The sequence below is a fragment of the Myotis daubentonii genome, chromosome 2 (genome assembly GCF_963259705.1).
Source record: "Myotis daubentonii chromosome 2, mMyoDau2.1, whole genome shotgun sequence".
Classification (NCBI taxonomy): Eukaryota; Metazoa; Chordata; class Mammalia; order Chiroptera; family Vespertilionidae; genus Myotis; species Myotis daubentonii.
This window is the reverse complement of record NC_081841.1, coordinates 31,841,794-31,963,354: the sequence shown is the minus strand read 5'-3', so window position 1 is coordinate 31,963,354 and position 121,561 is coordinate 31,841,794. Positions and strand designations below refer to the sequence as shown.

At 37.6% G+C, this 121,561-nt stretch overlaps 2 protein-coding genes and 1 pseudogene across 3 annotated transcripts; 1 reads left to right on the top strand and 2 right to left on the bottom strand.

Annotated features, from left to right (window-relative positions):
• Positions 1 to 1,435: 1,435 nt before the first annotated feature.
• SLCO1A2 (solute carrier organic anion transporter family member 1A2) lies at positions 1,436 to 60,519 on the top strand. Its single transcript, XM_059682339.1, has 16 exons — positions 1,436 to 1,589; positions 26,689 to 26,879; positions 27,228 to 27,341; positions 29,624 to 29,765; positions 31,983 to 32,115; positions 35,902 to 36,002; positions 38,386 to 38,532; positions 44,157 to 44,255; positions 44,841 to 45,059; positions 47,868 to 48,032; positions 49,236 to 49,431; positions 51,039 to 51,204; positions 52,408 to 52,580; positions 54,656 to 54,720; positions 55,277 to 55,394; positions 59,340 to 60,519. Exons 3-16 carry the CDS (start codon positions 27,285 to 27,287, stop codon positions 59,551 to 59,553), a joined length of 1,995 nt encoding a protein of 664 aa, XP_059538322.1. The 5' UTR covers positions 1,436 to 1,589; positions 26,689 to 26,879; positions 27,228 to 27,284; the 3' UTR covers positions 59,554 to 60,519.
• Positions 40,300 to 40,419, bottom strand: LOC132228805 (U2 spliceosomal RNA; annotated as a pseudogene).
• Positions 60,520 to 71,182: 10,663 nt separating the features above from the next.
• LOC132227358 (solute carrier organic anion transporter family member 1B3-like) lies at positions 71,183 to 114,009 on the bottom strand. 2 transcript variants are annotated; one of them, XM_059682338.1, is made up of 16 exons: positions 113,858 to 113,903; positions 112,932 to 113,057; positions 110,527 to 110,675; positions 103,318 to 103,459; positions 100,359 to 100,491; positions 96,748 to 96,866; positions 96,068 to 96,214; positions 95,564 to 95,662; positions 92,878 to 93,120; positions 88,871 to 89,035; positions 87,376 to 87,571; positions 83,138 to 83,303; positions 79,122 to 79,306; positions 76,696 to 76,760; positions 74,837 to 74,954; positions 71,183 to 71,677 (listed from the first exon to the last, which is right to left on the bottom strand). In XM_059682338.1, the coding sequence occupies exons 3-16, from the start codon at positions 110,608 to 110,610 to the stop codon at positions 71,488 to 71,490; spliced, it is 2,052 nt and encodes a 683-aa protein (XP_059538321.1). In that variant the 5' UTR covers positions 110,611 to 110,675; positions 112,932 to 113,057; positions 113,858 to 113,903; the 3' UTR covers positions 71,183 to 71,487. The 2 variants fall into 2 exon arrangements, with proteins under 2 accessions (XP_059538321.1, XP_059538320.1); XM_059682337.1 differs by lacking the exon at positions 112,932 to 113,057 and having other exon boundaries at positions 113,858 to 114,009.
• Between the last annotated feature and the right edge of the window lie 7,552 nt (positions 114,010 to 121,561).

Here is a 121,561-nt window from a genome sequence, read left to right as displayed (position 1 = left end):
TCCTCCTCCAAAATGAAACAGTTGAAAACAATGGGAGAAGTCTCACCCGTAGAGGCCAAGGAACAGTACAAATAATATCTGAGAATTAGTAGGTATTCTCTTGGGTTGATAGAATACATTGTAGAAAAAAATGTTCTGATTTATTCACACACACACACACACACACACACACACACAGCTTTCTAAATATATTTATTAAATAGGCCTAGTAAAGGGAAAATATTCTCTCTTGATCTTCTTATGCTGACTTATTTATTTTTTCCCCTTTCCTCAGTCAGAACAAACAAAATCTATGAGGTAGAGATCTAGACTGTTTTAGTTATTATTATGTCCCTTGCGCTTAGAATAGCATTTGGCATGAAATAGACACTCAGCAAATAGTTGCTGAATAAAAGGACAATAACTTCAGCTATTGCTTGAGGTAAGTGCTGTATTTATCCTATAGCATAGCTTGAAAAATGGAGGCTAATGAACTTGTCCAGAATCACAGCTAGTCAGAGTTGGATCTTGGTTCTCTTTTTAATATATTTTTATTGACCTCAGAGAGGGAGAGGGAGAGAGAGATAGAAACATCAATGATGAGAGGGAACCATTGATTGGCTGCCTCCTGCATGCCCCACACTGGGAAAGGAGCCCGCAACCCGGGCATGTGCCCTGACCGAGAACCGTGACCTCCTGGTTCCTAGGTTAATGCTCAACCATTGAGCCATGCCCGCCGGGTTGGGTCTGGGCTCTTAAAAGCTGGAGCTTTGAAGCATCCCATACCATTTGTCTCAGGTTTCCCCTTTAAAATGTCAAGCCAGGCGATCCTTGCCAGTCCGTCCCAAATCCCACCTGAATCCGACCACCTCAATCAGTACCTGACAGGGCCTCTAATTTTTGACTCATCCAAACAAGCTAGCAAGTTATTGGTAGAATAATTGGTGATCATTGGTTTTCTCATGTCAGCCTGCTATACAAAAATGTTGGTGCTTCCCCCTGAATGTTGATGCTACCCTATAGAAGGATGCTCCTGTCTACAGCGACCCTATGCTCCCAAGTCTACGTCTATTGGGTGTCATCTTTTCTGAGATTATCCAGCTACACAGAAACTTTAGGCTCAATTTTTAAGCATCTAAGTTTACTAAGTTAATAAATCAACTAGTCTGTGGTTTTTCTTCTTAATCACAAAAGAAAAAACAGAGGCTTGTCAAGTTAAACAACATCAACTCATTAACTGAGTGTTTCTGTAGACTTTTGACATGATGTGATAGTATAAGCCACGGCAACAGGAGGGTTAACTGTTAAAAAAAAAAAAAAGAAACATAAAAAACTAAACCAGCAAGGAGGAGCTTCTTGGCTCCAAGTGACTAATCTTTTCTATAACCTGATTTATGCAACCCTCAGAGCCAAAGAAACTTTACCAAAGGATTAAAACTTATATAAACAAAGGTCCTTTATTTTGCAGCTCTGATTCGGAGCAAGACACTCCGGCTTACAAGTGTGCAGAGCTTTATTCATATTGTTTACTCAATATGGAAGTTTTTAAAAATCTGATGATCTTACAAGTACTGAAGCAGCAGTGAATGAGGATGATGGTGAACACTAAGGTAAAAGAAATTAATTTATTTGGATTGTTGTGGGTTGCAATTCAGTCACTTTTGTGTGAGAAAAAAATGTAAGGTAGATTTAAAACTTATTTACCATAAGACCCTTTGGTTTTTCTAATTGCCTTGTCTATAATTTTCTGAAAGTGACAACAATTTTATTTAATGCAGGATCTTGTAAGAGTAATAATATTGGTTTTTCACAAACAAACGTATGGCTATATACGTTGAAGGACCTTCCATATATTACATTTTCATTTGTATAGGGTCTAGTTATGGGCTCAGTTTTGTAGCAGTGACTTATCTATTTCTTTCTTTCTTTCTTTTCTTCTTTTTTTTTTTTTGGCTCACGACTTGCTGTTTTAAGCAGATTACTGTTACAGAAGGTTTAGTATCTCTCGTAGCGGTATGGCGGATACCTGCAAACTTTTCAATTTCAGAGCAGGGTGAAGTGTTCTTTCTCCCGACCTTAGGCCTAGTGAGCATGACTTTAAATCTGTTCAGAGTGCACTATATTTGTCCTCTGTAGTTCGGCGAACACAGGGGACTAGTATCTGACTCCCGCTCAGGAAGTCTAAAAGGTAAAAGGCTGTGGGTGGATCCATCTGCTGGGAGGCTGAAGAAAGAAAGGGCTTTATTTTACTTTATTTATTTTTTAAATTCATCTTTAGAGAGAGGAAGGGAGAGGGAGAGAGAGAGAAAAACATCGATGTGAGCGTGTAACATCACTTGGCTTCCTCCTGCATGCCCCCTGCCAGAGATGGAGCCTCCAACCCGGGCTGAGAATCAAACTGGCAACCTTTTGGTGCATGGGACAATGCCCATTAACTGAGCTATACTGGCCAGGGCAGAGGGCTCTATTTTAAAAGTAGTGGCACCCCAGTCAATGGTGGGCCAGCCAGAGCTAGTTTGGGGTTGTCTTAGCTATGGACTGATTGGATTACACAGAGCAATTTTGAGACCTCAGTTGAAAGAGGCTAAAGATGTGTGCTGCATGTCAAAATTTGAAGAAGTTGTGTGTGACTAGTCAGACGAGGTGCAAGGTGCATTTACCCTGCCGAGGACACTGAAGGTAACATCATGACTGAAGGATGGGATTGCCAAAGACTCACCAAAGTGGCCATGAGAGTCAGTTTTAAAAATATATTTTTATTGACTTCAGAGAGGGAGGGAGGGGGAGAGAGAGAGAGAGAGAAACATCAGTGATGAGAGAGAACAATCGGTTGGCTGCCTTTTGCACACCCCCACACTGGGGATTGAGCCTGCAACTCGGGCATGTGCCCTGACTGGGAATCGAACCATAACCATGGGTTGACACTCAACCACTGACCCACGCTGGCTGGGCTGAGAGTCAGTTTTAAATAACTTGTCTTTGACAAAGGAGGCAAGGAAGAAATTTCTTGCCTCGATAACTCCTCCCTTTCAAGTTTCAACTCTGGAGGAGACAGAAGCAGCCTGTTCAGTTGTGAGGAAAGAGATGGGTGTGTGGGGTGGGGAGAGGTTGGGAGAGACTAGGAAAGAAAGAAAGAAAGAAAGAAAGAAAGAAAGAAAGAAAGAAAGAAAGCAGAGATAAAATCTGGACTGTCTCAATGGTAGGCGTTGGATATGTTGTAGTGGGAGGAAAGAAATTTTAATTTAAATGAAGTTCAAAGTGAATTGAGATATATTAATCTTGAACTTTTTTGTGGGACTAAAGATGACCAGAGGGCTTTTTTTTTTTTTAACCTTTTGAAAGTCAACAGAAAGAAGTAACATGTGTTTGAGATTCCATTTACTGACAGGAAAGCAACTGGCCCCATAAAATGAATTTGATAGAAGAATAAGGCTATTTTCTGACATCACCACAAACCTCCTATTTAAGGCACTTGAACCTGCAATCCATTTCTAATGCAAATATTGCTTGCAAACCCAAGATTGCATTATTTCAACTTTAATGTCTTTATTCATTAACACATCCCTTTCAGTGAACATTGACCTTCTCCTTAGAAAGACACCAAGATTATAATTTTGCCTTCTGCAGCCCTCCCTTCATTTCAGTATACTGTTACTAGTTTTTCTGCTTGAATGTTTTCTACACATACATATTTCTCTTAAATATTTTCTAAACAAAATATTTTGCCATTTAACCTGGAGACATCTTTTGTTTGAATCATGGGAATAGATTTAGCTTTTGAGGCATGGCATCTGTTGGACAAACTCAAAAAGTGTTCTGAAGGCTTTGGCTAGAGAGAAATGATAAATATTTAATCAAGGATCTTTGTAGTTATTATTTAATGTATTTTATTGATTTTAGAGAGAGAGAGGATAAGGGAAAGAAATAGAGAGAGGGGGGAACATCAATAAGAGAGAAACATTGATCAGCTGCCTCCTGCACACCCCCTATTGGGGATCGAGCCCACAACCCAGGCATGTGCCCTGACTGGAAATTGAACCCGAGACTCCTTGGTGCACGGGACATCAAGGGTATTATGGTTTGCAAAATGGAAATGCAGCGAGGCAAAAACCTAGGAGTGTTCCAAAGAAGGAAAATTAAGAATTCTTATACTAAGAAGTACAAGATTGAGAATTATCAGTCCTGCATTCTTAGGTTTAGGATTAGTCAAGGACCGTTAGCAGTCTGATGTTAGGCAGTCTGGACAATGAATTCCAGTTGGTCTGGAAGATGAATGGCAGGAGGTCTGATCACATCCGGTGTTTTGGACAATGGATGTTAGTTGAATATCATGAGATCTGGATATGTGAGTCCTTCAAGGGATAATCAGAGGGTTATCTGGAAGTCTGGTGTGAGTCCAGGTACTGACACACATGAGTTGATATATACCTAAACATGACACAAGACTAGAAGGGCCAGAAGTTCATGTCCCCTGGCAAGTTAGGACAAGAGTAGAATTGTTTCCTCCTGTCTCAACATTCATAATGTTAATAAACTCATCAACTTGTTTAAAGTGACTGAACTTTTTGTATCCCCTTATCTTCACTCTTTTCTCACACCAATTCCATAGAAAGGGAATTGGTAAGGACAATCAAAGCATGTGAATCAAATTTGGGCTACTCTATAAAGGGAGGAAAATAATTTCCGAAGTCTTTATAGCATTTAAAATTTTCAAAATAGCCATTTATTTTGTACACGAGAGGAATTAAGTAAAATTACATGTCCCATATTTGAGATGAGGACAGAAAGCAGAAAATGCCTTAGGTGTTAACTTAGTACAGGTACTTAGAGCCAGAACAAAGACAAGATGAAGCCTAAGTTTGATAACTTTTCAGTTATTTTGTCTAGCCACAGGGCAACGGGAGCTACCAATTATTGAAATGTGCAATATGTCAGGCTCTCTGACAAGCACTTTACATTATTTATCTCATTTTTTTATTGTACGTCTAATCTTTTTAGGATCCAGAAAAAGAAGATTTAGATAGCTCCTATTCGAATCAATTCTAGGAAGTCTAATGATATCTACCTAGATGGTCCCTTGGCAGTCCCAGAGCATCAGAGATACTTGGGCGTTTGGTATAAAAGTGAGAATTCAGCCCTGCCAGTGTGGCTCAGTGGTTGAGCTTCGACCCAGGAACAAAGAAGTCACTGGTTCTCCCTCTACTGCCTACCAAATTCATTATGGTGCCAGTTTCTTTCCTGACACTCAATGGAACCTCAAGCAGGTCTCACTTCTTTCTGGGGGGATTTGTGCTTTTGTTTGTTTTGTTTTGTCTTGCTTTGTGTAATTTGTATTATGAAGTCTACTCTGTAATTTTCTTCCGTTATAGTTTCTACCTGTGTACAAGAAAATGGTTGCAAATATATGTCGGCTCCAAAGCCCGACCAGAGAAATTGTAAGGCGACCAGGACTCCTTTAATCCCTTTCCCCTCTGCTCCTTCTCCTTTTTCTTTTCCTTATAGCTCACCCTTTGCCAGCCTTCACCATGTTTTCTCATTTCCAGGTACCTATCCTGTTCTCCTAGGGCCGTGGTCGGCAAACTGCGGCTCGCGAGCCACATGCGGCTCTTTGGCCCCTTGAGTGTGGCTCTTCCTAAGCCTTAGGAGTACCCTAATTAAGTTAATAACAATGTACCTACCTATATAGTCTAAGTTTAAAAAATTTGGCTCTCAAAAGAAATTTCAATCGTTGTACTGTGGATATTTGGCTCTGTTGACTAATGAGTTTGCTGACCACTACCCTAGGGCTTTGTTCGTAGCTAGCTCTTAACTATTGACTAGGGTACTAGTTGATAATAAGGATTTCCCCTTCAAGAGAGATATTTGTCTTTTAATGAGGAACTCTTGACCTAAATGGCCCTTAAAATGCAAAAGAATGAATTTCAAATTATGGAAAGTGATGGGGGTTAATTCTGGGCAGTTCAGCTCAAGTTATGTTGCCTATTGCTTGTTCAGATCATTTATGTTTCTGAAAATAGAGGAATGTATTCAATAAAAGGAAGCGAATTATCAGACCACACCAGAATACAGTTTTATCACAGTGATAGCTGTGTGTGGGACCACAGCCTCCTAGCTTTCATGTAAGCTCACCCTAGTTATTTCAGCATTTCAATTGCATAGACTCCATATTCACATGCTTATAGGATAATCAGGCATTATGCCTATAAGATAAGATATATTTTTAAATTTAAGTCTACAATTTTTGATAAAATTGTTTCCTTTTTATAAGGCTTATCCATATTTTAAAAGTATTCAATTTTAAAATTATTGAATTTATTAATTATAGTTTGCTACACATGTGGTAATATTTGTGGCTCCTCTATTCTTTCAGAATTTTAGAATTTGCTCTCATTCCTCTAATCTACTTACAATCCAGGTAAACTCTGCAAGATATGCTGTTTCTACATTGTCTATTTATTTCCCTTTTAGTTTTTATGGGCTGCTTCTTACTGTTCTAAATAACAAAAAGAATGTTTCAACAGGGAAGAGGTGGATTTTTCTGAACCTCTATCTTGTATGATTCTGTCAAAATCTTGTAATTCTAGAAGTGGTTATGTAAGACAAATATCCTTTCATCATTCGTTATTAGAACTGGAAAGGTAAATAGTGATATAAATCCTACTTAGGATTTAGGTAGATTGTTTTCATTATTCTATTTTCCTTTTTGTTTTTTTGAACTTTTTTCCACATTGTTTTGAGCCCACTTTTGTTGTCTATCTGTCTTTCTTGTCCCTCTCTCTCTTTTTAAATCCTGTTTATTTGCTATTAATAACAAAAATACCCACTATTATATCTGATCTTTCTGTTGTGAACAGTTACTGTGGCTATAATAGCTACCTCTGATTGAACACCAAAGACCTGTCAGGTACTTTAAATATTTTGTTCCTATCCTATATAATAAAGAGGTAATATGCAAATTGACCATCACGCCCTCACACAAAGATGGTTGCTCCCATGTGGTCACAAGATGGCCACCACAAGATGGCTAGCAGGGGAGGGCAGTTAGGGGGGACCGGGCTGGCAGGGGAGGGCAGTTAGGGGCAACAAGGCCAGCAGGGGAGGGCAGTTGAAGGCAATTGGGCTGGCAGGGGAGCAGTTAGGTGTCGATCAGGGTAGCAGGGGAGTGGTTAGGGGGTGATCAGCCTGGCAGGCAGAAGCAGTTAGGGGCAATCAAGCAGGCAGGCAGGCGAGTGGTTGGGAGCCAGTAGTTTGAATTGTGAGAGGGATATCTGACTGCTCCAAGGGGTCCCAGATTCGAGACAGTGCAGGCTGGGCTGGGGAACACCCCCCCCCCTCAGTGCACAAATTTCCTCTACTGGGCCTCTAGTTCTTTAATAAATTAATACATTTAATAAAATTTTACAATTATTATCTTTTTTTTACAAAGGGAGCACAAAAACCATACTCTATTAACTTTATCACACTGTATTAATCATCTATATATATAAAAGTCTAAGTGACCAGCCTACCGTTTGACCATCAAACTGGTAGCTATGACACACACTGATCATCAGGGGGAAGACGCTCAACACAGGAGTGGAAACCACAGGCATGAAAACATGAAACAGACTGATGAATCTCAGAGGGAAGGGGAGAAGGGGGAGAATGGGAAGAGATTAACCAAAGATCTTATATGCATACTAGAGGACCAGTGCATGGATTCATGCACCGGTGGGGTCCCTCAGCCTGGCCTGCACCCTCTCGCAATCCTGGACCCCTCGGGGATATTTGAGAGCTGGTTTTGGCTCAATCCCTGCAGGCCAGGGGACCCCACTGGTACACAAATCTGTGCACCGAGCCTTTGGTAACTTTATATTAACCTTTACTCATTTATTTAGTTTTTTTGTTCACTGCTCATAAAATACATTCATTTCAACTATTTATTGAGCACCTGTTATGTGTAAGTAATGGGTTTAAATATTGTGGGAACTACAGAGATGATTCATATACATTCTTGTCCTCAGGTACTTTTCAGGCTAAATGAGGAAATAACACCTGTCCAGGTAGGAGCTTTCAACTTCTTCAAGTTATTTTCCAAACCCCAATCACAAAAATGATATCAAATACAAAAGTGAGCTCAATAAACATTTGCTGAGTGATTGAGTAAATGTTTGTGTAAACTAATATCAGAAGAATCTTGTAAACCCTGAGGTGAGATGAAAGGATCATGAGAGGTTCCTTGGAAAATGTGGCATTTGGGAACGTGGGTATAGATTCCCAGAGGGTGAGAGGAGGGTATGTCAAGGTGAAGAAATTGTATGGGCCATGGTATGGAGGTGCATGAATGTGAGGTGTGAAATATATAGGAGGTTACTGCACAAAAGGGAGCAGTAGCAATGCCGGTGAAATGTAATCTGAAGTCCTATGCAGGGGCCTTAATGGACTAGTTACGGGCTATGGGCCTATTCTCTCAGAGGAGTTTTCAATTCACTGTAAGAGATAATTTTCTTAGATGTATATAGAACAAAGAAATAGAAGTCTTAATATAAATCCAATGTGAAAATTTCAGTTGGATATTTTTTTGGGGGAGGGGGAAGAATAAAGAGATGCTTCCAACAATCTTTCAGTATTAGAAATATTTAGTAAGTGTATATTAGATTTTTCAAATTTTCTTTCCATTAAAACCTTAAAAAACAAAGTGAAACAAAGGAAAACTATCTCATACTGGGTAAAGACTTTTATTCTCAACATCAAACAAGTTCTTTACATGTTGAAAAATATTCATATCCCATTGTTCTTTTGCCTGACCTATTTGTCCAGTTCCAAGACAAACTGATTTGACAGGGTCCTATATAAAATAAACCATAGGGCACAGTGGAAGTAGCAGAAAAATATTTTTGTTTGGGCATAATGTAGAGAAATTGTCTGGACTTTGGCGTCTGATAAATCTGGGCTCTATTTTTGGAATAACACTTATTAACTATGTGATCTTGGATGAGTTGGTTCAATTTATTTTAAAGATATAGGCTCTTTATTTTGAAATATATGACTGTTTGAGAATGCGAAAAAATCTCATTCTTATCTGTTTTAAAAATTATATTTTTATAAATTCAGCTCATGTTTTACTCCTTAGTTTCTATCAGTAAATGGTATACCTGCCTCATAGGGCTTTGTGACTATTAGCAATTTTATATCCTATATAATAAAAGCCTAATATGCTACGTGTCCGATTGTCTGGTCAGCCATTCAACCAATCAAAGTGTAATATGCTAATGATGTGCTAAGGCTGTTCAACTGCTTGCTATGATGTGCACTGACCACCAGGGGGCAAACAGCTGACCAGTCGACCAGTCGCTATGATGTGCACTGACCACCAGGGGGCAGACACTCTGACCGGTAGGTTAGCTTGCTGCTGGGGTCTGGCCGATTGGGACTGAGCGAGATGGGCCAGACATGCCCTGGAGCCCTCCCGTGGTCCCTCCCCGGCTGTCCAACCTCCTGCGTCCCTCCCTGGCCCCGATTGTGCATCGGTGGGGTCCCTTGGCCTGGCCTGAGCCCTCTCGCAATCCGGGCTGAGGGATGACCCACCCTGAGTGCATGAATTTCATGCACCGGGCCTCTAGTATAAAGGTAAGAGATTTTACCAGTCCATTAGGTTGGGGAGCTGTTCACAGTGGCTAAGAGCACAGCTCTGGTACCCACCACCAACCTAAAACTAGAATGTAAATTCTACAAGGATGGGGGATTTTGTCTGTCTGATTCATTGAGGCATTCCAAGCACTTTGAACAGTGTCTGGCATATAGTAAGTGCTCAGCAAACTTATGGAATAATGAATGCTTAGATAATTGTTGTGACTCCCCTGTGGGACTTGGTTTGTACTTGGTATAACCTGAGAAAGAAGGTGGTGAAGGGATTTACCCGAAGTCAAACAGCCTAGTTTTTTTATCTGTAAAATGGGGACAGTAATAGTAATTTAAAAATTTTTTATTTTATTGATTTCAGAAAGGAAGGGAAAGGGAGAGAGAGATAGAAACATCAATGAGAGTGTATCAGTGACTGGTTGCCTCCTGCACACCACACACTGTGGATTAAACAACCCGGGCATGTGCCCTGACCAGGAATCAAACCGTGACCTCCTGGTTCATAAGTCAATGATCAATCACTGAGGCACACTGGCTGGGTGAAAGCTTATATCTTTAAGGATATTAGTTATAGGAAAAATTGATGTAGCTATTTTTACTAAATCACATGTTTGAGCATCATGATTGGATTTCTAATGTACTCTGTGTTTATTTCTTCTGATGGAAATGCCACAGGACTATGACTCAATATGTTCTTTGATATCTCATTCTTCACTATCAATAAATATTTCTAAGCAAAGACATTTCAGCCAGCATAAATATTTTCCAAATAATGTAGGTTTAAGAGCAGCACGAGGAGGAATGATCACTTACAGTACTATGTTTTCATAAGTGTTCAACAATTAAATAATTTTAAAAGTTTATTAATAGGTATAGATTTGAATTTTATTTTTGAGTTTGGTTATGAATTCAATGGATAGCCCTAATCAAAAATAAGGGAAAAGGAGAGTTTGCAAGTATATTTTACATTTTTCAAATGAAAAGGCATTTCTCTTCCAATTAATTGAGAAACATTACCATTTCCTCCATCCCACTCCACGAGAAAATCTTTTTTAAAAATTGAATTTACTTATTATGGAAATACTAGAGGCTCAGTGCTCAGATTTGTGCAGATTGAAAGGAAATTAATTAGAAGGTGGCCAGTGGGGCAGGACTGGGTGAGATGGGCTGGACACGCCCTGGAGCCAACCTCCTGCGGTTCCTTTCCAGCTGACCACACCAAGGGTGGCGCTGGGGCTTGAAGGCCATCTGCAGAGTGAGCAAGGCCCCTCCAGCAGGTGGGATCCCTTGGCCTGGTCTGCGGGGATCGGGCTGAAATCAGTAGCCCAACACCCCCCAAGGGGTCCCAGAGTGTGAGAGGGCACTCTGCAAAGTTGCTGTCACTTGGAAGCTCCTGTGTTGAGTGTCTGCACCCTAGTGGTCAGTGCACGTCATAGCTACCAGCCGGTCACTTAGCCTTTTATGTATATAGACTAGAGGACCAGTGCATGAAATTCGAGCACTGGGGGGAGTGGGGGTTGCCCTCAGCCTGGCCTGCAACCCTCTTGCAGTCTGGGAGCACTCAGGGGATGTCCAAATGATGGCTTAGGCCCGCTCCCCGTCAGCAGTAGGACATCCTTAGCGCTGCCCGCCACCGCAGCTGTGCTTGCCAGCCGTGAGCTTGGCTCAGGGTTTCTGGCTGAGTTGCGCTCCCCCTGTGAGAGCACACTTACCACCAAGGGACAGCTCCTGCATTGAGCGTCTGCCCCCTGGTGGTCAGTGCATGTCATAGCAACCAGGCATCCTGCCATTCGGTCAATTTGCATATTACCCTTTTATTATATAGGACTAGAGGCCCAGTGCACAAAAATTTGTGCACTTGGGGGGGGGGTGGGTCCCTCAGCTTTGCCTGTGCCCTCTCGCAATCTGGGACCCCTTGGGGGATGACCACTTGCTGGCTTAGGCCTGCTCCCCGGGGGATTGGGCCTAAGATGGCAATCAGACAGCCCAGCATCCCTCGGGGGATGTCCACTTGCCAGCGGGGAGCAGGCCTAAACTGCAGTCGGACATTCTTAGCGCTGCTGAGAAGGCAGGATAGGCTCCCACCACCACTGCTGTACTGGCAGCCATCAGCCTGGCTTGTGGCTGAGCAGAGCTCCTCCACTGTGAGAGCACCCTGACCACCAGAGGGCAGCTCCTGCATTGAGAGTCTGCCCCCTGGTGGTCAGTGTGTGTCATAGTGACCAGTCATTCCCAGTCCTTCTGCTGTTAGGGTCAGTTTGCATATTACACTTTTATTATATAGGATAGAGGCCTGATGCACAGGTGGGGGCCAGCTGGTTTGCCCTGAAGTGTGTCCCGGATCAGGGTGGGGGTCCTGCTTGGGTGCCTGGCCAGCCTGGATGAGGGGATGATGGCTGTTTGCAGCTGGTCACACCCCCTTCAGGGTGAGGGTCCCCACTGGGGTGCCTGGCCAGTCTGGGTGAGGGGCTGAGGGCCGTCTTCAGGCTGGTGGGCGACTGAAGCTCCCAACCTCTCCTTTTTTTCTTTTTTTTAAAATTCTGGGCTTTATTTACCTTCTATGGCTGTCACTGGAGCTGAGAGCCGGCTTTAGCTCTGAGGCTCAGCTCCAGCTTGAGTCCTCGGCTGCTGAAAGCAGGCATCTGGGGTTTGTTTGGCTTCTATAATTGAAACATTGTTGCTTTCAGGCTCAGAGCTGGGCTTTGGCAGGCAGGGAACCTTGGCTTCCTCCATCACTGGAGCAAGCAAGCCTCCTGTTCGCTTCAGCTGTGTGGCTGCCAGCTGCCATCTTGGTTGGCAGTTAATTTGCATATCGCCCTGATTAGCCAATAGGAAGCATAGTGGAGGTATGGTTAATTATCCTATTTGTCTTTTATTAGATAGGATAGGGCTTTTATTTCAATAATTATTTTGTGGAATATAAATGTTTAATTGTGTAATACTATGTTTAGTTTATTAGGAAATGGAATTCATTTCCTAAAGAGTTTAGTAACTCAAATCAAGGCAAGAAAATTATAATTAATATGTTCTGGTATAATGAAAATGTGTATATTTTATAGCAGGTTATTGTTTTTAGTTAGATGGCACACTTGCTTAATCCATGGTCAACTGAAGATGCTGGTGGTGTTATTTTCAAAAGATAAGAACTGTTAAGCTCTGAGCCAGCACAATATCAAGGACCAAAGTCAGAAACTGCTCAAGTAGCCTAATGTTCTCTAGGTTGTATAAATAAGCTCAAGCTCTTTAATCATGAACTAGGAAATTTGTGGAATAAAGGATGATTAAGTCCTGGTCTCTGCCGTTAGGTACCTAACAATTGAGAAATCTGTCTGTCACACAAATGATATAGTAATGGTATAACAATATAGTATTTTTATTATAACTAAAGTAGTAATAATATAATACTCTGATTTTATATGACTCTAAAAGACATCCTCAAAGCATGATGAGAGTTCACTGGGTGGAGAACTCATAATCAGTAGAGAAATGATGAAAATTTTTTGACTTTGTCACTAAAAGATTTCAAAAGGTTGCACTCTAGACAGTTGCTCAATTTGGAGGGAATGGAGGGGAGAGTCAGTGAGTGTAAAAGAAGAAAAATATGATGCTGTCAGTTAAATAGAAATAAACTAAAACAACCAAACGGCTTGACCAGACATAAGTATATAAAGAGAAATGATGTGCGGTGAAGCCGGGAAAGAGGATGGGGTTAATTTAGGGAGGGATGTGAATGCCAGGCTAATGAAGTTGGTGTATTTTAGTTGATAAAAACAAACCTTTCAAAAATTCTGCATAAAAGGCTGAGGTATTAAGAATGTTGGTGAGCACTAATAATGCCTACTAAAAGTGCATTGAGTATAAGCTGAGTCTTTCCATAGCTTTGGGTAGTGTGAATGTAAAAGGAAAAATAATGGGTGGATCAGAATAGTTGATATGAAAAGCTCACCCTGAGCTCAGCCAAAGGATCTTTGGACTCAGGCTTTTCTACTCGTAACCAAAAGGTATTTTTTAATCTAAGCATACTACTACTAGGTAATGATATTCAGGATCCAGGGAATAGGACATTATTGCATAATGTATTCTCAAAACGTTCACGAGAATTTCCAGAAGTTTTAAATATGGTCTTAGGAAATCAGTTCTTTGTTCTGGCTCCGTGTTGCAATGTGGAAGATAGAGAGATCATTTGTGTTTCTAATTGTACAGTAAAACATAATTTGCAACGTGTATGTAAGTGTTTAGAAGCTTAACTCACTCTTAAGTTACTGCAAGTTGCCATAGGCACAATGAGAAAGTTGGGAGAAATTAGTCATCAAAACTCACTGTGGATATCTCCGATTACATCAGTCAAGTTCCACTCATCATTGTTTTCACAAGGTAATCATTAGAAACCAGGGAAAGTGTTTGGCAAACTCCATAGCAGTAAGGCTTTCCCAACTTTTATATATTTGGTCTCCTACTGGCATGCAAACATCAACTAAGAAAATAATACTGAATTTGTTCAAATGTTTCACTTTGATTAAAAAAATTAATGAAAAAACTTTAGAATAACATCTACAATTAATATCTGTTGCATCAATAAAATAGCCTATTTCTTCCTTAGAAGTCTCCCAGTTGGAATAAGTTACGTAGGCACCTTACCTACATTCTACTCTTTAGCAATGGAGGTTAATAAGTTACTATACATAATTCTTCTTGTATTATTCCTGGTAATTGTGTGCTACTCTATACAATATCCTTGAATGTCATATGCATCCATTAATAATTTGTCAACTCTTAAAAGATAGATAGGAGAGTTGATATAGATGTGATATGCAATAAAATTTTATTGAAAATAAACAATTATGGGACATTTTAAAAATAAGTTTTAAAGACTGTAATTTAATTGTACCTTACTCAATGTAAAATATTGGGCATATCCTGGCAAGGTGGCTCAGTTGGTTGGTGCACTGTCCTATACACCAAAAGTTTGAAGGTTTGATTCCCAGTCAGGCCACATACCTAGATTTGGGTTCAATCCCTAGTCAGGGCATGTATGGGAGGCAACTGATCAATGTTTCTCTCACATGGATGGTTCTCTCTCTCTCTCTCCCCCTTCCTCTCTCTAAAAATCAACAAAAAAGCATATCCTTGGATGAATATTAAAATAATTAATCAACTACCTCAAAAAAAGTAATAATAATAATAAATAACTGAGTTGAACTGATAATAAAGAGATAAAAGAGTCATGTGACTTGATCATTTGTGGCTTGATACAAGACTTAAAGAGCTTTGGGAGTGAGGATGGGGGATCATACATGTAAGTTACTACGTATTCTGGCAGTCTAAAGACATATTACAGTAAAGGGAGACCAGCCATTCATGCTATATAATAAAAGCGTAGTATGCAAATTGTCCCCTCGACTGGGAGATTGTCTGGGAGTTTGACAAGGGGGCAGGGCCAGCCGGGGGAAGGGACGGAGATCCTGGCTTGCGGTGGCAGGAGCCCCCAGCTGGTGGTGGTCAGCGGCAGTGGTGGCAGTAGTAGGCAGGCAGCCAAGGGAAGGGAGGGAGGCCCCAGCCGGCAGCCGGCAGCTGCTAGGGACCCTACCAGTGCCCATATTTCGTGCACTGGGCCTCTAGTTTAGTCATATTTGGTCTGGTTGAGATCTACTGAATCCACATTACTGTACTGCCTAGATACATGTATGCACTACACATTCAAAACATAGTTTAACTCAACATTAGTAATTGCAGGGGTAAAAATAAGATCATGCACAAGAAACAATAAATGTGCCTGGTCAGCAATAATACATGCTAATGGTGAAGTATGGATAATTATTGCAAATGGAGTTAGAAAAGTTGATGAAATGGTCTCAGGCTACCACTTGGCCTCAATATCTAATGCACTACTTTGTACCCTGTAGGTAGCAAATAAATTATACTTGGGGTACTAGATCAACTTGGGCTAATTTGTGTACATATATTGACAATGAAGTTGTTTTTTAAAAATATATTTTTTATTGATTTCAGAGAAAAAGGGAGAGGAGAGAGATAGAAACATCAATGATGAGAGAGATTCATTGATCAGCTGCCTTCTGCACACTCCACACTGGGGATCAAGCCCGCACACTGGGCATATGCCCTGACTGGGAATCGAACCCTGACCTCCTGGTTCATAGGTCGAGGCTCAACCATTGAGTCATACTGACCAGGAGACAATGAAGTTTTAAATAAATTTTCTTTAAAGTTTTTTTACTTTCAACAATCAATTTCTTTTCCATTCAAATTACAAAGAGAATAAAACCACTCTGTATCTTAAAACACTCTTTATTTCAAAATGATACATTCTTAACAGATGGGGTATGAATAATGCCTTTCTTCCTATAGTTGGAAATAAGTGTGAACTTGGGATTAGTCATGTAACTAAGAGTTTCACACAAAGAGTGAAGAAAATGCTCTACCGTATAAAGGGGATATACATGGGCAATTCACATAACATACAAATGAGCCTACTATTAATGGCACAATAGCATGTGTATGGCTTACTAGCTCATCTTATTTCCAAATGAAGTGCATTGGAAAATGTGGGTGTTTCTTTCATAGTGAAGTACGGCCTTGGTTATATTTGTGTGAATTCAGAATTTTTATACATATAAAATCTAATGATGCTGGATGTTGGGTTATACAATAGGCCAAATTCCAGTCAAAGGGAAATTTTTTTGGAATCTATAACTAGGTATTTATCACTGCTAGGAAGATAGCTATGCCTTTGGCTTTTGCTGAAGCAGGGATAAAATATAGTCATTGCTCTACCAATGTTTTCTTTTGTAGATCATAGCTTTCCAATATAAGGTCACATAGTTGGGACTTATGGTTTCATATATACTTCCTTTTTCATAAATAAGAACATATTCAATGGCCCTGGCCAATGTGGCTAAGTGGTTAGAGTGTTGGCCCATGCACAAAAGGGTCACAGGTTTGAATCCCAATCAAGGGCACGTACCTGGATTGAGGGTTTGCTCCCTACCCTCAGTCGGGGTGTATGCAGGAAGCAACCAGTCAATGTGGCTTTCTCACATCGATGTTTCTCTCTTGCTCTCACCCTCCCTCCCTTCCTTCCAATCTCTCTGAAAAGCAATGGAAAAAATATCCTCTGGTGAGGATTCACAACAACAACAACAATAACAAAAATATACTCAATGAATTCATTAAAGTATACTGTGTTCGGATATTTGTGCTTCATCTTTGCAGGGTGTCATCTCGAAATTGGCTCCTCACCTTTGCCTTCAAAAGGTCATTTCATTGCTCTATCATGTTGGTAGCTTCTGGATAATCCAATATTTAAAAGGACCAGTGGATCTCATGGTATTGTGTCTTTCATTGAACCTCCTTTATCATAAAGTAGGTCCTTTGGCCCAATGTAATGTTTTGCAGGATCCTATGTGGAAAGACCAAACATTTCATAAGCACTTAGATTATGATCCAAACCGAGGCTCTGTGAGCAGGAAAGTAATTTCCACAGGTAGAATATGTACCAGTTTCAGGTCAGAGGAATTGATAGCCCTTTCAGGGTGGAAGGGTCTCAATATAGTCAACTTGCCACCAGAGAAGCTGATTGGTTTTCTCATGTACCATAGTAAGGGCTTAGAGTTTGTCTCTGTTCTGGCAAGTTGGATATTCACTAGTGACTGATAGTAAGTGCTGTATGAGAGAGTTTGGAGATTAATGCATTTGAAAATTCTTTTGTTTTAAATTATACTTTTTTAAAAAATATATTTTATTGATTTTTTACAGAGAGGAAGGGAGAGGGGTAGAGAGTTAGAAACACTGATGAGAGAGAAACATTGATAGGCTGCCTTCTGCACACGCCTTACTGGGGATGTGCCCACAACCAAGGTACATGCCCTTGACTGGAATTGAATCTGGGACCCTTCAGTCCACAGGCCAATGCTCTATCCCCGTGGTTGGCAAACTGCAGCTCGCGAGCCACATGCGGCTTTTTGGCCCCTTGAGTGTGGCTCTTCCTAAGCCTTAGGAGTACCCTAATTAAGTTAATAACAATGTACCTACCTATATAATTTAAGTTTAAAAAATTTGGCTCTCAAAAGAAATTTCAATCATTGTACTGTTGATATTTGGCTCTGTTGACTAATGAGTTTGCCGACCACTGCTCTATCCACTGAGCCAAACCAGTTAGAGCTGAAAATTCTTTTGCTTAGCCTGGGTAAATGTCACACACTTGTGTATCAACTATTCAGACCTTGACATTGTCTTTCTGAGTATGCTTCCATTTCAGTTAGTCCCACTTTCACCTTTAGGATAACAGCCTACTTAAATAGCTGTTCTGTGGCCTCATCACATCAAAAATGACTCCTCATTGGGTATTTTTCACCAGGAAATGCATCTGAATTTTTTTCTTTATCAGTAATGTTTTCTTTGTATAGCTTTTTAACCTTGTCAATCAACTTTTTATTTGTGTTATATTATTCATAACATGGCACTCCTTGTGGTGTCAGTCTGTCACTTCCTTCATTTTTCCTTTACTTGTATATTCAAACTCAACTTCCTGGTTTATAATTTCAATTCTGTACTTACTAGCTGCTTAGATTCCTTTACTCCCTTAACTCACTGCTGAATCAAAACTGAAATTCCAAATTCTAGGTAAACGCATGTATCTATTTATTTCCCTTCTTTTCTCTTTGTATGGAATGTTTTGGCATAAATCACATAAAGATATTGATGACTTCTGTATCAATTCATATTATCCAATCTGACTCAGTCTAGTAATTAATGCTATTCACAAATCTTTTTTACTCAATTTCATTTAACATTCTGTTTTAATCTCTCCTGTGACTATTGTTAACTTTTTTTCATTTTATTGGGGTCTTCAAGCATGTCCCTGACCAATTTATTTTCTGCTGACAAACATGCCTTTCCCATTGATAATGTGATAGTCTTTATTCTCTTCCTCTTATCCCCAAATTTCTGCAGATTTCTATAAACTTTGCTCTAACATAACCCACATCCTTCCTCACACAAAGAGTACCCACATCTATCTATATAAAACCCTAATATGCATATCGACCGAACGGCGGAACAACCTGCAGAACAATGGTTTGGCGGGGGGTGGGGCCTATAAGTGGGCAGTGCCAGGCCAGCCAAGGTGGGTGCCAGTGGGCAGAGGAAGGTGACCAGCGGCAGCAGTGGGGAGTGGGGCTGGCAAGTGGGTGGTGCCAGGCCAGCCAAGGCAGGTGCCAGTGGAGTGTGTGTGTGGGGGGGACCCATATTCCCGCCGGTCGCCTGCAGTTTGGCCCTGATCGCCAATTAGGCCAAGGGACCCTACCTGTGCACGAATTTCATGCACTGGGCCTCTAGTGAATATATAAAGACTTGTACAAATGTGCGTAGTCAATCTCACTAATAAGTGAGAAAGTGTTAAACAGCAAAACAATCAGTTGTTGTATCTGGGGAGGGTGTTTAACAATGATAGGGAGAATTACAACAGACTCCATGTTTTTGCTGAGTAGAAGAAGAATGTTTGTCTTGGACCCAATCTAGAAGCTAACCTAGCAAAAAGCACATAAGAAAATACAAATAATTACAAAACAAAACAAATACAATATATACAAAAACCGAAAACAACAAAAAACAAGTCTAAAACTTTTCCATTGCTTCAGCTTAGTAGAGAACACAGAGCAATCCACTGGAAGACAAAGAGTGCTCAGAACAGATAAACTTGAGAAAATCACTAGGCACCTGCAAATAGAGACACTCATCTCTTCATCCCTAGTTAATCATTAGAAAGGTGCAAGCTGTGTGATATAAAATTGAAAGTAACAAGTGAACAAATAAGAAAAACAAACAAAAACTCATAGACACAGAGGACAGTGTGGTGGTTAGGAGAGGGAAGAGGGGATGGGGGCGGTAGTAAAGGATAAAGGGGGCCAAATGGATGGTGATGGAGGATGATCTGACTTTGGGTGGTGGGCACACAATGCAATATACAGATCATGCATCATAGAAATGTGCACTTGAAACCTATATAATCTTATTAACCAATGCCACCCCACTAAATTAAAAAAGTTTAGCTTAACTTTAAATTAGCAAACTAAAGAAGGGCATGAGTTTATTGAGAAATAAATCCAAAGATAACATGAAATTGTATTAGGAGTCAAATATATTGGAGCAAAACAAAATCTTCTTGATATAAGAACCCATGATAAGAAATTATCTGAAGTTGGTAATAGAGAAAAAAAAGTTTTCCAAGAGGAGAAAAATAAATGATTATTTCAGTACTGATCACAGTGTTGGTCGCAGTAGGAGATGGTGTTGGCTTGAAATTGGGGGTGTCAGTATAAACCCATATTTAATATCTACACATTTACCTATACCTATGTTATTTACCTGTATTTGGAAATACAGACATATTTTCCAAGTGTACATATATCTCTATCTTAGTCTTTAAATATTATTTATCACTAAAGGAGGGTTAATTTTCAAAAACAGGGTTAATTTGAGAGTCGTGTCAAAGAAAGTGAAAAATGAGCCTAAAACATACTCAGGATCCAGAAAGTAAGGAAGTGCCCAAACAAAGATGGGGAGATAGCCAAAGGATTTGGGCACCGGTTTTAAGGGGCTTCTACCAGCACCTGTCAGCAGACTATAGGAACCAGCTTGAAGAAGCTTCTATTAGAAAATTTGAGCATGAATAAATAATAAAGGCAATAGGTTAAAACCCATCGAGTAAAATAAAAACTCATGATGAGTCCATCCTGAAATAAATGACTAAAGAAATATTGAGAGAGAAATGGAAGCTCTTATAATAGACTACCAACCAATAAATATAACATTACTAACGGGATGAGAAAACCATCAATGGATTTACAACGAATGAAGATGAAACAGGATATTTATGTAGTCTCAAAGTATCTCCATAGAAATCACTTATTCATTACAAAGGGAAAAATAATAACTATACTGAAAACACTGGTACACACTCTAACCTGGGATGGAGAGGGCAAACTTCGAAGACTGGCAGGTGAACCGGTCTGGGCCTGCCGGGCCAGCAGGAAGGTCTCAGGGTCCAGGTCCTCTTGCCCTATTGTTATGCGGAGTTGATAAACTTGCTTCACTCAGCTTGTGGCTGAGCCCTCCCTCTTTCGACTTCCTGAGCTGGATGGGGAGGGCAGGATGACCAAAGCTAGCAGCGGCTGGCATTTTATACCAAGAGGAGGAGGAGGAGGAGGAGGAGGAGGAGGAGGAGGAGGAGGAGAAGGAGCTGTCCTCCCTGGGGAAAAGGGAAGCAGGAGTATGGAGGGGTTAATAGTGTCTTTCCTGTCATCAGTTGATTTCTAATGAACAGGGTCAGGGGGCTGTGCTTTCCCACTGCCCAGTTTTCTCCTAATGGGGGAAGGGATGTGGAGAGAATAAAATACTGGGACAGACTGACATCATATGTCTCCAGATGTCATTGAATGAGGAGAACGTAATATCACTTCAATGGTATTCTTGTCCCAAGTGTGCAACTAAAACCTAATAGTGAAGAAACATCAAACTCCTACTGAGAAATATTTCACAAAACAACTAATGTATACTCTTAAAAAATTTCAAGGTCAAGAAAAAACAACTGAATAACTCTTCCTGATCAAAATAAACTAAAGAGATAAAGTAACTAAATGCAATGTATGGTGCTGGGTTAGATCCTGGGCCATTTAAATAAAAAAAGACACACAAAAAACTATTAAGACATTATCAGGACAATTGATACAATATATAGACCATGGATTAGATAATAATAATGAACTAATGTTTAATTCTCAGACTTTGAGGATTGCATTATACTTATACAAAATAGAATATCTTGTTTAAGGAAATATACACAGAAAAAATCAGTAATACTTAAAGGACCACAGTATCTCCAGCTTATTCAAGTTGGATCCCATCTTCATAAGTTCTGCATCTGAAAATTTGACCAACTGGATATTTGAAAAATGCTTGAAAAAAATGTGACATTGTTACTGACATGTACTATGCAGTTAGACCTATGATGGTTGGGTCTGTACTGAACTTGTATGGATCTTTTTCTTGTTATTATTCCATAAACAATACTAAATAATAACTATTTATATAGCACTTATGTTGCATTAGGTATTATAAGAAATTTAGAAATGATTTAAATTATACAAAAGACTCTGCTTAGGTTATGTGCAAATATTATACCATTTTACTAGTATATAAAGGACTTGAGAAAAGAAGGATTTTGGTATTCTCGGTGGGGGGTCCTGGACCCAATCTCCTCTGGGTACCAGGGAACGAGACTGTATACAGAGAGAATGAGAGAGAGAGAGAGCAAATAATGCAAAATGGAACCAATTGGTGAATTTGAGTTAAGAGTACATGACAATTCTGCAGTTGAGTCAATTAAAAATCGATTGATTTGATGATAAAAATCTCACATCTTATTTGGTATCACATAGAGATTGCAGTAGCTACATAAGTAATGTCAAGAGCTGGCTATTGCAACTAGTTAAATCTCCTGAATTCTCTATTACTGAGAATAAAAAGGGCATTCGGGTTGAAGGTATATTTTCCAATAATATACATAGCTACCCTTCATTGAATGTTGATTGTTTATTAGCATTCTGTTACATATTTACCATATTAACTCCACTCCAACTAATTATAGCTGTGTTAGTCATTTGTTTTTTTTGACCTCACATGTTTTGTTTTTTTTTCTCATCCTCTGATCCTCTCTTTATCCCAAGGGACTGTCTGGGAAAATAAAATTTCCCAGGCTCCCTTGCATCTGATTTCCTGTTAGGTTATCAGTGGGAGGCGTTGGTGTGAAAATGGAGTTGCCAAGAAGAGGAAGCCAGGGCATCTTTCCCTCTACGCTTTGAAGCAGTGCCTTGTCAGTAAGCAGCTGTGTGTGCTGCATCTCAGCCTTTTCTCTTTGGAGTGACTTTCCACCAGTATAAATCTGTTGGTTTTTTAATTCTTTGATACCTTTGTGACTAGTTTCCTAGAATGTAAAATTCTTCTATTGAATTGCCTTTCATGGGTTCTATTTTTTCCTGTCTTTGTCTGTTTTCTTGTCTGATATAAAGACAGATACTACCTTCATTGTATGGATGGATAAGAGACTTGTACAAACATCACACAACTAGTTTAACAACGGGCTTTCAAACCAGTTGTGCTTCATTTCAAAGCTCAAGTACTTATACTATTACACTGAATCCAAATGATATTCCAAATGAACATCCAAGTAGTTTTCATTAATCATCTTCCGATTACTTAGCTCCAATTGTTGCATTATGGCACTAACTACCTACTATTATTATTATTTAATTGTCTATCTCTCCCAATAGTTGGTGAGACCACTTGCGAACAAGCACATATATTATTCATCTTTGTAACACTAGCACCAACTACTGTGTTTGGAATGTAGCAGAGCTTTAATAAATATTTGTGTAATGAATGAATAATAATCACTGCCATTTACAGAGTGACTATTTTATGCCAGCAGCTATGCTAGGGATTGGTCTCATATAAAATTTACAACTCAATCTTTATACTTATATTGCAAGACAGGAATAAATATTCCAGTACCTTAGATAAGTTAAAAAAAAAAAAAGAAGGCTCAATGAGTTTAAACAACTCACGACTAAACTAGGACTAAACCCAAGCTGACTGGTCCTCATGGTCTGACATTTTTTATTATATCTAGCTGCCTTTCCATATCCGTTAATGTGAATGAACAAGTACACAAATAAATGGGTGGTGGGGGGAAATCTGAACACTTTGGATTTTCAGTTATTTTGGGAGCTTTACAAAGAGATAAAAACTCCTTTCTCTATGAGAAAAAGGAAGAGTTCAGTATTTACTTGGCATAATTAATGGAAGGAACATGTTTCTGTAACCAAAACTATGTGTGTGCAGGCAAAAGGACAACAACATTGGGATAAAATTTTAAAGAAACAAAATAATTTAAATTGCCAGTGTGGAAAAGATTGGCCACTCTGATAATAACCTGATCATTCTTTAGCGTTATTTGCATTGGATGTAACACTGATGCTATTCACAACCAGTTCTCCTGAAGACTTGGGAAGTCAAGTATCAGTTTGGCTTTTCCGTGTCTTGGTCTATTATCAGAGTCAGACAGTAAGTTTTCTAAAATAACAGAGTAGGTATATTTATTTTGCTTGTGTTTCTGTGCATTTCACTCTTTGGTTGGCATGGAGAAATCACAGGCATAGCCATATGTTTCAATTGTTTCTCCTTTTGTTTTGCCTAGAGTGATGCATCCCTGGTACCCCCTCTAATCATAAGAAGTAAAATAATACCTGTATTTGTAAGGCTTATTTGCAGAATCCAATATTTTATTCTTTAATTTCTGATGAAAATGAACTAATAGAAGTAAAATAATTTTTGTAGGCATTATACAAAGAGTCATTGTTGGTTTTCCATGTGCTCCATTGGCACATGCTTGCTTGGTTTGGTATTGGTTGAATTATTTCAGCTGGATACTCCCAAGAGGCTGTCCTCTTCTTGCAGAGGGAGAAGCCATTTGAAGATTCTGGAAATAAACAATTTTCTTAAGATGTTGCTGGTATGACTCTCTCTCTCTCTCTCTCTCTCTCTCTCTCTCTCTCTCTCTCTCTCTCTCTCTTTCTTTCCCCAAGGAAAGGATGTTCTCCTAAGTCTTCTTCATGTATGTACTACTAGTTTTGCCATGATAAAGTAAAGCCTTTATTTTGTTAATTCAATACTATGTTGTAAAATTAAAAGTATGCATTTCCCAGTCTTAAAAAAAAAGATGTCTATATATCTAACACGGGGGAAAGAGCACAAACAAGGTCATTTATTTGTTTTGTAAAAAAATTGTATTCTTTTGCGATTGAGATTTGTTAAGGCTGGCAACTAAGGAGTGTCAAAAACCTGAGTGCTGCTGTTCAGAGTCACGCAAGATGAAAAGTGCTAGAGCCCTGCTATCCAAAAATGTGTATATAGTTAACAATTCTGTAATGTGCTTTGACTACAATGAAAACAAAACTAAACAAAACAAAAAAGAAACCCAGAATTGTGTGACCAGTAGACATGGAAAAAATGCAACCACATTTTTGTGAGAATGCATATCGAAGAATTTCCCGCTCCCCTTTGAATGCCGAGAAGGGGTTAGAGAAATAACATGCTTCTCCTCTTAATACAGCTTCAGCAAGTCATTTTCATTAGCAGTGATGATTGATGAGGATTTATCTGTGGCACTGTGGTCCCAGGAACAAAAGTCACCATGTAAACACCCTGTGCTAACAAAAGGGGATTGTTCACACAGCTGGCACTTGCCCTCCTCAAGGATATGAAGAAACAATGCGTGCTTTCCCTGATTTGCAACCACAATGCTCAAAGTGATTGTGACATTAACTATTGGATTTCACGAATTTTGTTCAAGAAACAATAGATTTTACTGTTAATTAATTTATTTTTCTCACCTAACGTGTGTATGAAAAGCTAAAATGTTTTCACTGTATAAGCTGGCAAATTAGGAAAATGTTTAGTGTTAATTGAATTGAATTGACTTCATTCCGAGTGCTGAGCTTCAAAGTGCCTTTTATCCCAGTCAACACGTTTGTTTATAAGACATCCTTCAAGAGAGCAAACACTTTCTGAAATAAACCTTTGAGGCATGGTGATAAAATGTGCTCAAGATGGTTCCATAGTGTCACGATGCAAAGAAGGAACTACAGTATTCTACAATGCGGTGATCTTCTGTGTTACTACACCTTTTATGTCCCCTGGTCAGATAGGAAAACATAGGGATTTAGAAGAGTCATGTCTTTAGCCACTAAAAAGAGTGAAGACAACTTTGACATGGAAGAGGAATAAGTTCTCTTCCTCTCTTATAGTTTGATTGGGTGACTATATTGGGCTCGGATTTTGGCAAGGAGAGGTAGAAGGAAAAATGAAGGGGAGTAAGATTGGATTTTAAATCATGAGAAGGAAGAGGAGAGAGCAGTTGAGAGGTTTATGTATAATAAAAGCATATGTATTACAGATGAGGACCCAAGAAGAGCAGTTTCCATTCATTTGAAAAGTTATCCTAGTCTCTCATTTTTTTTTTCTTCAAAACTAGCTCTTGCACTTGAACTTTGATTAAGGTGATTTGGCATTTTATGTGGAGATTGCAGCACGATTTCATCTGTGGGGCCATTTGGAATTGTCAAGACTGTTTTTAACAATTTCCATTAATGATATATACATTTTTTCATTTCCTACATACCAAAGCATTTGTAATTTGGTCATACACTGTTTAGCTATATTCCAGTGTGTTTTATTTAAAAGTTTTACCATTCCTAATTAAAATATAGGTTTCTTGGGATCTGGGTACAAGTGCTTTCCACAGAGCCTAGTTTATAGTGTCTTTGGGATAGCTAGTCTTTCTTGTTCGTTTCCGAAATTCTGTGCTTAACACTATGACTGGCACGCAGTAGGTTTTCAATATATAACTGTGTCCATCATAGCATGAGAAAAGAGAACTAAGCTCGTACACTATGCAGTGTTTGTTGCCTTCATGTATGTAGGGGAATAGGATTCAGCAAACTTATAGAGGTAAAGCAGTAAGGTCTTTAAAAATTAGTGCATTTAGGATTATTTGTTAAGTGGATATTGTTCAGAGGATTTTCATAAAGTAACTTGGGAAATACTGCTAATATATTATTCTCCCTTCTTAAAATAGATTTACTAGAATAAATATTGTCATAGTGAACACTTTGGTTTTGGTACAAAATATTGTCCTAGTTTCAAGACACTAGGACAAAAATAGACAAAAATTTAAAAAGGGGTTAATAAAATTGAATAGCGTTTAAGTAATGTTTTACAGGTAAAAATGTGTGCCTATATAATTTATATATATACTTATAGATACACACAGACCTGTATTTATTACATAGGTTTGCCTTTATGTGTGTAGGGGAATAGGATTCAGCAAACTTATATGTTTGGTCATCTCCTAAACCTCATATCTTGCAACTGTAGGATTCTTTTCCAGATCAGAGAACTATTTGTTGTTTTTACTTAGGCTATTTCCATAATTAAAATTCCATGCCTCCCCAGGTTTCCGTGAATCAGCAGTGCCCCAGAAAGTGCTTCCCTTCTTGAAACTCCAGGGAAGTATTGGAACGAAAAGAACTTGAAGAGGGAGCCTAGCCAAACAGAGATTTTTGAACTTTGGTAGGCTAGCTGAAGCAGAGTTTTAGCACAAACACAAATCAAAGTCTGTGTGTTCTTAAAAGCAGCATTTCCATGTAAGTCCAAAAAAAGTGCACTTTGGTTCTATTTATTTTGGTTAAAGAAAGGAAAAGTTTTGTTTTAACCACATGGTCATTATTTTGTAAGAGGACATAACAAATAATTCTATCTTTAATCTCACTAAAGAGTAACTAAAGTTATTTGATGTGACCTTTTTCAATGGAAACTTAGCAACTAAATCTTCTTTAATGTCATTATTTTCTAGATGGAGATCAAAAGCTTCCCAGGTGTTTTTGTACAATGGTTTCTGATTATGTTATTCAAATTTAGTATTTTCTTCAAAAGAATAACGACTTAGGAGTTTGTCAGTAATTTAATATATTTTTATCTTCTTAAAACAATAGAACTAAGAAATATCAAGATTTAAATCATAAATACTTTGGAACACTCAGAAGAACAACATGGGAGAAACTGAGAAAATTGAAACCCAAAGAATAAGATGTTTTTCCAAGTTGAAGGTATGGAATTTTTTGCATGTATGTATGTATATGTATTTTTTTTTAACTTAGAGCTTATAAAGTTGTTCATATGTTCATGAAGTAATCTAATGTTAATGTCCTACTACCTGTTATGGTGATAATTTCTTGCTTTAATGAAGTATGTTTTATAACTGAAAGTGTGTCTAAATCGGGCTATTGATTCAGGCAATTTAATCGAAGATAGTGTGGGGAAACTTAAACAGAAGACAGAGTCTTTAACCTTTTCAGGCATGATGTTACAGCAGGACTTATTTTCCTAGATCAAAAGCTAATTAAATGCCCCCTCCCCCACTTCAGCGGTCTCTGGGCCAGAGGAGTGTGGGGATCTCTCCTGGAAAATGGTTCCTAGGCAGAAATGATTGCTGATCTATAGGCAGTGATCACTCCACAATGACCAAGTAAACAACTGTTCACTTCAAGCTTTGGCAGCATGCCAACCATTTTCAATAAGAAAAATGCTCATTTGTTAGCTGTTTCTAATATCTTGACTATTTCACAGCAATTTCTTTTTACATTTTGCCTTCAAACACAATCTGAATTTATTTTAAGCCAAGGGATCTGGATATTTGTCTTGGTTCTATAGCTAGTGCCTGCAAGCGGTTTCCAAACTAAGACACTGCCAACAATTTCTCCCTATCAAATGTTTATTTTTTCTTTGTACGTGTGTAGGGAAAATATACACATGTACATGAAAGTGGGGAATTATGATATAGATGTAGAAAACTAATTTTGCCTGAAATGCCATGTTTGTTATATTTGTAAATTTTCCCTTAAACTATCCTCAATTGTCATGTCCTTCTCCTGAAACTGAGAGGTTAAAAATAAGGTTCGAGGCCCAGGCTCCCTGGGTTCATATCTAAGTTCAACTGCATACTTGCTTCAACCCTTAGGCAAGTTGCTTAACCTCTTTGTGCTTCAGTTTTCTCATCTGAGAAGGTTAATAAAATATAATTATCTGATAGGATTTTTTTCTTTTCACATGCTTGAAATAATGACTGTACTATTGTAAAAATTCAATAAATATTTGCTATTTATTATCGATAGCAGTTGTGGATAAAAGTCAAGCCAGGCATTACTTATAAACAGTTGGTCTTTAATTTTTGATCACTTTTGAGTTTGGCAAGATCAGACATTGATCTGAATGTTATGGCAAAATAATGCAAGTAGAAGTTTATCAGGTAAAGTGAGAGGCAATTGCTTAATAATCAGATTTTTTTTTTTTTTGTGTGTGTGTGTGTGTGTGTGTGTAAGAACAATGTATTTTTCTAACGATGTGAATAACAAATATAATAATTTAAAATGTGCCTTGCTTACATTGGCTTGATTATATTAAACCTGAAGGGATCAATATCATAAATTTAATATTTATTTATTTTTATATATTTACTAGAGGCCCAGTGCATGAAATTTGTGCGGGGTTGGGGTGAGGGAGGGAGGGTGTATCCCTCAGCCCAGCCTGCACCCTCTCCAATCTGGGACCCCTAGAGGGATGTCTAACTTCTCGTTGAGGCCTGATCCCAGGCCCGATCTCACAATCCAGGACTGGATCTCCCAACCACTTGCCTGCCTGCCTGTCTGATTGCCCCTAACCGCTTCTGCCTCCCAGCCTGATCACCCCCTAACCACTCCCCTGCCAGCCCAGTCACCCCTAACTGCCCTCCCCTGCCAGCCTGGTCACCCCCAATTGCCTTCTCCTGCTGGCCTGGTCACCCCTAACTTCCCTCCCCTGCAAGCCTGGGGCCCCCTCAACTGTCCTCCCCTGTAGGCCTGGTCCCTCCTAACTTCCCTCCCCTGCTGGCCATCTTGTATTCACATGAGGGCAGCCATCTTGTGTGTTGGAGTGATGGTTAATTTGCATATTACCTCTTTATTATATAGGATTGAATTTTTTGTGGTTACATTGGTTAATACAATTATATAGGTTCCTGGTCAAGGGCACATACTTGGGTTGCAAGTTCATCCTCAGCCCTGAATTGGGGTTGCATTGGAGGCATCCAATCGATGTGTCTATCTCACAGGGATGTTTCTCTCTCTCTCCCCCTCCCTCCCTTCTACTCTCTCTAAAAATCAATGGAAAAAATACCCTCAGGTGAGGATTAACAACAACAACAACAACAACAACAACAACAACAAAAAGTTTCTTGTCAATTCAAGGATAACTTAAATTGGAGATTTAATTCAGTCTTGTGGTAGAAGATATTTTGTCAACAGGTGGCAAAAATACAATTTAAAAATAAAATCTTATATTCTTTTCTTTCTAGATGTTTCTGCTGGCAATAACATGTGCATTTATATCCAAAACACTATCTGGATCTTATATGAATTCCATGCTCACACAAATAGAGAGACAATTCAACATCCCGACATCACTAGTTGGATTTATTAATGGGAGTTTTGAGATTGGTAATGAATTATTCCCATATTACTTCCTTTTATAATTTATTTTATCTATAGAGCTAGTCTGAATTTTATTCTTATTTGTTTTAGGCAATTTAATCTTACTGAAGAGTATATTTTCTGAAACAGATTGAATAGCCTAGCTAAGTTTGGAGTGTGCTTAGAAATAATTCATTTAAATATTGCATCTGAATAACACCTAAATATTACCACATGTCCCGCACTGGGTATTTTATTCTAATAGTTTCTCGTTATTTAGCATAAGTAGTTAAGCATTTATAATATTTACATTTAATTTATAATTTGATGACTCTTAAGGGCTCCATCTTGATACTTAGGAAATACAATGGAAAACAAAGGAATCTGTTTTCCAAAGGAAAAAGCAAATATTTTCCTTCTCCTGTTGTTCTGGGAAACTGACAATTCTTCCTAAGTGCAGAGGGAAGAAGAAACTGCTTTCACATCTCTCTGAATTGAAGGAAAGATAAAGTCTATTCTTAGGTCCTGCTTCTTGTGGATGACTGGGAAGATGTGAGGACAGAGAGGAAGAATGAGGGAGATAAAGATTTATCCTGTGAACTTGCTGCATAGAAATATAAATACCACTTCTTTACAGTTTTATCATGGCTCCTACATCCTTCAAGATAAGAGTTGCCTTTAATATATTTAATCAAGCTCTGAACGAAAAATCAGGATTGAGGAGAGGCAAAATTGAAACGGGCGATTCTTGATTCTGTCTCCTAGTGTTCAGCTCCCTGTATCACCTGTATGCTAGGTGATGGAGTTGCAAATAACTCTTCACATAGTCTTGTATAGCTCAGCTCATGGTCTAAAGCAGTGGTTCCCAACCTTCCTAATGCCGCGACCCTTTAATACAGTTCCTCATGTTGTGGTGACCCCCAACCATAAAATTATTTTTGTTGCTACTTCATAACTGTAATTTTGCTACTGTTATGAATCATAATGTAAAAATCTGATATGCAGGATGTATTTAGGTGACCCCTGTGAAAGGGTGGTTCGACCCCCAAAGGGTTGAGAACCTCTGGTCTAAAGGATAGCACAGATACAAAAGAATATTTTTGACTCTCAGCTCTTTATACTTATCAAGGGCTTGTCCATAATCAGGTTTCCCCAATTAGTTTCTTTATCCTAAGACATGGGAATCAATTTTTCATTGAGTTATTTACTCCTCAAATCCAGACTTACTTCTAAGAACACTTGGAAAAGTGGGGAATCCACAATTTTTTTACTTCTAAGGAAAGAAGTAGAAATAAACACAGATCCCTCACTTGGTTATGCTGACCAATATAAAGTTATATTTTAATCATAAGCTAGAAAAACATTTATCTATCTGAATTTGACTTTTGCTTTTTTCCCCCCAAGCATAGGAAACATCATATTCTGATATTCTGTGGAGCAGGCATGGAGAGAGAGGCCAGAGGTGACACATGGTCTGACACCTAAGGCTAGCTAATCACAAATACAGCCTTTAAAATTTCCCAGAATCAGTCTTCTATCCCTTCTTCTGGCTTCCCTTTCTCTGCCATTTTTAATTATTTTTGTTGCATAGAGATCTGTTTATGTACCTTTCAACATTGTAAAATTGTGCCGTGCCAGCATGGCCATGGGTGAACCTGAGGTGGGCAGGGCGGTGAAGGATTAGAAAAGACAGACAAGAGAATAAAGTTGGGGCTAGGTGGGACACTGCCCTCTGATTAGAGAGACAGCGCCACAGCCTGCAAGCCGAGTCTATTTCATAGCCAGATTCCACGAGGCAAAGTAAGGACGTGGTCAAGATGTTTACAACATTCTCGGGGGTTTCGAATCTACTCAATTACTAGCACCTGAACTCTATTACGCCCACATCACTCAGCCACATGGGACCACAGGTTCAGACCATAAGGTCAAGCTTACAACTATAAGCCTTAGGCTGTAATTGTGCTGGGACTTGCACGTGGCTTTGCCACGAGAGGATAGTGCCCTCTCATTAGTCTGAGGCTTGAACCGGTCCAAATGCTGTAGCCGCTCTCCACATAAAATAGCCCTCCTTCAGGGCAGAGGTTGTGTCTTCTTTGTTTCATGAATCCCTAGCACCAATCCCAATAGTTGAGATAGTGTTTATACAATGAATGCTAGATAGTAAATGATTGAGTTAGGCTGTTCATTATGCTATTTCGCATACTTACTGAAATATTTATTTTTAACTCACTTTCTCCCCCTTAGGAAATCTTTTTTTAATTATATTTGTGAGTTATTTTGGAACGAAATTTCACAGACCTAGAATGATTGGCATCGGATGTGCTGTTATGGGCCTTGGGTGTTTCTTACAGTCTCTACCTCATTTCCTCATGGACCGGTAAGCATTCAGGCTCTGATAATTTTTTAGATTCAATTTTCAACTGCAGGAAATGAAGCTTTGGAATTTCCTTTCTAGGAACAATGCTTCCCCCAAACTCAGAGCACCTTAACAGGAACCAAAAACGCAAATTCTGTTCCACCAGTCCGTTTTGTGTTCTTGGCTGCCTCGCTTCCAGTTACGTAGTCACATAAATTTTGTTAATTTATGATATAGAGATTTGGAACGCCTCTTTTATGGAACTGAGTCTGACTGAAATATTTTTAGGACCTTTCAAAAATTGGAGATGACTCTTTCTTTGGACTAGTTAGACACTTTTAATTATAATGTGGTTCTGTTTAATTGTAGGTCATCAAGAGACAGACCAGTCTGAAGTTTGATTTTTATTTTAATTTTTACTAAAGTCATATGTGTACAAAGTTGTAAAAATAAAATTATATTGAAAAGAGAGTTGCCTCCTGCCCCTTTAACATTGCCCATATCACTTCTTTCCAGAGGCAGCTACTTGGAACTCTTTCCCCTCTTTCTTCTGCTATTTGCCTCCCAATGTCTCAATATTTATCCTTTTAGTTTTTGATACTTTAGTGTTATGCTATGTATAATGACTTTCTACTATAAAATCATACTCATTCTTTCCATGTGTATGACTGTCAATATTTTATCATTCATTTCGTAGTCACTTTTTAATTTTTCCCTGGATTTAATCATTGCTTATAAAAATTAATTCACTTTCTTGTTATTTGTCATCAAACTTTCCACTGGTAGGGCAACATCTTCTCAATATACTAATACATATCAGACGGTTTCATTTTCATCTTAGGGATATCTCTCCTGTCACCACCGACTCATCATCTACAATCCAAATGGGAACCTCTAGGCCTGCTACATGGCGGCTTCCTTGAAATTTTTCCTTATCATAATCCTTGGGAATTTGCTTATAATCCTTGGAAATTAAAAATGTGATAGAAATATCATATTTCAGTTATTTATTTCTTGGGTATCACATCTTCTGCTTCCCTTTTTACTTTTACTTCTTTTTGTGGAAAATATTGTCTAAGAGGTTTCTGAAAAAGTGTCTAAGGGAAGTAATTCTTATTCTACTCACCCTTGGTTGATAGTTTGGCTGGTGTAAAATTCTAGATTGGAAATATTTGCCCTAGAAAATTTGAAGGTATTATTCCAATACTTTCTAGCTTCCAGTGTTACTATTGAGAATTATGTGCCATTCTCACTCCTGTGATCAGTTTCCCTTCTCTGGGATCTTTTGGGATTTTCTCTTAAGCTCCAAAGTCTGGATTCATGATACCTAGTGTAAATTCTTTTCCTTCATTGTGCTCGGTGCCTTCAATCTAGACCAGTGGTTCTCAACCTTCTGGCCCTTTAAATACAGTTCCTCATGTTGTGACCCAACCATAAAATTATTTTTGTTGCTACTTCATAACTGTTATGAATCATAATGTAAATATCTGATATGCAGGATGGTCTTAAGCGACCCCTGTGAAAGGGTCATTCGACCGCCAAAGGTGTCACGACTCACCGGTTGAGCATTGCTGATCTAGAGGGACATTTGGAAAAGTTACTTGTATTATTTCTTTGGTAAGATCTCCCCTACCCCTCTATTTTTCTTTTTGTAGAACTTCTACTTGAATATTGTATATCCTGGATTAAGCTTATATGTTTCTCAACTTTTTTTCTTCAATTTTCTATCTCCTTGAATTCCTGTTACTTTTTGGGAGATTTCTTTAACTTTATTTTCCAAATCTTTGAGTAGATTTCTAGTTTTTGCTATCACATTTTTAATTTCCAAGGACTATTGTGTTTTGAATATATCTTTTAAAAGAACATCTTATTTTCTTTAAAAAATGCAGTGTCTTTTCCCATCTAAATTTCCTTCTTCTGTCTTCATTGTCTCTCTGTCCTCTTAGTGTACAGGTTTTATTTGTTTTGACTCTATCTTTACTGATACAGGGTTTTCTCCTACATCTGGTGGTTCTTGTTTTTCTGTTCATATAGAAGAGAGCAGTATAACTTCATCAAACTAACTGGAAGTTCTCTATAAATGTGTAGGACATGATTAATAGAGGACTTCTTTGTATGGTGATTGTATAGGGACTGGCTATTTAGATGGCTCAGAACAGCCATAACCTATCAGTTACTTTTGATAGGGATTCTCCAGTCTGTTGGCGAGGAAGGTAGAAGCTTGGTTACCATCCAGGTGGGAGTGAGAATCTCACTTTTCAGTATGTACATTAAAAAAAAACTACTACCCTTAGTTTTTAGTATAGCCTTCTTTTTCTCAATGTGCCTGTTCAAACACTCAAAGACCGTTCCAATTGGAATGGCAGAGGATGTCTGTAAGGGTTTAACTGCCCCTTATACACACTTTAAACCAATTCTCTTATTTTTGGACCATGCCTACTCGCCAATTTAGAAATGCCTTATATCTTGCCTGAAACTTTCCAGGAATATGTGGCACACTCTTGGTTGTTCCCATGCAGGCACTTACTTAGGGTTGCATTTTTGATATCTACTAATTCAGTGACCACTCAGTTACATGTTTTCCCATTTTCAGAATCTTCTTGTCAATTTTTTCATTCTTTCTATCCCTGTGGTGTTATTGCCTTTCCTTTTCTATTTTAAAATCCATTCACTGTCATTTTGCTGATGTTTTGGGAATGAATGGACTTTGAATGAGTTATTAGGTGTTAAGTGGATAAGTTACATGAAAAAGACATTTCATCTTCTTGGGTATTTCTGTAAGGATCAGAAGTTTCCAGGCAGAGTTTTTTTACTGACTTTTTATTTCCTGTCCTCTCCAACACAATGCCAAGTTGTGTTTACATTTACATTTCTCTCTACCCTCTTCCAAAAGTGTTATTTTGTTTGAAGCTGGCATGTCTCATGGCATCATAGGTATGGAGACAGAAGCATTTGTCCACAGTTCACAGTCAAACTCATGGGCATGACTAGGCAATTGTTCTAAGGGAAAAGTGTTTTAACACTCAAGCTCATTTGGAACTCAGAGGGCAAGTCTTCCACCATTATCCCTAACAAAGAGAGATTTTATTTGACATATTTTCTTTCATTCTTTCACAATTTAGGATAATTTAGGATATTCTGACAAAGGGTATGCTGGGCTTATGGTAATTTGCCTAATGTAAATGATCACAGTCTATTAATCCCTTTGTTCTTATGAGAAGAGGAAAGATCATTACATTGTGTTGTCAAGTGTTGGAGTTTCTCCTAAGGTCTCTTATTCTATGGGCAAAGGTTTTGTTTCTCTTAGGGGTTAATGAACACATGCAGGAATTATTGTTTAGATTCTCAGAAAGTGGGGGTATATTTCTTATGAGCGAACCTCAAAAAATCCAAAGTTGGAGACTTGTTTTGTTGTGTTGTGTTCCCGCACCCCCACAAAGCCTTTGCTTCTTAATTATATTTTGTCAAGTCTAGAGTCTATTATTTTTATTAGTTTTTGTCCCATATCCCACAGTAATTGTTTCCAGTAAATGATCACCTACAAGCTACAGAAACTTGATGTTAGGTAATCTGAAAGGTAGATCATCCACATGCAAATGACAGAAAGCTAGCTGTCAAGGGATTGTGCATTTATAATGAGTGGCAAGTTTTTTGATATTAATTTATGATGATTATGTGGCAAAGATGAAAAGAGTTCTTTACTAAATTTGAATATTATGCCTTAAGTAAAGCAGGAATTAATCTGCATAGTGTTCACTTTGCCTTTATTAGTTTCTAACATAAAATGTTTTCCCTGTGTTCATACAGATATGAATATGAATCTACAGTTTTAGGCAATTTGTCCTCAAACAGTTTCTTGTGTAATGAAAATGGAACCCAGATTTTCAGACCAACAGAAGATCCGTCAGGTTGTTGACTTCATTTTATTGTTTCTGTTCATTGAATTTGAAACTGAACACATATTACTGAGGGGTTTGAATGAGTTATTGGGTTTGATTAAATGACTAAGTAAAATGAACAAAAGATATTTTCTTTGTTCAGGAATTTTGGAGGGGATCCCAGAGGGGAATAGGAATGGCTAATAGTAGAGCATATTACTCCTATATATTTGAATATACATATTAACACTTCTTTGTCTATTCTTTAAAATGGTTATTTAAAAACTAGTGGCCCAGCATGCGAAATTGTGCGCAGTCGGCTGCCCGCCCTGGGAGCCATGGTGCGCCTGTGGGAGGCAGGAGGGAGCTGCGCCGCTTCCGCAGGAGGGAGGCTGGGAATTTCACTGCCAGCATGGAGTCAGAAGGACTCAAAATAGTTTCAAGGAGTGTAAAAAAGCTGTCTCAGAAACTCTAAGCCAAAGGAACCACCTGGGGAAACAAAGGAAAATAGTGACATCAACAGTAGCCCTTGCTGTCTTCTTGAGCTGGCTTCTGCCAAAGGCTGACTTAGGTCTTATTTCCTATTTCTTTTTATTTTAAAAAATTTACATTGTAGAAGATAAATAAAAACTTCCCAGTTTGGTGAATCTCCAATAAAGTGCATTAATTCTTTGATTACCTGTTATTTTCAGTTTTGTTCAGAAATCACTGTACTCAACACAGAAAAAAATATGAATACTCAGAAATGAAGACTGTAATAATCTGGATTAGAAATAACTGAGAGATAGACCTCAAAAGAAATTTCCAGACCCAGCTGTGCTCAGGACTCACATCTGTGGCAGTAGCTGGGCAGTTTATTATAAATGAGAATGTTTTAATTCACTTGCCTGAAAACATGACTCTATAGAGCAGTGGTTCTCAACCTTGGCTGCACATTAGAATCAACTGGGAATCTTTTTAAAATGCTGATTTCTGGGCCTCATCCTCCGGAAATTCTGTTTCTTTGTTATGGGGTGGGGCCACAACATTAGTAACAAAGAAACAGAATTTCCGGAGGATGAGGCCCAGAAATCAGGATTTTAAAAACGATTCCCAGGTGATTCTAATGTGCAGCCAAGGTTGAGAACCACTGCTATAGAGTATTCTCTTTGACAGCTATTTTGGTTTAGAGATGAAATGGCTAAGTCTTCAGAGGCTTGCCTTCCTCCCTTTCAGTTCCCTCTGGCCTAGTTTTTGTTATTCTGCTAAGTAGCTGCTGCTCCAAGAATTCAGGTAAATTTCTTTGCTAAACCTTATTTGGTGGTTACAGTACGCAGTAGATTATATAGAGAAAATGTGATTACTATCTAGTTAAGTATTTTTAGTGTCTATAAAGTAATTACAGCTGTAGAGAATTCAAACTTCAGTGAGACTCTTATTTAGATCTTGTAAGTATAGTATCAATTCTAGGGGGATATATTTGTGTTTGTTGTTTTATTAAAAAATATATTTTTATTGATTTCAGAGAGGAAGGGAGAGGGAGAGAGAGATAGAAACGTCAATGATGAGAGATAATCATTGATTGGCTGCCGCCTGAATGCCCCACACTGGTGATTGAGCCTACAACCTGGGCATATGCCCTGACCAGAAATCGAACCATGACCTCCTGATTCATGGGTTGAGGCTCAACTACTGAGCCACAGCTGCTGTTTTTTTTTTTTCTCTCCCTAGAGTTATTATAGAAATGGAGTAGCAGTCATAACAGCTAACTAGATGGTGTAGTTGTAGGCAAGCTGAGGGAAAAATGATTCTGACTTCTAGTATTTGCCAATTTCTGTGGTGTAAATGCTCCTATAAACTATCAATGTGTTGTCATTAAGCATTGGATTGGGAAGAGGTGCATGTAACACTCATCAAGAGATCTCGTCCAACCCAGTAGGAAATGGCTCCAGCATACAACTTACACATTGCAATACCTAAGTACTCTCAGAAAATGCAAGAGGGATGACCCAGTGAGTTATTGCTAGCATAGTAATATAAATCATTTACAAGGTGCCATGTTGCGTAAAAACTGTGAAATGCTTACCAGAATCTTAGAATTACTTCTATACTTATAGCTTAACTAGAGGTCTGGTGCATGGATTTGTGCATGGGTGAGGTCCCTCAGCTTGGCTGGTGTTCATAGCCTATTGGGGCCATCTCATTCAGTTTTGATCAGGGCTGATTGGGGCTGGCTGGGGGAGGGACTGAGGGAGGTTGGCTGTGGGAGCACACTGACCACCAGGGGGCAGCTCCTGAGCATCTGCCCCTTGGTGGTCAGTGTGCGTCATAGAGACTGGTCGACCAGTTGGTCTAAAGGTCTCTTAGGCTTTTATATATATAGATATTTTACTATCAAAACACTAATGCAATATGTTTTTTCTTTTTAAAACAGAGTGTGTGAAGGAAGTTAAATCATTAATGTGGGTATATGTACTAGTAGGAAATATGATACGTGGAATTGGTGAAACTCCCATCATGCCTTTGGGTATTTCCTACATAGAAGATTTTGCAAAATCTGAAAACTCTCCTCTATATATTGGTGAGTTTGAAAATATGCCTTAGCTTCTTTTCAGGATAGTTAAGTCCTTTGAGGGTGGATATTATTTATTTGGACTCTTACTGATTTCCAGAATGATGAAAAAAGTACTGCAGCACAGGTAGTCATCAGTAAGAGTTTGTTCAATGGAACAATTACATGCTAACTCCAAATAAACCACTTTACCAAATCTGCTCTTTGCTGTTGGAAAATACTGCTAATCTAGTGTCCCTGGAGTTCTCTTTGACTCCTTCATTTCCTTGGCTCCACTCTATATCTAATCTGTGAAGAGATTCACCAATGGTTTCTAAAAAATGCCCCTCATATTAAAAACTTTTCTCACTGTTTTTATTATGTCTATTTAAAAAAAATCTGTTTCTTATTGATTTCAGAGAGGAAGGAAGAGGGAGAGAAACATCAATGATGAAAGAAAATCATTGATCAGCTGCCTCCTGCACCCCCCGCCCCCCAACTGGGGATCGAGCTTGAAGCCTGGGCATGTGCCCTCACTGGAATTGAACCATGACCTACTGGTTCATAGGTTGACACTCAACCACTGAGCAACATTAACCAGGCCATTATGTCTAGTTTTGCTCAGGTCTTCATTCCTTCATTTGTAGATTATTGTAACTTCTTTTTTTTTAAAAAAAATTCTTTATTAGTTAAGGTATTACAAATGTGTCCTCATCCCCCCCATTAACCCCCCCCCCCTCCTCATTCTCTCATCCCTCTGTTGTCCATGTCCATTGGTTTGGCTTATATGCATGCACACAAGTCCTTTGGTTGATCTCTTCCCCTTGCCCCCTCCCTCCCCTACTTTCCCTCTGGGGATTAATAGTCTGATCACTGTTTCTCTGTCTTTGGATCTGTCCCTGTTCATCAGTCTATGTTGTTCTCTATATTCCACAAATGAGTGAAATCATGAGGTATTTATCTTACTCTGACTGGCTTATTTCACTTAGCATAATGCTCTCCAGTTCCATCCAAGCTGTTGCAAAAGGCAAGCGTTCCTTCTTTTTTACCGCAGCGTAGTATTCCATTGTTTTTTAATCCACTCATCTGTTGATGGGCACTTAGGCTGTTTCCAAATCTTAGCTATGGTGAATTGTGCTGCTATGAACATAGGGGTGCATATATCCTTTCTGATTGGTGTTTCTGGCTTCTTGGGATATAGTCCTAGAAGTGGGATCATTGGGTCAAATGGGAGTTCCATTTTTAGTTTTTTGAGGAAACTCCATACTATTCTCCACAGTGGCTGCACCAGTCTGCATTCCCACCAGCAGTGCAGAAGGGTTCCTTTTTCTCCACATCCTCTCCAACACTTGTTGTTTGATGATTTCTTGATGATAGCCATTCTGACATGTGTGAGATGATACCACATTGTCGTTTTGATTTGCATCTCTCGTATAATTAGTGACTTTGAGCATTTTTTCATATGTCTTTCGGCCCTCTGTATGTCCTCTTTTGAAAAGTGTCTATCTAGGTCCTTTGCCCATTTTTTGATTGGATTGTTTATCTTTCTATTTTTAAGTTTCATGAGTTCCCTGTAAATGTTGAAGATTAAACCCTTATCGGTGATATTGGAAAATATGTTCTCCCATGCAGTGGGTCTTCTTGTTATTTTCTTTTATTGTAACTTCTTTATTGGTCATTTTATTTCTAGTATTTTCTTTTATTATTTTTTTCATAAGCATTCTTGCAGTGTAATTTTTTCGAACATTGCTTTAATCATATTTTCTCTACCTTGTTTATGAAACATACTAGCTCTTTATTAGCTAAATCTGATATCTTCACTTATTATTTATAGCTCTGTACTCTAGTTAGTTTCCTATATTAAACTGATAAGAACAGATACTACACTTGATCTTAGCCAAAAGGCCGAGAAGCGATAGTTAGTTTCCTATATAGTTTCACTTCATCACAATCTCTCCACGCTAGTTATGCTTTTTCATAATTTATCTGTCTTTGTACATTTGGTTGTTTATTGAAATTTTCTTTTCTAAAATCACTCCATGTCACCTTCCACTATGGCCAACTTAAGATTCACCATCTTGTGTTGTCTTCTGATCCCCTAAATATTTTAAATTTATTACGCATAACTTGCTTATATTCTTTAGTTATTTCATCTGTTATTTATAAAAATCATAACTTTGAGTACAGTGACATTTTTCTATTAATGTATTTGACTTTTTAAAAACCAGAAAAGTCAAAGAGGGTGAGAGAAGATGCAACAGAACTACATTTAATCAAAATAAATTAAAACATTTAGGAATCATTACCCCAAATAACTTTGGGAAGCTTTTGATGACTCACTTATTTCACAATAACCTTTTCCAGTGTTTTTCTGTTCAATCTTTTCATATCCCTTCATATATCTCCTTGAAAGAATACAAATAGCCTTAGCCAGTTTTCTCAGTGGTTAGAGCATCTGCATGCAGACTGAAGGGTTTTGAGTTTGATTGCGATCAGGGCACATACCTCAGTTGCAGACTCCTACAACCAATCAATGTGTCTCTCTTACATCGACATTTCTCTCTCTCTCTGTCGTTCCCCTTCCCTTCCACTCTTCCTAAAAAATCAAGGGGGAAAAATATTCTCAAGTGAGGATTAATAACAAAAACTCCTTGACCTCTGCAATGCCTCTCTCTCTCTCAGTAATTCCACACCTGTTTTCCAACCCAATCACTTAAAAAAAAGGAAATAAAAAAGAAGAAAGAATACAAATGGTTACCTGCAATAAATTAACAAACACCTTGTTATAATATGTATTTCTTTATTCTACAAATACTAGGGTGTATAATGTGTAGAAATAATTGTGATAATCTTTAACGTATTAAAGTAAATAAGACATGGTCCATATAAGATTTAGGGGACAAATAACTTGCATAATTATAGATCAATTACATTTGATAAGTATATCTGTGTAATTAAATTTATAAAAAATTAAATTGCAAAAACAATAAATAAATATGGTGTGCATAAAATTAAATAACTATAACTCTATTAGCTATACATCAAGAAAACAGTGCCATATAGGGTTCTGGAGTTTAGGAGAGAACATAAGCTAGCAACACAGTTTGAGAATTTTCTATACTCAGACAATAAATGAAACCAAGAGGGCAAAGTGTAGTTGCTATGGGAAGCTATATATAACCAGAGGTCCTAGAATAAAATACTAGGGAACACTTCTTAATAGAATTGTCAGAGGAAGAAAAATCAAGGAAGGAGTAGTCATAGAGGGAAAAGTAAAACAATGAATGTATAGTTTTGAGAAAGCCTTAGGAGGAAACTCAAAGAGAAGTTGGCTGGCAATGTCAAATAGTAAATGGAGACTTAAGAAGATGAGGGCTAGAAAAGGACACTGGATAAGTGGTAAAGAGATTACTGGTGCTACCACCTGAGATTGTTTTGAGTAGAATGTGGAAGGATTTGAGTAGAGTGATTGCTTGGTAAGGAAGGAGAGGCAGAGTGTAGTGGAAGGAGAGAGAGCTGGGTGCAGTTGAGGTATTGTAAATATCAGTGGATGGGGGAGAGTGAAGAAGTACAAGAGAAGTATTTGGTTGAGCAAAACCTCAGAGAAGATAGAAGTTGTTGATGTCAAGACATTGGGTGTACATAGGGTGAACTGGCCTATAGAACCTCAGAGAAGGCAGAGACAATGGGAAAGTGCCGGGGTCCAGCCCCAGCGGGTCCAGGGGTCCCCAAAGGTGTGGACGGAGTCGGCGAAGAAGGAAGGACACGGAGACAGTGTTCAGTTGATCAGCAGCCTAGCCAGGATCTCCAGCCAGGATCTCCAGCCAAGTTCTGGTCTGGATCTCCAGAGAGGTTCTGCTTCGGATCTCCAGCCAGGTTCTGTCTGAGATCTCCAGCCAGGTTCGGTCACCAGGTTCTAGTCAGGCTCTCCTGTCAATCTCCGCAGCCAGGTTCAGTCCAGGATCCCCTGCCATGCTCTCTCGCCAGGCTCCGCCTCCAGGCTCCGAGGCCAGTCCCTGTCCAGGATCCTCCGGCATGCTCTCTCCAGCGAAGTTCTTCTGTCTCTAGAGAACGTTCTGTGTAGGTTCTGTGCCTAGGCTCTGTCTCTCTTGGTCCTGTCTTCCAAGCCCTGTCTCTGAAGTTCTGTCTTATAAGTTCTGTCTCCTGAGTTCTGTGTCTTGCTGTCTTGTTACATCTACATTTATACCAGTTGATTCAATCCTATCAATCTCTATTACAAAGGTTAGGGCGTTTCTTATCTCCATTCCAGGGAGTAAAGATTATGTAGCTTAAGCATGATTGTTCATAGTTAAAGTGATTAATTACCCGCCTGGCACTTAGTTGAGGGGTTTTATCCCCTCCCTGACTTCAGGGAAAAATCCCTACCTGGGGAAACAACCTTTCTAGGAGAGGTGACCTTGGTTAAAACACACAGCGCTAAGGGGAGCAAACATATTAAGAACAGTATGCCATATATGCCAGGTCCCTTGAAACAGCAAGGATGGACCGGCTCCCGGCAGGAAAGCACATTTTGAAGTAAAGAGAAAGATAGTAGAAGCAGCTCATGTCTGGATTTTTCAATGAGCAGGGAGGGTGCAGCATAGATTCTGAATTGTGGACAAGTTATGAGAAACTGGTGATGAAATTTCAGATGAGTGAGAAGTTAATGAGGACTGTTGGAAATAGATGATAAGAATGTGAAGGGTAAGAAAGGAGGTCATAATAAAAGTGAAGTATCAATAATAGTGAGGACAAAGCCAGAGAAAGTTTCAAGTGGGAGATCTGGGAGCAAAGCTTTTATGAGGAATACTAGAGGCCCGGTGCACAAAATTTGTGCAATGGAGGGCGGGAGGAAGGTGTGTGTCCCACAGCCCAGCCACCACTCTCTCCAATCTGGGACATCCCTCTCACAATCCAGGACTGCTGGCCTGCTTGCCTGCCTGCCTGCCTGATTGCCCCTAACCATTTCTGCCTGTCAGCCTGATCACCCCCTAACCACTTCCCTGCCAGCCTGATTGCCCCTAACTGCCCTCCCCTGCAGCCTGGTCCCCCCCAACTGCCCTCCCCTGCCAGCCTGGTTGCCCCCTACTGCCATCTCCTGCCAGCCTGGTCGCCCCCTACTGCCTTCCCCTGCAGGCCTGGTTGCCTCCAACTGCTGTCCCCTGCTGGCCATCTTGTGGTGGTCATCTTTGACCACATGAGGGCGGCCATTTTGTGTGTTGGAGTGATGGTCAATTTGCATATTACCTCTTTATTATATAGGATGCCACAAGAAACTTAACATCACATGGCATTGCATTAGAATTCCTTTAAAAGTGTGGCTATGGAAAGCCTCAAAATAATCTTACTCTGTCTTGTGGCTTCAATGATAGCATGATCCTACCCTATGCTGCTCTAGCAAGTCTTTACCTGTGACCTGGCAAAAGTGAATCTGGAGGCTCAGAGAAAGTAGTTTTAAATTATAAGGCTTCTTCTTCAGCATTAAAGAAGCAATCTTGTTACTTATATGGACACCAGCTTAAGTTACTTGCAAATTGACTAAAGCAAAAATACCTAAAGCAAAAACAATTCAGTTTTGAGACTCTTCATGGAATTAGGACTCCTTATGTGGGTATATAACTATACTATAACTTTATATATTTTTTTATTTTTAGGGTTTGTAGAAACAGGAGCTATCATTGGTCCTTTGTTTGGACTTTTGTTAGCATCATTCTGTGCAAATGTTTATGTTGACATCGGATCTGTAAACACAGGTAATTCATTAAAATCTAGTCATAGTGTCTAGAGTATACAAAGCCACTTTGGGTATGTTACCACGTTTATTGTTGCTTTACTTGACATTCAATTAGATAGATTCACTACTGTCCAGGAGTTTAAACTAAAGTGGAGGAGTTTAAATAAGTTTTTAAATAATTCATACCAGTGTGCAGGAGAGCAAGATAAAATTCTGATCTTCTGACTCAAAATCCACTGCTCTTTCTACTGCACCATGACCATATTTCTTGTTTTTAAAAGATTTCAGCATATAGATTTGAATTTCTTTTAATCAAGCAAACATTTGTGGATGATTAAATAGACCTTGTAGTTATTTAATAAGTATATATTTATAAATTCTTTACATAATAGAGCATACCTCTAAATTTATTGCTAGACATTATTGTAACACTATGCATTGTCAGATGATTTTTATGAATATCTGAATTGTATACAAACTCTATACTTGGATAGGACCTGAGAAGAGTAATGTAATTTTTTTTTCTGTAGTTCACATGAGAAATGACTAAAACTAATAAAAATGTGTATACTTTTTTTTTTTTTTTTTTTTTTTTTTTTTACAGATGAGCTGACTATCACTCCAATTGATACTCGTTGGGTTGGTGCATGGTGGTTTGGCATTTTGATTTGTGCAGGAGTGAATGTGCTCACTGCCATTCCTTTTTTCTTTTTGCCCAAAACGCTTGCAAAGGAAGGATCAAAGGATAATGCTGACATCGTCAAAAATGACAAAGAAGAGAAACAAAAAGAAGTCAAGAAGGAAAATGATGGAATTACTAAAGGCAAATATAAAAATTTTAAATATTATATAATTTACTTTTTGTTTTATATAGGTGTGTCTCTATTTGAGTCTAGCACTATAACATGCTAGGCTGCATTAGGACAATTTGCCATTAGCAGTCAGCAGTCTAACTGGTCTGATACTTCCTGTGCTACTACTTGGGAATAAGTAATGTAATGTGGAAGCTGAATTATCTCAGATTAGTATTTATATAAAATTCTTTATCAATCTGGGCACTCAACAAACTATTTATTTATTTATTTATTTAGTCCCATTTGCCTTGAAGGTCAAATTTTTAAAAAAGAAATTAAGCCTGGCTGGTGTGGCTCAGTGATTGAGTGTGGACCTGTGGTTGATTCCTGGTCAGGGCACATATCTGGGTTGCTGGCTTAAACTCTAGTGGGGAGCGTGCAGGAAGCAGTCGATTGATGATTCTATCTCATCATTGATGTTTCTATCTCTTTCTCCCTTTCCCTCTCTGAAATAAAAGAAATATATACATTAAAAAAAGAAATTAAATCTAAGAACAAAAGAAGGAAAAATATACACTACTCTGAATAAGTTTACAGTCCTGAACCCAAGGATGTTAGCTTAGCTGTGAGCTTCCTGGAAATTAAGGCAGAAAAAGAAAAAAGAAAGCAAGATATATAATTGTCTATATTTGATAGATATAGACAAAGAATAGTAGTTCTTAAGGAGAAAATCTTCCCCAAGTAACAAATTGTAAAAAAAGAAAATAATTGTCATATGTTGTGATTTAGGTAGTATTGAACCCACAGTTGTTTCCCAGCAAATGTAGGTAACTGCTCTTCTTCTTCTCCCTCTCCCTCTCCCTCTCCCTCTCCCTCTCCCTCTCCCTCTCCCTCTCCCTCTCCCTCTCCCTCTCCCTCTCCCCTCCCCCCCTCCTCCTCCTCTTCCTCCTCCTCCTTCTCCTTCCTCCTCCTCCTCCTCCTCCTTCTCCTCCTCCTCCTCCTCCTCCTCCTCCTTCTCCCCCCCCCCTTCTCCTTCTCCTTCTCCTCCTTTTGGTATAGATTATCAATAAAAGTTTAAAGTATAATTTACAGAAGGTGTTTCTATGGGGAACTAAGTTAAAAGAGTTTAAGTATTTAGATTTTAAAACTTGGCCACATATTAGAATTACCTGGGAAATTTTTAACATTGATGCCTGGAAATTCTGTATTATCTCCAAGAGGTCTGATTTAATTAGTATGAACATTTAATTGGTATGGCCTGGGTCTTGGAATTTTTAGAGAGTATTTATTTAGAAGGCAGAGAAGGGCTAAGTTTTCTTATCTATAAAATGGTGATGATAATTGTAGTTATAATTATAGAGTTGTTGTGTGAAGGTAAAAGGAGTTCAGGCACTTATTATTATTATTATTATTATTATTATTACTGCAACTAGTATTAGTATTATTTGTTGAGGTTGCTACTTCTAAAATCACCCACAATTTATAATGCCAATTTGCACAGAATTTTTATTAACAATTACAATGTTAACAATTGTAACAATTTGTAAGCATTGTAACAATTACAATGCACTTAAACCACAATTGAGCATAATCCCAGATCATTAGGAGCCAATTCAGAATCTTGCAAATTCCCAGGCATCATGATTATATTACAACTTTTTGCAAAGAGATGGTATGGACTGAGAGAGGATATTCGCATAGAATATTGTTTGTGGTCTGTAGAATTATTTTTCAAAACCAGGAAAGAGCTGAGCTTAATATAAGAAATATAGGAAATAATTTGAACTACTGAGACTCATTAATGAGGACTGGGATGTCAACAAAATGGGTGACTTAAAAAACTCCAAAGAGCTCTGAACACAACTCTCAGCCCTGCTATGTGTTTTATTCCTAAATATGAATTCTACCACTAGAATTCATCTCTTTTCATGGAGCTATGCTTCCTCTTCTTTCAATTTGTTTTTTTATTGATACTTTGTTCCAGAATGGATTTTAGGCAGCTTATTAAGCAAACCAGGATAATACAGAATAAGGAAGGTAATCAAGGCAGAGAACTTGAAGACAGAAAGTGAAAAGAAACCATGAGACTGTGACCTCAAGTGGCAGTAGTGTGACCCAGAGCATTTGCTAGAGATGGGCAAAATTTGGCTCTGAGTTTTGGCAGTGAACACAAACAGGGAAAAGTTTTGGTTAAATTATATACATGGTACTTAGTATGTACCTAATGAATCAGACCTCAGGGAGTGGGTTTTAAAAGATACCCACGTGGTTTTTAAGCACATTTTGTTGTAAACCATTGGCTGGACCACCAAAAATGATGCTCTGAAAAAGCAGAAAATTTATATTCCATGAACTCCCAAATACATACAGATTTATTTTAAATGTTCAGGAATGATAATATCAATGACAGAGTGTGAACTTCTTTATCAAGTTGATTTTGTTCCAGACATTAGAGAACAGAACAAATATCTTTCATTCCAGATGATCTCTAGAGAAGAGAGGATATTAATTAGAAGGAAAAAGAGAAGCATAAAAGGAAGTGGTATGAACACAGACAATATTTTGGTCACATTGCAGTTTTTCCTTAAGACACAATAGTAACTTAGCGAAGGCAAAACTATTGTGTTTTGGTACCTATCTAGTCAGCTGTGTCACCACTTGCAGAAGCCTCCAAAGGCAATGGCATGACTTCAGCTTCTAAGAGGTAAAAAGAGTTAACAATGTGTGCATTATAAAACAGGAAAGCAATTTGGAGGGGAAGTTGACGTTTCAGAAAAAGTCAACCAGAAAATGCAGAACCTAGTTAGTTTGACACTGTTGTCTTTCTTCCCTTTCAGATTTTTTACCGTTCATGAAGAGTCTTTTTTGCAACCCAGTTTACATGCTTTTTATGCTAATCAGTGTGGTACAGTTCAATGCATTTATTAATATGATGTTCTTCATGCCTAAATATGTGGAACAGCAATATGGAAAGTCAACTTCAGAAGCAATCTTTCTAATTGGTATGTTTGTCCTTCTCAGCATTATTAGCCCACTCCCCTCCTCCCCCCTGAAATGGTAAACAGAGTGATGATGGGTCTAGGAAACTCCTATATTAAAAACTGTTAGGATATTTTTGTCTCTGATACATTTCTCCCTTCTCTCCAATGAAATCAACAAAGGGTGTCTCTCCGACACAAATTCAAAATATTTCTGAAAATCTCGAGGAATGCACAAATTAGTTATAATTTTCAGATAGGCAATCCATTAATGAAAAAATTAAAAAAGGAAGAGAGTGAATTCATTAGGAGTCAATGTTTTACTCTCAGATTTTACTCTTGGCTCCCAGTCATGAATTCCATGGTTCTCCTGGTCCCCCTGGTCCCCCTGGTGGTTTCAGGTGTCTCTGCAGCCTATATATTCTGACTTTCTTGTGACCACATGACTACACCCCCCCCCCCCCCTCCCGGGTTAGGTTTCTCTAAGGATCTCTTTACAGTTGTGAAAGTGAATTTCCTAAATTATCTGCATCCACATCGCCTAGAGTGCTAGTTAAAAGTTCAGATACCTGGTGCCCCCCTTAGACATACTGAATCAGACATACTGAATCTCTGGTGTGGGGCTCTGGAATGGATTTTTAACAACCTCTTCCAAGGGTGTAATTCAATGGGCAGATCCTGGCTTGTAAGGCTGTCTCTTCTTTTTCTTCTTTTTTCCTTGTGTGGAGGGAGGAGTAGCAGCAAGACATGTATTGTAAATACACTTGACAATTACAGGCAGTAGTCTTTGAAAGTACCTTAAACTGTGCCAAATTCATAACCAAAATGGGAATAAACAACAACAAAATCATATAAATCATATATATATATGTAAAATGACATTCCCAAAATGGAAATCAATAAATTACTGGTCGGTCAACTTGACTTGTTGCTCCTACTTGGAGCCTGCAAAACATTTATATCCTCCTGTTATCAATTAAATGAATAATAATAGGTCTTCAAAAATATACTTTGACATTGAAGGGCATTTAAAAATCTCTCTGTAGATAACATGTAACAAGTAGGGATAAAATTCAATCAGCCATATTTACTGTGAAATGGACCTAAATGGTTTCTTATGTAAGACATGTTAGATATCTTTTCTGTAGTCTATAGTTAAATAAAGGTAATATCATATTTGTTTCTCTGCTAAGTAACATTGTAAATAACATTTTCTTGCATTTATAGGTATTTACAACTTACCTCCAATATGCATTGGATATATTTTCGGCGGATTAATGATGAAAAAGTTCAAAATTACTGTCAAACAAGCTGCCCACATAGCATGTTGTTTATCTTTCATTGACTTTCTTCTCTACTTTTCGTGTTTTTTCATGGTCTGTGATAATTCTTCAGTTGCTGGCATAACCACCGATTATAAAGGGTATGGTTTTTTTTTTTTCCCCCTAAAGAATGTTATGCACTTCAATAGTTAACATATTTTCTTCAATGATTATCCAGGACCAGACCATTTGCTAATGGTAGCAATCTATGGTCTTTCATCTTTCCTTCATCTGTCAATTACAACCAAATGTATTCAGGCTCCAGGTTTAATAAAGAGGTTAGGAACATATCACAGGGTTGGTGAGTTTATGATTGCACGTGTGTCTATGTGTGTGTCTTTGTAGCATCCTACTAGATATTAAAGTTATATCAAAAGAAACTACCTATAGTTTTAGGTTGCATTGGGATATGTTATCTAAATATTTTATACTCTCACAAATGGGTAAAATTAAGAGTTGAGCATACAGTCTCAATCGTTTTTATGTTTCCACAATAAGCTTAAATTTAGCATAACCCAATCCTGATACATGCTACAATAACTCATATAAATTCATGTATTTCATTTGTATAGTTATGTATCATTGTTCAGTAGTTTTAGATTTGTATTTTGAGGGTTCTTTGGGTCTATAGGAAGGTTGGGTATGCTAGAAACAGTGCTCCCTGATCGAGCAGAGTCACAGTCCACTTTCTTTCACTGAGTGAGGCTGTAGAATATACTGCATGATTAAGCGGGGTCATTGGCTAGATTCCATGACTGAGTAAGGCTGCCAATTGTGATAAGCCATTGGGTAGGGCTGTAGGCTGGGCTCTGCTGCTGCTCAGTGCTGTAGGCGTGGCTTCACGGTCTGGCAGTATGTTATGCTAGGCTCTGAGGATGCTCAGGATTATTGGTTATGCGGAGTCAGAACTATACTTAACAGTAGAGCTGGGCTACTAGCTTGACTCCCTGCCTTAGTGAGGTTGTAGGATGGGCCCAGGTTCCCTGGCCAGGCTTTCTGGATGGGTGGTCATCAAGATGGCAGCACTGGTTGTTCCTGATACACTTTTATACTAGAAGAATATATTTGTTTACACATATTTTGTAGTTATGTTTCTGGAGCTAAATGTATTATCTATATTATATGTTGGACTTACAGATTTTGTTAAAAATATGTTTTTAATGATTTTAGAGAGAGAGGAAAGGAGAGGGAGAGAGAGAAACATTTATTGGTGGCCTCCCATGTGCACCCGATCCTGTAACCTGGGCCAGTGACCTTTTGGTGCATGAGATGACATTCAACTAACTGAGCCACATTGAGAATGGCCAGATTTTGACCTAAAGTGAGCTCTTGAGATTGCATTAATGAATCTGATCTCTCTTGTTACTTTCCATGATGTGGATCAGCCATAGAGATTAGGGCAACTTTATTTTTGAGTTCTAATAATACTTGGAAGAAAACCTCCCATATGGTAGGCCCTCAACTAATTCTTGTTCACTGACTGTTTGTTTATATAAAATAAATCATTGAAAAAGTGGCTATGTGGTCACTGAAGCAGCTAACTTTTATGCCCTATCTATAATCACCAGGCCACACACTGATGGTTGGAAGTTTTCTGTTTTTATTTTGGGGAAGAAAAAATTTAACTGTGGACTGAGATGAAAAAAAAGAAAGAGGAAATGGTCTAATAGTCTTTCAATATTCATGGTATTATTTTAAATCATTTCAGAATGCAGCAAGATTTACACATTGGAAATGCCATCCTTGATGATTGCAACATGGATTGCAACTGTCCAACTAAAACATGGGACCCTGTGTGTGGAAGCAATGGTTTGTCATATATGTCAGCTTGTCTTGCTGGTTGTGAGACATTTGTTGGAACAGGACTGAACATGGTAAAATAATCTATTACCTTTATTTTTTTTTTAACAGAAATTTTGATTTATGAACTGCATTGACAGTTTCCAACTGCTAACTGGGCCTACATTTGATAAAAGTACAATTATAGTCTTTCTTCAAAACCAAATTATTTTGTAGAAAAAATAAACATTTTTTTTCATATGCTCATTTGATTTACTCTTTATTTAGTAGGTCTTATTTTAGACCTTTAGAGTGTCTGAGCACTGATCTTTAATTTTATAGCAGTTGACATTATTACTCAGCTAATTTGTTTTAAAAATACTCTGGGCTGAAATATTTTTTTATCATTGAGATAAAGTTGACAGCTTGATTTCAAGTATCCAGCAAATTGTTTTGCTGGACTTTTTTCCCCCGTGCATATGTATGCACGTGTTGTCTGTGTGTTCCACATTCTGAGAGCTTTGTAAGGTGGATTTAGGCATGTTTTCTTGCCTAACAATGTTGGCTGGTGATAACAGTAAATATAAATTTTGAGTCTTATTAAAACCTGGAAACATATAAGAATTCCAAAAAGAATTAACTTTGTTTTTGAAATAAACTATACTTTTTATTTATTTATTTATTTATTTATTTATTTATTTATTTATTTATTATTTTTAAATATATTTTATTGATTTTTTACAGAGAGGAAGGGAGAGAGATAGAGAGTCAGAAACATCGATGAGAAACATCGACCAGCCGCCTCCTGCACATCCCCCACCGGGGATGTGCCCGCAACCCAGGTACATGCCCTTGACCGGAATTGAACCTGGGACCTTTCAGTCCGCAGACCGACGCTCTATCCACTGAGCCAAACCGGTTTCAGCTAAACTATACTTTTTAAAACAAAGCTTTACATATCTTAATTATCTAAATATTCCAACTGAGCATTCTGGAACAAATTTTGTTTCTGATACTTAGTATTGTGGCAAAACAGTATGTCTTTTTCAAAAGCATGACTTTAGGATAGGTGAGTTATTGCAAATGTACTCCATATATTTAGAGAGAAATGCCATGTTTCTGGAACTGCCCTTCTATGTTTTGCTTTTTGTTATTATCCTGAGAGACACTATAAAGGAGATGAGAATAAAGGGAATAAACAGCCTACATTTTGATCCAATGGGGGATGCAGAGAATATTTGAGATCTGTGCTTAAGATTTTTCTTCCTGAAAGAGGATAATGTATGATTTTTTGGCAGGTGTTCCATAACTGTAGCTGCATTCAGACCGTAGGAAATTCATCGGCAGTTCTTGGGCTGTGCGACAAAGGACATGACTGCTCCATGATGCTCCAGTACTTCTTAATCCTGTCTTCAGTCAGCTCTTTCATTTACTCTTTATCTGCCATCCCTGGATACATGGTTCTCCTGAGGTACACAAATCACTTTCTTTATTTAGATTCCTTTCTGGTCACTTATTAAGGGAACTTTCTCAGAAAGCCAGTTGGAGCTCAGGGCCTAAGATAGTGATGGCGAACCTTTTGAGCTCGGCGTGTCAGCATTTTGAAAAACCCTAACTTAACTCTGGTGCCGTGTCACATATAGACATTTTTTGATCTTTGAAACCATAGTAAAACAAAGATTTATATTTTTGATATTTATTTTATATATCTAAATGCCATTTAACAAAGAAAAATCAACCAAAAAAAATGAGTTCATGTGTCACCTCTGACACGCGTGTCATAGGTTCGCCATCACTGGCCTAAGAGTTCAATGCTTTAATATGTCATTCATTCAGAGTTTTGCATTAAAGCATTATTGAATTTTGTGAAATTTTAAAGGTAGCCCTACACATGTTCCTCTGTTGACTTTTCGCTTTGTTTCTTTTCTTCCTTATTTCTAAGAGTTAATTTAGTGAAATTCTCACTATTTAACACAAGAAGAGACACATCTATATCATAAGGTTACAAGGAAACACCAATAAGATGATGCGTTTGCTAAAAATGTATTGCACCCTTTTGTGAAGAAAGCTGCTTTTATTTTCTTAGCCTTGCTGTAATCAGGGAAGCAAATGGAATACAGAGGCGCTCTCCCTGTGAATTCTTTGAGCAGGTAGCACTGCTGATGATGCAACGAGTGAGGCGCAAACAGTGGCACTGGGGAATTATAGTCTTCATTTCTACTTACAGGCATTTCAGGCAACAGTGAAAAGGTGGGAGAATTTCTCGAGAGAAAAAGAAATCAGTGTGACTCTTGAAATTATACCAACTCACTTAACATATGTTTGCTTTGGAGTTTTCATCACTTTCCTTTGAAAATTTGTATTTTTTCTTTCCTCCTTGCATTTACTTGTGTAAATTATTGACTTTTCGGTATTTTGCTAATACAAATAATTTTAAAACAGCTAGGCTTGCATTGTTCTTGTTTTAGACTAAAGGTTGAACCATTAGAATCAAGAACTATTACTTCAATGAAAGGATAGAAATGAGCTGGTATGAAATACTTTCTCCTTTGATAACTTTCTGATGGAAATGAATGAGGAAAAAGTTTTGGGTGAAATGCCAAGAACCAGAAGTGAGGCTACTGTATAGGCTACAAACTGGATAATCAGGCCTTGAATAACCAAGACTAGAGCATGCAAGGAAATTCTAACGCTCAGTGTGTTACTAGCACACAAACAGTCCTTTTAAGAAATTATGATAGTAGGCCCTGGCCAGGTACTAGTAGCTTACTTGGTTAGAGCATCATCTCTATAAGACAAGGTTGTGGGTTAGATCTCCAATCAAGGCACATACAAGAGTCGACAGTTGAATGCATAAATAAGCAGAGCAACAAATCAATGTTTCTCTCTCTCTCTCTCTCTCTCTCTCTCTCTCTCTCTCTCTCTCATCAATAAATAAAAGTTAAGAGAAAAGAAACTAGTCATTTTATTTTATTTATTTTCTAAAAATTGCTTTATTTGATTTCTTTTTAAATATTTGTATTGATTTCAGAGAGGACGGGAGAGGGAGGGAGAGATAGAAACATCAATGATGAGAGAGTATCATTGATTGGCTGCCTTCTGCAAACGCCCCACACTGGGGATTCAGCTCACAATGGGGGCATGTGCCCTGACTGGGAATTGAATTGTGACCTCCTGGTTCATAGGTCAATGCTCAACCACTGAGTAACACTGAGCAGGCCAAAAGTTGCTTTATTTTTAAAACATTTCACACAATCCCCAACCCCTTCCTTTTGGCAACCATCACATTGTTCTCTGCATCTATGGGTCTGCGTCTTTGATTTGTTTATTCATTTGTATTATTTTTTAGATTCCACATATAAGTGAAAACATATAGTATTTGTCTTTCTCTGTCTGACTTACTTCACTTAACATAATACCCTCTAGGTCCATCTATGTTGTTGCAAATGGCAACATTTCAGTCATTTTTATTGCTGAGTAATAGTCCACCATTGTATATGGTAGTTTAAATCTCATTATTTTATTTGTGAATTCATTTCTCTTTAGGTGTATTAAGCCTGAAGAGAAGTCTCTTGGTGTGGGATTACATGCATTTTCCACAAGAATATTTGGTAAAAATAGTCATTTTTTTCAATATTATATCAGATCATTATTAAATACTAAGTAAATTAAATCACTCTCTCAGAGTAAGAGTCTAGCAAATATCCCTTCTGCTTTAGATAGCACTCTGTAATTAGTATGAGAACAAAGTGCAAAAAGAACTAGAGAACTTCCTTCTTTTACTTAAAAAATGTCCTATTTAAACTTAATTCTACTTTTCATCTATTGGATTTGAAAATCAAATGAACAGGAAATGTTTTGTTAAAATAAAATGTACATATGATTGACCCAAAACATTGCAGAAAAAATATATGCATGAATTCAATGTTTTTCTCTATCAATAGTTTTGTGTAGCATTTGTCCACAAGATTACTTATCCTTTATAATCTAGAAACTTTAAAAGTAAAAGTAATTTCTAATCTCTCTAAAAAAAAGTCAAGTATTAAATTTAGATATTGTTAATTTTGTTGGTTCTTCAAATAGAGGTAATTAAAATTCTCCCAAACAATATAATGTATCTTAATTCTTACCTTCTTGATAGAGTTTTCTTTTTCTCTTTTATTGTAGCTGGAATCCCTGCACCTATATATTTTGGAGCTTTAATGGACTCCACATGTTTACATTGGGCAACTTTTAAATGTGGTGAGTCAGGAGCATGCAGGATATATGAGTCCACTAACTTCAGGTAAAGATAATAATTTTTTAAAAGAATTGTTTTATTAGCATAGTCTGCATAAAATGGCACCAACCATCCTATATAATAAAAGCCTAATATGCTAAGTGTCTGGTTGGCCATTCAGCCAATCAAAGTGTAATATGCTAATGATATGCTAAGGCCACTCAGCCACTCACTATGACATGCACTTACCACCAGGGGGTAGACAGTTGACCAGTAGACCAGTTACTATGACGTGCACTGACCACCAGGGGCCAGATGCTCTGACCAGTAGGTCAGCTTGCTGCTGGGGTCCAGCCAATTGGAACTGAGCAAGACGGGCTGGACATGCCCTGGAACCCTCCTGCGGTCCTTCTCCGGCTGGCCAACCTCCGTGTCCCTCCCTGCCCTGATCCTGCACTGGTAGGGTCCCTTGGCCTGGCCTGAGCCCTCTCACAATCCAGGACCCCCCAGGGGATGTTGTAGAGCCAGTTTTGGCCCAATACCGCAGGCCAGGTGGAGGGATCCCACTGGTGCATGAATTCGTGTACCGGGCCTCTAGTGTCTAATATTTTCTTTGCCAAGTGACTAGTCCCGTGGTTGGCAAACTGTGGCTCACGAGCCACATGCGGCTCTTTGGCCCCTTGAGTGTGGCTCTTCCTAAGCCTTAGGAGTACCCTAATTAAGTTAATAACAATGTACCTACCTATATAGTTTAAGTTTAAAAAATTTGGCTCTCAAAAGAAATTTCAATCATTGTACTGTTGATATTTGGCTCTGTTGACTAATGAGTTTGCTGACCACTGGACTAGTCTACTTTTTGTTTTGTTTCCAGAATAGATATTGATACTATATCCTCACTTTTTATTTATGTGCTAGAATTTCATTTTTCTCAATATTTTCAAAGTACTTGATAAATACAAGCATGGATAATTTCCTTAACCTAGCCTTTCAAATGTTGTTTGTTTAATTGTTTGCAGTCAATACATTATTGAAGGTAATGGCTATATATAAGCTACCTATCTAAATTATATTGTTCTGTAAAGCAGCCATTTTCAACCCTTTTCATCTCTTGGCACATATAAACTAATTACTAAAATTCTGCGGCACACCAATATATATATATATTTGCCAATTTGACAAAAGAAAAGATAATTTGGATTCGTTCACACTGGACGGCTATTCTTGTATTGACTGTTGTAATTTTTTTTTAATTTTTTTATATATATTTTATTGATTTTTTACAGAGAGGAAGGGAGAGGGATAGAGAGCTAGAAACATCGATGAGAGAGAAACATTGATCAGCTGCCTCCTGCACATCTCCTACTGGGGATGTGCCTGCAACCCAGGTACATGCCCTTGACCGGGATCGAACCTGGGACCCTTCAGTCCGCTGGCCGACGCTCTATCCACTGAGCCAAACCAATTTCGGCCTGTTGTAATTTTTTTATTTGAAAATTTAAGGGAAAAAAGGTCAGTGCCCTTGACTAGTCAGGTATTGCATGTTTTAAAAATTCTTGTGGCACAGGGTTGAAAATCACTGCTCTAAAGTGTCCCATTTCATCCTCCATCATTTTAGCATCTTACTAGCTTGAATCCTTACTTCCTTTCACCAACTACCTCTGATCTCCAAAGTGATAATTTTCTCTCTCACTAAATTTCACTGACACAATATTCTTCATGCCTCTTAAAGGCTTATTGTTTTGGTTAATCAAAACCTGATTTTGAACAAAACATGTGATATTAACCAGTTTTTGAACAAAACTTTTCCATTTTTTTTCTTTCTATTTCATGTACTTTCATGTTCCATTTGGATACTGGAACTTGGTTTAAATTTGAATTAAGTTCTCCTAATGGGACACTCTTATGCCAATTATTTAAAAGTAGAGGCCCAGTGCACGAAATTCATGCATGGTGAGGGTAATCCCCTCAGCCCAGCCTGCACCCTCTCCAACCCGGGACCCCTCAGGGGTTGTCCGACTGCCTCTCATAATCTGGGACCGCTGGCTCCTAACCACTTGCCTGCCTGCCTGCCTGCCTGATCACCCCTAACCATCTCTGCCTGCCTGATCGCCCCTAACTACCTCTGCCTGCCTGTCTGATCACCCCTAAGTACTCCCCTACTGGCCTGATCACCCCTAACTGCTCCCCTGCTGGCCTGATCACCCCTAACCACCTCTGCCTTTTCCCACACCCGGGACCCAGGATTCCCTCCTCTGGCCAGTTGCAGGCACCCAGGTCCCAGGCTTCCCTCCTACTGGCCGGCCGCAGGCACCCAGGACCCAGGCCTGCTTTGCCCACACCAGCAGCAACCACAGGGGACCATAGGCAGGCAGCTTTGCCCGGGCTGCAGCTGCAGGTGCCCAGGACCATGGGATGGGCGGCTTGTCCCTCTCCCAGGCTGGGCCACAGGCACAGGCGCAGGCGTAGGCGCAGGTGCAGGTGCAGGCACAGGCGCAGCCGCTGATGCCTGGAACTGCAGGGTGGGAGGCTTGTCCCTCTCCCAGGCTGAAGCCTGGCTGGTCCCCATTTCTCTCTCGTGAGCTCATTTGTTCCTGGTTGGTCCCCATTCCTCTCCCATGAGCTCATTTGTGCCTGGCTGGTCCCCATTCCTCTCTCACCAGTGTTGAGTGTCTGAGCTGTTATGATGTGAGGGTGTGACAACAATTGGCATATTAGTTCTTTATTATATAGGATGTGAAAATCACATAAAATAATTGTATAAACCACGAATGTGTACATATATACTTTTAAAACTATAAAATAAGTGAGGAACAAAATTAATAAAATTCAACATAATGTTATATCTGGGATGGTTAGAAAGCATTAGGATTATAGGGTACACAGAGGACTTAAATGTATTAGTATTTTCTGCTCAATCGGTCTGAAATAAAAGTAGCAAAATTTATTCATTTAAAAAAACCATGGTAGGTAGTTAAGACTTATTTAATTTTTTCCCCTGTATTCTTGAAATGTTTCATAATAAAATAAAATTTTAGAAGTAGAAAGATGAAAATACAAAGCAGAAATCAAAAGGCTACATATCATAGATGTAACAAAAAACAAAAGCTGTTTTTTTTGAAAAGTTTAAAATATAATAATGGCAGTTATCTGGAAAGACAAATAGAGGTAGCACAAATAAAAAGTATTATGAATGAAAAAGGGCCCTAGCCAGGTGGCTCAGTTGGTTGAAGCATCATCTCATTCATCAAAGAGTTGCAGGTTCAATTCCTGGTGAAGGCACATATCTAGGTTGTGGGTTTGATTCCAGGTCAGGGCATGTACAAGAGGAAATTAATTGATGTTTCTCTCTCACATCAATGTCCCCTCCACCCTTTTTTGCTCTCTTTCTCTCAAATCAATAAAAAAATATCTTCCAGTGAGGATTAAAAATGAAAAAGGGAATATAAGTACGATTACTTATGGGTTTTAAATATAACAAGTTGGAAACATATTGAATGAGAATTTTTAAAACAAATATATATTACCAAAATGTTACTATAAATATATAAAAACATGAATATTTTATAGCTATTAAAACTGAATCAATCAAAATGTGCATCTCTAAAAGCACTGAGTCCAGATGCTTTTAAGGCAAGTTTTACAAATTTTTGATGATCTGGTGATAATGGCGATTCTTTGGGAGTATTTTTATTAAACACTGGGACCAGAGGCCCAATCACTGTCAGTATTAAATTTAAGTTGGAGTGTCTAGTCAATGTAAACAAATAAAAATAGTACTGAACGATCAGAAAAAAAGAAAAAATTGGATTTTCTGGATGAAAAATTCTAAAGAAAACCATTTTAACAAAAATTAATAAGCAAAGTTGCGTATGTATGATCAACATGCAAAACAATTAGCTGCTGTTGTTCTTATGGGAATGAAATACTGAAAATTAAAGATCTACAAAATTAGTTTGTATTCACCATACTGTCTATATAAAATTTAGTATGTTTCAACTTTTTTTTTGACAGACACCTCTACCTTGGATTGCCAGCAGCACTAAGAGGATTAAGCTATATTCCAGCCATTTTTATCCTAATTATTTTGAGGAAGTATCGTCTACCTGGTGAAAATACCACTTCAGGAACTGTGCCTGCAGAGGCAAAGGTTACCGGGAATGAGGGCCAAGAAATGGACCAAACTTGCAAAATTTTGAATAATAATGTATTGAACACTAAAATGTAATATCCTATTATTCATGTTTCCCAGAGTTGGAGAACACACTATAACTTAATTGTTTTTAAAAATCAATAGAGGTACTGTAGGTAACCTTTTCTTGTCTAAGAACCTAAAAAAAGTTTTTTTACTTAAGGTAAAAAGAAAAAAGTTCACTGATGGTATTTCTGAGCCATCAACAGCACTTGAGGTTTTTCTTAGATGGACATTTATAGCAACCTTGAGAACTGGAGATTAGAGCCAGCTTAATTATTTAAAAATATTTTGTTAATCTTCGCCCAAGAATCTATTTCTATTAATTTCTTTAGATAAGAAGGGAGAGAGATAGAGATAGATAGATAGATAGATAGATAGATAGATAGATAGATAGATAAACAGGCCGATAGATAGAAACATCAAAGTAAGAAACATTGATCAATTGCCTCCCTTGGATTAAACCCACAACCTAGGTGTGTGCCCTGACTGGGAATCAAACCCACAACCTTTTGGTGTAGTGGATGATGCTCCTACCAACTGAGCCACCCAGCCAGGCCTACAGCCAACTTTACATTTATGTTAAAACAGCAATTTCTCTTTTAACTTATGTACAATAAGAATATATTTCCTTCATTGTCTTTTCCTAATAACTCTAAAAATTCCCTGTTATGAAAATCTACTTAATTCCATTGAGTATTTGCTTTGCTATTGGGATTAGAGACTGGAATTCTCATCCTGCTATGTGAATATTTAAGTATTTTATTCAAATTTATTGCTTCCAACTAAAAGAAGCAATAAATTTGTTGTCTTCTTTTATTTATAAATTATTCTTTAACTCCTCCTATTTACTCCAGACATGACTTTGAAAATAGTTTACTCATCAATGTGCCATCACATGCTTTCAACCCATTCCCTGCTTTATTATTCATGCCATATATTTGCTCATTTTGTTCAGCAAACTGACAAACTGAATCAGGTTATTAAAAATCATGTAGTAAAGATTGTTGGAATTTTATTTTCAGCAATTCAAACCAGGTTACTTTTTCTTAAAAACAAGTGTCTGAGCCAAAGAATGAAAGGGTCGTATTAGAAAGACACTAGTCCTTAAAGGCTGCTTATTATGAAGATATTGTCAAAGAAACACTTTACCAGATTTAGGAGGCCTCCTTAGACCAATGTTTATGCCATTCACAGCGTCCTAATTTAGTGTACAAGCACTAATTTTCCATAAACCATCTTAGAGAATGAAAATTTTAAAAAGTAGCTTCTCTTATGAAACTGAACTTAATAAAATTCAAGATGCACATTTAAAACTAAATCTACTCTATAGAACAAACAAACAAAAACTAAACATACAGTATAACTTTATAATTTATAGATATAACACAAGAGCCTTATGGATAATTGAGATGGGGTTCAAGAGATTAGAATGAACATCCATGTGTATCTACTGTTATATCTTCCTCCTTATTATTCATCACATTGAAATTAGAGTCAATATATAACAATGATATAATCCCCAATAGTGAGGAGAATGCGGAAAAGAATGGAAGAGGGTCTTAATATACTATGGTTACTTATGTGGAATATAAAGAGAATGGGAGTGTTTCTAGACTGGTAGAAGCTGTAATCCAGAATTCACTTAGAAGGCCCTGAATGTAGGTAGGAGCCTCTGGTTGAAAGTTTGAAGAATGTAAGTTGGTGGCTGGACAAAATAGAGGCCAATTACTTGAAAGACTGTCTACAGACATTTTTTTCAGACAAACATGATTTCTTGAACAATTGGATGTGCCACATGAGGAAGAAGCATCTGAGATGAGAAAGACTGGGTAGAAAAAGTTTGTGGGAAAGAAGTAAGTGTTAATTTTTGGACTTGTGAAGCTTGAGACTTCATCTCTAGGTGTATTAAAAATAACCGTGATTCAAGACAGGGATAGTGTGGTGCTGGGAGCCGGTCCATGCTTGCTGTTTCAAGGGACCTGGCATATATGGCATACTGTTCTTAATATGTTTGCTCACCTTCTTGGCACTATGTGTTTTAACCAAGGTCACCTCTCTGAGAAAGGTTGTTTCCCCAGGTAGGGATTTTCCCCTGAAGTTAGGGAGGGAATAAAACCTCTTAACTAAGTGCCAGGCGGGTAATTAATCACTTTAACTATGAACAATCATGCTTAAGCTACATAATCTTTACTCCCTGGAATGGAGATAAGAAACGCCCTAACCTTTGTAATAGGGATTGATAGGATTGAATCAACTGGTATAAATACAGATGTAACAAGACAGCGAGAGACAGAACTTAGAAGGCAGAACCAAGAGACACAGAACCTAGACACAGAACCTAGAGACAGAACCTAGCGAGAGCACATGGCAACAGATCCTGGAGAGAAACTGGCCACAGAACCTAGAGACAGAACCTGGCTACAGAACCTGGATAGAACATGGCAAGAGAACCTGACTAGAACCTGGTGACTGAACCTGGCTGGAGAACCTAGCGAGGGAACATGGCTACAGAACCTGGCTGGAGAACCTGGAGAACCTGGCTGGAGAACCTAGCAAGAGAACATGGACACAGAACCTGGCTGGTGATCCTAAGCAGAACTTCGCTGGAGATCCAGACCAGAACTTGGCTGGAGATCCTGGCTAGAGATCCTGGCTAGGCTGCTGATCAACTGAACGCTGTCTCCGTGTCATTCCTTCTTCGCCGACTCCATCCACACCTTTGGGGACCCCTGGACCCGCTGGGGCTGGACCTCAACAGTGTAGAAATATGGGAGAGGAGCTAAAACCATTGGAAATGAACAGTGGAACTCAGGGTAGGTATGACTACAGCAATTAGATCCAGTTGAGGTTTAGGACCTGATGACATTAATTTTGGAGCTGCTTTTTCTGGAGGGAAGGAAGTGGAGAGAATGGCCTGGAAGCTAAAAGAGGGGCAAGAACTTACCACATAGCCAGAGAGTTGGGAGAAAAAGTGAACAGGTACCACATAAAAAGTTTTGGGGGTAAGCAACATCCCCAGAAGAAACTTGAATTTAGGTTAGGGTGCAGTAGTGACAAGAAGGCGCATTTATGATTTCGAGAATATAAATCGTTTTGGGATTCTAAGTACCAGAAGACAAAGTGAAAGACAGAAAATTTCAGGAAATGACATTTAAGAGGAAAAGGTTGATAATTGGAGGTGTCTGGAAATTATGCATGAAAATTAGAAAGAAGGGAATGAGAGATAACTTGGAATTCTGAAGCTTTTTGGGCGACTGACATAATGAGATCAGTTCTGATGAATTTCAAGGTGGATATTGTTGGTGAGCGTCAAAAGTCAGAGGGGTCATCATTGGGCTCTTTCATGACCCCGTGTTATAGAGGCAAACTGGAGAAGCAGAAACTTACTTGAGTATCAGCGTATCTTGAGTATCTTGACTTCTATCGATAAAGTGATAGACAGCTTTCTCTAAAGCTGAGTCATGCTCTGTGTACACTTCTCCTACTTGAACATCCTCAGGGGAGAGTAATAGGTCCAGAGAGACATGATTTTTGGACCTAGTACCATATGCTCACTCTTATCCCCTGTTAGGAAAGGTGGCATTTTACTCTGAGAGCCCAAGGTTCTTTCTTGGTGGAAGAAATAAGATCGGCAAAAGTGAGGGTTGAAGTGCTTTGTAATCCCTCATGACCTCTGTTAGAATTCATGAGGCCTTGGTAGGCCAGTTCTTATTTTGAGCACTTGCACTCCCACATACAAGGCAGAGGTAATGAAATAGCAGACCGAGTAGAAAAGAGAAACAGGAGAAAAACAGGTAGTGGGAAGTCTAGGGTCACTAATTTTCTTGTTTAAAATTGTGAGAAATTTCACTTAATGGAATTGGAAATAGTTTAATAAATCATTTATAATTATAAATGTAACCAATATTTACAGAATCTTAAAAATTGATAACTTCAAAAACCCACAAAAATTGGGAAAAGAAATAAAGGCAAGGAGAGGTAATAGGCATTCTTCATACTTTATAGAATAAAGTTAAAATATATTTTAAACTTGATAAATTAAGATAAAATTGGTATACATATATTTTTTTTAATTGCTTAAAAATGGTTGCCTCAAATATTTCTCTTAGCAATATTTTTTTCTGACATATCTCTTTGGACAAGGAAAACAAAAGAAAAAAGAAACAAATGGGACTATATCAAACAAAAATGTTTTTGCACAGCAAAGAAATTATCAATAAAATGAAAGACAGCCTACTTAATGGGAGAACATCTGCCAAAGATACATCAGATAGGGGGTTGTATGAAATTTATGAAGAATTCATACAACTCAACACCAAAAACAAACACTACTATTTAAAATGGGTAGAGGACTTGAATAGACACTTCTTCAAAGAGGACATAGTGATGGCCAATAGACATACGAGAAGATGCTCAACTCCACTAATCATCAGAGAAATGCAAATTAAAACCTCAAGAAGATGTTACCTCACACCTGTCAGAATGGCTATCATCAATAAATCAATAAGCAACAAGTGCTGTGAAGATGTGGCAAAAGGGAACCCTTGTGCACTGTTGGTGGGAATGCAGATTGGTGCAGTCACTATGGAAAACAGTATGGAACATTCCTCAAAACACTAAAAATGGAACTGCCTTATGACACAGTGATTCGGTTTCTGGGAATATATCCAAAGAAACCCAAAACATTAATTCAAAAGAATATATGCACCTGCATGTTCATTACAACCTTATTTACAATACTGAAGATGTAAGCAACCCAAATGCCATCAATAGTCAAGTAGATAAAAAAAAGTTGTGGTATATTTACACAATAGAATATTATTTGACCATGAAAAACAACAACAAAATCTTACCATTTGCAATGGCATGGATGAAACTAGAGAGTATTATGCTAAGTGAAATAAGACAGACAGAGAAAGGTAAATACATATGATTTCACTTATATGTGGAATCTAAAGAACAAAATAAATGAAAAAGTAAAATTGAAACAGACTTATAGACACAGAGAACAAACTGTCGACTACCATAGGTGAGGAGGTTTTGCGGATTAAGTAAAAAAGGTGAAAAGATTGAGAAGTACAGATTGGTAGTCACAAAATGGTCATGGGGGTGTAAAGTACAGCATAGGAAATATAATAAATAATATTGTAATCTTACCTAATAATAGACAAACATGTAAATTGACCATCCCTCTGCTATGCTCACCAGCCAATCAGGAGAGTATGCAAATTAACCCAACAAAGATGATGGTTAATTTTCATACTCAGGCGCAGAGTGGCGGAGCGAAGACTGAAGGCTCTGGCCAGAGCAGTGAGGACTGAAGGCTCTGGCCAGAGCAGCGAGGACTGAAGGCTCCGGCCAGAGCAGCAAGGACTGAAGGCTCCGGCTGGAGCGAAGGCCTGGGTCCTGGATGCTGGAGGAAAACCAGTGCCGGCAGCCAGGGGACGGGAAGGCCTATTGCATGAATCTCTTTGTGCAACGGGCCTCTAGTTATTATATATGATGCCAGTTGGGTATTGGAAATATCAGAGAGAACACTTTGTAAAGTATATGATTGCCTAACCACTATGCTGTACATCTAAAACTAATACAAAATAGTATTAAATGTAAACTGTAATTGAAAAAAAAGTACAATAGCAGGAAAAAAAGTGGTTGCTTCTGTGACACGATTATCATGAAAAGCAAAGAATGGCACATTTATCTTTCATTTCAGTTTTTTTTTGTACTCTTACTTTTTCCTGTCTATATAAAACATGATTTTAAATGATATTTCATTAGTAATAACACATCATCAAAATAATAAGAAGAAATAAGATAATGTATTTTACAGAAAGGGATGAAACAGAGTCCTCTAATTATAAGAGTTGTTGACGGTCTCCAACGGTGTTTATTGAACAATTGTTTTCTCAATTCTGAACTTGGTTCTATAGGATATGTACGTTGGTGTGTATGTGTGAGGTAGGTGGTAACTAAGCTGTAGGCTGTAGAATTCAAGTTGGTGTCATTTTTATTAGGGTGAATAAATATACACAGAAAACACTGAACAAATAATAGTACAAGATAACTTTAAACACTATAGATATATGATGAGCCACTGAGTAATCAGAGTTTTTTCCTAAGCATTTCATTCAGGTCTTGGTGGGAAATGATGAATCAGGATTGATGAAGAGAAAGAAAAACACCAAGTCCTGATTGATAGAATAGTAGAAGCAAATGTAAGAGTATCTCTTTTGCTGCTGGCTACATTATAGCAATTACAGTTTTGATCAATGAGATATTGGCAGAGGCTTGATTAATTGGGAAGGGATTTCTTCCTAACATAAAAAGAAAGCTTTCTATCCCAGCCAGCATGGCTCAGTGATTGAGCATAGACCTAGGAACCAAGGGGTTATGGTTCAATTCTGGCCAGGGCACATGCCTGAGTTGCAGGCTGGATCCCCAGTGTGGGGCATGCAGGAGGCAGCCGATCAATGATTCTCTCTTATAATTGATGTTTCTATCTCTCTTCCTTCCTCTCTGAAATCAATAAAAACTGTATATATATGTATGTGTATACACACACACACACACACACACACACATATATATATAACTTCTTTCTAAGAATATATTTTGTCCTTTTACTTCTTCCTTCATGAACTGTGGGTATCGAGCCTCAGCAAGAAGCCATCTTGCAAATATAAGGCCATACTTTCTTTCTTTATTTTTATAGGGAAATATCCCTTCAGACTTGTCACTTAGTAATCTAGTAATGGGGTGGTTTTTGAAATTTCTGCCCGTGTGATTAATGAATCTTTCCTCAGTTCTTACAGCCTGAAGAAAGGTTGATATCTTATATAATAAAGAGATAATATGCAAATGGTTGTCACACCCTCACGCCACCACGTGGTAATGGCTCAGACACTTAACACTTAGGAGAGAGGAATGGGGACCATCCAGGCACAAATGAGCTCGCGAGAGAGGAATGGGGATCAACCAGGGCTGCGGCCCGGGAGAGGGACAAGCCACCCGCACCGTGGTCCCAACACCAGCGGCTGCACCTGTGCCTTCGGCCCAGGAGAGGGACAATCCGCACACCTCATGGTCCCCATGGTCCTGGGCACCAGCGGTTGTGCCTGTGGCCTGGGAGAGGGACAAGCCGCCTGCCCCATGGTCCTGGGCAACGGCACCTGCAGCTGTGGCCTAGGAGAGGGACAAGCCACCTGCCCCATGATCCCAGGTGCCTGTGGCTGCAGCCCGGGCAAAGCTGCCCTCCCATGGAACCCTGCAGCTGCGGCTGGCCCGGGCAAAGCTGGCTTGGGTCCTGGGTGCCTGTGGCTGGTGAGGGAGGAAAGTCTGGGTCCTGGGTGCTTGTGACCGGCTGGAGGAGGGAATACTGGGTCCCAGGTGCGAGGCGAGGCAGAGGTGATTAGGGGCAATCAGGCTGGTAGGGGAGCAGTTAGAGGAGATCAGGCAGGCAGACAGAGGTGGTTAGCAGTGATCAGGCAGGCAGGCAGAGGGGTTAGTGGTGATCAGGTAGGCAGGCAGGAGAGCAGTTAGGAGCCATTGGCCCTGGATTGCAAGAGGCAGTTGGAATTCCCCTAAGGGGTCCTGGATTAGAGAGGATTCAGGCCGGGCTGAGGGGCCCCCCTCCCATGCATAAATTTCATGCACCGGGCCTCTATATAACTTATAGGCCAATTCCAAGATTCTAGCAAGTTGTGTGACTTTGCTATACTCAGGAATATCTCCTCCTATCCTGCAGTTTGGTTTTCAGTTATCAAGAACTCTATATGGAGTTTTTGTTGTATTTTGTTTTTAAAGAAGTCCAGGCTGTATCACAAAAATGCTTTGAATCAGAATCTCTAAGGTGAGTATAAGATAGGGCTATTTTTTAAATAAAATTTTCACAGGTGATTCTGGTAGCAAAAAATATTTCTTTTTAACCTATTGGCATAAACACTATAATTTCTAGCATTCACTATAATAATGCTGATGTCACTAGAAAATCCAATATTTAAATATTTGTTCTTTTTCACTCTACTTCTTGTCCTATTTGTAGGGATGTGAAAGAAGTCTATGCACCAAAAACAAACAAATAAAGACACACACAAAACTATGCAATTGATTATCTGGTGCAGCCTGGCTGAGGTGGCTCAGTGGTTGAGCATCAACCCATGAACCAAGAGGTCACTGGTTCAATTCCCGGTCAGGGCACATGCCTGGGTTGCAAGCTCGATTTTCAGGGGGTGTGCAAGAGGGAGCCAATCAATGATATTTCTCTCTCATCGATGTTTCTATCTTTCCATTCTCTTTTTTTCTCTCTCTAAAATCAATAAAAATATGTTTAATTTTGTAAAAGTATCTGGTGCAGACTCCACTTTTTTCAGAGAGCAGACAGATGAAATAAAGACACATCTGTTAGATGGGCTTTGCTTTTTCAAGTTAACATCAGTTTTTCTTCATTTCCCTGAGCTCAAAAGAAACAACACATTCTGTAATGTGTTGTCTGAAAACCATAGCTTACAAATTTTTGTTTATTTCTTCATCAGTATTTTAATGGGAGGTTGGAAGAAGATGCATTAGGGGTTGCTAGACAAATTCAATTAAGGTCTGTGAAAGATATGACTTAATACATACATGACAGATGTCATGATGGCATAAACCCTCCATTATACTAGACTTAGGACTTGAGTAACGTGATCCATACTGCTTTGTTTTTAAAAGAAGGTTTAAGGCTTTTCTCCTTATTTAGGCTATGAATTTCTCTCCTCATTTTTAATTTTTTTTTTACCTCCACCTATTTTCTAGTCACTTGCTTTATTGAGTTACACAAATACTTTTTCTTCTATTACATACTACTCTCACTTCAAATTTGTACGGTTCAGGAGAAACCAAGATGGCTGCATAGGTAAACACTTGAAATTGCTGCCTTGCACAACCACTTCAAAAATACAACTGAAAGATAAAATGGACATCATCCAGAACCACAGGAAGGCTGGCTGAGTGGAAATTCTACAACTAGAAGGAAAGAGAAAAGCACACTGAAACTCAGAGGAGGTGCGGAAATAAAGTGCAGAGGTACGGAGGCACATGAGAAAGGGCTGGCAACTGAGGACGCGGTTGTCTTTTTCAATTGGGAGGGAGACACACACTCCCACTCTGATATCCAGTTCTGGGCTAGTCTCTGGGGACCCAGACTCATACGGGGAGAAACTGGACTGTCTGTCAGCAGGCGGAACTCGAGGGCAGCTTTCTCTCAGAGGTGCTTGCAGCGATTACGGCAGGACACTGAGACCCGGGGCCTCTTAGAGCAGGGCTGAGGATCAGCCACAGCTGTTTGCTCCACCCTGTTGATTCCCTGAGACCCCGCCCTACCAAAGCTGTGTGCAGAGGCTTTTGCATATGAATGACCTGGCCCTTTGCAATCTAAAATTACCTAACAAACTGAAGCTGGGTCAGAGAGACCCAGATCATCCAAAAGAAGGCCCAAGGCCCCACAGCAGCTTGCTTCACAGTTGGGCCTCATCTGGGCACCTCCAAATCCCAAACACAAAAGAGGAATCTGCAGATCTCTCCGTAGCTCCTGCTGGGTAGCCTGAGGCAGAGGCTATATTAGCACCTCCTTAGAGATCCAAATGCCACTGTACCCAGTGGTCAGAGTGGGACCAACCAGATTACAACTCCTCAGATCCATAAGGGACACACTCAGGGGGCAGACTCAGTGAGCACCAAAGCCCCACTGAAGCAAGACTTGCTCCATAAGGGTGTCTCCAGCACAGAAATTCTGCTACCATAGACACAGCTTATTCTCACAGCCAATTGGCCTAGAGGTCAATTCCTCCCAGTGATATCAACTACAATCAAGGCTTAACTACAACAAGAGTATGCACAAAGCCCACAAAGAGGTGCACCAAGAGTGTCCACCTCAGGTAATTGGGGAGGCTGAACCACTGGGCCCTATAGGACACCTAGCACAGAAAGCCACCCTATCAACACAGGGAAGCAGCCAAAATGTGGAGACAAAGAAACAGGTCACAAATGACAGAAATGGAGGAAAGCAAACTACTGGATATAGAGTTCAAAACCACACTTATAAGGTTTTTCATGAATTTTCTAGAAACCACTTATAAATTTAATGAGACCCTCAATAAATCTAAGTGAGACCCTTGAGGATATGAAAAAGGACCAAATAGAAATTAAGCATACACTGACTGAAATAAAGAATATTATACAGAGATCCAACAGCAGACTAGAGGATCGCAAGAATCAAGTCAAAGATTTGAAGTACGAAGAAGTAAAAAACACCCAACCGGAAAAGCAAAAAGAAAAAAGAATCCAAAAATATGAGATAGTGTAAAGAGCCTCTGGGGCAACTTCAAGCGTACCAACATCAGAATTATAGGGGTGCCAGAAGAAGAGAGAGAGCAAGATATTGAAACCTATTTGAAGAAATAATGACAGAAAACTTTCCCTACCTGGTGAAAGAAATAGACTTACAAGTCCAGGAAGCACAGAGAACCCCAAACAAAAGGAATCCAAAGAAGACCACACCAAGACACATCATCATTAAAATGCCAAGAGCAAAAGACAAAGAGAGAATCTTAAAAGCAGCAAGAGAAAAACAGTTACCTACAAGGGAGTAGCCATAAGATTGTCAGCTGATTTCTCAACAGAAACTATGCAGGCCAGAAGGGAGTGGCAAGAAATATTCAAAGTGATGAATAGCAAGAACATACAACCGAGATTACTTTACCCAGCAAAGCTATCATTCAGAATTGAAAGTCAGATAAAGAGCTTCACAGATAAGAAAAAGCTAAAGGAGTTCAACACCACCAAACTAGTATTATATGAAATGTTGAAAGGTATCCTTTAAGACAGGGGTCCTCCTTGTATGCATGCATATAAGCATAACCAATGGACATAAGACACTGGGGGGTAGGGGAGGCCAGGGGATTGTCAAGGGTGGGGGGGGGGAAGGACACATATGTAATACCCTTTGTAATACTTTAAGCAATAAAAACAAACAAACAAACAAAAAACCCTAGGAAAGAGGAACTGAGTGGGCTACCCCTTTGGAACCCCTGCCCACGTGGGAGTCTGTGCTTGTTTCCTAATAAATGTCCACCTTTTCCTATTAAAAAGAAAAAAAAAAGACAGGGTCCTCAAACTTTTTAAACAGGGGGCCAGTTCACTGTCCCTCAGACCGTTGGAGGGCCGGACTATAGTTTAAAAAAAACTATGAACAAATTCCTATGCACACTGCACATATCTTATTTTGAAGTAAAAAAACAAAACGAGAACAAATACAATATTTGTATTTGCATATGGCCCGCAGGCCGTAGTTTGAGGACCCCTGCTTTAAGAAGAGGAAGAAGAAGAAAAAGGTAAAGATACAAATTATGAACAACAAATACATATCTATCAACAAGTGAATCTAAAAATCAAGTGAATAAAAAATCTAATGAACAGAATAAACTGGTGAATATAATAGAATCAGGGGCATAGAAAGGGAGTGGACTGACAATTCTGGGGGGTAAAGGGGTGTGGGGGTGCAGGAAGAGAATGGACAAAAATCGTGTACCTATGGATGAGGACAGTGGCAGGGGAGAGGGGTAAGGGCAGAGGGTGGGGTGGGAACTGGGTGGAGGGGAACTATGGGGGGTAAAAAGAACAACCGTAATAATCTGAACAATAAAGATTTAATTAAAAAATTTTTGTATGGTTCATATATTCTAATCTTAACCACACATGCACAGTCATATAACAATGAGTACTCACATTCATTTTCATTTATAGTTTGTTTCATTATTGTAAATTCATAGGTAATTCATTGCCCCATCATATGTAAAGAGTATGGGAATAGTTAGTAAAAGGACCAGAAAATACACAAAAATAACATCCTATTGAATTAATACAATGTTGGTTGGAAACCCAGCAAGAAAAGACTTTTTTTTTCAACCCTTACACATCTGTTTCACAGTCGGCTCAGGCAGAAGGTACAGCACCACCATCATTATTTAAGAATTCTACGTTTGCTTCATTCACAGATTTTCTTCTATTTTCTGATGCCTTGGTATCTTTTCCTTGATATACTTTTTTCATAGCATAAATAAATACAATAAACAAAATAACTGTTGTGAATTTTAAGCTCTCAATCAAGCCCAAGAAGGTCTTTCTGTGAAAAGAGAAAGAAAGTCAGTTTTTATTTTAAACTGTGTGAAACACTTTACAATGCTTCTCTCCAGTATTCAGAAGACCTTAAAGGAAGAAAACAAAGAAACGATGTTTGAAATTATACATGAAAATATTAAGGCAGCAATTCTAGTTATTCTTTTTATTGGAGCACAAGGAAGTTTTTATTATTTTAAATGAAATATTTAGCCACAGAATCTAAGGCTGATTAATGATCTACCCAGTGCTTTCTATAAAAGAGAATCTTAAAAGCAGCAAGAGAAAAACAGTTACCTACAAGGGAGTATCCGTAAGATTGTCAGCTGATTTCTCAACAGAAACTATGCAGGCCAGAAGGGAGTGGCAAGAAATATTCAAAGTGATGGACTGGATAAAGAAGATGTGGTACATACTAGTATACACATGGAATACTACTCAGCCATAAGAAAGGATGAAATAGTGCCATTTGCAACAACATAGATGGACCTTGAGAACATTATGTAGTGAAATAAATCAGACAGGAAAAGCTAAGAACCATATGATTTTGCTCATATGTGGAATATAAAACTTTAAGTTACGAACACAAACAGCAGAGTAGTGGTTGCCAGAGGGAAGGGGTGGGGAAAAAAAGGGGTTCTAATATGAGGTGACAGGAGAAGATTTGACTTGGGTGGTGGGCACATGGTGCAATATACAAATCTTGTAACACAGAAAGCCACACATGAAACCAATATGTTCATGTTGACCAATGTCACCCCAATCAATTTAATAAGTAAAAAATTTAAAGTGAGGTATATTTGGAATGCTTTAACTTTCTCAAAGACAGATTAGTTTATGTGGAATGTAGCAGATTATAAAGGAAATGAATTGACTGAGGTAATAAAATTGAATGCATTTCGATTGAACCAGGAGCCACTGTTTAGTTTATAGGCTAAATGCAGTCCAAAATGCCCTGCAGTGTGGCCTCCTGGAAAGTATTTAACAAAACCACATGAAATGATGTAGCACACATGGTCTATTCCTGGGATTCTCAATTGTGGCTGCACATTAAAACCACCTGAAGAGATTTCAAAACTCCCACGTCTAGGCCACATTCTTTGACAAATTAAATAAAATGTCTCTGAAGGTGTGACACAGAAATTAGTATATTTTAAATGCGTCTCAGGTGATTATAATGAGCAGGAAAGATTGATGACTATTGACCTAGTAGGTTAGGAATCACTCACTGGCCTCAAGACAGTGTTAACTAAATGTTAACAAGTTTTATACAAAAAAATATTTTGAACAATTATTAGTTTTGATTGAAGATGAATGGCATTAATCATATAATTTTGACCTGTTTAAACTCAAGTTCACTAAAATTGCTGTAGGATCTTGTGGTGTACCAAATATGATGAGAGAAATATTTTTAAATCTACAAAAATATTTGCTTTATGCTTGGGTATGTCAAGTAGTAATACACTAATGTTAAGCTTTTTAAAGCTTTCACTGCCACCAAGAAAAATTAATATGGGTTTCTTATTATGCGATTATTATTGAGAAAATTTGAATAAGTTGTGTTTAAATTTAGAATTAATATAAAAATATATTTCTATTCTTTGAATTAGCAATTGTTGATATTCTTTGTCTATGCTAGATAAAATCAATGAATAATTATACAGTTACCTCAAAATAATAAATCCAAAAAATCACTAGATGACAATTTAACTTTTTGTTGAGTACTCATTGGTGAGCACACTGCTGTTTTAAAAAGTTGCACATGAAGCCATCTTTATGCAATTACTTTGCAATGTAGTATTTTAGGCAATGAACACAATTGACCAAAGAAAAAGTGTTAAGGCCTGTGAGTGAGCTCCAAAGTGCATAGAATTATAAAGAGGGATAGCTATTTCTAGCTGGCTGAAATGGTGCAAATTTTGGGAAAGATTATGTAGTTTGAATCATAAAGTATGTAGCTTTTTCAGACTGCCTTCTTTCACTTAGCAATGTGCCTTGTCTTTTTTTGTGTTTTTTTTTTAGCGCGATAGCTCTTTTTTTAAATTATTGAATAAAATTCTGTTGTATAAATGTACCACAGTTTGTTTACCTACTTACCTACTGAGGGACATGATGTTTGCTTCTATATTTTGGCACTTATGAATAAAGCTGCTATAAATATAAAAGTGTAGGCTTTTATGTGGATATATGTTTCCAGCTCATTTGAGTAAATGATTAGGAGCACAATTACTTGATTATACAATAAACCTAAGTTTAGCTTTGTAAGAAACTGTCAGACTTTTTAAACTGGCGGTACCATTTTGCCTTCTCACCAGCAATAAGAGTTCCTGTTGTTCCACATCATTGCCAGCATATGGCATTGTTTAGTCTCAATTTTTAAAAAGCTCTTTATATGTTTAGGACATTTTCCTTGTGTCTATGTTGTGAGTTACACATTCTTTTTCCAGTTTAACTTTTGTCTTTGAACTTTGCTTAAGATATGTTTTGTGATGCAATGTTTTAAAAATATTTTATCTTTTTTTTCCTACTATGGTTTTGAGGACTTGGGTCACACTTAGAAACACATTCCTGCTTCCTATATAATTAAAACAATTTCTATCATAATTTCTTCTAATACTTGTATTTTCAAATTTTAATGTTTGAGCTGCAATTAATTTTTATTTACAGTTAACATATCATTTCCACAGTTTTTCTAGCTGCCTACCTAATTATTTCCTTATGAATAGAATAGTATAGAAATGATTCTTTCCTCTTTGTTTCCCATTGGCCTACGATTAGAGACCCAGATGATTATTTTGTATCTTCAAAGAGAAGTCAGAGACCATTGAATATAGCTGCTGTATGAGGGGAATGTTTGGAAACAAAAGAGATTTGGGTAGAAATCCAAGATCCTTTTGTCACTAGCTGTGTGATATTTGAGCATTATTCATTCTTTTTAAATTTTAGTTTCTTCATACTTAAAGAAAAGGAGATAAATAATCATATTCTACAGTTTTTATGAGTATTAAAATTAGATACCAGATTGCTGCTACAACACTGGATATAGTTCATTAAATGATGGCTATAATTAATACTATTATTATACTGTCAATAATATATCATTCTTTAAATTCTTTAAGTTAATCAAAGAAAAACAAATCAATAAAACACATTAATGACAACTTACCCATAAAGTGAGGAATTATATATCCTACAAGAACCTTGCTTCCCAGAGCTACTGATGGACCACTTCATACATGATCTATCAATCAGAGCCCCAAAATATATAGGAGCTAGAATTCCTCCTGCAACATGAGATGAAATGTCAATCCAAGGAACACCTTTCAAATGTAATGGTGTAATCCACATTGATACATTTGGGATTAAGTAAAAAGTTAAAAACTTTGCAGGACTCTTCCATTGTTTTAGCCTAACTCTACTCAAGAATCAAGATTATTGGGAATCTCAAAGGGTAAAAGGGGTCAAATATATGGTGACAGAATGATTTGACTTTGGGTGGTGGACACACAATGCAATATAGAGATCATATATCATAAAAATGTATCCTTGAAACATATAATCTTTTTAACCAATGTCACCACAATAAATTTAATAAAAATTTAAAAAAATTCCAAAACTGAAACCATATATAATAGCACAGACATCTTTTATCAACTCTCACCCTTACCACCACACATAGGAACACTATATGCCTGTATACTCTGTTCTTCTTATCGTGCCAATTGATTGAAGCCTGATTGGTGAAAAGAAGAATGTTGTTTGTAAAATATGAATGTTATATTGGTTCATATGCCCCCTTTTTTAAAAAAAATTAAATTTTTTTTATTGATTTCAGAGAGGACGGGAGAGGGAGAGAGAGAGAAACATTAATGATGAGAGAGAATGATTGATCCACTGCCTTGCTCCAGCCTCCCTCCCACAACCTGGGCATGTGCCCTTGACTGGAATCGAACCTGGGACCGTTTAGTCCACAGGCCAACGCTCTATCCACCGAGCCAAGCCGGCTAGGCCACTCTCCCCGCTTTTTTTGGCAAAGAGAGCTGGAAGAGTGGAAGTAGACATAGCTTCGCAGGGAAATGAAAAAGCTCTCAGCGTAACTGCTGCCAAAGCAGGAGATTTTCAACTCCATTTTTAAAAAATTAAAAGGTAAATGCCAACACTAAGGCTTCCTCCCGAATTGTTTTTGAATTGGTAGTCAGTAGGTATTTTTTCCATAGAAGCAATAGGTTCCATTGTGTCATATTTTGGACATATCAAAATAGGATGCCCACAAATTAGGATGACAAAATTCCTTTTTTATTCTATTTTATGTCATAGAGGAACTTCCTTTATCCTCAGTCTCATTTCAGCATATCTGGCTCCCCAAATTCTATGTTCATCTGCTAGCTTCTGTGCTCTAGATTGTGGAGGAAGGCCTCTCCATTGGATCTGGAGATAGGAAACAACAAACCCTGAAATTTCCGTAGCTTTCATTCAAAACACTCCCTATTCTAACATGCTCATTTCTTTTAGTTCTCATTTCCTCTTGCATTTTAAACTTCTGATAAAAGTTAGCTGCCCCAGCCTAGAGAACTAGGCAGTGGGAAGTGAGGTAGCGTTAAGTCCACTTCTGTTGTTTTGTAGTCTCAGTCTGACTGCATTCCCAGGCCCCCCCTGAGCTGTTTTAACCCCCTCAGTGTAAAAGGAAGGCCCACTACTCTGCCTATGGGAAGAAATATTCTTAAGTCTGAAAGTAAAACAAAACAAAATAAACTTTATAGACCATCTATTTTTGTGCTGGAAAAGTGTAAAACAAATATGATTCCTTATACTAGTTAAAGATGGACTTGAACCAGAATTAATAAATTCTCTTTTAATTCACCCAGTTTTCCTCTGTCACATATTATTTGTCATTTATCACAAAAATGGAAATCAAATTTATTTATACTTTTTTTTTACTTTCTTAAAATTTGATATTAATTATATTCTGTCTTTGAGCTTTGATGTGAAAATTTATATCTTGAATTTATAACCTATTTATCATACCTAGTGCTCGTATAGTGAGTGTATGGAAACCCACTGCAAGTGATTTCAGTTCAGGCTGAACATTTCTGAAATAAAATAAAAGCAAAAACTTCATTAAAGCATCTTTAAAGTGCCAAACTGAGTTCAATATTAAAACATTTCTGTGTCATTGTTCTTCATGGTTGAATAAAAACCCTTAAGTAAATAGCTGACTTTATTTAAAATTACATCAGTTGTTTGAAAAGGAAAAAGCTGAATGATAATAATAATTATTTTTACCTTATTTATTTAATGCATTATGATTTCAGGACAATTTAACAAACATTTTCACATTGGCTCCTTATGAAATCCTATGAGATAGTGGTCAGAACAGACTTTATTATGTCTAGGAAGAAATTGAATCTGTGTGCTTTATTTAGTTGACAGGCCATGAGCACACACTTTCGGTCTAGGTCACAGCACAACTCTTTCTACCATCTTATTTCTGTCATTGCTGTTAACAGAAAAGTTGACTAATATGATTCAGGAACTGCATAATACAACCACAGGGGTGGGGGTCAAAAATATCTGTACTTTAGTGTCTAATTTTAATGTATATTTTTATTTTAGAGTCTGCTTCCCAAAAGTTTTCTTTTGATAAAATCGAAGGCTGGTGAGAGATCAATGCCTATTTTTGACATATGGTAATGTTAATCTTAACCACTTTCTCAGTATGATAAAATGCCATCAATGATGGAACAAAGATCTCTTAAACCCCAGTTTTCTTCATGAGAGATTTTAAACTAAGAAGCTAAGACTGGTTGAGATGCAAGCTAATATGAAGTCCTGAGATGATTTTCTGTAAGTTAAAATCTGCAATTTGGGAAATATGGAAGACTTCTCCTTTTGAGTAGACAACATTTATATTGTGGAGTAGTATCTGTGAAATAAATTAGTATAAAAATTTCACAATACTCGGGGTCAGAGTAGAATTTAAACAACTGTAGACTCAGTTTATATGTCTATATTCATTTTTACAAAAGTCAATACATTTGTTTGTTTTTGCCCTTCCATGTCATGCGGTTGGCTGACAGTTACTTGTAGTCAACTATCTAGGTCTTATAAGTATAATTAGATGCTTACCCAGGTCACCATAATTATACATATCTGTTCTTAAGACCTACATTCAAGTATTTATGTTTTCAATTTTAGGCAATTGAAAAATTACTTTCACCGATAGGGCTTGTCTTATCTGATACCTTCCTAACCCTGCAGTTTTATCTTGTGCATTTCTCTCTTATTAACTATGTTTCAACCAACAGGCTTCTTTGAATTCCTCAAACACACCAGTTCTTTCCTGCCTTGAGCATTGGCACCTAGACCTGTGAAGTTCTTCATTTGGCTAACTTTAACTTATTCTCAGTGGTTTTCAACCTTCCTAATGCTGTGACCCTTTAATACAGTTCCTCATGTTGTGGTGACCCCCAATTGCATTGTTACAAATTGAACATAATTAAAGCATAGTGATTAATCACAAAACAATATGTAATTATATATGTGTTTTCCGATGGTCTTAGGTGACCCCTGTGAAAGGGTCATTAGACTCCCAAAGGGGTTGCGACTCACAGGTTGAGAACCACTGCGAGTCTAGACCTTTAGATTAAATGTCATTTTTTGGAAAAGTGCTCTTTGAGTCTTCTTCCTTATAGCTCCTCACTTCAATCCTAAATTAGGTTTCCCTTTTAATTCTCTCAATAGAACTCTTTTTCTTTATGAGTATTAATGATAATTTGTAATTATGTGTGTATTTTTAAGCTTATTTATCTTATGTCAGTCTTCCTTGTCAGACTCTAAACTGTATAGGAATAGGTACTTTGCCTGTTTTATTTACCATGGTATATATATATTTTTTATCAAGCACGGTTCTAAATATTTGTTTAATGAGTGAAGAAAGGAATGAATTCTGTTCATATATTTTTCTTTTGTCTGTGAAGGTATTTGAGGGACTAGGTCAAAAACCATTCTAGGAGTGGATTAAAAGCTTTGGAATATTATAGACCTTATATTATACAGCATGGTTCCTAAATGTTTTCTTCAAATAAAATTAATAGGTAATTCATTCTGACAGGCTCATTAGGATATAAGGCGTTTCAAAATTAAAAGTTCATTTAGAATCACAACAGAAGTTTTTTAATGATTGAAGCAATTACCAATCAGTCTGTGTTTTAATATTCTTAGCAAGAGGAGCAAGTATAGAATCTATATTTTTATAATGTAAGAATCAGAGCTAAATTATGATTAATGATGACATTGAAGTATCACAATAATCCTAAGAAAATGCATCCTTAGAACATTAAAGTGTAACAAAGTATGAATTTGGGTTCCAAATGTATTATGGAAAAATATGTACATTATTAGGTGTGTTTATATCTAATATACATAAAAACATTTAAAAAAATTGTACTCACTTAAAAACCAGCATGACAGTTGAGACAGTTCCCAATGAAGAGGTAAACGAATTCAGGATTTGCACTGCTATATACATATAAAATTTTTTTACACACGGACCATCTCTTGGGCATGCACCCAAAATCACTGAGTTACTTTTGTTCTGGAAACCAGTTGCTTCTACACAACTACAGTTATGAAACACCTAAAAAACAGTTTTTGAAATATTACAGAATATATCTGCACAATATGATTGGTCTATAAATACAGCCCATTATAGTTAAGGAAGTCTCATTTATTCAAACTAAAATAATTACAGATTTTAAATAAAATAGTCTAAAAATACAGTTGTTTAATAGTTGAAAGGCAAAATAGTTTCCTGGATTCCCTTCTAGAAAAAAAAAAGTAAATCACCATTAACATTTAATTCATTTCTCATTTAAAAATTAGGAAAGAATAGAAGAAATTAATGTCTGAAACTCTGTATGCAATATTCTCATTAATATAAAATTCTTTAACTATCTCTCTTCACTCACGTTTGCTATGTATAACACACCTAATTACTCTCTTTAACAATTTCTACTAAGTATCAAGGACATTTCTTGAGGAGGGATTTCCCAAGGAATTCAGAAAATATAGTAGTTTGGAAGGGGCCAAACCTGGAAGTAGGCAGAGTCCTTCATTGGAATAAGGCAGAGTCCAAGGGAAAAGTGGCCAGTCAGGGATGATGGAATTCTACCTTGGCAGTAAACACTACATTCAAGAGCATAATGAGATTATATCAGTGGTTCTCAATCTTCTGGTCCTTTAAATACAGTTCCTCAAGTTGTGACCCAACCATAAAATTATTTTCTTTGCTACTTCATAACTGAAATGTTGCTACTGTTATGAATCCTAATGTAAAAATCTGATATGCAGGATGGTCTTAGGTGAGTCTGTGAAAGGGTCGTTCGACTGCCAAAGGGGTCGCGACCCACAGGTTGAGAACTGCTGGAATAGATGATCTTATTACCAGATCTTATTAAATCCAACAGAATACCCTAATAGAACATAGAAGGAGAAAACTTAGGACCAAATGATTTTTGAGATTTAATTTTGCTTTTGTTCAGGAGCCAGAAGGGTGAGTGCTGGGCTGTGTGGCTACATTGTGGGGAGGCAAATCTAATCACTCTTGTGAGTTCAGCTAGCACTACCCCAGGAAGAAGTGCTCACTTCCCTCCTACAAGCTAGTGGGCACCATCCACAATGGGAGGCTGTTTGGATTAGCCCTGCCAAGTCCTGGGTACCTCCACTGGGTGTAGTTCTGCAGGGGGGCTGGGGTGTGGGGGGGGGGCGAGAAGAAAGAGTGGCTCAGAGAAGAAATATTCCAAGTGTGAGGCTATTGTCTGGGTCTGGGACCAAGTGCTTAGCTCCCCTCCCTCCCCTCACCCCTTGTGGGCTGGGCTGGCATAAAGAGAGACATTTGATCTATCCCCAAGGTGGCTGAGTCTCTCCTGCAGAGGGGATGGCTGACTGTACCAAACCTGAACCTGCAGGGACCCCTCCTAGAGGGAACTAGAGTTGGAGACTGTGGCAGAGACTGAGGGGTTGGGCTTTGAAGTAGGGGCCACTTTCCTCTCATTGAGTGCCTACCTGCATGATCCCCAAGTAGGGGACTCACTAGCTCTATCCTCCTGATCCCAGTTGCCCCACCCTACTGAGCTTACAACCAGGAGAAGAGGCTGAAGATCAAGGCTAGCCTGGGCTCACACTACAGTATTTCTTTGGAGAGCTCTGGAGGAAGATGAAGCAACCTCAGGGGAGGCAGCATAGCCAACAGGTGGAGGCGGACCTCAGGGAGCCTCAGTCTTTTTACAGATCTGCCCCCCGCCACGAGTTCTAACCAGAAGAAAGCCGACACTTTTACACAGATTTGCCCCTCCCATGCACACTAAGGTCCAGCAGACACAGACACAAATGTGAACAGCATGGTAGCTACAGATAGGCAGCCCAAGGTTGGTTACATACAATGTTGACAGTGACCTGTACCTGAAATTCACAGAAGTAGACTCAGAACCAACACAACCAGTGGTGGGCTTCACACCACACCAGGGACTGGCCCAACTAGCTACCCAGGTGACACACCCAGAGTTGGATTCCTGCTGGGAACAACTCCATCTAATGGAGTGGGGGGAGGGGGTAGCCCCTACATGGCATCTCATACACGGTGAATGAAGTTTACCATTATAGTCACCCAGCCTGAAGGGTCAACTCCACACATAAAAGGGCAAACAGCTTTCAACATTCAAGACTCAACTACAACAGGATGTGCACATAACCCACAAAAAACATTTCTGGAGCACAGAGCTTGGGTGATTTGGAAGGTTGTGCCACTGAGCCCAACAAGACACCTCCATCATAAAGCCATTATAAAAAGTTTAGGAATCATAGCAAATCTACCTAATACACAGAGAAAAAGGGGAGACAAAAAAAAATTCTCTCAACAAAAGTATAAGAGAAATACCAGAGAGATGCAAATTAAAACCATAATAAGATATCAGTTCATGCCTATCAGAATGGCTATCATCAGTAAATCAACAAATGAAAAGTGCTGGTGAGGATGTGGAGAAAGGGAACCCTAGTACACTGTTGATGGGAATGCAGACTGGTGCAGCTATCATGGGAAACAGTATGGAGGTTTATCAAAAAATTAAAAGTGCAACTGCCTTTTGACCCAGTGATCCTTTTTCTGGGAATATATCCTAAGATTCCTGAAACACCAACTGTAAAAAATATGCACTCCTATGGTCATAGCAGTTTTATTTACAATTAGAGGCCCGGTGCACAAAATTCATGCACTGGGTGGTGGGTGGGTGTCCCTGAGCTCAGCCTGCACACTCTCCAATCTGGGACCCCTTGGGGGATGTCTGACTGCTGGTTTAGGCCCGATCCTTTTGGCAGTCAGACATCCCTCTCACAATCCAGGACTGCTGGCTCCCAATCACTCACCTGCTGGCCTGCCTGATTACCCCTGACTGCTTCTGCCTGCCAGCCTGATCCACCCCCTAACCACTCCCCTGCCAGCCTGATCGACACCTACCTGCTCCCCTGCCAGCCCGATTGCCCCCCACTGCCCTGCCCTGCCCTGCCGGCCCACTTGCCCCTACCTGCCCTCCTCTGCTAGCCTGGTCACCCCTAACTACCTCCCCTGCAGGCCTGGTCCCCCCCAACTGCCCTCCTCTGCAGGCCTGGTTGCTCCCAATGGCCCTCTCCTGCCAGCCTGGTCACCTCCAACTGCCCTCCCCTGCTGGCCTGGTCACCTCCAACTGCCCTCCCCTGCTGGCCTGGTTGCCCCTAACTGCCCTCCCCTGCAGGCCTGATTGCCCACAAATGCCCTTGCCTGCCAGCCATCTTGTGGTGGCCATCTTGTGCCCACATGGGGGTGGCCATTATGTGTGAGGGCATGATGGTCAATTTGCATATTACCTCTTTATTATATAGGATAGCCAAGATCTGGAAATATCCCAAGTGCCCATCAGTAAATGAATAGACAAAAGAACTATGGTATATTTACACCATGGAATACTGCATAGCTATAAAAAAAGGGAAAAGAATTCTTACCTTTTGCAACAGCATAAGTGGACATGGATATTATTATGCTAAGTGAAATAAGCCAGTCAGAGAAAGACAAATACCATATGATCTCACTTATATGTGGAATCTAATGAATAAAATAAACTGATGAACAAAATAGAAACAGAGGTATGGACACACGGAGTAGATTGACAGTTGTCAGTGGGGAGGGGGAACTGGATGAAAGAAGTTGAAGTGATTAGCCAAAGAAAATATATGCAAAATCTATAGACACAGACAACAGTGTGGTGGTGGCCAGATGAAGGGTGGGTGGGGGCTGGGTGGAGGTTGGCAAAGGGAGGGAAATTGGGACATCTGTAATAGTGTTAACAATCAAAGTAAAGTTAAAAAAGAGAGAAATCTGACAAATAATTTGTAAATCAAATCTGTGATTCTGATTAGGGGAGAAGAGAAAAATACTCACCATAGATTTTTTATTGCCACTTGAAGATTTACATCCTGCTAGACAAGGTGATATGTAAGTTATTCCATTGTCCCCACAGACTGGTTCCCATTCAGTTTCATCACAATTGCAGTCTGAGTTGCAATACGAAAGTGGTACATTTATGTGAGATGACACTGGATTATTTCTGGAAAGATATGATAGACATATATCAAAAACAGAGGAGAAGAAGAAGAACAGAGGAAAAGAAGAAGGAGAAGGAGAAGGAGAAGGAGAAGGAGAAGGAGAAGGAGAAGGAGAAGGAGAAGGAGAAGGAGAAGGAGGAGAAGGAGAAGGCCTAACCGGTTTGGCTCAGTGGATAGAGCGTCAGCCTGTGGACTGAAGGGTCCCAGGTTCAATTCTGGTCAAGGGCATGTACCTTGGCTGGGGGCACATTCCCAGTGGGGGGTGTGCAGGAGGCAGCTGATTGACGTTTCTCTCTCATCAATGTTTCTAACTCTCTATCAGTCTCCCTTCCTCTCTGTAAAAAATCAATAAAATATATATTTTAGAAGAAGAAGAAGAAGAAGAAGAAGAAGAAGAAGAAGAAGAAGAAGAAGAAGAAGAAGAAGAAGAAGAAGAAGAAGAGGAGGAGGAGGAGGAGGAGGAGGAGGAGGAGGAGGAGGAGGAGGAGGAGGAGGAGGAGGAAGAGGAGGAGGAGGAGGGGGAGAAGAGGAGTAGGAAAGGGGGAGAGAGGGGAAGTGAAAAGAAGAAAAAGGAAGAGAAAGGAAGGAGAGAGGAGGGGAATAGAAGGGAGAGAGGAGAGAGGAGAAAGGAAGAAAGGGGAAATAAGGGAAAGCCATGTCCTTTAATTCGATAGAGAAATTTGATGAGCAATGAAGCCAAAATAGCAAAGTTTTATAGGACTTACTCACTTTTTCACCCTCCATCTTTACCCAGATATAATTTATGATAAAGATAAGGTAAAACAACAAAAAGAAAGCAAAGAGGATAGGTGAGATGTAGACAAGAGATTTTGTGACTCTATCAAGAAATTACTCATTAAATAAGTCACTTCATTTTTCTGTTACTCAGTTTCTCTTTAGCAAGGTAATGACATTAGATGAAGGTTCCTCCCAGCTCATTGTAAAGTCCTCCAAATCTGTGAATGTTATTTAACTAATTTGAATTTTAAATGTTATATTTTCATTACATAGGAAAATAATTTAACATGGTTACAGCAGAATCCCTAAGGATTAATTTTTTAAAAATCAAGAAAAAAACAATCTATTGAGAAAGACTAGAAACACTCCATTTATTTTTTAAATGAAACTACAACATCCTTTATATTGACTAACTGTAAAACATGGTTATATTTATAAAATATAATCTTTATTTTAAAATATACTTTATTGATTTTTACAGAGAAGAAGGGAGAGGATAGAGAGTCAGAAACATCGATGAGAGAGAAACATTGATCAGCTGCCTCCTGCACAACCCCTATTGGGGATGTGCCCCTAAGCAAAGTACATGCCCTTGACCGAATTGAACCTGGGGCCCTTGAGTCCGAAAGCTGATGCTCTATCCACTGAGCCAAACCGGTTAGGGCTAAAATATAATCTGAAAACATTGCTGAAATGACAAAACAGAACTCTTTGTAATTACTTTTCCACTTATAGATTTTTAAAACTATATTTTGGCTTTTGGTAAAATCTTGATAATAGATTGATAAACTATCTTTGAATGAAAATATAATTTACATAAAAAAGAAAAAAGTAGATTCTGAAATTCCAAAATTCTATTATCATTAATTTTACTAAAAAGCATCTTATATCCAATTCTGCTTGGGGACATACAACTGGAAGTGGTTAAATTTAATGATTAATGACCCAGTCCAGACATTGCAATCGAAACTCCTGTGTTCACATTAATTCTGCCATGTTAACAATGTAACTATTCTTTCTAAAATCAATTTTTTCATTTGTAAGTCATATATAATAGCATCAATCTCACGGGATTTTTTTTGGAAAAATATTAATTTGGCAGTTCTCAAACATTTTGTACTTAGTAGCTCTTCACACTCAAAAGTTTTGGGACTCTCAAAGTTTTTTGTTCAAGTGGGTATATATGTTGATATATACTCTATTTTCAATGCTAAGAAAACTTTAATGCATGAGAATACACAAGCACACATATCATTACCCATCAGACTGGTGTTATCATTGCATGTCTTGTAGGCTTAGAAAATATCACTATACATTCATGAGAACATGAGACTGGAAAAGACAAATACTGTCTTGGTATCATTTAAAAATTACTTTAAAATTTGTTGACACTAGAATAAGCTTTCAGGGACCCCTATAGACCCTCAGGCCACATTCTGAGAACCTCTGCACTAATTCATACTTTTAAAACTTACCCCAGTGGCTAGCATTTCATAAATGCTGAATACATTGGTTCTGTTGTTTACTATCATTAGACTATGAATTCCATGAGGGCATCGTCTTGACCTTTAAGAAAGCACTCGGCAAAATTTACTGATTGAAAAAAATCCCAGAGACTGTAGCTACCTTCTTTCAAATTATGGCACAGTTACTATACTTGTTTTTAGTGAACTGGCTAAAAGCTAAAGCCTGCCCCGGCAACCAGGGAGCCCTTGAACCAATGATGTGATGTGGTGCCATTCTGGAGGCATTGTAGGACTGCAGACAGGTCGTAGTTTATCTGAGTCTCAACTAATAAAAAAAGAGATTATAAGAGGGTTGGGCTGCATGATCACTACCATTCTTTTACTGTTAAAGTTTAATGTTGTAGGTACTCTGGAGCTTGACTTACTAGAGTGGGTGATGCTGTATAGAAATAATCAACCACAGTCAGGATTAGGAGGAAGTGGAGAGATAAATGCAAGGCTAGGTTGTCAAGCCTCCAAGAATACGCTGATGCTTAGGTAAGGAAATGTGGGGATATTTGACAAGTTAAAATTGATGCTTCATAGGATCCAGAGTGTAAAAGCTTTGAGTCAACAGTAAGGGTCACCAAGGAGCATGGTTATTAAACTGTGATTCAGGGATCCTGGCTTGTTGCTTGAATGTGAACCTTCCTGAGCTCAAGTTGTCGGCTGTATTTAGGAGATGATAAGAAATCTGCACAGGAATCTTGCCCTTGATTTGGGGTAGAAATACTTAACAATATTTGATAATAATAATAGAAATGAAAGGTTTTCTAGGATGTGATATGCAATTATATATAGGATGCTTATCAATTCTGTCAAAGTAGACATTACCAGAAGAAGCAGTATTAGTTTACAGAAATGGAGAATTCATTGGTACAATGTTTTCTTATAAAAGTAGTTGTTAGCCCTAACCGGTTTGGCTCAGTGGATAGAGTGTCGGCCTGAGGACTGAAGGGTCCCAGGTTCGATTCCGGTCAAGGGCATGTACCTTGGCTGCGGGCACATCCTCAGTAGGTGGTGTGCAGGAGGCAGCTGATTGATGTTTCTTTCTCATCGATGTTTATAACTCTCTATCCCTCTCCCTTCCTCTCTGTAAAAAATCAACAAAATATGTTTTTTAAAAAGTAGTTGTTAAACATAAAAATTAACTGCAGATACAGATAGTTCAGTTGCTTTTAGACAATGTCATTTGTATTCATCTCATGATCTATCCAAGATTATAACGGTTAAGACTAAGAATTTTGGAGTAAAAAACCCTAAAATTAAGTCAGAATCTGAACATTGCTAGCCATATAATCTGCATATCCTCTTAACCAGTGATGGCTAACCTATGACACGTGTGTCAGAGGTGACACATGAACTCATTTTTTTGGTTGATTTTTCTTTGTTAAATGGCATTTAAATATATAAAATAAATATCAAAAATATAAGTCTTTGTTTTACTATGGTTGCAAATATCAAAAAATTTCTATATATGACACGGCACCAGAGTTAAGTTAGGGTTTTTCAAAATGCTGACATGCCGAGCTCAAAAGGTTCGCCATCACTGCTCTAAACCTTGCTTTTCCTAACCATAAAATGGGGATAAAAGTGTCCATCACTCATTGTAAGCACCCCATACATGGTAACTATTATTATAAACTTTTTTAAAAGCAAGGAATAAAAAAAGATTTTTTTAATCTTAAAAATGTACTTTTTAGGAATTTGTAAGTTAGAAATTTCTCTCAAAAGGAAGTTTAGTTAAAATTATCATCTACCCTAGTTTCTTTAAAGTCTTTTACATTGAGAGTTTATACATTGTGCAACTGATATATTGATATATACAAACCCATCATAGGTCAAGGTTAGGCCAGCAACTGATTTGCTTTCACAGATTAGTGCAAAATTTAATAGGTAAAGTAGGAGTGTCAATACGTTGATAGAAAGTAAATATTTGGCAAGTCCAAGCAAGGTAAATTTGAATCTTTTAATGATATATCCTCCTGCAAACATTCCAGTGGCAATAGTTGGTATGGTTATGAATCCTAGAGATAAAAGAAAAAATAGTAATTATATACATACAGTTATTCTGGAATGTCTTTACATATGAAACGCAGTGTATATCAACCAAGTTCATTATAATCTCATTATTTCTTAAGACTGGCAGGCCTGGTTGGAAGTAGGGTACCAGTGTACCATATGGGAGAGATAAAAATGATTTTTTCTTGCCAATGCTGAGGGTTTTGTTTCCCCAACAGCAAAAGTGAGTGACTGAGAATATTTTTATGTCTGAACAGATACTTTCTATGAAATACTTTTTCCCTTGGAAAGCAACAAAACATCATCTTTCATGCCTATGAGACGTTCATCCTACCATCTAAAATCCTTCACATCTCCTCAAAACGAAGAGTTCCAGTTCTTAAAAACGCATACCAAATTTGCTCAGCATTTTAGAATTGATTACTTGAATTACTATCTCTTCTTTATTCATTCAAACACACATATACCCTGAAGTGATAAAAAGGCCTGTATACAGTATTAAACATGGTTGGTCCCTCTTATAAGTCTTCCCTTTCATTGTCCTTCAAGAGTTGTTAAATATGAAGACCACTCTAACAAAGAAAATTCAGGCTGGGAACATTACTGGGAACAAAATTAACTCTTACAGTTCAGACTTTTAAGTTCAATTTGAGCGTTATACGTAATTAATATTTTCTTGTTTATTTATGACCTACTCACATGCCACTTGATAAATTCAATTTAATTTATCAAATATTTATTAAGTTACTACTGTACTGGGTGTAGGTGAAAAATGATATAGGAAAGCCATTCCTTCATAAGCAAGTTTCACTATGTCATAGGAAATAGATATTGTAGCAAAAGACCCCTCTCTGCTATATGGTATTTGTTTTGAATTATGTAGACATCAATGATTTGTTTAAACTGCTTTTCTTTGGGAAACATCAATGTTCTATTTTTTGTAAGTAGCTGGATCCTGATTCAAAGTTCATGAATTATGAAAATATGATTACATTAAAAAGGATTTGTCTGTGGATTTCAGCACTACATTTTAAGATCCAATTATGCAGATACCATGTCTAAATGTTCCATTTACATGCAATTTTTTTCTTCAGGAATTTATCTATTCAAAAATAACATGAGATATCACTTCAAATACAGAACAAAGATGGCATCACAAAATGGACAAATTTGATATTTGCAAAAGAATAAATTGAAATTATATTTACTAAAATATGAAGTTGCCTTCACAACAAAATGTCACTTAGAACTCAATTACTTTGTAGTATATTGCTTATCAAGAAAACAGAGACAATGTGTCTTACCAAGCACTATGTTGGTCTCAGATGCTGACTGACCATATTGTTGTTCTATGTATTTGAAGACAAAAGTAATAATACCAATATAGGCACTGGATTGTATCAATGTCAAAATCAAAAATAAAACATATAAGGGATTGGTAAGGATGCTTTTTAAGGACTGTAAAAAACCTATAAAAACAGAAGTATAAAGAAAATACAATAATTAAGTTAAATATATATTAATACCTTAATTTTATAAATATGTTACATGACATTTAGTATTATACAAATAGATAGCACAGAAAGTCAGAATACCTGCCAATCCTATCAACAGTTTATTATATATTCTTTCCATTTTTTTCCATATAGGCATTTTTATTTAGTTAGTTCATTTTACCTAGATGGGATCATATATACATGTTGTTTGCAACTCACTTTGTTCACTTTGCATTTGGTTAGTTTTTGTCACTCAACCATACAACTACATACATGATCAATTAATTTATTCATTCATTCAACAAATATTTGGTTTTCAACTGGGTACCAGGCAATATGCTAGGTGCTCAAGAAACAAAAGTGAAGAAGACATGCAATGTCTCTTATTTATTAGCACTTAATAATATAATTACTATCTATATAATAAAAACCTAAGCGACCATTATGGCAGGATGACCAGAATGACCAGTCGCTATGATGCACACTGACCACCAGAGGGCAGATACTCAATGCATGTCAGTGTGCTCCCTCAAGAGGAGTGCTGCTCAGCCAGAAGCCGGGCTCATGGCTGGCGAGCACAGCGGAGGTGGTGGGAGCCTCTTCTGCCTCCACAGCAGCACTAAGGAGCAGTGAGCAGAGCGGTAAGGAGCAAGCAGGTGGGTGGTAAGGAGCCAAGGATCCCGGATTGCAAAAGGGATGTCTGCCTGCCAGGCCTAAGCCAGGGATAGGGCCTAACCCGGCAGGCGGACATCCCCCAAGGGGTCCCAGGCTGTGAGAGGGCGAAGGCAGGGCTGAGGGACCCCCCTAGTGCATCGATTTTGTGCACCAGGCCTCTAGTATTAACAATTGTTAAGTAGAAATTCACCTTAAAGATAGTATAATCCAAAGCTCACAGAAATAAGAAGACTAAGGTTCAAAAATAATAAAGATCTATTTAGAACCAGGACACAGATCTTTTGTTTCCTGGTATCAAGCTTTTCCACAATAAAATACTGCCTCAGTAAAGCTGGCACTATTATATATTACCTTTCTGAAGGTGCAAGGAAAGGAAAAGAATAATGATGTGTCTCAGGTGACATTTATGACAATAATAGTACAGCCACCTGTGCCTACAAATAGATGCATAACAAATTCATAACTTCTGTCCATGGCAAGAATGATGTGACCTGGATCTGTGATTAACCAGCTGTATTAGGAGCTAAAGTGGAAGGAGCTACATAACAAAACAGGAGAAAGCATCAGAGTCTAAAAATCCAAACCAGATATGGCTATTGAGAGATGAATGACATGGGCTTTGAAAGGTCTGTAGATCACTAATGGTTTTCATAAAATATAGTCTGAATCAAGCCTTCTTTCCAATGGCAACTAAAAAGTAGTTTCATCTGCTTATAATAAGAAAGGAGGGTGAGGGCAAAGGGTGTAGAAGAGGAAAAAAGAAAAGATAAGGAGATTTATAGCAGGAATAAATAATATTTAAAATTGTTAGGCCAAAATGCTAAACTTTTCTCCATGTGACTCCAAAATGACATGGATGCCTGATCTGCGAGGCATTCTAAATGAGTTGTGACATTGGGTCAAAAGAAATGAAGCAGATGAGTTCACCAAACCATTGAATTTTTGAGGTGGGTAGGAACTTGGGTGTTGTCTAGTCTGAACTTCCACACAATCATGATTCACTATGTATCTTCAATAGTTAGATCAATACAAGTGACATTAAGCTAACAACCTCAGAAAAAATTTTGCTCCATTTTTGGCTAATTCTTATTGTTTATTATTTTTTTTACAATTGTTTTTGTAATTAACTGAAATATTTCTTCATAAACAATTAGTCTTATTTCTATTAAAAACATATACAACAGCCCTAGCTGGTTTGGCTCAGTGCATTGGCCTGGGGACTGAAGGGTCTCAGGTTCTATTCCGGTCAAGGGCACATGCCCAGGTTGCGTGCTTGGTGCCCATTGGGGGGCGTGCAGGAAGCAGCCGATCAATGATTCTTTCTTATCATTGATGTTTCTAGCTCTCTCTCTCTCCCCTTTCCTTTCTGAAATCAGTAAGAAAAGCTTAAAAAAACCCAGTTATTTTATCTGTTCCTAGCAGCACATAATTAAGGACCTCTTTACTTTTATGATCACTATTCTATAAACACAATTGATAGTATAGATGATGTTTACAACTGTTCTATTTTTGCATATCCATCATCCTCTCCATTCTGTTTGGGCTCACAGTCAACCAAGTTCCTTATAGCCAATCCACTACTTCTCATGGCTTTGATTTGGTACAGTGGAAACAGCCTAGACCAAGTGAAATTTTCTTGGTATTCTATTTTTAGTGTGTATGTTAAATTTCAGAAACTTCTAACTCAGTGATGTGCTGGTAAATGTGTAACAACTGAGACTTGGGAAAGCCAGGCCTGATTTGTAGTATTTCCAAATTTCCAAAGTAATAAATGCTAAATTCTCCCATAATATCCAATATTAAGCTTCCAGGGTAGCTGAAAAACGAACAGTCCTCTCTCACAAGCCAATACAAGCTGGCTTCATCACACCATTGCTTTTGGATTAGAATGATGGAGAGGATAAAGTAACAGTAAAGAACTGGTGAGAGGGAGTGCTTGGGTACATCTGAAAATATTTAATTCACTTCAACTTTTAACTTGAAAAGGTTGCCAAGGGTTTAGGCATTGCCCTGCTTTGGTTTTTATATTCCATCATTTCTGTGCAATGTGAAAACTGCACTAACACCTCCTTGTTTCAACCACCTTGCTCAGAATGCTGCTAGGCATTGTCCAGGTTATTGCTCCTAACTTGTTTTCCATTAGCCCTCAGGGCTTATGTTAGAAAGGACCAGCACTATCAAATGGTGGCGGATCATTATCCACTTGACTGAGTTCGATAATTTTAACTACTACTATTGCTTCTGCTCCATTTTTAAATATTTATGTAAGCAAACTTCTGCTATATGATTATCAAGAAAAAAAGTCTTACTCTAATTATCTAGAGGGAAACCTCTGTCTTCCTTCTCCTTACTCCATCTCTCCATGTAACAATAGTTAACCTGCCCAATTTATAGGCACTCATAATTTCTTTTCTTAAAGAATATATTTTTACTTATTTCAGAGAGGAAGGGAGAGGGAGAGAGAGAGAAACATCGATGATGAAAGAGAATCATTGATCAGCCACCTCCTGCATGCCTCCTACTGGGGACTGAGCCTGAAACTTGGGCATATGTCCTGACTGAGAATCAAACCACGACCTCCTGGTTAATAGGCTGATGCTCAACCACTGAGCCACACAGGCCAGGTTCATAATTTCTCACATTTAACTTTATGATAGTACTTAAAGATTGTATTGCAAGTGTCTATATGCTTCTTGGTAGAATCCACTAGATTGTAAATTCTTGGAAAACAGAGGCAATATTCTATCACCAGGGCATAGTATGGTGCCTGGTACCATTTGTGAATAAGTGAATGAATGAATGACATATAACAGTCCTTTTAACCCTCATAGTGTACAGCTTATTATTTTGAAATGAATATATACTCTCTCGTTTTAGAAGCAACAGATATTTTTAGTCTTTGGTTGATTTCTCCCTGCTAAATACCACAAACCTAATCCTTTTCTCTTCAGAGAGTATATCATTGTTCAGAAAATATTTGCTAATCTTAGTAGGGATCTTAGAATAATAATTCAGCTCACTTTAGTGCAGAACAAAGCCAACTCTAGATGATTTGAGTATGACCTATTATTCTGGAATACTCATTCCTCCCTTTCACTGGGATTAACAATTCCAAGTGACAATAAATATGAAATACTTACCAGTTCTGTTTTCAGTCACCTTCTGCTCCTGGTCTATTGGAAAAGTCATTTGACTCCTTTCCTCATTTGTTTTGAACACGTGCAAAGATACTGAAACTTTCCTTTCTTTCTGTGGTTTATCCAGATTTTTGGGAAGGAAAAAGAATGGTATGGAAGACATAATGGATAATATTCCAGCAAAAAGGAAACTAAGCCACCAAGCACCAACCCAACGAGAGTCCTTAGGAGTTATTCTGATATTGCCTATAATAAAGAATTAGAATAGGACAATAAAAATTATTTTGAAATGCAGTAAATTCTGGGCAATAGTGGTAATGATTGATCTCCTCCATTGATAAACAAATAAACTATATTTTATCAGTTCTGAGACTCTATTTTCTTTTTTCATACTTTGTCATCTCTTTAATTAGGGTAAGCCCCAAATTTAATGGCATCATATGATTGCTGTTGTCCAGGAATCAGTCATGTCATTGCCTGAGCTGGTGTGAACTTGGTAGCTTTTCTGGTGACATGACTGGACAATTGCCATCATTGAACTTTTAAGCCTGCAAACCATTGAAATATCAGTTATGACAGGCATAGTATTCCTTGTTATTGTCTGAAAACTATTGGCACCATCTGCTGAGGTTAAGAAAGCACCAGCAATGATATTTACAGAACTTTTCAAGAATTTCTCACAGCCAATCATGGAGTTTCCTCCCTCCTCCTCCAGAAACCTGCATTTCCAACTCTTTGACAGCACAGCATTCATGAGTAAGATGTACACACTATATCTAAACAAATATAAATGAGCTATTTCAGCGAACATAAAGTAAACATTCTAAGTAGTAAGAAAGCACAACAGATACACACAAACCCAGACGCATGTACACACACATCATAGAAGTTAGAAGCACATTAATATTAGCACTACACGTGGATCTATCAGAAAACTTAGTGACATGAAAAAATATTGACTTTATTTAAAACTGTATAGAAATAAATTATCCATTCTATTTCATGAAGTAGCTTTCAAGTACGCACAGATCTGGGTTTAGAATTGATTTATATGGTAATATTGTTTCATATCAGCAACTCAGATTTTAGGAAACAATTGTAAAAGCAGTGACTCCATCTATATGCTAATTATTCATCTGTCAGAAATGTCTTTTGATAGCATTTTTCTTATTCTATCACTGGTCTACATACAGGAACTAGAAGTCACAATATAACTAAACATGGCCTATCGAAGTATTTTCCTTAGCTCACACACTGTCTTAAAAATTTAAAAAATTCTACAGAAAAATCTGGATTCTTTTGAAAACTAATCAGAATATCTAGTTAAGGCTAGATCCAAATTTCTGCATGAAAGAATAGCTTGAGGCTGAGTATATACTTTATCATATATTTACATCATAGTCATGGCTGGATAAGAAAGATGTAATAAGATCTAAGCATTCAGCGGTAGAAATGGAATCACCAGGAATTCTAAAATATTGTGAGTAGTGATTTCTGATTATAGAAAAGAGGTTACAAAATGATCATCCTACAGACTTTGACAATTTATTTCTGTATTCTTAGTGATAAAAACAATGATGTACGTGGAGGTGTATGAGTAGAAAGGTACAGAATGTGAACCTAAACTCTAATTACATTTCCAAAATAAATGTACAACATTTCAACAGATACTGGCTTTAGCTTTATATTATAAAACACTTTCAATTTTGTGGTTATTGTTGGCCTACTATGATGTCTACTCCATTATGGAAATGAGTCCTTTGATCTCCTTGGAGATCTGTTCAAGTCCTGGTGAGATAGAAAATAAGATTTGTTTATTCACAAACACTAATTACTTATTATATGTGAAGTCAGAGACCATCCTGATATGTTCTAAAAGAGATGATAGGTAAGTGCACTAATGTTTATGGCTAATTGCATAAAGGATACAATAAGGCATGCTCTTGATGACTAATAGGGGCACTGAACTTCGGGCCATATGGTTTCTCTGAAGAGGGTGTAGTAAGTTTTCTCTGAACAGAAGCCACAATTTGGAAAAGATTTTAAGAACTATTCAAATAGAAAATGGAGAGAAGGTTTTCCAAGGATAAATGCAGGGAGGTGATATTACAGGGCATATTTGAGAAACCTGCCATTATGCAATTATTTTGGATAAACTAATCTTAAGCAAGTTTATTACAATAATTTTTATTATATACTTAGTGGTAAAAGTCTGGTTTAGACAGGAGATGAATTTTATTTTTATTCTGGTTATTTATTTTTTTAAAAGGAATGGGTATTTTATTTTTTTTATTTTTTTGTTCATCCTCACCCAAGAATATTTTTCCATTGATTTTTAGAGAGAATGGAAGAGAGAAAGGGGAAGACAGAGAGAAATATGGATGTGAGAGAAACACATTGATTGGTTGCCTCCTGCATGAGCCCTAACCAGGGCCTGGGCTGGGGAGGAGCCTGCAACTGAGGTATGTGCCCTTGACTGGAATCGAAACCGGGACCCTTTGGTCCACAGGCTGATGCTCTATCCACTGAGCCAAATCGGCTACGGCTATTCTTGTTATTAATACATTTATTTCCTATCTGTAACTTCTGATTGTCAGCAAGACTATTGAAAGAATTAATTAAATTAATTTGGAATGATGTCCTGTACTTGGAAAGCATTATCATGTTACCTTGTTCTGATTATACTTACTCAGATCTACATATCCAATATCCACATACATTTTAGAAAACAGAGATCCCACTGTAAAGCCGAGGATTGGACCAATCATTCCTATTGCAAACAAAGTACCTGAAAACATTACAAAACTATTTTATTAGATGCCAGAAAAGCATGGTTATTATTCAATGTTCTTAAAAGTAACATTATGCAATACATTTTTTCCAAATAAAACTTTTAATAAATAAAAGAATGACTGATGGTGATTTCCAGGGGAGGGGGTTTAGGGGAGGTGGAGGAGAGTTTGGGGGGATATATGGTGTGGAAGGAAACTTGACTTGGGGTGATGAGCACAAATACAACATACAGATGATACATTATATAATTGTGCACCTGAAACCTGTATAATTTTGTTAAGTAGTGTCACCCCAATAAATTTAATAAAAAGTGAAAAAAGAATAAATTAAGAAACCCTATTATTTCAATGGTAGACCCAAGGAAAATAATCATAAAAACTAATATTGTTCTGTACATTACCTATATAAAAAGAAGTCTCTCCTTCTTTAGCAAAATCGTCCAGGTAAGAAATCCCCAAGGGTTGTATGGGGCTTTCCCCAATTCCACGAAGTAAATTGCCCATTAGGACATATACCCATGTATATGAGTCAGATTCCTTTTCCCAACCTATGTAGGCAAGAGAGTGTTTTATTTTAATCAGATATTCATATTTTTGTTCTTTACAATATTGAAAATTAACATCCAAAGAGTTATACATTCCCAGCAAAACATAAATGTATCTTTTTCTCTACCTCATTTATTTTTATTTTTAATCTTTTCATACTAGACAGAAAACCCTTTAATGGGTGTTATAATTTATAATTATATATTATGATTTGTGTTGTAATAGGTAAAAAAAATCTTGGTGTAACAATTTCCAATTTTTTCACAGAAAGTAAAGTACCATTTTAATTTATATATTCACTTCCCTCTTTATTTTAAATGCACATATTTTGCCTACTTCCTACCAAAATATTACTCTTTTTATTTTTCTAAAAGCTCTTTATGTATAATATATTAACACTATTGTAAAATGCAAGTGTTTTTTCCTATTTTTTAAATCAATTTTGCTAATCATTTCTACAGATGTAATTAAGTTGATAAATTTTAGAATATTTATTAGTGATGCTAATATTCACTAGTGTTAATTCAATCCTTACCTTTTCCCTCTTTCTCGGGTGATGTTTTGAGTAACACATTTTGACTAATTGAACAGGTTGGTAAGCTTGATGTTAAGTTCTCTAGTGGATTAATAAAGGCTTCTTTAGAATACCTGTAACTGTAAGAAAATCACTAGATTTAACTTTTTAAAATGTCTATTGATGAGAGAGAGAGAGAGAGAGAGAGAGAGAGAGAGAGAGAGAGAGAGAGAAACATCAATTCACTATGCCACCCACCTATGCATCTATGCATTCATTGATTGACTCTTACATGTGCCCTGACTATGGCTTGAACCCGAAACATTGGCATATCAGGAGACAGCTCCAATGAATTGAGCTACCGGGGCAGGGCCTAGATTTAAATTTTTGTTTAGCTACTAAATATTTTTACTTTCCCCAGAAATACAGAGAAAATTTTCTCTTTATTTGCACCACTCTCTCCTCCAAATAATCTGAATTCAATCTGAATTCTTTTTGTCAACTTCTCAGCTTGTATTTGAGGTGATGAATGAAAGTGAAATGGGGGTGTTCTCTAAGCAATAGCATTTACTACTCTTCAGGCAAGGATTGTCATGTTACTACCATCCCAGGAGTATTTATAATCTGGTGAAGGTGTGAAATACCTTGGTTTTATCTTAAAAAACAACAACCCTCTTACTGAATCTTCCATCCCTTTGAATCATCTTCAAAGATAGTCACAATTTAAACTATCTAATAAACTTTATAACATTTAATAAACTTTAGAACAGTTTTTTTCCAAATCAATCTGTAATACATACTAACTCATCTACATTTTCTATAAATAATTTGTTATATTTTCTTTCATGTACACTCACACACACACACACACACACATACATACACATGCACATACCTACACACACACTATCATAAGCCTGACTCTTCAATCTTAGTTTAAAAAGTTCTAATTCATTTGATGTGGAAGAACTTAAGAATAACAGTGATAGAGTTAGAATGGGGACACATGCTGATATCCAAAAACAGGGAGGCACCTCATGAGCTCCCAGGACAGCCTACTATATGCCAGGTATTATACTCAGCTCCAACAAACAAACAGAACAAACAAACAAAGAAACATAGAGATAAATCACAGTTTTTATCCTTGGGGAATTTGACACTCTCTAAGATGAGCATATATGGTACAAATGATAAATTTAATACACCAGATCCTGAGTTGTCACAAGAAAAATGGGATGATATACTTTACTTGAGGTCAAAGGGAGTGGATTAGAGAAGACTTCTCAGTGAGGATGACATGTGAGATAAATCTTGAAGATGGGAAAGAGTTAATTAACTTTATCTAGTTAATAGCTAGATAAAGTATTCAAGATAGTAAGAAACACCATGTGCAGAGGTATGACTTATTAGGGCATATTTGAGAAACTGCAGGCCTGGAATGTGATATTGGATCATGGGGAGCAGTGTACAATGAAGTGAGGAAGTTCAATGAGCAACCTGTATATGTAAATGAGTATAGATACTAATCCACAGAGGAGAAGTATTCAATATTTTTGACTGTGACCAACAGTAAGAAATGCATTTTGTATCACAATCACAATATATACATATGCACACACACAGTACACACTAACAACTGAAAGTTTCAATCAACAGTATTTGTTTCTATTCACATTGTATATTCTTCTATTCTAGTTTATTCAATTCGATCCTATCCTATTGTTGGTTTCAATAATTAATCGAATCAATTTTTTGGTCCACTAGTAGTTCAGAATCTGAAATTTAAAAAAACACTGTTCTAGAAATTGGGAGTTTTAAACAGAAAAAAAGTAATTAAATTTGCATTTTAAAATGAATACTGTAATACAGAATATGAGTTAGAATGGTGGATAGACTGGTAGCAAAAAGCCAGGCCAGAAAGGAGGGAAGCCTCAAGTAGATTTGGGACAATGGGATGAAAGGATGGTACAACTTTGACAGATAGATAGAATAAGCAAGATTTTGTGAACACTGGTCATTTGTGTTGAAATAAAGAAAAAGTCTAGGATGAAGCCTTTGACTTTGGTTTGAGTTTCTTTGTGGGTAAATATGAGTCATGGAAAGCGTGAATGTGAAAAATCCGAGCTGATTTTGGTACAGGGATGAATTCAGTTTTTAATATATGGATGGGAAATGCTTGTAGGGTGTTAAATTGGAGATGCTCATGAGGTGGTTGATTATATAGATCTTGAGTATAAGGAAAAGTCACCATGCATAGATGATAGTTGCATTTAATGCATACAATCCATATGAATCATCTAGAATGAAAAGTGAAAGAGATTGAAGAGGGAATTTAGGGGATAACTGACAGTCTGGTGTCAGCAGCTGAAGAAAAGGATGTGCATGATGAAGAAACCACAAAGACAGGAAATAAATCAAGAGAGAACAATACAGGGCAAATCAGAAGGAGAAGTACCAGGAAGAAGAAGGTGCTTATGAAAGTCAAATATGGGGGTGGGAGGGAGGGGAAGGAGTTAATATGGAACCAAAGGCATGATTGTTGGCTTTGGCAATGAGTAGGTAATTAATGTCTTTAGCAGAAACTGCTCATTGTCTCTCAATAGCCATTCTTCTCTCTTTCCATTGTAATAGAAGGTGGGATTCTTAGCTAGTAGCATGCCAACTTGGAATAAAGTCTATTTTTTCTAATGTCTTCATATCTGGATATGAAATGTAAATAAGTTTGGGCCAATGTGAAGTCAGTAGAAGTGCTGTGCTTCCGAAAACATTCCCTAAGCCCCAGGCTCTGTGCACTCTCTTTCTTCTCCTTGTCTTCCCCTTCCTCTGTCCTGTTGCCTGAAACAAGGTTGCCACAATTTGGACCATTGCAGAGCAATATGATAAAAAGAGGCACGGACTTGCCATCCCTGCGACAGCTACATTAACTTTGTGTGAAAAATAAACCTCTATCTTATTTAACCCATCCCTATTTTAGGTTTGCTGTTGTTAGCATCTGACTCTAGGCTTTTATTTTTATTTATTTATTTATTTATTTATTTATTTATTTATTTATTTATTTCAGAGAGGAAGGGAGAGAGAGATAGAAACATCAATGATGAGAGAGAATCATTGATTGACTGCTCCTGCATGCCCCCTATTGGGGATTGAGCCCACAACTCAGGCATGTGCCCTGACTGAGAATTGAACCATGACCTCCTGGTTCACAGGTTGATGCTCAACCACTGAGCCACTTTGGCCAGGCCTGACTCTAATCTTAACTACACAGTCATCTTAGGAAGAATAATGGCTATGGTACAGGGGAAACCCATACTGCAGTAGGTTGAGTGGTGAAGTTTATTGAATATATAAAATCTTGTAGGCAAAGGTGTGAATATGCTATACTAAAAAGTCATACAGATCTTACTTATTTCCAATAAAAATGTACTTTCTTCAATGCTATTTACATTTCAAATTCAGTGAAAGCCAGGGTATTTAATGCAATGAGTACTATTACATGAAAAAAACACTCCATTTCTACACATATTTAGTGGGTATTCCCCTCAAAAGGTGACTTCTTATCTAAAAGGAAAAAAATTCTACCATTAATTTACAAGTAAGTGATAATTAATGGCCCAGAGCTATTTAACACTTACTATCCCATGAAGAAATGTGGTAAAGCAGTCAAAATACTTCCAATGCCCATAATGAAACAACCAATTCCAATTATTTTTGGTCTGTGTAGTTTAGATCCAAAGTAACTCACAAATACAATCACAAACAAATTTCCTAGAAAGAGGACAACATTATTTTTATATGTTCACTCTAGCAAACAGCGAGTCTAATCTTATGCTCAGTAGAATGGAAGGCCCCAGAATGAACACACATAGAGCATAGGACATGGTATCACCCCTCAAAGATATGAGGGATGCAATTTAATTGAGAAGATGAAACGACTTATTCACTGTAAAGTTTTATGGTATCAATAATAAGTAGAATAGGTTTCAGATACAAAAAAAAGCTCTTGACTTACTTGCAATATTAGTGAAGCAATATTTTATTGCAGAATTTGGAGTTAACTGGATTGCACTGGAATGAAGAAAAATGAAGAAAAACTTTCTGACCTGAGGGAAAGGTATTCATTCATGCATTTATTTGTTCACTCTAGCATTCTTGAAATCCCAATTAAATACTTGCCATGGTGTAGGGATCCAGAAATATACAAAAATGAACCATGATATCTGTCTGTCCTCAAGATGTGTACATACCAGTGATGAAAACATACAAATAGACAGATGTGCTGTTAGACTACAGAAAGGGGGAACTTAAATTAATTAAGGGTTTCACAAAAGTTTCTTGGAGGAGGGGTCAGGAGATTGAATACTGAGTATAAATTATTTACATTAAAAAGGGGGGAAAAGAGCATTCCGAGTGGAGGGAGTCACAACCAATTCTGATCCATCTGAGCTACAAGTATAATAACAAACAAACAACAACCAAGAATTACTGAACATTTGATGAAAAAAAAAATAGCCTGAAATAAAAGCCACCAAAATGAACTGGCAGATAAAGTAACCTGTGAGGAAATAGTTAAATAAAAAAACTAAAAAGAGGAGAAACTGGAAAAAAATCTATTTAGTATTTTAGAGTTACATGGATATCCATAAAAGAAGAACTGAAAGGCTAAAAATAGTAAGAGAATAATAAAGTATTATAAATTTAAAATATCATTAAAATGCACTTGTTGGGGCCTGATAGGATAAGACGAGAGACAGCATCAAATAATATTGTTGGAACATAAAGATAAAAAGGTAGAATTTTAGAAAGAAAAATTTAAAGAAAAATAGCCAGAAAATTTAATATTCATCATATATATGCTTCAGAAGAAAATGGAGGGGAAGAAAGAAATGTAAAATTGTAAAACAAATTCAGTGAAGTGAACGAAGTCTCAAGCCTTCAGATGAAAATTTCTCCACCATAAATAAAGTAAAAGCCATAATCCTGGGTGTATGCTGGTAAAATTTCTGAAATTCAGGAATAAAGAGAAGGTACCTGTCGGTGCATGACAACGATACTGGTAATGATTTATCATACAACATTAGGCATATAAAACAGTAGATAAATGTTTTTAAATGTTCTGAGGAAAAATAGATTTTGAACTTTTAATTATATACTCAGACAAATTATTGCTTGAATATGATAGTAAAATAAATACATTTTCCAACAAGCAAGGCCTCAGAAAATGTCATGTGTTCAAATATTTCTGGAAAGTATAACTTCATGAAAATAATCTTCAGAAAAAAATAAACATGAGATTTGAAGTCATAAGAGTCGAGAAACATTATTAAGCAGAGAAACCAGTAAAACTTATATCCAACTCAAAATAAGTGCTGTTAAACAGCTACAAGGCTTAACTAAAATATTAAGAATCAATTCTGCAATAAAAAGAGACATACAGTAAATTGGAATTTAAAGAGACATACAATAAATTAGACCAACAGACTAATATTAACATTCTAGATGGTGTTACTAAACCAGGGAGGTGAGAGTGAAGGATATTTTGGGTATAATATCCTCTGGATCATGAAAAGTCAGAATTCATAACAAAAAGATAGATGTGTCTTCCTTCATAGAATTATTTTTTACTCAATATTTAAATATTGTAGGCCTGATGCACAAAATTTGTGCAAGGGTCTTGGCCACCGCCACTGCAGCTGCTGCCTTGGCCCCCACCTGCGGCCATGGTGGCTGCCTCTGCCTTGGGCCTCGCCCGCTGCTGCCCTCGCAGCCCTGGCTTCGTCCTGAATGTCGTCTGGAAGGATGTCCGGAAAGACGTCTGGTCTAATTAGCATATTATGCTTTTATTATTGTAGACATTTTAAAGTTAAAAGATAAACAACAAATTGTAGAAAATATTTGTAATCTATACAACAGACATAACTTTAAAGTCCTTTTAAGTTATAAACAGTGAGAAAAAAAGGAAAAATGGGCAGAGGCAATGAGCTCTAATTTATAAAATAAATAATATAGTGTTCAATAATTATATGAAACCCTTTACTATGAGAGAAATCCAAATCAAAAGGAAGACAACAAAACAAAGGACTGAAAAAAGACTTTTAACCCCAAATTTTATACTCAGTTAAACAGTAGAAACTTAACAGAGGTTCTTCTAAAGCTGTTCTTCCCTCCTCAAATAATCAAAAAATAATTCTCTCTCCAATGAAAAAAAAAAAAAAACAACTTTTTTTTCCATTAGGGAATCTTGAGAGAGGGAAGGTAAAACCCTGAAAAGTACTTGTTTGTAAGTAATGAGATCGTGTAGATCAGGGCTTTTCAACCTCTGTACTGTTGACATTCTGGGATGGATGTCAATGTTGGGGCTGCTCTGTGCACTGTAGGATGTTCAGTAGCATTCCTAACTTTTACTGCAAGATGCCATTGGCAACCCCTCCCCCCTCAGCTATGACAACCCAAAATGTCTCCAGATGTTGCCAAACTGGCTCGAGGGGCAAATTTATCTGTGATTGAAAACCAGTGGTGAAGTGCATATATGAAAAGTTTTTACCTCTGCAAACCTGGTTACTAAGTAATAATCGAAAGAGAAATAAAAATTACCAATTTCAAAGCTTCCATCAATGAAGCCAGCAACAGAAGATGTTATGTCAAATCTCCTTTCTATTTGGGTGATGGAACTTTTCATAATGGCTCCACTTAGTGCCCTAGAAATAAAGGTGAATGAGAGGGCTGCCAAGAACACCTAAGAAAAAGCAGAAGGGAAAGGAAAAATGCTTACTCACAGAACTACACGTTTATATGTTAATTACAATAGCCTTTCCTCTTTACTTAAAACATTATTTTATCATAAAAAACATACCTTCCTTTCCTCTGTACCAACTGGTACTTCTTAGTCTTTTTTCAGTATAATGTTAGCATCACTATACTAATAAAGCATCATTTTCTAACATGATTACAACATCAGATTTTTAAATTAATGTCATGAACTGATTGATAAGAAACTAGATAATGGTCTGAGATGGCTATGATGATAAGCTATTATTCCCAAAATGAATAGCATAGGCCAACTTTGAGGATAAAGGCTACATGTTCTCAAACATAGCACTACCAGGAAAGCCAGATGAAAAAGTGGAAAGTTTTCATTTGTTAAACACCACTATTATTGGATAAATACAAATTAAAATGAAGGAAACAAAGAAGTATATTTAATATTTTAAAAGTATTTTTAACCTCAGAGATTGTAGATGTTTTATTTTCAATTACATGTTAACAAATTTTATTGGTTCATCCTTCTTACAGTCCATATTCATACTCTTAAGTAAGTTTCTTTTGCTTCTAGTATGAAAATCTAATCTTGTTATGGATTACATGTTTTTATCCCCCATTCAGTTCATATGTTGAAACCATAATCTCCTTATCATTTGGAACTCTCATGATAAGATTATTGTCCTTATTAGAGATTGCTTCTCTCTCTTCCCTTGCCATGTAAAGACCCCCCCAAAAGATAACCATCTGAAAATCAGAAAGTGGGTTTTTCTCACCAGAACCCAGCCATGTTGATACTCTGATCTCAGACTTCCAATCCCAAGAACTGTGAGAAGTCAATTTAAATTGTCTAAGCCACTGAGCCTACAGTATTCTGTTAGAGCGGGTCATGCTGACTTAGACAAGTCCTTCTCATTACCTCCTATACTACCAGTGGTAGATACCACCCTGTCTAGCATGGATTATTGCATTAGCCTCCTAATAGATCTTTCTGCATCTGTTCTCATCTACAGATGAGAAATTGGAGTGAGAAATTCCTCTTCTCAACACGGTATCTAGAAAAAGTCTTCCTAACTGAAAATTAGATCATGCCAACACTCCATTTCCTTCCACCCCAGTCAGAGGAATTTCTAGTCTTTCCAATGGCCTCTAGCACCCTCAATAACCTGGTCTCCCCCACTGAATATCTTCTCCCCACAAATACTCCTTTTTACCTTTCTAATCTTATGCTCTGTTTCTCTCCCTTCCTTCCTCTCTCTCTAAAATTAATAAAAACATATCCTCAGGTGAGAATTAAAGAGAGAGAGAGAGAGAGAGAGAGAGAGAGAGAGAGAGAGAGAGCGCCCCAGAGAGCTTTCATGCTATTTTTCCAACATATAAAGACACAATGAGAAGATACCTATCTATGAATAAAGAAGTGGACCATTGTGTAGATATACCATCTACACCAGGGGTGGGCAAACTTTTTGACTTGAGGGCCACAATGGGTTCTTAAACTGGACCGGAGGGGCAGGAACAAAAGCATGGATGGAGTGTTTGTGTGAACTAATATAAATTCAAAGTAAACATCATTACATAAAAGGGTACGGTCTTTTTTTTTTTTTTTTAGTTTTATTCATTTCAAATGGGCCGGATCCGGCCCGCTGGCCGTAGTTTGCCCACGGCTGATCTATACAATGGAATACTATGCTGTTGTAAAAAACAAGGAATTCTTACCATTTGCAACAGCATGGAAAGAACTGGAGAGCATTATGCTAAGTGAAATAAGCCAGTCAGAGAAAGGTAAATATCACATGATCTCATTCATTTGTGGAATATAATGAACAACATAAACTGATAACAAAAACAGAACCAGAGACATAGAAGCATAGATCAGATCATCAAACCTCAGAGGGAAGTTAGGGGAGGGTGGGGGAGAGATTAACCAAAGGACTTGTATGCATGCATATAAGCCTAACCAATGGACACAGACACCAGAGGGGTGACAGCATGAGTGGGAGTTGGAGGGACAATGAGGGGATAAGGACACATATGTAATACCTTAATCAATAAAGAAAAAATAGTGGACCATTGCCAGCACATTGATCATATACTTCTCAGCCTCCAGAACTATAAGAAATAAGTATTTGTTACTTGAGCCATTGTATTTTTTTTTATAGCTGCCTGAATAAGTGGGAAAATATATTCTATGTAAATAAGAACCTAAAGAGAATAGGGGTAGCAATAGTTATATCAAAAAATATATTTTAAGAAAAAAACCATCACAAGAGAAAAAGAAGAACATTATCTATACTAATAAAAGGGTAATATGTTAATTAGACTGAGAGACCTTCTGGACGTCCTTCTGGACAAAGCCATGGTGGCAGGGCCAACTCAGAGGTAGTTAAGGGCAGGCCAGGAGGGGAGGGCAGTTGAGGGTGAGCACTCTAGCAGGGGGCTCCAGTTGGGGGTGATCAGGCCAGCAGGGGAGCACAGTTGGGGGTGAGAGGCCAGCAGTGGGGGGCAGTTGGGGGTGATTAGGATGGCAGTGGGGAGCAGTTGGGGGTGAGCAGGCTGGTGGGAGGCAGTTGGGGTGAGCAGGCTGGCAGTGGGGGGCAGTTGGGGGTGAGCAGGCCAGCAAGGGGGCTGTTGGGGGCAAGCATGGCCGGCAGCCAGAGGTCCCAGATTGTGAGAGGGATGTCCGACTGCCAGCTAAAGCCCGATTCCACAGGGATCGGGCCTAAACTGGCAGTCGGACATCCCCCGAGGAGTCCCAGATTGGAGAGGGTGCAGGCCAGGCTGAGGGACACCCTTCTCCTCCCCCCCATCCCATGCATGAATTTCTTGCACTGGGCCACTAGTATAATAATAAAGGGTGAATTTATTAGGACGTTATAACAACTATAAATATACATACACCTCACATTAGAATACCCAAATAGATGAAGCAAACACTGACAGAACTAAAGATAGAAATGGAAACACAATAAGAGTAAGAGATTCATACCCTATTTTCAATAGGAACAACCAGACAAAAAATCATAAGGAAACATTGGACTTGAACAACACCATAAGCCATTGGACCTAATTGAACTTAGATATATACAAAACACTCTACCAAGCAGCAGCAGAATATACATTTTTCTCAAGTGCAAATGAAACATTCTCCACGAGAGACCGCATATTAGATCACAAAACAGTCTTAAAAATTTAATAAGATTGAAATAATATAATGTATCTTTTCTGATCACAATGGAATAAAACTAGAAATCAATAGCAGGAGGAAGTCAGGAAAATCCACAAATATGTGGAAATTAACAACACACTTTTAACCTATGGATCAAAGAATGAACCACAAGAGAATTTTGGAAGTACTTGAAAAGAAAATGAAAATACAACAAATTAAACCTGGGATATAGGAAAAGCAGGACTAAGGGGAAAATTCAAAGGGGAAAGTAAAGATCTCATATCAACAACCTAATCCTACACCTCAAAAAGAAAAATAAACTAAATCCAAAGTTATCAGAAGGAAGGAAATAATAAAGATTAGAGGTAAATAAAAAAGGGGATATAAAGCAATTAATGAAAGTAAGACTTAGATTTTTAAAGAGATCAACAAAATTGATAAACCCTTAGCAAGATTAAGAAAAAGAGAGATTTAAATAGCTAACATTACAAATGAAAGAGGAAACATTACAAATGATGTCACAGAAATAAAAGAAATTATGAAACTACTATGAACAATTACATGCTAAAAAACTGGCTAATCTTAAAAAATGAATAAGTTACTAGAAATATACAACTTACCAAGATTGAATCATCTATAATAATAAAAGCATAATATGCTAATTACCAGATAGCCGAATGACCTTCCGGACATCCTTCCGGACCAAGCTGGGGCTGCAAGAGACAAGGCAAGCCACCGTGGCTGCGAGGCCAAGCCCCTTGCACAAATTTCATGCATAGGGCCTGTAGTGAAAAAATAAAAAGCCTGAATATATTTAAATCTAGTGAGGAGATTGAAGCAGTAATAAAAAGAAAACTTCCAACAAAGAAAGCCCACCACTAGATGGCTTTACTGGAGATCCTATCAAACATGTAAAGGAAGATTAATGCTAATCCTTCTCAAACTCTTCCAAAGAATCAAAGAGGATGGAACACTTTCAAATTCATTCCATCATGCCATATTACCCTCTTATTAAAACCAGAAAGACATCACACAGATCAAAAAGAAACCTACAGATCAATATCCCTGATGAATATTAATGCAAAAATCTTCAACAAAATACTAGCAAACAAAATCCAATAACACATTAAGAAGATCATACACTTTGGCCAAGTGGAATTTATACCTGGAATGCACATCTGGTTCATATGAAAATCAATCAGAGTATCACATTAACAAAATGAAAGATAAAACCGTGTGATCATAGTAACAGGTGCAGAAAAGCAGTGGACAGAATTCAACACCCTTTCATGATAAAAACACTCAACAAATTAGGAACAGAAGAAAGTACCACCACATAATAAAAGCCATATATGAAAAGCACATAGTTGACATCATACTCAATGGTAAAATACTGAAAATGCAGGTATGACAATTCTGTCCTCTTCTATTCAACAGAGTGAGTTCTGGAAGTTCTAACCAGAAAAACTTAGGAAGAAAAATAAATAAAATGTAGACAGTTCATAAGAGAAGAAGTAAAATTGTCCCTGTTTTCTATATGTAGAAAACTTTAAAGACTCCACAAACAAAAACAAATAAATTCATTCAGTAAAGACGTAGAATACAAAATCAACACTAAAAAAGTTGCATTTTTATACAAATCAGTTGCATTTCTATGCACTAACAATAAAATTATCTGAAAAGAAATTAGGAAAATAATCATTTACATGGCAAAATATCAAGAAGTCTAATGATGCTAAGTGCTGGAATGAACATGTATCCTGATTTTCTCTTATAAATTCCGTATAATCATGTAAATTAGCGTGACCACTTAAATAGCAATTTAGCATTATCTTGTAAAATTGAATATTTTACATACTTTCAATTTCAGTCAAAGGTAATCGCAAGAAAAACTATGGGTATACCAGGAGATATGCATGAGAATATTATTTATAATATAAAATCCCTGAAAACAATCTAAATGCCCATAGAGAAATAAATTATGTTATATTCATATAGCAACATTATATATATAGCATTAAAATGTACAGATCACTTCTATGTGAGTAAACAATTTAATAAGATATATATATATATATATATATATATATATATATATATATATTTCATCTGTATTAGGGAGATAATAGCATCTGGCTGACAGAATTGGGGTAAGAAATTATGGTAGAAATCCAAGAAGTAAATAAATTTAAGTAAAACACTAGAATAGTGCCTGGCATATAGTAAGTGTTCCATAAATTTTTAGCTCTTATTGTTACTTTTGCTTCTCTGATCTTCATTATTGGTCTGCAATTAACTTTATACACACTGCTAATTTGCTAACTTTTTAAAAAAATCCTCACCTGAGGATACCTTTCTATTGATTTTTTGAGACAGTGGAAGGGAGAGGGAGAGAGAAACATTGATGTGAGAGAGACACATCGATTGATTGCGTCCCACATGCACCCAGACCAGGGCTGGGAGCCTGCAACCGAGGCACGTGCCCTTGACTGGAATTGAACCCGGGACCCTTCAGTTAGTAGGCCAATGCTCTATCCACTGTGCAAACCTGCTAGAGCTAACTTGCTAACTTTTCTCCAAATACCACAAGGGACCACTCTGTTTATTTGCTTCAGCCAGTGTGTTGTTGCTTTGCTATGCATGTGCAAATAAAACCACTGTAACCCTCAATATTTAAAAGCAAAAATAATCTAGCATAGCATATTACCCCCAGGCAGAAGAATGTAATACAATTGCATTAACCAATACTTTTTCCTTGTGACTGCCATTCTGCTTAAATATTATTCAAATATTTCATCAGAACAGACTTTACCAGCAATTTCTAAAAACAAACAAAAGTCATGTTCCCTGGACAAAGTTAAAATAGACCTTATACAACATGACTGGAACTGAGAACGATCTCTGTGGTCTTTTTTAAAAATTGAATTTATTGGGATGATCTTGGTCTACAAAAACCTTACAGGTCTCAAGTGTACATTCAACAAAACGTCTTCACACTGCACTGTGTGCCCATCGCCCCAAGCAAGATCTCTTTTCTTCCCCATTCTCCCCAGCCTTCCGTGTCCACCTCCATCTCAGCTTGATAAGACAACAAATTTGACTTAGGAAAACTAAACTAGGAGTAAAAAGTCAGCTGTGATTTTTTATTCCCCCACAACTTCCCTAATGGGGTTTAAAGGCTTTGACTTGGGTTCAAGGGTTTTCAATTTACTAGTTAGATGACATGAGGCAAATATTCAGTGTCTCTGAGTCTTGGTAACTTCAAGGAGTACTTTTTCATGAAAACCCCTAATATGGTCTATATTATTTAATGCCTCACAGTTTTGTGACAAAAGCAAGATTATTACTTTTACTAACTTACACATGGAAAAATTCAATGGCTTTCTTAAGTCAGACACTAGGCCAGGTTTTTCAATTGTTATTGCAGATCTCTTTCCCATCAGACAATATGTAAGTTATCAAAATAAAAAATGCTGGCCTCTAAAAAGTCAAGATTACAAAGTAATTCACAACACTGAGTAATTTCTCTGCTTATAGGTCAATTATAGACTATTTTTACATATCCATTATCCAACAATTTTATTTTAATCACATTTACAAATATCTTTTGGCCCATCAACCAAAAAAACATATCAAATTATCTCTAAATATTTAACATTAATAAACTCTTAGCCATCGGGAACATTACCAAATATATTTTTCAGATTTAAAACTGATTTAAATCAAGATATGGATAACTCTTTTAATATTTCAATTATGCTTCAGTTGAAAACTAATTTGAAGTATAATGTTCTTTTTTAAAGACTGGTTGCCTTTTATTTAAAGGAAAAAATCTCCCTTCCACTTATTTTAGTTTGAAAACATGAAACTCATTCCACCTTGAATCCATCGCAGCATTTACTTTTTCCTTTCCTTGATGGTTGTGCCTCTGTTGTCTTATTCAAATCTTGATTTGGGTCCATCGTTGAACTCCAGATATTATGTGACTATTTCCAATTGTCCCAGATGTTTTGTTCAAAACAATGACCTATTCAGGAAGAAAGAGTGTAACTTATTTTACTTTAACAATATACAATTCAGAAATCAGGAAAGCCACTAGGTCACCATCAATCCATAAACCACTGATTCATTCAGGGCCCAATTCATTATGTCTGAGCACTGGGCTAGGTGAATGTTGGCACACACATACAAAACAGAGTCCTAGCTTTGGGGAGATTATAATTTAGTTAAAAGATAAATTTATGGAAATAAATTAAAACAACAAACATATAAGATAATATAGAATTACACACTAGATTAGATGAACAAACATTTTAAAATCCATGAAGCATATATAACATACATACATCAGCCACCAGAGCCTTCTTGCATTTGGAACACTAAACAGCACTTCAGCATTGTGCTTGGGAGCTGTTTTAACAGCAGAATCACCAACAGAAAGCAGAGAAATATGGCACTAATAGTCTATGAAAACGCTACCTGATTATAGCATGAGAGCTGAAACAGAAGGAAGAACCGCATGTTTGTTTCCCTCAGCTGGGGACATGTGTGTTGGACAACTCAATTTTTTTTTTTGTCACTCTGTGCAGTACTGATTTGGGGGTTACAAATAAATTTTAGTGATGAGGCCAATTTGTAAACCCAGAATCTACAAATAATGAGGATCACCTATATATTTTATTAATTTATTCAACAAGGATTCCCTACATTATAAATACATAAATATCATGAATATATAATGTATATTTATTGAATAATGTATAAATATAGAAATGATCACTATCTGAAAATATTGTCACTTAAAAATATATATATTTGATTTTAGAGAGGAAGGGAGAGGGAGAGATAGAGACATCAATAATGAGAATCATTGATTGGTTGCCTTCTGCACGCCCCCTACTGGGGATCAAACCCACAACCCAAGCATGTTCCCTTACTGGGAATTGAACAGTAACCTCCTGGTTCATAGGTGGATGCTCACACACTGAGACACACTGGCAGGATGAAAATATTACCACTTTTATATATGTGAATAACACAGGCATGACTGCAGAAACTCACACCTCTGTACATCTGTGTTAATCTGTTATTATTCCACTTTTTCCATGTGCTCCTGTGCAATTACTGAGTGGAGTGGAGTGAGGATAAACTCTATAGTTGGGTGGCCCCAAAGTCATAAGCAGCCTTTTGATAAATATTATGTCATTTTTTTCATCAATACCTCTTCTTGTATCTCCTCTCAGCATATAAATGTTAGAAAATAAAGTTTTATTGCTTAATTCTATCATTGCAAATCTCTATGAATGATTTGAAAAATGGGTAGTCGCCTTTTAGCGTTAGGTTTCTATGTTGATTCTTGGTTACTGAACAAATATTCTTGTAAACTATTATCTCACCACTTTCAGCCTTGCTTTTTGCAATTGATTACATTATGATTATCCTGTCTCTTGGCCTTTTTAATACCCTATGCATGTGATACGTGTCATCAAAGTCTTTCAGAGGATCCCTGTACCATAAAAAATAAAATTTGTGCTTTCTATTTGAGATACTTCACAAACTAGACCCAACCCTTACTTTTAGTCTTATTTCCCAAATATCCCCCCCACAAGCATCTTCAGCCACATGAAACCACTGTCCCTAGAACAAAAACTCTCAGCCCCCTATATGTTTCCTCTGAACCTGTGAGGTTCTTCTTCATCTCTTGATTTTAATTCTGCCCCAAGTTTCCTCTCTTAGATATGTTCCCAGTTACTCCCCATTGAAATAACTTCTCCCACACTGTTGCTCCCTGGAGCATATACCCTGTAAAACAGTCATTACTCTTCCTGCATTTCAGTCCATACTTCTTTCCTAGATATTGGGCAAAATATCCAGAAAAAAAGTTGGAAAAGCAAGCAACTTTACCCCCATTTCTTAGACTGATTAAGTTGTAATAAGTAACTACAAAGCAATTAGAAATTTGGCCAATCAATATGGGCTTGGCTTTAAGCCTGACTTGGAGACATTTAACATAGTTTTCTGTGGACATATATTTTTCCCCCTGAGAGTTGCAAACAAATGATATATAAACGGTTTTTATGTTTAAAAGATAGGAGCACAGGCATTCAGATATAGCATTGCAACTCTTTCCTCCCTGAGAGGAACAGCCCAGTTCTGCCCAATTTGATTGGGGTGGAGTAGAGGGCAGACTCTCACCAGTCTCTGCTTATCTCTGTAAAGCTTTTACTACCTGAGGGATCATAAAACATCTGTGCAAGCCAGTGGCCCAACTTCCTCCATGTACCTGTGAAACTAAGGAGAAAAAATGGGAAACAACATTGACTAACTTCTCAGCCCTTTTATGAGGGGACTTCCCCCATCTTCCACCTTACTTTGACAAAAACAATTGTCTTATTAAATATCCGCCTTCCTGAATGAGAGAAGGAACTAACATTTATTGGGTCCTTAGAATAATTATAAAGGAAGTGTTTATTAAAACACATTTCAATATTTTAATATTGAAAATTATTTCCCCTTTTAATCAGAGATAGAATTATCTGGAAAACCTTTCTTTTTCTTTCACCTTGAGTTAAACTCGAGTGGAAAAGAGGAAACAAGAGGTCGGTAAGTGACTCTGGGACACTTTCCATTTCTTGATGTTTGTCAACTAACTCTCCACCCTACATTATATACAGTTAAGACTGAATCAAAGAAATAGGGGTTAGGTCTAATAATTGTACAGAGTTAGTCAGAATAATTAACTTGTAACATATTTTGAGAAGGCAACCTGAGTCCCATTTTCACACTTGAAATTCCAGTTCTCTAGAAAGTAATGGGAACAGATTTTCAAACTTTATATTTAAATTATACCTGATTTTCTGTATTTTATTTTTAAGAGTATATAAACCAGAGGCTCATCTATTTCCAGAAGGGATATTTAATAGGTTTTAAGGGTTTTGAACATAAGTATTTAGCAGTCACAGGAATAAAGTGTGTAATATTTACCATGTCCATCAAAATACAGGATGTCCTCCCCAAAATGTATACACACTTTAACAGCTGATTGCTCAATATTTAAAAATGAAGTGTATTTTAACAAACATTTCCTTTATAATTATTCAAAGTGTGTGTATAAATTTTTGGGGACACCCTGTATTTTGTCCTTGAAATTTGTGGAATTTTCTCACATAGTAAAAAATTTTGAAATTAGAGAAGCTCAAAGGCTCTTACCTGAACTTAGAATCCTACAGCAGCAGCAAGAAGTCCATCCCTTTAACTGTTGTTAAAGTCTGTTTTTAAATAGCTAGTTGGCTTTTCTTTTTTATCAGTGCAATGATGATTAACCATCAGGTCATTGTCCTAGGCAGATAGAAGAAAATTAACTAGCTATTCTAAGAGTCTGTTCCAGACTCCTGTATTTTAAAGATTATATTTGTCAGAATTTATAAATTCTGTAAAAGCTCATTTATTATGCTTTATTTCTGAGAATAACTTTGTTGAGTTAATTAAGCTTGTTTCCTTAAGATTTTTTCTTTAACTATACAAATGAGACAGACTATAAAACCCTTCCAAATAGAAAACAGTTCAAGGCCTTTAAAAAAAAAAAGTCGACAGGTTACTTTAGCATTCAAAGGATAAAACACACCTTTTTTTTTTTTTTTTTTTTTTTTGGAAGGGAGAGAGAGAAACATTGATCTGTTGCCTCCCACACGTGCCCTGATTGAGGATCAAACCCACAGTCTATGTATGTGCCCTGCCTGGGAATCAAACCAGCAACCTTTTGGTATATGGAATGATGCTCCAACCGATTCAGCCACCGGCCAGGACTAGAGTAAACTCTTTTGCTTGATATTTGGGGGAAGTTCTAAGATGATATGGATGGAAACGGGATGTCTCATATGAAATAGTAAATAACCAATTTATTAAAAGGTAGGTCTTCCAAGTGACAAAATTTTAAAAAATTATAAAAGTCAAGACTTCACTTCATGATAGATTACATCAAAGCCTGAAGAAAGAAAGTTTACATAGATTTCTTCTATTGACTTGGCTTTAGAGAAGAGAGGAGCTTGAACCAATTGAAAATTTTCTTTTGGAGGGGTTAAGTTTCATCACTCATTCATTTAATCACTAAGTCAGACATTTTTGACTCCCTAGGATACCTCAGACATTGGGATCTGTTCTGGAGATATACTGATTTAAATCTCACATGAAAAAATATGTATATTTGTTATATTATATGTGTAACTATTACATATAGCTATTATATAGAGAATACATTAATAGCTATTACATATTTGACTATTATAAAGAGCAATACACATATACACAGACATAAATATGTAGCAATGTGAGGATGTATATATGAAAACATTGTTATCCCTTATCACTTCTGAAGGACAATTTTGAAACAACTGCTGCAATATTTAAGTTCTATATATTGGCTATTTGATAGATTAGTTGGATCCTGGTTTATTCTTGAAAGTTTGGAATCATGTGAAAAATCAAAGGGTGTGGAGAGCGAGAGGGGTTTGGAAAATTATTATTTTTAATTAAATATATTTTTATTGATTTTAGAGAGGAAAGGAGAGGGAGTGAGATACAGAAACATCAATGATGAGAGAGATTCATTGATTGGCTGCCTCCTGCATGCCCCATCCTGGGGACTGAGCCCACAACCCGGGCATGTGCCCTTGCAGGGGAATCGAACTGTGATCTCCTGGCTCATAGGTTGATGCTCAACCACTGAGCAACACCGGCTAGGCAGTTTGGGAAATTCTTACCTTCTCAAATAAGGGAAACTGGGAGATTAGGTCCCAGCTCCCCAATAGTCTTCTGCTGAATCAGAATCTATATGGCAGGCCAAGCTCACGCCCAGGGCATTCTGATTGAATTGAGCAAAGATTATGCTTTTTATGCATTTTTTTTAAAAAAAATAAGACTTCAGTTCATTTTTATGTAATGCCAAATTTTCAGAACCACTGTAGCAGAGATAGAGAACATTTTCAGTTGTTTTTTTGTGGATTTTCTTTTCATTCAGAGTAGGAATATAGTTTAGGTGTTCCCATGCTACTGCTTTTCTCTGCAAATTTTTGTTCCTCAAGGTACATCCCAGAAGGTAAATAGGACATATTAACTGCGAACCTTTATACGCCCTAAACTATGGCTATCTGGCGAAATGCTGGAGTGTTTCCAGAGGTCAAAGATCATTTTTCATGACCTTTTCTCTGCCATGACTGTGGAAGTAGTGAGACTGCTTGTGCGACTTGTGAAAGAGTATAGTTGGTTGGAGAAAAGGAGTTGCAACAGTTCTTTCAATATTATGCTAACATCTCTGGGTCAGGAGAATTGCAAAGTTTGCTTTAGAAATCCATTAATATTTACTTCAGAGATAATCATTACAGTTCTGATGACATGTCATGTTCTTTGAAATCTGATAAATTTTGTTGCCAATTTGTCTCTGATACTTGCTAGCTATATGGACTTACATAGGTTATTTAAGTTTTCTGCTTATCAATATTCTCATCTATAAAGTAGGAAGACAATGCTTGGGGTAGAATTAAATAATGTGTGTACAGACATTTACACCGTGCCTGGTACATTATAGATTCGATTCTTAATATCTAATGAGTGTCATTCTATGAAATTTGTGTACAGCACTATAAATATTTAAAGCGATTAATTTATATCAAACAAAAATAAAAGTCTAAGATATGTGCCCAGTGTTTTTTCAGCAGTTTTCAATCCAGGTTCTCAGGTGGGTGCCTTCAGGTTCACACAAATTTGTCACTGCCTGCCCACCTTACCTCCCTGGGCCATGGTCAAGAGGAAGCCCCAGGAGACTAAATACTTCTTGAAAGAACTCCACATATCCCTACTCACTGACACTACGCCCAACCATCATCATGGTTAACCTTATTATGACCAACTCCATATGCTAGTCCCCTCCAAAGAAGGTAGGGGTTCCATGATCCCTTGCTGGGGTCCAACCCCAGCGGGTCCAGGGGTCCCCAAAGGTGTGGACGGAGTCGGCGAAGAAGGAATGACACGGAGACAGCGTTCAGTTGATCAGCAGCCTAGCCAGGATCTCTAGCCAGGATCTCCAGCCAAGTTCTGGTCTGGATCTCCAGCGAAGTTCTGGTCTGGATCTCCAGCGAAGTTCTGGTCTGGATCTCCAGCCAGGTTCTGTCCAGGTTCTCCAGCCAGGTTCTAGTCAGGTTCTCTTGCCATGTTCTATAGTCAGGTTCAGTCCAGGATCTTTTGCCATGTTCTCTCGCTAGGTTCTGTCTCTAGGTTCTGTTGCCAGTTTCTGTCCAGGATCTTTTTGCCATGTTCTGTCTCTAGGTTCTGTGTAGGTTCTGGTCTAGGTTCTGTGCCTCTTGGTTCTGTCTTCTAAGTTCTGTCTTCTAAGTTCTGTCTTGTTACATCTGTATTTATGCCAGTTGATTCCAATCCTATCAATCTCTATTCCAAAGGTTAGGGCGTTTCTTATCTCCATTCCAGGGAGTAAAGATTATGTAGCTTAAGCATGATTGTTCATAGTTAAAGTGATTAATTACCCGCCTGGCACTTAGTTAAGAGGTTTTATTCCCTCCCTAACTTCAGGGGAAAATCCCCCTACGTGGGGAAACAACCTTTCTCAGAGACCTCAGTTAAAACACATAGTGCCAAGAAGGTGAGCAAACATATTAAGAACAGTATGCCATATATGCCAGGTCCCTTGAAACAGCAAGCATGGACCGGCTCCCGGCAATCCCTCTCATTAGTTACTGTCTAATCCCCATATAGCTAGGCACATCTGTGTTTTTGCCCCTCACCTCCTGTCTCTACCAATCCTAAACCAAGATCCTTCTCTTGATCTTTATGGAACTCATGTTTAAGCACCAGTAGAATTACCTTTTCCTTCAGCCTTTTCTCTGAATTTATTTTGCTTTACCTGTTGCTCTAACTTAAACCTGGACTTTCCCTGGAGTTGCTGGCTCTCCTGCTACCATGATTAATGGGGGCTGCACCATTCTCCATGCTGTGTCATTGCTCCACACCGGATGGACTGGTTTCCAATTTGTATTTCCACTTTCACACCCTCTTCCCTCAGAATCCATCATTCACATCAAAAGACTATCATTTATCCTTCTGTTGGAATCATCTACCAATCCTTAAGTCACTTATTCCATGAGAGTTGTAGTTCTTGGCTCAAAGCCAGTCTCTCAAAATAGTACTTCTATGATAATTGTTGGTGATTTCAATGACCATGAAGAGAATCCTTATCACTCTGGGGCTTCTTAATTTTTCAACCTTTTCTTCTCCAATGATATTCCTTCTGATCACTCCAATGGACATAACCTAGACCTGTCACACCCAAAACTACAAGTTCTCCATCATATCAGTTTCATGGATTGGATTATCACTGTCTTCCAGCTCATACTCTGTAGTACCACAGATCCAACAATGCTTCCACTGACCAGCATCTGTAATCCACTGATAGATTATTCCAGGGATTTCACTGTTTTTTATTTTATGTCCTCATTTTCCTCCACATCTGGATTAAATTTAATTGTCATGGTAATCACTTTCTTCAATATATTTTTTCAAATCATTTGTGACCCTGGGATCATTATAATTGTTTGAGAAAGCTACAGCCTTGATTAAATCCAACTTGTAGACTATTCTGTCCATCCATGCTGATGAATGTAATTGAAGAAAAACCCTCCACCATGTTGACTGTAAACTTATGATGAAGAAGCTGAAATGGGCCCTTTGTTTTGGCAGCTAGAAATCATGTTCCATTTTTCTTATCAAAGTCATCTTGCTTTCTGAATAACTATTTTCTTTGCTTCATCTCTTTCCTCAAAACTCCAAGTCATTGTTCCTATCCCCACCTTCAGCTATGACTATTTCATTGATGAAAACAAAGAATAAAACTTCCAAGAGCTCTTTTCACCACATCTGTCTATTTAGTGAATCAGTACCACATGTGTGCCTTCATGACCTATCCAGGCTCTAGCCAAGGCCAACCTCCACTTGTACACCATATTGCCTCCACTCCTTGTGCTCCCAAGGATGTCCATTTTGATTTTCTAAAGAAATTTTTCCATTAGCACAGAAACATGCTATCACTTTCATGTTTCAAAAATCTTTCTTTTGATTTCATTCCCTTCTAGGTATTGCACTATTTCTTGTATTATTTTTTACAGAAGAAACAAAACCTTCTCAAAGGCTTATATATTGTCATTGTTTCCCATTAATTTATTCACATTTTTTCCCAAGTACACTTCAATCAAATTTTTGCCCCCAATCTCCACTCAAACTACTCTTGCCTGCATCATAAATAACCTAAATGCTACATGTAATGGTTGTCATCTGACTTGAACTACTCACAGTATTTTTCAGAGCCGATTATTCCTTCCTCGAGGGGAAATACAATCTAGGAAACCATCCTTAACTCATTTCATATTTTTATACTATTATAAATTATATTATTTTAATTTCTGTTTAATGCTAGTAAGTAGAAATAAACCTAATTTTTCTTTATTGAATTTGAATCTTGCAAACTTACTAAGTTCACTTAGTAGTTTTAGTGGATTTTAAAAAATACATTTCTTAGGATTTGTAGTGCTTTAATGTAAGGGAATGTGTATAATACCATTTTGTATGCAAATAAAGACAGTTGCCCTTCTTCCTTTGCAATTTGAATGTTTTCCCCCACACCCATGCCTTGTTGCACTAGAACCTCTAGTGTCCTTTCTAGTCTATCATACCCCAAAATAGAAGTGGTGAAAGCAGGCATCCATCTCTTCCTTATTCTCATTTACAGAGGAGAAAGTTTTCAGTCTTTCACAGTTAAGTATGATGCTAACTGTAGGTTTTTGTAGGTGTTGGTTAAAGAAGTTCCCTCCTATTTCTAGTTTTCTGTGAGTATTTCTTATCATTAATGAATGACTTAAGATTCAAAAGTCAATTAAGGTAATGCACCCCATCACTAGCATAAAAAGAAAAAAAAAATCTTAAACTTATATAATCATTTCAAAAGATGCAGACAAATTTCATTAAATCACTTAGCAAACTATGACTAGAAATTCCTTAAGGTAATAAAGAGTATCTACCAGAACACCTAAATAATCCGTGTACTTTATTTTTACTGGAAATAAATATATTAATGAATAGGGAGGAAATAGAGGGACCAATAAATTGAAAATTCAATGAGTTAGGAGGAAGGGGATACCAGGAGTAATGAAATGAAGAAAAAAAACATAAATGTATTATTTTGGAGTTGTTCTAGGTGATGACAAATACAAAAAAAGTGACTAAAGAATGGAGTGACTAAAGTAGAATGGAGGAGAACATTTTTCCTGCTGCCCAACAAGGCATAGAAATTTACTCAAGGCTGTCTCTCTTGCGCAACGTTGTGTAAAGCATCACTTTCTGTGATGATAAAAATGTTCTACAAGTGCATTCTCAAATGCGGTAGCAACTAGCTACCTGTGGCTATCGAGTACTTCAAATGTGGCTAGGATGACCACAGAACTAAATTTTTTATTTAATTTATTGTTAAGTAGCCACATGTAGCTAGTTTCTACCTTATTAGACAGTATTACTTCAGGATGTAAGTATGTACCATGGTTGAGATGGAGTAGAAGAAGAATGGGGTTTTTCCAAGAGTGTCACAAAATTTCATTTAAACCATTCATAAGCTTTAACCTTTAATCTCTTTCCAAGGCCTGAAATGCCAACTCGCGAGGCTGTTAGGAAACAGAAGGGATAGGAAATGTTGCATTGCTTCTATTTTCTTATATTATTTCTTCCCTTCTCCCCTTTTTTCTTTTCTCTCTCCTTCATTTTCTGCTATCTCTCAAGGTCAAGGATCAAGCATGATGTCAGAAACATTACAATCACTCATGGCATCACAGCTGTCATAATAGACTTTTTTCTAATCATAAACAACACTGCAATGAAGATCTTTTTAATACAAATGTTTGAGTACATCTATGATTATTACTGTAGAGCCAAAATTACTCATTTAAAGAGTGTCAGCTTTTCAAAACCCACTTTTAATTTGTGTTTCAGAAAGGTTCTATCAATAACAGGCCCTCAATATATATATATATAGCACCTCTCAATTTATATTCATCAGCCATATATTTTTTTCTTGGGCAATTAGTTGAAAAATGGAAACTCACTATTGTTTCATTTATTTTATTATAGACCATATTCATGCTAATTCAATAGGAACTTATGACAGAGTTCTCTAATATATTTCTTATTATATATGTATTATTTTCCTCACTCTTTCTAGTTCTTTTTGGCTCAAACTCAGAATAATATCTTTTCATCCATAAAAGGAAAAATGTGTGTCCTCTTGAATAGCACCACATTTGGCTTCCTGTAATAGAAATCCCAATCAGCTCTGTTTTATGATACATTCTTAACACTATAGAACACAAAAATAATTTTTTCTGGAAATTCCAATTTTCCTAGAGAATTTTCAAGTTGTTTGTTCCCGCCTACAACATAGCAAAGACCAATCACAACCCCAAAATTGTCTTGGGAGCCACAGAATTCTCCTGTCCTCAACTACTGCTAATCAACTGTCTGCTGAACTTTCCCTTACCTCCTTGGATCATCTACTCATTTTCCTCAGGCCTCTCTAAGTGTATTAAGTAAGATTCCTTCATGGGCTCAGATGTCCTCTTGGATGTCTGTGGCTGCCGAACAATGCTTATAACACCACGCCCTGGCTAGCTTAATCCATCACTCCAGAAGCTAAGACTAGAGAGAGTGGTGGGTTTTGAAGTAAAGAAGGCCTAGGTGGCCAGGAGCTGACATGATGGTTATAAATCAGAAACAAATGCAAAAATCCAAGTAGAAATTACCTGTGTAGTGCTGATGACTGTGAAGTTCTCCAGCCAGTAGGTGGAAGCAGACCCCTATCTGTGAAGA

Bases quoted from the DNA above. Each gene is read 5' to 3' on its own strand.
- SLCO1A2 (XM_059682339.1), top strand. From the start codon at position 27,285: ATGGGAGAAACTGAGAAAATTGAAACCCAAAGAATAAGATGTTTTTCC. The intron at 29,766-31,982 runs GTAATGAATTAT...TCTCCCCCTTAG, and splicing joins TAATGGGAGTTTTGAGATTG to GAAATCTTTTTTTAATTATA. The intron at 51,205-52,407 runs GTAAAATAATCT...ATTTTTTGGCAG, and splicing joins TTGGAACAGGACTGAACATG to GTGTTCCATAACTGTAGCTG.
- LOC132227358 (XM_059682337.1), bottom strand. From the start codon at position 110,610: ATGGACCCAAATCAAGATTTGAATAAGACAACAGAGGCACAACCATCA. The intron at 103,460-110,526 runs GTGGAATGAGTT...GCTTTTTCTTAG, and splicing joins AATGCTGCGATGGATTCAAG to GTGTTCTTGGCAGCCCTCTC. The intron at 100,492-103,317 runs GTAATTTTTATT...TCCTCTTTCTAG, and splicing joins TGATGGAAGCTTTGAAATTG to GAAATTTGTTTGTGATTGTA.